Below are 144,179 nucleotides of genomic sequence, written 5' to 3' on the forward strand. Positions count from 1 at the left end.
CATAATAAATAGGACTGTTAGTTATTTTGTATATTATCTATAGATTTTTTTTTCAAACAGACACAAAGGCTGATTATAGCACTCTGAAATTGAAATGATATAACATGTCACTATGTTATTTGCTATAGAAACACTGCTAGGAGTAGTTTAGTATATATTGTATACTGCGCTGAATTAACTCTTCATCAAAACGTTATAGCTAAGTGTTTTATTCACAATGTGAAATCAGATATTGCATAAAAACACCAACGGCGGAGGCAACCATGCAAGGTGCCAACCTGCTCATCGGGAGCAATTAGGGGTTAACTGTCTTGCTTAAGGACACTTCGACACGTTGCCCGGGAGGAGCGGGATTCGAACCGTGAACCTCTGGATTACCAGATGACTGCTCTACTCTGTCGTGTGTCTGCTGAGCAAGGGTAGAATTACCTATGCCTATGGAGTCAATGGAAAGAAGACAGACGCATAATGGGGTAAACCGTTGTCAGAACTCAGGTAATTTTGACAGTCTTTCGATGCCATTATGTATGACTAGCAATCTGTCTGAGTCGATGAGAGCTTTCTTATGTCTAACTAGGCCCGCCATTCAAAATGCCATTCCAGCATTCGTCCCTATGAGACAGTTCTAGTCAAATTCTGCACCGATGCCAACTGTTTAACATGAGTATATGCAACAAGCTCATCCTGGCTGCATATCCTTTCTACTGTCTATCTAGTAGCTCATCCTGGCTGCATATCCTTTCTACTGTCTATCTAGAAGCTCATTGGTTTGGATAGAATTTCTAGAGATTTTTTGTTTTTAATGTTCTCTAGTCTGTATATTGGCCTGGTGTGTTATCGTTGTATTGGCACACGATAACAATTAAATATAAGGTTCTTGAATACAAGGTGTATTGGTTTATGCCCTATAGTCAATACAATGACAAGAGATCTTTGGACGGGCCAATTTGGCAACTCTCACTGATTTACAGTATAAACTGGTGGCAGATTATAATGGACACAAGATGGCGGTATTAACCATACAATCATTAGACTCTAGCTTGCCTTCATTTGCACGTTGTCCCAGTACACCTGGGTGATGTGCTGGTAAAGAAGCCAAAGGCCAGAGCACCTGGTGTGAAAGAAAATCAAACATTCCCAAAAAAATACAAATAAAAACAACTTAATAAAACTGGGGTTCTAAATGATAAGAGACAGCTGTATTGTCACAGCTGTTGCAATTCTTTGCAGTTTATAAAGAGAGTCAGGAATGAGGTATTTCAAATAAGGGGCATAAGTACCGAATAAAGGATTATTAGACTGTCCTTTCCATATGTCCCGGGTGGCGACGTCGCAAGAGTATCTCAGAAGAGTTTCGTAAAGCCCAGACCCCTCGGGCACAGCATTTCTCAATATATACCATTTATATATATTAAGTATTATAATCCTTTTCAAAACACACAGGAAATATCTATGTAGGAAAACACTGTACAAAAAAAGAACAGGTATAGCTTTGTATAAACATTAAAACCTTTCATATATCAATATAACCTTTATACTGTAATATTTTGTTCTGTCGTAAGAGTAATAAAGGTATTCCAATAATTCCACAGTATAAGACCATGCCACGCACCCCGGCGTACTGTGTGTGTGTGTGTGTGTGTGTGTGTGTGTGTGTGTGTGTGTGTGTGTGTGTGTGTGTGTGTGTGTGTGTGTGTGTGTGTGTGTGTTTGTTTGTTTATACACTGGTTACATTCATCTCTCATTCGGCCACCGGGGGGCGGACTCATGGCTGGACTACACTTCTGAGTAGGACAGAGAAGTCATGCGTGCAGAAAACTACGAAGAACCATTGCACTGATGTCGTTAACAGAGAGATTTGGACTCATATTGAACAGAAATCAAATTGACGCGATCAAGAAAAAAAGATGGTAACGGATGGTACCGCGAGGCGCAGTCACGATGGACTTCAGATGTTGTGAAGTGACTGTGGCGAGTAGCGGTGCCATGGGTTAGACTCACTAGGACACATAGACACGTTGGAAAGCAGTGAGTTCACCTCTTGGTATAGAGGTCTGTGCTGTAGCCTGCGTCGCGGCAGACCGCGGGTTCGAAACTCCCATCGAAGTTTAAGGTGACGATATGACTACCGTTACATTGGTGCCGAATGACCCGGATGCCTTGGGTGGAGTGGAGTGAGTCTAAGGGGGGTGAGTGTAACGGATGGTACCGTGAGGTGCAGTCACGATGGACTTCAGATGTTGTGAAGTGACTGTGGCGAGTAGCGGTGCTATGGGTTCAACAACTCACTCTTACCCTTAAAAGACACAGACCAACGCAGGAGATGCTGGGTTCGAGCCCAGCTCTCGGTGTTGTCACCAGCTTGGCTGGCCGTTCACACTAATACAATTGGCAGTATTAGGGGGTGGGTAAGCTGGCGGGTGGGAATCTGGCGTTGTGGACAGCGACGCCTACAGGTCAGGTATCGGCGCTTGCTAAGCGGGGCAGGACTTGGTGGAGATAGCGTGCCCTCCCATGTGTTACACTTCACCAATGAGAGTCCTCGCTGCCAAGTGAAAAGACGTCACTGGCTGTCGGCGCACGTCTCGGAGGAAGCGTGCGATCGACTCGGGACACCCTTGTACCGACTCGTAGGAGAACATGCATACAGCAGCCAGGTAGGGGAGGGGGGGGGGGGAATTGGCACAACGAGAGAAAAAAAAAAAAAAAAAAAAAAAAAAAAGACAGACACGTTGCAAAGCAGTGAGTTCACCTCTTGGTATAGCGGTCTGTGCTGTCGACCCGTGGTTCGGCAGACCATGGGTTCGAAACTCCCTCGGGGCATCTGTGTTTAAGGTGACGATATAACAACAGTTACATATGCAACAACAAAAAAAGACGAATATTCCTAACCATAGTTAGGATTAAATAATTAGGCCTCGAACGGAAGCCGTTTGTTGGGTCTGTTAGTCATTCCACATTGATGAGCCTGATGTAAAAAGAAAAAATTATAAATACACAAACGATGACGATCATTTCTTTTTTTGCCAGAATGGTCACTTGGTTTCATCAATGCAAATGAAATCACGCAGCACGGAAGAATAGGACAATCCCCCGCGCTCCTCTGCAACAGAGAGCAAGCGTATCAGTGGTGGACTTAACGGGGGCTTGTCCACTCTTCAGTGTAATTATTGCTTTAGGTTCAGACACTTCAATGTAAAAATGGTAAAAAAAAAAAAAAAACATAACCAGCTGTAGAACTTCCTTGGAACACAGCCTATGTTTATGTCTACATAACACTGTCATGTCGCTGGCGTATAGACGGCATGGAGGAATCACGATGCCTCCTCCTTACACAATGCAACGGCACCTTCTCTCTCTCTCTTTCTGCCTCTACCGACCTAGCGTTTTCTATACAGTATGAAGGCAATGTGGATGTTTTTCTGATTAAAGTGTGTACGGTGATTGTTTGTGGCGTGGTGCAACGACATACTGTACCTCAGATACCAAACTGGAACAGATGAGAAGGTAGAAGAGGAGACATTCTAAAAACCCCAACGTGTACATGAAAAGTACGGTAATGTGCAGCAGTAGCTAACGAGGCGTGGCATAGGGCTGGGCGATAAAACGATAACGATAACTATCGCGATAAATTATTTCCTCGAAATAAACATGAAACGTGGTCGCAAAGTTTCGATATATCGATTTTCCAAGCTTGGATATGAGCACGCACTAACAACCAATCGGTGAAGGAGATGGCCGAGAGCGAAGGAGACCAGGAAGGAGACCCAGAGGTAGCACTCACTCAACAACAAGGCTTGCTAGGCTAACTAGCTTGCACGGCAATGTTTTATATATTTACGTGCCGAGTATGTGTGCGGCGTGAATTCTGAGGCCACGTTCATAGTAGTGTGTGGTATACAGTTGACGTCGTTTCAATATATTGTGGCGGAAGAGAGTATTTTAGTATCATATTATTGAGCACATTGTCATGGAATACACCGCTTAGGAACAACAGGCTGGCTAGGCTAACTAGCTTGCATGGCGATGTTTTATATATTTACGTGCAGAGTATGTGTGCGGCGTGAATTCTGAGGCCACGTTCATAGTAGTGTGTGGTATACAGTGGACGTCGTTTCAATATATTGTGGCGGAAGAGAGTATTTTAGTGTCATATTTATTACATTGCCATGAGATATTCCGCTTGTCGGCTAACTTCTAACGTGCGCGGACTGATGACGACATCAACTCGACTCGAGACATTCGCAGCAGCATAATAAGTTAATTAAACTTGACATACATTATATCGACGATATTATCGATAGCGAATTATATGAAAATAATTTTATAATTTTATCGCGATACCGTTTTTGGTCATATCGCCCAGCCCTAGTGTGGCAAGAACAATGTTAGGTATGACTTTTACCATACAAACAATATAGAAACACTGACAATACTGACACAAAGGGAAAAACAACATGTCACATTTACTGTATCAAAAAAGAAAAAAAACCTGACCTGGCTCATGAGCACGTCTATTCTAAAATGTACCTCAGATACTAATGTGAAAATACAACATTTCACCCAGAATAACAGGCCCTTTATGGCATAATTTCAGAATAACAGAACATGTTACAGGTAGTTCATGTAAAATATATGTATATATATTTTACAGGAATCCAAACAGCCTGTTGAATAAGGAAATCAAATGTGAATCCATGATATTTTCAATACCCTGCGCATTATGAACCTTGCCATGGCTAAGAAGAGTACAGGAGCTAGAGCAGTCGTCTAGCCTGGTCTGTACAGGAGCTAGAGCAGTCGTCTAGCCTGGTCTGTACAGGAGCTAGAGCAGTCGTCTCAGTCATGTAGAGCAGTCGTCTAGCCTGGTCTGTACAGGAGCTAGAGCAGTCATCTAGCCTGGTCTGTACAGGAGCTAGAGCAGTCGTCTCAGTCATGTAGAGCAGTCGTCTAGCCTGGACAAAAAGAGAAAATAACAGAAAAAGATACTTTTGACCAATCAGGAGAAAGGAGAAGAAACTAGGGATGCTCGATATTGGCTTTTTTACCGATACCGATATACCGATATTGTCCAACTCTTAATTTCCGATACCGATATCAACCGATACCGATATGTGCAACATTACATATATCTTGTTGTGGAATGAACACAACATTATGCATACTCTGACAATAAATAAAATAAGAATTTGTTCTTACTTGCTTGCCTGGGTAAATAAAGGTTAAATAAATGTAAAAAGAAAATATATATATATATATATATATTTTTTTATATATATATATTTTAAACAGATACCGATCATTTGCGATATCACATTTTAATGCCAATATCGGCCAATAATATCGGACATCCCTAGAAGAAACACATCCGTACACAGTCAGTCAAGACACTATATACAAATCAACAGGTACATAAAAAAAAAAAAAAAAAAAAAAAACGTACAGGTGGCTATGGGACAATAAAAGTGTGAGAGACAGAGCGCAGAAGTGAAAGGAGTTGTTTTGAAAATGTTCTTTCTACAGAAAGCTGTAATGATAAAGTGCCATAACCATACATTGGGGTGAGCAGGAGGGGGGTCACTGAAGGGTATACTGAGTCCATACATAGTCCTTTTATCTCTTGGTAGAGGGCAGCTGGGGGCAGTTCGGGAACTCTGGACAGGTCAGGTGACAATGAGGAGAGTTCGGGGAAAATTAACACTTTAATCGCCGGAAACGCCGAAACTCGTCATTGCCCACCATGCTCATTCTGCCGAAGACGCCGTAACATGACTTTGATATCAATATTTCAAAAATCTGTGATCGAAATCATATTTCTCCTCCGGGGACCTGAGATATACTGCTGATCTCCACTCAACTCTCTAACGGTTCAAGAGCGCCATCTGGTGGCCGATCGGCAGATCGCCCAACAGGAAGTGACGCGCCAAACAGGAAGTGCTGACCCATATTTTGTCCGGGCACTCGCGATCGTTAGCAGGACTCCATCTCGACACACTGGATAATCAATCGCTCGCCCTAACTCAATAAACAACGTTATTTGGACGTATATAGTATTATACAACCTGGAAATGGTTCATCTAGATCAACATCCCATAATAGAAAACTGTCTACTCCAAGCTGATCGCCCAACGGCCCGAGGAGACTGGGGTAAGTTTCAGCGTTTATTATTACCGTGTTCAATATAAACTGCTCTGATGATCATATGACCCACACTAGATGAATGATATAACGTTGCCCACGGAATTATAAACGACCCCCCGCCCATCCGGTCAACAACAGATCATACGTAGTAACTTTTAGAAGTACCTCCAGTTGAAATTTTTTATCTGGCACCGATTGCTACCAAACTGTATTTGATCATCAATATAATGCATTTGGGGCTATAAATCAAGTTCTGGAGAAAGCTGCAGAAAACGATAAAAACATACTTGTACTTTAGACCGTATTTTAGTATGAATATGTGAATGAAAAAGTATAACGTTGCTACACCCTGAACAATAGATATAGGACATTGAATGGGCCATAATAATGTCAATTTAGCAATAGAATTTAAAAAGTTATAGCCCTGCAAAGAAGGGGAACTTCTCCATAGACAAATAGAGCTGGCTAGGGATGGTAAATTATGAATTTAACCATGGCGATCAAAGTGTTAAGAAGGTTCTCCACAGAGAGAACCGGTACGTGCATTTTTTTTAAATTTCAAACCTTTATTTATACTAGAAAGGCAACTGAGGTTTCCCTCATTTACAGTTACGACGAGTTTACATACAGAGATGAGCAATCACAAATACAGTATAGAAATCACAGTATAGAAAATCACGGCAATAAACACAAAAAGACCAGGGTAGACAAAAGTTTTCAAGTTTCAAGTTTCTTTAATAGTTGTCATACAGAAGTACAGAATACTTTCATACAAAATGCTTCTTACTGTTACGCTCCAGAGACTGTGCTAGACAAGATAGTATCAAATAACATAGTATAGCATGTAATTTAGAAGAAGAAAATGAGGTCACAGTGTTCGGTATAGACATATGTACAATGTTCGATGCAGAATAGACGTAACTGAGTTACCATATAATATACAATACTATGCAGTGTACTAATGTACAGTACTATATAGTGCAAAGCAGAAATGGGATGAGGTACAATTTAGGTACAATTTACAGTAAGGTGTACGAGTTGTAGTGCAATCCTTCATCAATAAATATAAAGTGTGGGGAGTGGGTGCTACAGTGTGTTTGTTTAAAGTGGGTGTGTGCTATAAAGTGTGTGGAGTGGGTGCTACAGTGTGTTTGTTTAAAGTGAGTGTGTGCGTGTGGATGTGTGTGCTATGTGCGTTTGGTGGTTGTTGTTGTGTAGTGTTCATTGTTCGTTTAGCAGCCTGATGGCCTGGGGATAGAAGCTTCTTCTGAGTCTTTCTGTGCTCGCCTTGAGACTCCGGTATCGCTTGCCTGACCGCAGCAGTTCAAAGAGGCAGTTGTTCGGGTGACTGGAGTCTTTAATGATTCTCTTAGCCTTGCCCTTGCAACGCTTGTTGTAAATGTTCTGGAGGGTGGGGAGCCCCCCTCCAATTGTGCGTTCGGCTGAACGTGTCACTCTTTGTAGTCTGCTTCGGTCTTGTGCAGTGCTATTCCCAAACCAGGAGGTGATGTTGCCAGTCAAGATGCTCTCTATTGTACATGAGTAGAAGTTCTTAAGGATCTTCTGACTGACTTGGAACTTCCTTAGGCGCCTGAGGAAGTAGAGGCGTTGTCGTGCCTTCTTCACAACACTGTCAATGTGTGTGGTCCATGTCAAGTCCTCGGATATGTAGGCTCCGAGGTACTTAAAGCTGTTGACTCTTTCAACCGGTGCCCCGTCGATGCTGAGGGGGCTGTAGTCCTTGACCCCCGACCTCCTGAAGTCCACAATCATCTCCTTTGTTTTGCTGACGTTCAGGGAGAGGCTGTTTTCCTGGCACCATCCCGCCAGGACCTTGACCTCTTCCAGGTAGGCCCTCTCGTCGTTGGCAGAGATCAGGCCCACCACCACTGTGTCGTCAGCAAATTTGATGATTGTATTGCTACTCCGCTGAGCCACACAGTCGTGTGTGTACAGGGAGTAGAGGAGGGGACTCAGAACACAGCCCTGGGGGGCCCCTATGTTGAGGGTGATGGATGAGGAGGTGCAGTTGCCTGCTCTCACCACCTGGGGTCTGCCAGTCAGGAAGTCCAAGACCCACTGGCAGAGGTCATAGGGTCAAAAGGATAGCAAATCAATTAAAACACGTACAACTTGATCGACAATGATTAGTGATCAACGTCTTAGATTCTGCAATAGACGGGAGAATCTCAATCTTTGGGGACCGTTGGTGGAGTTCATTCCATGAGCTAGAGGGGCATCGTAGCGAAATGCAGATTTACCATTTTCTGGGCAAACTCGGGGGAACTTAAGGACCAGCCAGTCACTAGAACAGGTTCCATAGGTTCCAACATTCCATTCCAATAATGCTGTAGTATAAGGAGGTAGCTTACAAGTAAGGGCCTTAAAATGAACAAATACCAGTTACTGTCAGAGAAGGTCACAGTGGTGAGTGTGATATATCTACTGTATCACCAGTAATGAATCTGAGGGCAGAGGGATCCAAGGCCGCAGCATCTATAGATTACATCAGGGGTGGCCAACCAGTCAGAGACTAAGAGCCACAAAAAAATGACTGTGGTACCACAAAGAGCCACACCATATACCAGCGTTTCTCAACCTTTTTTTTCAGTCACGGCACCCTTCATGTGTTTATAGGTCTCACCCTCTGGCCTCTGAAGTTGCTAATGTCTTTTTTATTTGGGCCTCACAGGGTTAAAAGTACCCTGTGAGACCCACGGTTGCAAAATTACAAAATCACTTTTAGCCATTTAAAAAAATTATGTTTATTTAAAAAATTTTAAAGGGGAACTATTTTACAATTTCTTTCACTATTTGGGCACTTTTACACAATTCCTGTGAGTCTATGGAACACCTAGTTTTTTTTTCAAAAAAAATGCATTGTTTTGTATTTCTAATCAAGTACTAAAAACCGCATTTTTCTACCTTAAGATCTTAAGCCGTTTTGAGGCTGGGCTCCAACCACTGTGTGGCCTGGTGCCAACTGCCACATCAACTGCCACATTATTATGCAGCTGAGAAATCTCTGACATCACAGATATGCAAATTTTCAGATGACTCAGTTCAGTGAGGGTGAATATTGTGAGAGGAGAATTGGAAGAATTCGCCAATATGAGAATTAGAGACATATATCCTATTAATATAAGTCCACATAGCTAAGAAACAATGGTAAACACTGAAAAAAGCCATTTATAAGATAGTTCCCCTTTAAGCACATGTATAGTCAATTGGTCCTGTTGTTCAGCCTCACAATGCTATTTGATAGTAAATGTGTTTATATGTCCCACCCTCTGGCCTCTGAAGTTGCTAATTTCTTTTTAATTTGGGCCTCACAGGGTTAACCTCTTAAGCCCGAGATATACAGTAAAAGTGTATATTTTCAGCATTATGTTTGTTTACCAATTATTTGAACTGTTATTAGTGAAATATAAGATTATAGAAATCTCAGGGCATTGAGTCGGAAACCGGCGCATATTGACAGGAGGAAGTGGCACAGCCAAAAGTGAGTGTAGTCTTTTGAAGGAAGAGACTCAGGGCTTTCAAATTTCGAAAAACTACCCTACCCAGCTCACACCAGCCCCTGTCAATCATCTGACTTCTGGATTAACTTTTTAATTTCTCTTATTTTTTGGGATTATCTCCCACAAACCTGAATGTTATTGCCATAAAACAGAACGCAGTTAGTTTCTCTACCTTTCTGTGAACGTCTTGCAAAAAACTGTGTTGCAATATGATGAAAAATGGTGGAGAAATTTACATTATAAAAAAGATGGCAGAATTCAGTACTGTATCTACAAAACCTTCTGTTTAATCATCTTCCCTTTATTCATTTGCTTAGATTTTTCAGGTCTGGTAAATTTTAGCATGGTGTTATTTACAGTCAAAGATAATTTTTTTTTTAAATAGAATTGATATTCTCCTTTGGTTCATTACAATTTACTCAAGCCTAGTAACAGACACACTATTTCTGACACTGATCCATATATGTCCCTAGATTCAGATACCAAGAACATGCAAATGGACCATTTAAAAAAAAATTGTAAATGTTTATTCTACGTCCTTATGGAATGAGTGACAAAAAAAAAAAAAAAAAAAAAAAAAAAAAGTAAAAAAAAAATTAAAAAAAAAAATTTTTATTTTTTTTTATTTTTCTTTATGGATGGAAGAGCCGCACATTGACGGGCAAAGAGCCGCATGCGGCTCGCGAGCCGCGGGTTGGCCACCCCTGGATTACATCAACATAGTCCAAAAGTGATAAGGAAACGGCTTCAACAACTCTCTTCCTACTAATGAAAGGAAAGCTGGTTCTCTTTCTACACAGGAAGCCCATTTTCTGTCACAACTTGGATGCAAGGTTGTCCACATGGAATTTAAATGTAAACTTCTCATCAAGCCAAGGTATTTATATTCAGAGATATGTGTATACATAATCATAATATTTCTGGCTCTAGAAAACAGCATACATTTAGTTTTACTAGCATTAAGAACCAATTTAAGTTTAATAAGAGCTTCCTGGAGGGCAATAAAGGAAGGTTGCAAGTTCTCAATGGACAACTGCACAGAGTCAGCAATACATTACATTACAGTAGCATCCGCACACAGATGGACTTGACAACCATGTCTGTACAAGGATGTTGAGGATGTTCTATGAGTCGGTGGTGGCGGGCGCCTTCTTGTATGCTGTGACCTGCTGGGGCAGCGGACTGAGAGCAGGGGACACAACCAGGCTGGATAAGCTGGTCAGGAAGGCCAGTAGCGTGGTTGGGGTGGAGCTGGACTCCCTAGCGAGGGTGGCGGAGAGGAGGAGCCTTGCTAAGCTCCAGGCCATCAGGGAAAACCCCTCCCACCCACTATACACAGACTTGGCTGACAGGAGGAGCATGTTCAGTGCTAGGCTCACACTACCCAAATGCAGTGTAGCAGGTATATATAATATACTGTTATGTATTCCACAAATAATCCCTCACGCTTTATTTTAATTCAATTATTATCATTTTATTCTCAAAGTAGTTTATTTTGAAATCGTTGCATTGTCACTTCCTTCCGGAGTGACGTATTTCCTTTTGTGCGTCCCTCTTCACGCTAGTCTGTACTGGGTGTTGAAAAGGTAAGATGTCTGCTCAGTGTCTGTAAATATATCTCTGGTCTAAAAGAATGTTATGATGGTTTAAATAGTGTAAATAAGTTGCCGGGCAATGAACCGGTTGTGTATAATAATATCTACGTTAAATATATATCTACGCAGTTGTGCACTTTTTGTAAAGGAATTTAACCGTGGTGACGAACTTTTGATATGACCACATGTGAGTAGGCCTTGACCTGAAATGTGACTTTCCCCATTGCAGCCTGCGAGCTGTGGGTGCCATCTAGTGGACAAGACTTAATACTGTCTTGTTTATCTGTCTCCAAGGTAAATGAATGACTCATATTGTTTATTTTGTATTGGCTTATTGTATTGTTTTATTATAAATGTTTTATTTCAATGCTTGATTAAAAAAGGCAGTCTGTACTGGGTGTTGAAGAGCCTGCGAGCTGTGGGTGCCATCTAGTGGACAAGACTTAATACTGCCTTGTTTATCTGTCTGACAGGGCAAATAAATATTGAAATGGATCACGAGCCTGTCTTCACTCCCTTAAACCGGCTACAGCAGCACTGAACGGCACAGGAAGTCCTTCATTCCAACAGCCATCAGACTATACAATGCATGCATCGCTGTGCCTCACTGCATCACTGAGCACAGAGTGGCAGTTACCATCTTCCTGGACTTAGTTCGAAACAGCACTGTGCAATACTACACCTACTGTAGACCTCAGTATATTTTTACTGTATTTATTTACTGTATATTTTATTCCATTTTTATTCTATTTTACTCTACTCTTATCCTAGGCAACTTGATTTGATTCGTTCTGTCTAAATGTTTAAATGTTGAGCGATTTGCAGTGTCAAATTTCCCAAGTAAAAAGTATTTCTATTCTATTCTATTCCATTCTATTCATTCAGTGAAGACACAATATCATTAATATAAATAGTGAAGAGGACAGGACCTAGAATTGAACCCTGCGGCACACATTTAGTTTAGTTATATATCAACTTTTGTATTGACTTGTGCATTCCCCGCAAGGTGGCAGGGACGCGGGAAGGGGGGGTGCGGGGGGTGCTGCAGCACCCCCTCTCAATTATTGCAAAAAGAAAAAAAAAAAGAAAAAATATATATATAATTTTTTTTTTTTTTTTATGACAGTATTTATATATTTGTATATACTGTAACTGTATAACTGTAACACTGTATATTATAAGTTTATCCTGCTCAAAGCACGTCACCATTTTAATATTGTGTGTATTGAGCCGTACTGTATTGTAGCCATTCTCCAATCTGTTAAATAAAGTTTTCATTCATTCATTACACTACTGTATGTACACAATCATATGTGTAAAACCGAGTAGATTTTCGAGTGATGACAGACTGTCACAGACTGATTGAATGACAGGTGAAACAACTAATTGTATTCACCTCCTGTCTCCCGCCCTTCCCACGCGCCACGAACCACTGAGCTACTGTGATACAGTGCTTGCGCAGTCAGTCGATTTGAGCTAGTAGTCAGATTTGCTAGCACAGAATGTCTCACTCGCAGAAAAGAAAAATATCAGATTTATTTTCGAAACGTCCCGCCGGTCCCAGTGACAGTCCCACTAAATCTGATAAACGTCAGAGAGAGACAGAGACGACAGGTTCAGCCTCAGCATCAGGTATTGAAGAGTTAACCGAGTCTGTTCCCCTATACCCCCCCTCGGGCGCCAGGGGCTTCCACTGAGGGGTGATGCAAATAGGGATGGGGTGTTATGGCAGCTCATGATGGAAAGAGTGCGCACCGAGTCTGATCCCGAGTTGAAGAATTGGCTCCAAAAGAGAGACAACTGGATGTCCAACAACATCCAAAACGAAATCTTACAGCTGCTTGCCCATGATATTCAGCGACAAATTAGAGGCAAAGCATCCAAAAGCCCAATCTTTGGCTTGAGCGCTGACAGAACCACTGATGTCACTCACTGGAAAAGAACAATTCTCGTGTAATATACAGTTAGCCGATGACAACTTGGAAGCTCAGAACTTCTTTTGGGGTTTTTACAATGCCCGGCCCAGACACAACAGCCGAGACGCTGTTTTTGTGTATAAAATACTTTTACGCCTCGACCTGCCCATGGAGAGGCTGATAGGATACTGTTTTGACGGGGCCAGCAACATGTCTGGGGGGTACAGGCTAGACCAGGGGTTCCCAAACTTTTCAGGCCGCGACCCAAAAAAAACGGTGTCAGAGAGCCGCAACCCCCACTATTATAGGAGGTAAAAAAATGTATTTTAAATGGAAATGTATGGTTGAAACATGCAAACGTTCAAACGCACACACACTAATAAGCATTGGAGGCTTTTAACCAGGGCCGGACTGGGGAAATCATTCAGGCCAGGAAATATAGCCCCAGTCAGGCCACTTTTTAAGCAGGGGGTCTGGGGGTCCCCCACCAGGAATTTCTTTGTTACAAAGACTTAATTTCCTGCATTCTGGTGCAGGCATTTTTTTTATTTGTACCCTTTAAATGCCAGTGTTTGTGATGGCATCACAACTTATTGTTAAAAAACAGGCTAGCATATGTATGATTAGCAACAACACAGATTCTTATGGATTTTCAGTTTTTTGTAATTGATAAATACAATATTTTATTCAACTTCAGCCCTGATCATAACACCACATATTCATTTTATAATTCTAACCCTTTAAATGCCAGTGTGTGTGATGGCATATATTTGCAATATATCAAATGCAAAGTACATTTTTCTGGGGGGGATTATTACAGGCTAGCATGTGTCAATGATTAGCAGTTTTTCGTAAGGATCCCGCCTCCACCAATCACATGCGGCTCCCTTTGTGTGTGTGTGAGAGCAAGAGAGAGAGAGAGAGAGAGAGAGATAGTTCTCCAACTTGTGTGAGTTGCAGTGATCTCCTGGTTGTTCCCCACCTAGGTTATCTAACTATTGCGCTGGTGCAAATAGAAACACTGGCCTGGCCTGCTTCTAAGTTCAGTGGCCTGACCAAAAAAAAAAGAAGAAAAAAAACGTTTTTTTTTTTTTTTTTTTTTTTATCTGGCGACCCCCCAGCACCCCCTGCCGTTTTATAGTTCCCGCGTGCCTGCAAGGTGGTTAATTAAGCAATACTCAAACCAAAAACCATGGCTTAACTCTGATGTTAGACTCAAACTTACTGAACGAGCTACTGCTTTTAAATCTGGGGATGCAACCAGTTATAAACTGGCTAGATACTCGCTGGAGCGGTCAATAAGAGCCGCCAAGCGCTCCTATGGAGAACGTATTGAAGGACATTAGTTGCTTGCCATTTAATCAACATCGAAAGACCCCCCACTCCCTCCCAGACACCCATTCCAAGAGCCTGTTCGCTTTCCAGGTCTCTCTCTCTCTCTGTGTGTGTCTATCTCTCTGTGTGTGTGTGTCTCTCTCTCTCTCTCTCTCTCTCTCTCTCTCTCTCTCTCTCTCTCTCTCTCTCTCTCTCTCTCTCTCTCTCTCTCTCTCTCTCTCTCTCTCTCTCTCTTTCTCTCTCTCTCCCAGCTTGGAATGATGGAATCATCCATGATAAATTAACTTTGACTTGAATGAATGCCCATTCTTTCTCTAGAACAATACAGATTGACAAACGTTTCATTATGCACTATACAACTAAGGTTAATAAGTTATAATTAAGATATAAATTGTATAAAATGTATTTAGGATAACTAAAGACAGGACTTTACTAAAGGTTGACACTCACAGTAATTTCTTCCAGAACAAGCTTAAAATAGCAAAGGATATAGATCATTTGTCTGTCTATATCGTGTCTGTTTGTCTCTCTCTCTCTCTCTCTCTCTCTCTCTCTCTCTCTCTCTCTCCCTCTCTCTCTCTCTCTCTCTCTCTCTCTCACACCTTTGTAAAACACTCATGAGACCAAAAAAAAATGCCTTTGAAAACAATATGTAAAGATATATAAGATGGTATATATATATATTATACAAACCCAGAGACAGTGGACAGACTTGTCTTTCTTGCCTGCAACTTAAAGTGATGGCTTTGCTTGTCCAAATGACAATACTGACCAAATTGAGATTTATTTTTCTCTTGTTTGCTTTATAATGTAAAATACAGTTTGAAACCATCTGTACACAGTAGGCTATGTGTGCTAGCAGAGCTAGTCTCCAGTCACGAGTCACGGTGCACATGTGCGGTGGTTTGTCCACCAAAAAAGCGCCAAAAGATAGAAAAGAAACTAGCAGAGCCAGAACTGTTCAACTCCCCTGGTGCCACAGCCAGCAGACAAGCCTGTTTACTTTCGCTTTCAAACCAGCTGCAGCCTGAGAACTGGAGTGTGAGGGGCTGTAACACTAAAGATGGCGGCAACGACAAAGAATTGCTGCAAAATAAACATACATCTGTTGTTTAAAAAAAAATATATATATATATTTTTTATACTTATAACAATATCAATAATTATGGATATTGCGTGATATGATATTGTTATCGATATCGTTATCGCAATATCATTTTTGGCCATATCGCCCACGCCCAGCCATACAAGTGGTTATAGTGTAACAGAGTATTTTCTGTTTCCCAAATAATAGATTCTTATCAAACTGGTGAACTACACGCCTGTAGCCCCTAAAGCTGCTAAAATACAAATTTTGTTCACTGTTTTGTTTCTAGAAGTAGAGCAGGTTGGAAACCCTAAGTATTACTCTCCCCAAAACCAAGACTTCTCCCCAAGCAGAAACAATTTATGAGTAACGCATACCTACTCCCATTATGGGCGGTAAGTGTGTACACAAAGTTAAAACACAGATATACACATTCTCTCCTCAAGTAGATACTGTTTTTTTTGGGTTATCAATGAATAAATTTTTTTTTACATGTATTAACTCTAGAATTGCCACAGTTATCTACAATAGCAACGATTAATCAGAGTGTTTACCAATCGTATATTAGCGTTTTTTGTTTTGTTCCAAGTGTTATTTTTGATTACATCACTAACAAAATAATAAAAGAAAAAAAGACTAATTTAATCAGATTAATCACTTTATTCAAATTGAGGATTTAGTTTGAGGATATAAAAAAAATAAAAAATAAAGAATTTATAAAAAGAAATGAGAATTATTTTATTTATTTAAACATTTTAATTAAAAACGAAGGTTCGAACGTCCGTTCGAAAAACCCTGACGAAGTTTGAATCACTTTATTCAAATTGAGGATTTAGTTAAAAAAAAAAAAAAAAAATCATTAAAAACGAAGGTTCGAACGTTTGTGATGTCACAGTATGATGTCATAATTGAACATTCTAGAACATTTGTGATGTCACAGTATGATGTCATAATCAAACATTCTAGAACATTTGTGTTCTATATTCAACAATTCTCTCAGAAGATCTCATTGTGCATCTTGGAACAGTACTGAACAGATAGACTAAACAACATAGATTGAAGCCTGCATTTCTCAACCAAGGTGCCTTGCCTACCGTTTTGCTGTCGAAAGGTGAGTGTCCACAATGGCTAGCTAGCTGTTCTATTTGAATACTGAATGTTAATATTGAATCAGACAATATTGAATACTGAGTCTGAATGTTAATTCAGGTTGACAGTTGACATCATTTGACAGTTGACAGGGGGCTGGAAAGTTGATTTAATAAAAGAAAAAAGACTAATTTAATCAGATGAATCACTTTATTCAAATTGAGGATTTAGTTTGAGGATATAAAAAAAAATAATAATAAAGAATTTATAAAAACAAATGAGAATTTTTTTATTTATTTAAATTTTTTAATTAAAACAAAGGTTCGAACGTCAGTTCGAAAAACCCTGACGAAGTTTGAATCACTTTATTCAAATTGAGGATTTAGTTTGAGGATATATATATAAAAAATAAAAAATTATACTTTTATTTTTTTTTATTTTACTTTTTTAATTAAAAACGAAGGTTCAAATGTCCATTCGAAGAACCCTGACGAAGTTTGAATCCCAAAAACAGGCTTCGGGGACAGCCTTACCAAACATTATTTATATTATTCAAATGTCTCTCAGACATGTTCCGTTGTGATGTCACAGCATGATGTCATAAACAAAAATTCTAGAACATTTGTGATGTCACAGTATGATGTCATAATAGTACTTTCTATAGCGGTCAGGTGCAGTGGTGCAGTGCTGATATAACTCGGTATAACGGCAATATACCTCGCTCACTGAGGCTGAAGTACCCGCAATCGCTTTTTACATGGCATTATCCAACCGGACTCCCGGAGAAGCATGCAGCTGCAGAGCCGCAGAGCCAGCGGCGCTCTCTGGGCCGCGCGCTGACGGCCGCGCTGTGAGGCAATAGTATCCAGCTGCAGGACGAGAGCAGCCAAAAAAAACTGTGCATGCGCGCGCACGCGCGCACGTGCACGCGCGTGGAGTGTTTGACCTACTGTCAATTTGCCACTGCAACACTGGTCAGGTGGCGTAGCGGAGATTGCGCTCGTCACCAATGCAAGAGGCTGTGGTCTCGACTCCCGGAGTCAGCATTGCCTTGGCTTGGGCTGATCGCTGTACTAACTCGTTTGGCTGGGTTAGGGGGAGGGAAGCCGTGGGTGGGAAACTAGCGTTGTGGACAGCGACGCCTACAGGTCAGGTCTGGGCGCTTGCTCAGCGGAGGCAGGACTTGAGGAAGGCAGCGTGACCTCCCACGCGTTACACTTCACCAATGAGAGCTCTCGCTGCCAGGTGAGAAGAGAGCCACTGGCTGTCGCCGCACGTGTCGGAGGAAGCGTGCGGATACTTCAGGGTTCCCTTGTACCGACCAGTAGGAGAACATGCGCACAACAACCAGGTAGGGGAGGGGGGGGATTCGCACAACGACTAAATTGGGACGGGGAGAAAACAGAGAAAATCTGAGAAAGAGATACAAAAAATAATAATAATAATAATAATAATAATAATAATAATAATAATAATAATAATAATAATAATAATAATAATAATAATAATAATAATAATAGAACATTCTAAACATTTGTGATGTCACAGTATGATGTCATAATCAAACATTCTAGAACATTTGCGATGTCACAGTATGATGTCATAATCAAATCAAAGAGCTCATTGTGCATCGTTGAACAGTACTGAACAGGACTGAACAGATAGACTAAACAACATAGATTGAAGCCTGCATTTCTCAACCAAGGTGCCTTGCCTACCGTTTTGCTGTGGAAAGGTGAGTGTCCACAATGGCTAGCTAGCTGTTCTACTTGAATACTGAATGTTAATATTGAATCAGACAATATTGAATACTGAATGTTAATATCAGACCATATTGAATACTGAATGTTAATTCAGGTTGACAGTTGACATCATTTGACAGTTGACAGGGGGCTGGAAAGTTGATCTAAAGGGGACATGCATTATAAATGCCTTTTTTTCTGTGTTTCACAAATTCAGCCTGAGACGTTCAGAGTCACTCGGGCCCGCGCTCGCACACGCACACATACTATTGTCACCTGTGTGTCGTTGCGCTCTGCGTAGTGTATCTGTAGTCAGGGCCGCCTGGGAGAAATGCGAGGCCCTGTGCGAGATTTAAACGCGAATGAATATACATAGATCCAAAAGGACAAAGATCAACACTTAAATCCAAAGAGAAGAGGGTCTATACCAGAGAAAACAAAGCAGCAAGGAGCCAATGGCCGACATCAGCTAAATAGGCTAGCCAGGTACTGACACCAGGCCACACACAGCTTTGGCCAACGGCCCAACGCTACCCAAGCTACACAAACGACCAAGACAATTCACACACAGCACATGTCGTATCTCCAAATGTTGTGAAGTAACATATGTTTTGCCTGGAAAAAAACATCGTTATTAACAAAACATTCGGGAGGGGAAGGAAGGAAGAGTGGGGTAATGTCATGACATTTTCATTCATCTTACCTGCACCAAGGAACGCAGGGCGAAAGGCCGCAACACAGGTCTCTACGTTGACGAAAGGCCTCTCGCTGGCGGGACAAAAAGAAGCTATGGCCGGAGCCTTGTCATGGTGCAGGCCCGACTACATCTTCTGTCAAAGATGATGTCGTAGTCAGAGTGCCAGAACCCCCTGCTATTCTCACGGCTAATGTCAATGGTCGTAGCACAAGCTAACAGCTAACTCTAGGCTAACTGATAGCATCAAACTAACGTTCCCAGCCGAGCCCAGCCGGCAGCTAACGTCGTAGCTAAACAGCTAACTGGCTAACAGTTAGCTCAACCCGGCTATCGCTAACCATTAGCTAACGCAGAAGCAAGCTATGCGGCTACCACTGAAAAACTGTACAATGTGAGAAAAGCAATACAGGTGCTGACACCAGGCCACACACCGTTAGCTACTAGTACTACAACAGCTAGTCGGCCAGTTTGGCTCCAGAGAGAGAGAGAGAGAGAGAGATATCCACGGCGGGAATAGAATAGAGTGCATTAAAAACTCACCAAACGTCCAAGAGGATGGAGACAACCGCGTGGAGTTGACGAAGTTCATCTGCCGAACGACCATCCTCTTCATCTTGGCTGCACGCGCTGTCTCTAGGTTAGCTAACGCTAGTTAGCCTTTAGCTAAGCTAGCTACTAGCCGACATCATCATGGCTATATCCCGACTGAACCACACTTAATATTATAACGTAGCTAAAGCTAACTAGCTGTCCCTGTCTTTAGCCGGGATGGCTAGCCTGACTGAACTGTCTAACATGCAACAACTTTCATCTTCAGTCCATCTGCCGAACGATGTCCTCTTCATCTTGGCTGGCATAACCTCCAATGCTGCACGCGCGAAATAGTCAGACGCTAGTGATGGGTCGGTCATGAGCGACTCGTTCATAAGAGCCGATTCATTGCCGTGAGCGTGAGTCGAATCGCTCACGTCTGGCAATGAGTCGGTTCACGCCCCCCCCCCCCCCCCCGGCACGCACACAGACACACACAATGAACTCAACAGACGCTACCTGGCTGTAACCCCTCCCCTCATTGAAACCAATTCTGCTGCCTGCAGAGCCTCAGAGCGAGGAACGTGTCTAATGTGAAATATATAAGCATATAAGCAAAACTAGATTTTAGGTCTGTGATGAAAAAGGGCCTCGCGGGAAGGGGGGCCACGCAAAAAATTAAATAAAAAATAAAAAAAATTATAAAAAAAAATTATAAATAAATTTTTTTTTTTTTTTTTGTGCGAGGCCCCCCTTCCCGCGAGGCCCTGTGCGACCGCACTGCTCGCACACCCCCTGAGGCGGCCCTGTCTGTAGTAGAGCACTGTGTAGGCTACATCATCTGGATGGACTGTTTCTGTGCGAGCAAGCATGCATACTATGGAATTTAAGCATCTTTCTGTCAATTTTCATTTTTACATCTAACTTTTTCAGCCCTACCCTACCAAAGTGGGCTGGTCGGAGTGGACTAAATGGGCCCCCCCATCAAAGAAAAAGTATACAATTTTTTTTATTTTTATTTTTTTATTTTTTTTGACCAGCCCACTTTACTTCCGGCCCATCGGGATTCGTCCTGAACGTCCCGATGGTCAGTCCGGGCCTGCACATGTGTACACACAAGCGTCTGACCAGAAAGTGACCCAGAGCTTTTGGTCGGACACACATTAAATACATAATTGAAATGACGTACATTAGACACCAGATATGACAGAAAGGTAAACAAGAATTATGCCCCAGTTAGAATGAATAAAAAGATTGGCTCAATAGCCTTTGTTATGTAACTGGAGTGAAGGCCATGGTCACATCTCCTCAACCTTGGTTCTGTTAATAAATCGATCAATAGAGACCGTATTAGATCCCCAATTATCATATCATGGGGTATCCTTGGAAAGCCACACTCATTGGCTACAACCCTGTGCAAAGGTTTACGAGATCGCCAAATGATTGACGGAGCTAGAGCCCCGGGAGTCGGGGGTGGTAATGTGTACTTTTGCGTACTTTGGGGCACGCCTCACATATCGGCATGTAACTCGAGAACCGCTGAACGGATTTTGTCACCTGAAAGGGCAATCGACAGGCAACAAATAGGGCTTTAATTCTACCTATATATTGTATTAGAAGAAATGTACACCCGAGCCACTAGAGGTCGGCAAAGAATAGTCCACATGTGGGCCCTTGGATGTTAACCTGTTCCACCCCTCTGGGTCGGTACCGACCCCTTTTGCCATTATGATCATAAATCCATATTTTTATGATTGATGGAAATCATTTGCGATTTTAAAATCAACCGTTTTCAAGTATTACCATCACAAATATGTCACAAAAGCATGTAGAATGTAAAACGTTAGGTTGGCAATAGGTTAGCAATAGGTTATAAGTGGCATAATATGGTTTTACCTTCTCGTTTTGTTGAAGTTTAACCCGAACCGGCGACCATTTTGGAAATAGAAAAAAACGCAATTTTGTCGAGGGCACTCATAGGTGTAGAACAGCGTTGAAATCTTTCAAAACTACATTTCCCTTCAAGTTCTATGGGGGTTCAAAGTTCAGAGTTGAATTATGGAATATGTCAATAACTGTTATTATTCTTGATAATAAGCCACAAAAGGTAATGATTTGACAAATATTGAAACGCAGTTAGTTTCTCCTCCCTATTGTGAGCATATAGGAAGAACTAGATCTGAAATTCGTTTCAAAATGGTTGCACTGTGAGAAAAATACAAAAGTACAGTCGAGTACAGTAGATATTATTATCTGTTATTATGCATGCCTGGTGATATTAAATCCAAACCTTCGGTTTTATCATCTTCCCTTTATTAATTTCCTTAGATCTTTTGTACACATGATCTCAAGAGGGTACTGAACGAGCTCAGTGGCAGTTTTTTTAAGTCTGGTCATTATTATCATGGTGTTATTCACTGTCAAAGATGAAAAGAAAAATCATAATTAATATTTTCCTTTGTTTCATCACAATTTAAGCAAGCCTAGTAATAGACACAATATTTCTGACACTGAGAATACATTCATTGAGGTCCATAGATGTACCTAGATACCAAGAATATGCAAATAGCCCTTGTAGAAGTGGAGCAATATTCCATTTACCTAGGTATACATTTTATGCAGATTTTCACCTGGGGTGGAACAAAAGAGGTTAATGTTTTTAAATATTTTTTTGTAGCCAAGAGTAAAGACCATAACCCTATCAAAAACAGTAGTCAAAGTGTATATTTTCATTTTTACCGATGTTTTATACGATTTATCGGAAATACGAATTTATCGGAAAATGCTAATTATTGTAAAAAAACGCAAGGAAATGACTAAATCCAGATTCAACCCTGCCATTGGAAAGAGGAGCATTTTCCCTATCCATAGATGTATGATTTGGCCATAATAAGGTCAAGTTCAAGGTCAAATATGAATTTATAATTAAAATCGATTATCATTAATGACTGTATCTACAAATCCTTCTGTTTAATCATCTTCCCTTTATTCATTTGCTTAGATTTTTTGTACACATGATCTCAATAAGGTGGTGAATGAGCTCAGTGAGCATTTTCTCATACCCGATTTAATTTTCTCGTCAAAGATGCAAAGATCATAAATCATAATTTATATTCTCCTTTTATTCATTACAATTTACTCAGCCTAGTAACAGACACAATATTTCTGACACTGGAAATACATACCCCCAGGTCCCTAGATGTTCCTAGATACCAAGAACATGCAAATTTACCTTGCAGAAGTAAAGCACTCGTCCATATACTTAGGCATGTACCTTTAGGCGAAATATTCCTACAGCTTAAAGAGAAACACAGACTGTAGGCTAGTGTCTGAGCTCAGTTCACTATAGTTGATCATATTAACTAGTCAAAGCTGTACAGAGATTTAACACAGATGTACATAGATAACCTTTCCATCACATTGTACCTATTTACTAATCTAAATTTGGTAACATCAAGTTATTCAACTATTATTTACTGTAACTATTAACAACTGTAATAATTTTTTTTTACTTTTTTTTTTTTTTTTAATGTATGGGGACGAGTAGGCATTGGATTGGATGTATACTATGGATGTATAAATGTAATCATGGGTTTTATTATGTTTTCATTGCATTATCATTTCATATATATATATAACTTTGCTCATGAAATGAGAATGACTGCAGATGTACTTTTGTTATGGTTTGACACCGACCCCAAACGCAACGACACAAGAGAGTAGGATTCAGAGTTGCCAAAAACGAGGGCTTGTTTATTTGGTACTAAGAATAAGAGTAACAGGGAAAGCAGGTCAAACAAGACAGGTACAATGATCAAGGGGCAAAGTTCTGCTGCTCTGCAGCTTCTCCCGTGAGGGTTGTCTTGGGAAGCAGGTGTTGACTTCTGAACCGCTCTGCAGAATCCTCTCGGTGGGTTCTCAGATGTTGTTGCGAGACCGAGAGAGGGAGAGAGGGAACGAGTCAGTGACAGAGCAGTCTTAAACGAGCAGGAGAACAGGGTGTACAATTCTTCGTGTTAACAACACAGTGAGCACAGTTCCAAACACAGCCCAAGTGAATCTCTTCGTGTTAACAACACAGAGAGCACAATTCCAAAAACAGCCCAAGTGAAACTCTTCGTGTTAACAACACAGTGAGCTAAATCCAAACACAGTCCCAGTGAATATCTTCATGTCAACACACAGTGAATATCTTCATGTAAACACACAGTGAATAACTTCATGTAAACACACAGTCCAATTGTGAAATAATATCTTCGGTGTGAGCAAACACACAGTGGATATCTTCATGTAAACACACAGTCCAATTGTGGAATAATATCTTCGGTGTGAGCTAGCACACAGAGGGAGATGGTAGATCCCAAAATATCATTCCATAAAAGAACAAGCAAAAATAGATAAATGGCTGGGTGAGTGACTGTCTGACAAAAAGGTGGTAGTAAGTGTAAGTTTACACACGAAAAACGGAATAGGTCAAGAACAGTCAAATAGATAACTCACCCAGACGAGATGCGTAATTGGAACTGGAACAACAGTGGAGGCGAGCGCGCGCCACGGGAGCAGGTATCAAAGCGAAGGCTTCTAGGAATTCCTGGAGAACAGCACAGAGAAAAAAGCAGCAGCAACAGCAACGGGGAAAAATATCCAGAGACAAAATCAAGGCGACAAAACAAGACGATCCAACAACTTAGAGTGGGGAAAAACGGGGTATAAATAATGAGGGATCGATTGATTGAAAAGCGTGGGGAAGTGAGAGAACCAATCAGCGACGTCTCTGATGACGTCAACGGGGAGAAAGCAGTGACAGCTGGGGAATGTGATTGAAAAGCGTGGGGAAGTGAGAGAACCAATCAGCGACGTCTCTGATGACGTCAACGGGGAGAAACGTGTGAACGAGGGGATAGAACCAATTGACAGAAAAATGAATGAAAACAAAGCGAGGGTGATTAAAGGAACAGAACGAGTGAGAGCGCAAGGACAGAAACCTCACAGTACCCCCCCCTCCACGGGAGCCACCCGGCGACCAAGCCGACCCGGCTCGTCAGGATGGGCCCGATGGAAGTCGGTGATCAAGCCGGGATCCACGATGAGCTGCCGGGAGACCCAGCTACACTCCTCAGGGCCGTAGCCCTCCCAGTCCACCAGGTATTGGAACCCCCGGCCCCGCCGACGAACGCCCATCAACCGGCGGACCTGCCACTGGGGGTGACCATCCACCAGCACAGGAGGCGGCGGATCAGGAGCCGGAGGCATAAGGGGACAGAGGGAGACGGGCTTAACCCGGGAGACATGGAACACGGGGTGGATGTGCATGGATGCAGGAAGCTTCAGGCGCAGGGCCGCCGGACTGAGTATCTTCAGGACCTCGAAAGGACCGACGAAGCGGGGGTTGAGCTTCTTGGCCGAGGACCGTAGCGGGAGGTCCTTCGCGGAGAGCCACACCCTCTGCCCAGGGCGGTAAGTCGGCGCGGGAACCCGGCGCCGGTCGGCACCACGACAGGCGCGCTCAGATGTTCGGAGCAGCGCGGTCCTGGTGATCTCCCAAACTCGACGGCAGCGGTCGAGGTGGACCTGCACGGAGGGAACTGCCACTTCCGTCTCCTGTGCGGGAAAAAGAGGGGGCTGGTAGCCCAGGGAGGCCTCAAAAGGGGAGAGGCCGGTGGCGGAACTGACCATTGAGTTGATGGAGTACTCAACCCAGGGAAGGAAACGGCTCCAGGATGCCGGCCTCTCGGCTGCCACACACCGAAGAGCAGACTCCACGCTCTGGTTCATCCTCTCCGTCTGCCCGTTTGTCTGGGGGTGATAGCCAGAGGAGAGACTGACCGTTGCCCCCAATCCTTTGCAGAAAGCCCGCCATACCTGGGAGGTGAACTGGGGCCCCCGGTCAGAGACGATGTCCTGGGGAAAGCCGTGAAGGCGGAACACGTGGTGCGTCAGGAGGTCCGCCGTCTCGGCTGCTGAGGGAAGCTTGGAGAGGGCCACGAGGTGGACCCCCTTGCTGAATCGATCCACCACGGTCAGAAGGCAGGTGTTCCCCTGGGAGGAGGGTAGACCAGTGACGAAGTCGAGCGCCACATGTGACCACGGACGGCTTGGAACGGGAAGGGGCTGCAAGAGCCCGGAGGGTGCCTGGTGAGAGGCCTTGCTGCGGGCACAGACCGCGCAGGCCAATACGAACTCCTTGACGTCGTTCCGCATGGTGGGCCACCAGAAACGACGAGCCAGGAAGGAGAACGTGCGATGGACACCTGGGTGGCAGGCGAACCGGCTGGTATGGCCCCACAGCAGTACCTGGGACCGGACAGAGTCGGGGACGAAGAGACGGCTCCTAGGGACGTTGCTTGGAGCACGTTGGAAGCGAAGGGCACGCCTCACCACACCCTCGATGCCCAAGGTGATGGCTCCAACCACTCGGGCCTCCGGGATGATGGGAGATGGGACCTCAGAGGGTGGAGCCCCCTTGGAGTGCATCCGGGACAGAGAGTCGGCCTTCGTGTTGCGGGAACCGGGGCGGAAGGTCAGCGAGAAGTCGAACCGACTGAGGTAACTGGCCCATCTCGCCTGCCGACCGTTGAGGCGCCTGGAAGCGCGGATGAACGTTAGGTTCTTGTGGTCCGTCCAGATGGTAAAAGGCTCCTCGGCACCCTCTAGCCAATGACGCCACTCCTCCAGCGCAGCCACGACCGCCAGTAGCTCCCGATTGCCGGTGTCGTAGTTCCTCTCGGCGGGGAGGAAGCGACGCGAGTAGAAGGCGCAAGGATGTACCTTCTGGTCGGAAGGAGAACGTTGGGATAGGACAGCGCCCAGACCAGAATCCGAGGCGTCCACCTCCACGATGAACTGTCTCTTGGGGTCAGGGTGGAGCAGGATAGGGGCGGAAGTGAACCTTCTCTTGAGGGAGCGGAACGCAGCGCATGCCGCTGGGGACCAGTCGAACGGCAGAGCGGGGGAGGTCAGCTTGGTAAGAGGCTCCGCCACTTGACTGTAGTTCCGGATGAACCTTCGGTAGAAGTTGGCGAACCCGAGGAAACTCTGTAACTCCTTCCGAGTGGTGGGTTCCGGCCAATCCTCCACAGCCTGGATCTTGCGAGGATCCGCTCGGGTCAAGCCCTTCTCAACGATGAAGCCCAGGTACTCGACGGAGTTGGAGTGGAAACGGCACTTCTCCGCCTTGACGAAGAGCCGATTGTGGAGGAGGCGCTCCAGCACCCGGCGAACATGCAGGATGTGTTCCTCGAGGGTCCTGGAAAAGATAAGAATGTCGTCCAGGTACACCACCACGAACACCTCCAGCATGTCACGGAGGACATCGTTCATGAGTGCCTGGAATACCGCCGGGGCGTTGGTGAGGCCGAACGGCATCACAAGGTACTCATAGTGGCCCCTGGGGGTCTTGAAGGCGGTCTTCCATTCATCGCCCTCACGGATACGGACAAGATGGTAGGCACTTCGGAGATCCAGCTTGGTGAAGAACGAGGCCTGGGTCAGTGGCTCGAAGGTGGAGCTCATGAGAGGTAGGGGGTATTTGTTCTTGATGGTGATCTCGTTGAGCTGACGATAGTCGATGCAGGGCCGCAGGTCTCCATCCTTCTTACCAACAAAGAAGAACCCGGCTGCCACCGGGGAGGAGGAAGGCCGAATGAGTCCTGCTTCCAATGACTCAGAGATGTAGAGATCCATCGCCTTCTTCTCCGGGACAGTCAGACTGTAGAGGCGGCTGCCGGGAAGGGGAGCCCCTTGGCGGAGGTCGATGGCGCAGTCATAGGGGCGGTGAGGTGGAAGGGCCTGAGCCCTGGTCTTGCTGAATACCTCCATGAGGTCGTGATACTCGGGAGGAATGGACGAGGGGTCCGGGGGCAACTCACCAGCCGGTCTCCGGGGCGGGGGACAGGACGCCGCCTGCAGACAGCGGGCGTGACAGGAGGAGCTCCAGCCCCTGATGGTACCGGAGGACCAGGCGATGTGGGGCTCGTGCAGCGCGAGCCAGGGCCTACCCAGGACCACCGGGACAAGGGGGGATTGGGTAATGAGGAACTGGATTCTCTCGACGTGGTTCCCAGCGATGGTCAGCACGACTGGGCCGGTGCGTTGAGAGATGTCGGCCAGGCGGTGTTGGTCCAACGAAAAGATCTCCAAGGGCCTCATAAGGGCCTCAAGAGGTATGTTGGCTTGGGTGGCAAACTCGAAGTCGAGGAAGTTCTCGTCTGCCCCAGAGTCGATGAGGGCCTCCACCGTGGCACGTTGGTCCCCCCAGGCCAGGGTGACGCTCATCAGATGGTCAGGTGGTGCGCGGCGCTGGGACTGGGAAAAACGGCTCACCAGGATCTCCCGGGGTCTTGGTGAGCCCGATCTTTTGGCCGGGTAGGGCAGTCGGCGATACGGTGTCCCGCACCTCCGCAGTAGAGGCAGAGACCGGACCTGAGCCTTGCCTGACGCTCCGCCTGGCTCAGATGAGAGCGTCCCAGCTGCATGGGTTCCTCTTCGCGCACCGGACGGGGAAGCCTGTTACCATCAGTAGTGTTGGGGACGGGGCGTCCAGGAGTCCGGGGTGCTTCAGGAGGTGACAGTCGGGTCCTCTCGCGCCTTCTCTCCAGGAGGCGTCCGTCAATACGGATGACAAGGCTAAACAGCTCCTCGAGGGAGTCGGGCACCTCCCTGGTAGCGAGCTGGTCCCGGACTGCGTCACTGAGCCCCCTTATGAAGGTTAGGCGAAGAGCAGGTTCGTTCCATCCACTCTCCACCGCTGCCAGTCGAAACTCTATGACATAGTCCGTCACCCTGCCGCTCCCTTGTCGGAAGGTCCCCAACCGGGCTCCAGGGTCCAGACCTCGGGCTGGATGGTGGAACACTCTGCGGAGCTCCGCCACGAAGTCTGGGTAGGAGGACAAAAAATCTGCTTCCATTGCCCAGGAGGAAGTGACCCACTGGGCAGCATGGCCTGAAAGTAGGTTGGTTATAAAAGCCACTCGGGACCCATGAGCAGAAAAACGGCTTGGTTGATGACGGAAAACCAACTCACATTGCATGATGAATGTGGCACACTCCTCGGGATTACCGTCGAACAGCCGTGGGACGGAGAGATGGGGTTCCCGGGGTGCGAGATCTGCTGGGGCTGCGGGGAATGTTCCTGAAGGGTATGAGAGATGAAAAGTGTTAACGGCGTCGCCCAGCGAGTTAAGCTGAGCGAGAATCTCGGACTGTTGTCCCGCCATAGCGGCCATAGAACCCTGCATAGGCAAGACCTGGTCCCTGAGGTCTTGCACCGCAGCCGCAGCCCGCTCTAATTGGAGACCGTGATCCCTGGTCAACTCGACTTGAATAGCAAGTGCGGTTTTGACCCTCTCTGTGTCGGCTGGGGTCGTCATATTGTTGGTTGGATCGTAATGTTATGGTTTGACACCGACCCCAAACGCAACGACACAAGAGAGTAGGATTCAGAGTTGCCAAAAACGAGGGCTTGTTTATTTGGTACTAAGAATAAGAGTAACAGGGAAAGCAGGTCAAACAAGACGGGTACAATGATCAAGGGGCAAAGTTCTGCTGCTCTGCAGCTTCTCCCGTGAGGGTTGTCTTGGGAAGCAGGTGTTGACTTCTGAACCGCTCTGCAGAATCCTCTCGGTGGGTTCTCAGATGTTGTTGCGAGACCGAGAGAGGGAGAGAGGGAACGAGTCAGTGACAGAGCAGTCTTAAACGAGCAGGAGAACAGGGTGTACAATTCTTCGTGTTAACAACACAGTGAGCACAGTTCCAAACACAGCCCAAGTGAATCTCTTCGTGTTAACAACACAGAGAGCACAATTCCAAAAACAGCCCAAGTGAAACTCTTCGTGTTAACAACACAGTGAGCTAAATCCAAACACAGTCCCAGTGAATATCTTCATGTCAACACACAGTGAATATCTTCATGTAAACACACAGTGAATAACTTCATGTAAACACACAGTCCAATTGTGAAATAATATCTTCGGTGTGAGCAAACACACAGTGGATATCTTCATGTAAACACACAGTCCAATTGTGGAATAATATCTTCGGTGTGAGCTAGCACACAGAGGGAGATGGTAGATCCCAAAATATCATTCCATAAAGGAACAAGCAAAAATAGATAAATGGCTGGGTGAGTGACTGTCTGACAAAAAGGTGGTAGTCTTCAGTGTAAGTTTACACACGAAAAACGGAATAGGTCAAGAACAGTCAAATAGATAACTCACCCAGACGAGATGCGTAATTGGAACTGGAACAACAGTGGAGGCGAGCGCGCGCCACGGGAGCAGGTATCAAAGCGAAGGCTTCTAGGAATTCCTGGAGAACAGCACAGAGAAAAAAGCAGCAGCAACAGCAACGGGGAAAAATATCCAGAGACAAAATCAAGGCGACAAAACAAGACGATCCAACAACTTAGAGTGGGGAAAAACGGGGTATAAATAATGAGGGATCGATTGATTGAAAAGCGTGGGGAAGTGAGAGAACCAATCAGCGACGTCTCTGATGACGTCAACGGGGAGAAAGCAGTGACAGCTGGGGAATGTGATTGAAAAGCGTGGGGAAGTGAGAGAACCAATCAGCGACGTCTCTGATGACGTCAACGGGGAGAAACGTGTGAACGAGGGGATAGAACCAATTGACAGAAAAATGAATGAAAACAAAGCGAGGGTGATTAAAGGAACAGAACGAGTGAGAGCGCAAGGACAGAAACCTCACAACTTTGTCACTAATGCCCAGCAATGAAGTCAGGGTCTTTCACCAGCCTTCAAACAAATCAGTGAAAGATGAGAGAGAGCAAGAGAGGAGAAAGAGGGAGTGTGAGAGAAAGAGAAAGCAAGAGAGGAGAGAATGAGAGTAATGAGAGAGAGAGAAAGTGTGTGTGTGTGTCTGTCAACATTGAAGAAATGTGTGTGAGAGAGAGAGAGAAATAAAGTGTTTTATTCAGTATGTTTACCATTTTCTCTATGACTCTCTTTGTGCTTATGGGTTTTAGTGGGGTTTCCTTGACAAAGTAAGCTAATTAGAGGTAGTTGATGATGATAGAAAGTCCTGAACTAAGTAAAAAAAACATCTTCTATCTATGAATCACAGTAAACTAGACACTGTCTCCTCCCACCCAGAGGCGTTATTTTTTTTCGTAGCCGCAGTTTGCGGAGACGCTCTGATTGGCCACTGACGTTTCTGGTCATGTGACATGTGCGCCCAATCGTGTGACGCCTGTTTCTTTCACCGGTTAAGTTTAGGCACTCTTTCGAAGTTGGTTAAGGTTAGAGTTTGTCTTAGAGCATGGCGATAGAACACCAGCCCTGATTCCAAACTCTAACCTTAACCAACTTTGAAAGAGTCGCCTAAGCTTAACCAGTGATAAACTAGGCGTTAGGTAGTTTGCATGCTGTTCGAGGCAGAAATGGGCAAAGACACAGCTCGTCACGCGATTGGGCGCACATGTCACATGACCAGAAACGGCATTGGCCAATCAGAGAGCATCTCCGCAAACTGCGGCTACGAAAGAAAATAACGCCACCCAGAGCCATGCTCCCACCAAACACACGATAAGAGTTTACTCTTCCTGAGAAAACAAAACTAAGAGTGTCTTTGTCTTTGTAGAATAAAATGGCGCAGCAAGGAGTTGATCTGGACCGGGACCAGTTCTGCTGTTCTATCTGTCTGGATCTACTGAAGGATCCGGTAACTATTCCCTGTGGACACAGCTACTGTATGGGCTGTATTACAGACTGCTGGGATCACGATGATCAGAAGGGGATCTACACATGTCCCCAGTGCAGGGAGACCTTTACTCCGAGGCCTGTTCTGAAGAAAAACTATATAATGGCTGAAATGATAGAACAACTAATGAAGACAGGACTCCAAGCTGCTCCTCCTGATCACTGTTATGCTGGACCTGGAGATGTGGCCTGTGATTTCTGCACTGGGAGAAAGCAGAAAGCCCTCAAGTCCTGCCTGGTATGTCTGGCTTCTTACTGTGAAACTCACCTCCAGCCTCACTATCAATCTGATACCTTTAAGAAACACAAGCTGGTCAAAGCCTCCACACGGCTTCAGGAGAACATCTGCTCTCGTCATGACAGGATTCTGGATGTTTTCTGTCGTACTGATCAGCAGTGCATCTGTTATTTGTGTTCCATGGATGAACATAAAGGCCATGATACAGTCTCAGCTGCAGCAGAAAGGACGGAGAGACAGAAAGAGCTTGGCATGAGTCAGCAGAAAATCCACCAGAGAGTCCAGGAGAGAGAGAAGCGACTCAAAGAGGCCCAACAGGCTGTTGATTCTCTCAATCGCTCTGCTGATAAAGCAGTGGAGGATGGTGAGATAATCTTTACTGAGCTGATACGCTCCTTGGAGACGAGGCGCTCTGAGCTGAAGAAGGTCATCAGAGCCCAACAGAGGACCACAATGACTCAGGCTGAAGAACTGCAGAAGAGACTGGAGCAGGAGATAGCGGACCTGAGGAGGAGAGACACTGAGCTGGAGCAGCTCTCACACACAGAGGACCACATCCACTTTCTACAGAGTTACCCCCCCCTCTCCAGTCCCAGTGGGTCTACAGACTCACCCAGCATCAGTGTCCTTCCTCTCCTGTACTTTGCAGATGTGACTGAGGTTGTGTCTAAGCTGAGAGACAAACTAGAGGATGTTCTGAAAGAGCAGTGGCCCATAATCTCAACAACAGTGAATACTGTTCATCTTTTACTGCCACCAGAGCCCAAGACCAGAGCTGACTTCTTACAATATTCCTCTCAGATCACACTGGACCCAAACACAACAAACACACGTCTGTCTTTGTCTGAGGGGAACAGAAAAGCAACACTGATGCAGCAAAAGCAGTCATATCCTGATCACCCAGAAAGATTTATTGAAAGGTGGCAGGTTCTGGGTAGAGACGGTCTGACTGGACGCTGTTACTGGGAGGTGGAGTGGAGTGGAGCGGTTTCTGTAGCAGCCTCCTACAAAGACATTAGTAGAACAGGCACGAGGGAGAACTGTGGATTTGGATTAAATTCCAAATCCTGGGCTTTATGGTGCACACAAAGTGAGTACCTCTTCAGACACAATAACAAGAACATAACAGTACCAGGCCCCCGGTCCTCCAGAATAGGAGTGTACCTGGATCACAGGGCAGGTACTCTGTCCTTCTACAGCGTCTCTGACACAATGACCCTCCTGCACAGAGTCAACACCACATTCACTCAGCCTCTCTACCCTGGACTTTGGCTTTATTCATACCCTGGGAAGGCTGAGTTCTGTGAGCTGAAGTAGAGATCGGTGACATGCACAGCTCCTCTACCCAGGGTTTGGGGTTTAAATTGATCTTGAAGATGCTGAGTTGTGAAAGATGAGGTAATTAGGAGTTACATTCACTCAGTCACTCTATCATTGTTCTGAGGGACTCACACACACACACACACACACACACACACACACACACACACACACACACACACACACACATACACACTATGTTTATCTTTGTTTCTAGTTTCTAGCCTACCGGGGTAAATTTTGTTTGATTAGATCTTTGCATATTCACATATTTGATTCCTATCTTCAATACCTCTGTTCCTTTGCATGTGGGGACAAATCTTTATTTTCATACTCAGGGTAGGTTGGATAACAATATGCAACCATTTTATTTGTATTTGATCACCTTTGGTCATTTTGGTCATTACTGTGGGATTTGGGTCTGTCTCTCCTCTCTCTGTTCCAGGGGGGGTTGGTAACAATGTTGTGGCCGGACCTCCATGAGGAGGTGGATTCAGCCTATAACCTTCTCCCTCACCTCTTATCTCTGGGCAGCCGGGACGCGTCTATTCTTTCCGCAATACATTTCCAGTTCCGTGTGCACATTCAGCGATCTGATTGGCCACAGACCTTTCTGGTGCGATCTGATTGGCCACTGACGTTTCTGGTCATGTGTCATGTGCGCCCAATCGCGTGACGAGCTGTGTCTTTGCCCATTTCCGGGTCTAACAGCCTGCAAACTACCTAACGCCTAGTTTATCACTGGTTAAGCTTAGGCGACTCTTTCGAAGTTGGTTAAGGTTAGAGTTTGGAATCAGGGCTGGTGTTCTATCGCCATGCTCTAAGACAAACTCTAACCTTAACCAACTTTGAAAGAGTGCCTAAGCTTAACCGTCGAAAGAACTTGCCGTCACACGATTGGGCGCACATGTCACATGACCAGAAACGTCAGTGGCCAATCAGAGCGCAGAAGGCGAATGCAGAACTGGAAATGTATTGGGGAAAGAATTCAGGCAGCCGGCACACTTCATACGGGACACTCTATCTTCAAGGCCTTCGGTTGAACCCACAGCCAGGATGTGTGGATCATGGGTCAGTCGTAAATGCAACTATTTAGTTTTAGAACAGACTCATCTGCGTTATCAAAAGAGCTCAAGGAGAGAGAGAGAGTTGTTCTTCTGGTGGCAGACTTTGAGGGAGACAGACCTAGATAGGAGCTGGTTTAGGAAGAATGACCATTCATTGAATATTGTGCATTTTGTCTTTTGTTCTTTTATTCTTACTAAATAAACGTGGACATCTAAACCCAGAAGGACCCGTGTGGATATTTGCTTGAAACTTGCCGTTTCACCGACTGAACCTCAATATAGAACTTTGAACAAAACGCAAAGGAATTGACTTGAACTCACTATTTCCATGTGCTACACGAGAAATGCTGTCGAAATCTAACATTTCCATTGTACAGTGATACAGGTATAAAGACAGTATGGTAGTAAGTCATACTGGCCAGCAGCGTAACTATAGTAAGAGTAGGTAAGGGATATGTACAGATATAGATATATAGATATATATATATATCTACAGATATGTAAAGAAGACTTTCGTCTAGTTTACATCAGGGTCCTCCATTTTCAATTCATTAAGACATTTATGACATACAAGACATACAAATATACAGTAGTGTAAGAAAAAGAGGAAGAAACTACATTGGAGGGGGTTGAGTAGGTATATAGTCTGTTTTACTCCAATATTGTACAAATGTAAACAAAACTAAAAAAAATTACATTTACAGCCAAGAATGCAAATACAATTACCTATTGTCTACTATGTCTAGTGTTAATCCTTGTATCGAGAGCTCAGTCAATCAACTACAGAATGAAAATGTATCTCCATTCTTAGGCTTTTTCTTATTTTTGGTGGTGGGCCATGTGTTTACATTTGGATCACTGATTGCTAGTGTCGGCCAATAACGAATTAACAAATTATTTTGAATGAATACATTTTAAATTAAATTCGGTGTGTAGCAATCAGTCTGATTTCCCTGAAATTAGTCGTGCTGCCTGTTATTATTCTCATTACTTCCCTCTCCTCAGCCCACTCACTCAGGTCCAGTCATAAGTGTGTGAATGGAGGGAGGTAGTCATGTCTGGCTGCTATGCCAGTGAGACAAACTTAAGCCAAGGCTTCACTAAATTGGATTCAGGAGGAGTCTCTGGGAGCTCAATCTGAGGGGAATTCTTTTTTTAAAACCCCCAAAACTCAAAAGACTAAGTTACATACATTTACTTGAAATTAACTAGTCAATAAGAATAATCTGACTGCCCTGCACTACTGATTGGTATTTTAAAGGGCTATACGGGTAACAAAAACAGGTGCACCATAACAACACCATACAGGGATGATCCCTCTCATAGATTAAAGGCAGTGGTGGAAGAAGTACACAGTTCCTTTACTTAAGTAAAAGTAGAAATACCCATATAAATGAGTACTCTGGTCAAAGGAAAAGTCCTCCATTCAAATTCTACTTAAGTAAAAGTAGAGATGTATTTTCTATTGAATGTAGGCCTACTTAAGTATCTACACTAAAAGTACACATTCTACATGACGTTTGTGTATTCCAGTGCTTGGGAGCATTCAAGCCTTGATCCATTGACCTCTACAGGTTATGTTAAAGTGGGATGTGGTCCAGATATGCTGCTCTGATTAAAGGTTATGTTAAAGTGGGATGTGGTCCAGATATGCTGCTCTGATTAAAGGTTATGTTAAAGTGGGATGTGGTCCAGCTATGCTGCTCTGATTAAAGGTTATGTTAAAGTGGTATGTGGTCCAGCTATGCTGCTCTGATTAAAGGTTATGTTAAAGCGGTATGTGGTCCAGTTATGCTGCTCTGATTAAAGGTTATGTTAAAGCGGTATGTGGTCCAGTTATGCTGCTCTGATTATGTCCTCTTGAAGTTGTCAGGCTTCAAACATTTTGCCATGTTTTCTATGCAAAATCTTATATATTTCCTTTGAAATGTAGTGGAGTAAAAGTATAAAGTTCCCTAAAATGAAAATAGTCACGTCAAGTACAAGTAGCTTGAAATTGTACTCAAGTACAGTACTTGAGTCGAAATACTTAGTTACTTTCCACCACTGATTAATGTATTTTGCATGCATTGACATTCAACATACTGCGCCTAATGTTGAATGGCTGCAGTGAATTGCGCAATGAAAGATTGCGGATGATTAACTCCAAACAAAGAGGCGTGCCAATGTGCCAAAAAAAGAGTTCTAAACAAAAACATGTAGCCCATTTCTCTAAGGATACTGGTGTTGTACATCATTTATATCACAAGGGGGCAGACTTAACCTTTATAAGAGCCATAGGCCTTGGCTCAATCTCTCCTATAGGCTCTGAAGTGTCATCACATTTCCTTCGATCAGTCTGAGCACTTTTCCCAATGAAGGGTAATGTTGGGGGTTGGAAGTGATATGTTTGGTGTGTGTGTTTAGGTTAGAGCTAGGTAAGTCATCTCTTTAATAATCTCCCCTGTCAATGAGTGAAGGGGAAAGCCAGGACATTATGGTCATATAGCCAGTGATATGACATGCCCATGAAAATTAGGGTATTGTATACTGTATATGTGTGTATTTTTAAAGCGCTTTACAATTTGTTCCTCACATTTTACCCATTCACTCACACATTTACACACCGATGCTGGAGGCAACCACCAACCATGCAAGTGTCTTGCTCAAGGACACTTAGACACGCTGCCCGGGAGGAGCGGGGATCGAACCGGGAACCTCCGGATTACCAGACGACTGCTCTACCTCCTGACCCACTGTCGCCCCCATGTGTGTGTGTGTGTGTGTGTGCACACGTGGAGAATAGGTTGAAACAAAGATTAAAGCTGAGGCTGATAGTTAACCCTTTCACTACCACAATACAGAAGGTTAACCCTTTACTATCACACTACAGACGGTCTGTAGTGTGACAGTAAAGGGTTAACCTTCTGTAGTGTGGTAGTGAAAGGGTTAACCCTTTGTCGTGTGGCAGTGAAAGGGTTAACCTGTATTGTCGCAGTGAAAGGGTTAACCATGTGGTAGTGCGGTAGTGAAAGGGTTACAGTACAGGTTTACTGCAGTAAGGAGCACATTATCAGCGTTACAGCATTACTACAGCAGAGGCGGTCTGTTCAGCTGAGACGCTGAGGCCTGAACAGAACACAAGACCTCCCCTCCCCCGTCTCCGTGTGCCAGTCCTATGTGCACGTGGAAGTGAACTAAACAGAGTGACCTTCACCTTTGTCCAGAGGGAGAGGGAGTCATGTGTACATCTTCGAGAGATGGACATTGCGTTGAGGGTGTGTAAATAGACAAATACACACATGGGGTAGAATGTAATAGCAATGTCACCGTAACGTTTACCCAAACCCTGCAGAAATGACAGTAAGTACGGCTGGTATATTTCAGCTCTATCTGTTGAAGAGTATACTATGTCTGAAGACAGATTCTCACGTTTTGGAGAGAATCAACAGGAACACTGCTGTTTTCTCCCACATGTAGGAATGTGGGACATGACCTACGTGTATTGATAAGGGTCGTGAAAATACCTGTCAGGGTAAGAGACCTGCCACTTAAGGATAGCAGTCATAAACTATAGTCATAAACTATATGAAAAGGGGAAGAGACATGAAATTGGCTATTACAGCACATACGTGTATACATGCATAATGTGTGTAATGACCAAGTACGATGAAGTGAGTTGTTCCCAATAAACTCTCTGTATATGAAAGATAGCAGCAAAATAAATGAGTGGATTTGATCAAATCTATAAAAAAAACAGATATTAAACACTCATATTATACACTCCTAAACGTTTGTACCAACAGATGGCGACATAGAGTTTGATTGATTGATTGATTGAAAACTTTATTAACAGATTGCAGAATGGGTACAGTACAGCTCAATACATACAATTGTTAAGGGGATGCAGACCAGAGAAAGACTTTCGTCTTGTTTACATCAGGGTCCCCCACTTTCAATTAATCATAACATATATGACATACACGACATACAGATAGACAGTACTGTTACATCTATACATTTATGACATACCAGATTTGCAAATACAGTACTGTTTGTGATACAAAAAGAGTCTAGAAAAGAGAGTATATACATTTGACGTAGAAACTGTACATTGGAGGAGGTTGGGTAGGTGGGGTGGGGGGGGTTGGGTAGGAGGGGTGGGTGGGGGACACTGTACAACTGTACAAGCAAAACTGTACATTGGAATATTGACAAAAACCATACTTGGTCATTTACTGTACATTGGAGGGGGTTGGGTTAGGACATTTAGTCACATATCAGACACAGTTAAGATGCTTGAAGGGAGAAGTTTCACACACTCCCATCCAAAAGGGAACCATAGGCCCGGCGATATATGGATAAGAATATAGGACAGTGAACTTTATTAAAGACTTAACATTCTGCATCAGACAGTTAACAGTACTGAGGTAACACACCCACCCTTTTAAACAGCCTCCCATAACTTAACCCTTGCACTGAAGAACCACAACTCTGTTTAGACATTTATTGGACTGCCCAATGTATTTGCAAGTCAGTCCAAATCACTTGCAAGTGTGAATGTGATATATCACTCGACCTCTGCTCTCTTTTAACTGCTTTTGACACACTCAAATATTTGAATATAAATACGTCCCGATCCAGGTTCAGTCCTATTTGGGGCAATGCCAATTTTAAATCAGGGCAAAACGATAGTGGATTTAAAGTATGGGCTGAAAAGGGGTTAAGGAAAGTGCAAGACGTATACAGGGAGGAGGATGAAGTATTCATGTCCTTTGCGGAAATATCTACAAAATATGATATTCCGAAACATCACTTTTTTAAATATCTTCAGCTAAGGAGTTTTATATCATCTCAGAACCATTCATTGGATATACCGAACATTTCCATCTTAGAGGTAGCAGTCACTAGACACTGTTATGGTAAAGGTCTAATTTCAATGCTATACGACTTATTTGTATCTGGTTCAGATGAATCATCTGAATCAAAACTGAATCAATGGAACGAAGACATAGAGGAGGAAATATCTTTAGAAGAATGGAGCGTGGCATGTAAAGAGGCACAGAGTCAGACAGTCAGTAGCAACCTAAAACTTATACAATATAAATGGCTGATGCGTACATATATAACTCCTGTTAAATTGCATAAGTTTAATGATAATATTCCAGATACTTGTATTAAGTGTAGTGAGGAAAGGGGGACACTGTTCCACTGCATATGGGAATGTGTGAAAGTGTAAACCTTCTGGCAAGATGTTATTGATCTGATCGATCAAATTTGATCAAAGAAGTTGCCATTGAATCCCAAGCTTTTTATTCTTGGTTTATATCCTACCACCCCACATCTACAACGCAAAGAGTTTAGATTTATAGATATGTGCATATTACAAGCAAAACGTGTAATAGCTCTTAATTGGAAAAATGTTGATGGACCAAGAATTGGTATGTGGATTAAAGAAATGGCTTCAAATATGTCAATGGAAAAGATGGTGTATATTGTTAGACGTAAACAAAACATTTTTGATAATGCCTGGGGACCATTTGTGTACTTCTTAAAGCATAATACGAATGTTGGGAACTTGCTTCAACAAGAACAGGATTAGGGGGAGTACTGTGGGACAACTCTTGTTATTGTGTAAAAACGACAAGAAACACCCTTTTGGTTGTATTATTATTTATTTATGTTTATTTTTTATTATTTAAATCTGTATCCTTCCTATGTGAACCTGTTTTTGAAGTTAATTATTATTTTGTGTGGGGTGGGGTTAGGGGAGGGAGAACGGGGTGAAAATGTTTGCTGAATACTGCTCTGCTGATATACATGTTGTAATTTGCAAACTAAAACCCAATAAATATATTGTTAAAAAAAAACTGCTCAACCCTCTGTAACCTATCATCTTCAGATAATAAGGTTTGAATACATTGCTCCTCTGAAAAATATAAAGCATAAAGGAGATACGTGGTTCAAGGACTGACTCGCAAATACTTCCCAGTTGCAGTGAGACACTTGTTGTCTCCATGGTGACCCCCCCCCCCCCCACACACACACACGCACACACACACACGCACACACACATGCACACACATGCACACACACACACACATGGGACATGTCCCCATCACTTTTTGGTATGGCCAATTTTGTCCCCACAGCTTTTTTAAAGAAATGTAATAAAATAGAACGCATTGAGGTTTATTCGCTCAATGAGAGAACATACTGTACAATGCAATGTAAATATAGGAGAAAGAAATATGTGTGTCCTTCACACATCGCAGTTTGTCCGTTCTTCTTGTGTTTCTGGGGCCCCGACCGAGGACACGCAGTGTTGGATCTGGTGCAGTTTGCACACATGACATGTTTAAAATGATAGCAGTGTGAACGTTTACCAAGAAAGACAGAAGAGAGACGTTAGAGTCAACACACATGGATCAAACACGGTGGAGCAGCAAAAAGAAATAAAAAAGAAATTGGAAAAACATACTGAGGAACTTATCTCAAGCGTTTTCAAAAGTGGGCTCCCTACTAAGATGAGATCAGATATTCCTTTATTGATCCCCTTGTTCAGGCATCATAGCAGCATGGGAGAGGGGGGGGGGAGGTACATGGTCATAGTAGAAGACATGATACAGGTAATAAAATGATAGTACAGTAGAAAAGTACAAATAGGCAGTGTAAACAATATAACCCAAGACCCCGACGCTCTGCATCTTCTGGCCGCCTCAGACCCACTCCTCCTATCCGAGCTTCGGGAGGGTCATCAAGGAGAAGCCGCCTATTCTCAGTCCTTGCCCCACAATGGTGGAATGAACTGCCCACCACAGTTAGAACAGCCGAAACCCGTCCAATCTTTCGCTGTCGACTAAAGACGCACTTCTTCAACCATTATCTGAAATAAAAAATAAAATAAAAAAGATATCTAACCCTAACTAACCTTACTGTCATGCACTTGTCCTAATAAACTAACCTACACTGTAGCACTCAACACTTTGATCAACATTGTTACTCAGCTGATAGAGTTGTGCCCTTCCTGATGACTTGTCGTACAGAACTTGTAAGTCGCTTTGGATAAAAGCGTCAGCTAAATTACTAAATGTAAATGTAAAAATGTAAATAACAATATAATTAACTCTGAGTATACGCATTATGAGCAAGTAGGCCGTGTGATCAAGGTGCAGGTGAGGGTCTGTCTGCAGTCTGCCCTATCAGTTATATTATGCATTACAATAAATATGGTTACAATCTAAATATATACAATACAGTATACACAGGTGCAGTATGCATAAGGTACTGTATGTATGGCGTGATATACGTCATATGTTATATACGTTGTTGTCCGTTTAGGTCGGAGTCAGACACACTCTGTGATCAGACGGTCCTAGTAGTTCTGGAGTTCTGCTGCCGTTAGTTATCCGGCTGCTGGCAGCGCTCCCTGCCCCCCCCCCCCCCCCCCACTGTGAGGACGATGCTAACAGGGCCCCACCTCGTCTGCTGGCAGCGCTCCCTGCCCCCCCACTGTGAGGACGATGCTAACAGGGCCCCACCTCTTCTGCTGGCAGCGCTCCCTGCCCCCCCACTGTGAGGACGGTGCTAACAGGGCCCCACCTCGTCTGCTGGCAGCGCTCCCTGCCCCCCCACTGTGAGGACGATGCCCCCACCTCGTCTGAACTCCATTTAACCTGAGAGCCTGCAAGCAGGAACTAAGTATAGTCTATAAATGCGGGTTGGTTATACAACCTGGTTAAACCGGTTCAACAGCGTTACAGATCCAGCTTTATGAGGAGACACGACCAGCGTCATGGTGCAATCCTTTCTCATCGCACAAGGTAGGCTTATACCTTAGTTCTTGTTTCAAGTTCAAGTTTTGTTTTATTTGTCACATATAAGTGCTTGGTTCTGTATGAGCCCCGTGAGATTGTGCTTCATACAGTCAAAAGTAAAAAGAATAAAGGCCAAACACTATACAAAATATACAATATACAAACTAAAGTACAACATAAAGTACAAAGTGATGTACAAAATGCAAACAATAAAGTACAAATGCAAGCTTTTTAGAATGCAAAAATGCAAAGATGAGGTAGGGATGTAGTGCAAATCTTTTTGTAATAAATAGATGAAAGTATGGTGTAGTGCTGAAAGTGTTTAAAGTGTCTAAAGTGAATGTTAAGATGAGTGTTTAAAGTAAGTGTCTTGTCTCCAAGGTGTTGTGTTTTATACAAATACATTGGTTGTTTTTTTTGAAAACTTTCGGCTATTGTATCATTGCGTTTCTATGCCAGGATGTGTGATATGATATATCCTATATGCTCGGAAATACAGTTGAGCTTATAGGACTAGATAGTACAATCCCTTAGATAATCAGCACTGGGTATTGAATGGGGTAAGGGTAAAAGATTCACTGGGGTCTTCAGGTGGGCACCCTCCTTCATTGGGGTTTCGTTGACAGGCCCACGACACCTCTGAAGGGCTCAACGGCAACACCTGGCATCCCAGGTGTGCCCCCCTCTGCTTTTACCCCTCGATGGTCATTGTGCAGCCCAGTTGGGGTCCTTTCTCTTGATCCATAGCCAGCTGCTGCGGAAACAAGTATATTTGTTTGTGGTGCCCATGCGTTGAACGCCAAAAACGAGTATATTCGTTTTATGTTTATTTATTTATTATGATACTAGACGACACTGTCCCACACATTGTGTATGGATTTGGAAACACTGTGATAACGATCGAATCCAGATAGGTGGCAGTGTCGCCTACCTTTTGAGTACATCTGGGCTGGTTTCCTGTGGGGCATATGCACTCGGGACAGCAAACGTACTCGGCAATGGGGATCGTGTGTAGCACACGATTGGAGATTATTATGAAGAGGAAAACAAGTTGACGATCCATCCATAAGGTGCATTTTCACCAGACTACGTTGGACTCAGCATTTCTGGTAAATCATAAAAATACTATAGCCAAACCGGCCGAGGATGTACCGTTATCTGTTCACCGTGCTGCAGTAGTCGCAAGAGCACTCCAGAGCCAGAATATTTCACTGAAATGTTCAGCGATATCGACACAGACAGCGAGATTACCGAGTCAGACCCAGATGAGTCGAGAAGCAGGTAAGAGTTCCTACCCATCGTGGTTTTGTGAATAGAACAATCTATGTATCAACATGAGGCATTGGCCCTTTGACATGGAAATGTATTAGTGTCGAGCAACAAGCACGAACTGCGCATACTGCGCACAAAATACGCTATATCTCTCTTCCTAGAAAATTAGCATGGATTTGGGGGAAATGGCCACTCTTTAGCCTGGGATTGCGCAGGAACGGATGTATGTACGGTTTGTTCCCTGTTGGAGTATAAATATTGCCTTTCAAATGAGCCATAGTATGTCTCCATAGCTATAATATAGAATGTACGATGGCTCTACAAACATCGTTAAACCGGTCTGAAACGCAACATTGATTTGAGTTTTCTCTGGTTTTCTCTGTGGAGAAAATGGAGATTCTGTATAATCATTGCTGTCACAGTCTCTGGTTAATGAAGGCTTTTTAAACAGCCACTCACATGCAATGGATGTATGCTTTACAAAGCATGTATTATCCTTATCCATTATAAACATCAGTAGCAACTTTACAATAACCATATCAATAATGTCCATAGATGCTTTACAATTAATTATTAACCATAACAAATCATTATAAAATATAGGTTGCATCTATTTGCATATATTGTATATGTTTTATAAATCATTTATTATAGATTCTGCTAGTTTTATTTTAAACAACAACAACAACAACAACAACAACAACAACAACAACATATACATATACAATCAAAACATCAAGAAGAAAAGAAAGAAACAGTCAAAAGAATAAACACCAGGCAGCTGTTTTAAGCCTGTGTGACCTCTAGCCTTTCTCTCACGTGGTTCATAAATGGACTCAGAACTGTGAGTCTCGGAGCTCCTCCAACCCTGCAGACTTCAGCATTGTTTTGGAACTCTACTGTCATTTAAATGTAACGCTATTTAATTTCAATGGTAATATATGAGGATATCTCTAGACTAAAAGCAGCATTCGGAACTTTACCTTGTTTGATTAGCTAACTGTTTAACATGAGTATATGCAACAAGCTCATCCTGGCTGCATATCTCTTCTACTGTCTTATCTAGTAGCTCATCCTGGCTGCATATCCTTTCTACTGTCTATCTAGAAGCTCATCCTGGCTGCATATCTCTTCTACTGTCTTATCTAGTAGCTCATCCTGGCTGCATATCCTTTCTACTGTCTATCTAGAAGCTCATCCTGGCTGCATATCTCTTCTACTGTCTTATCTAGTAGCTCATCCTGGCTGCATATCCTTTCTACTGTCTATCTAGAAGCTCATCCTGGCTGCATATCCTTTCTACTGTCTATCTAGAAGCTCATCCTGGCTGCATATCTCTTCTACTGTCTATCTAGAAGCTCATACTGGCTGCATATATTATCTACTGTCTATCTAGAAGCTCATCCTGGCTGCATATCCTTTCTACTGTCTATCCAGAAGCTCATCCTGGCTGCATATCCTTTCTACTGTCTATCTAGAAGCTCATCCTGGCTGCATATCTTTTCTACTGTCTATCTAGAAGCTCATTGGTTTGGATAGAATTTCTAGAGATTTTTTGTTTTTAATGTTCTCTAATCTGTATATGGCGCTATTCACCATACAATCATTAGATTCTAGCTTGCCTTCATTTGCACCTTTCCAATGTTGTCCCAGTACACCTGGTGCTGTGCTGGTAAAGACACAATGACATGATGCAGATATTTTACATTGCAAAATTAGCTGGAATGCTGCCATCTGATTAGGTTAAAGGGGAATTTCACCAAAACAACAGCGGCAATTTATTTTACAAATAATCTCACACACATCCAAAAACTCTAAACAGTTTTGCAAATATTAATTTAGTTTGACAGCTATTGAGAGTAATGAGTTTTAATATGGCAACCAGTAATGTCATCGGGGACACTGAATCCTTCTGTTGTGTTAATCACAGCTCAATTAAATGATAAGGTAGCAGTCCTTTACATTACAGCATTGTGGTGCTGTAATTAACACAAGGATCCAATGTCCCCGATGACATCACTGATGGCCATATTCAAACTCATTTACTCTCAATAACTATCAAACAAAATTAATGTGTGCAAAACTGTTTGAGTTTTTGGGATGTGCGTGAGATTATGTGCAAAATAAATCAGCATAGCCTTAGTTGTTTTTTCCCCTTTAATATGTACAAAGTCATTCAAATGTGACCGTATAAGACAAATTCTCCTCCTCAGTTTTCAACAGACTAAGTTTGCCGAAATGGTAAATGTCATTGTCAAGTGCTCATATTGGTATTCAGTATCATGAGTTCAGTATTTATCAGTACTCGTGAAAGTATTGACACCTGTCCCTGTTAAGCAAAACAAGAAATTGCATAAGACAAAATAACGTGTTGGACGTTGCAGATTTTAAACGTTTTATTTTGATCATGAGAAACATAATCAAGGAAAAGGAAAAAAAGATATCTCGAGAAACACAGATTGAAACATGACAGAGCTTCTGAAAGCTCTGAGTAAAGCAGATACTGCAAACCAGAACATGGGAGCAGTAGAAAACAAAATCACAGTGAATAAAGGAACAACCGAACAAGACAAAACAAGTGCTTCGTTAGGTGAATACATTCCTCTAGGGCAAAATATAGCCATACAACTACACATACATAAGCATCCGCACAGAAGCCAAAGACCAGAGCACCTGGTGTGAAAGAAAATCAAACATTCCCAAAAAAAACAAATAAAAACAACTTAATAAAACTGTGGTTCTAAATGATAAGAGACAGCTGTATTGTCACAGAATGTCATGCGTGCAGAAAACTACGAAGAACCATTGCACTGATGTCGTTAACAGAGAGATTTGGACTCACTGTTGACCCGTGGTGTGGGAGACCATGGGTTCGAAACTCCCTCGGGGCATCTGCGTTTAAGATGACGATATAACAACCGTTACATATGCAACAACAAAAAAATGCTAATATTCCTAACCATAGTGAGGATTAAATAATTAGGCCTCGAACGGGAGCCGTTTGTTGGGTCTGGTAGTCATTTCACATTGATGCGCCTGATGTAAAAAGAAAAAATTATAAATACACAAACGATGACGATAATTATTTTTTTGCCAGAATGGTCGCTTGGTTTCGTCAATGCAAATGAAATCACGCAGCACGGAAGAATAGGACAATCCCCCGCGCTCCTCTGCAACAGAGAGCGAGCGTATCAGTGGTGGACTTAACGGGGGCTTGTCCACTCTTCAGTGTAATTATTGCTTTAGGTTCAGACACTTCAATGTAAAAATGGTACAAAAAAAAAAACATAACCAGCTGTAGAACTTCCTTGGAACACAGCCTATGTTTATGTCTACATAAAACTGTCATGTCGCTGGCGTATAGACGGCATGAAGGAGGAATCACGATGCCTCTTTACAGAATCCCACGGCACCTTCTCTCTCTCTCTCGCTCTCTTTCTGCCTCTACCGACCTAGCGTTTTCTATGCATGCCATAGAGGCTATCGGAAGGCACCCCAGGCATAAGGCATTCAACTCTATCTTTAATCTTTCAAAATGTTCAGTTGCTATCGCTATTAGCTCTATCTTTAATTTTTCAAAATGTACAGTTGCTATTGCATGCACTCATCTGTGTCTCACCACACACATGAGTGCATGCTTACCAACTGTCCGTCTGCAACACTACTATCACCGACATCTAAGAAGGGAGATCCCCCCTTGAACGGCCCTTCTAAGGTTTCTCTCCTCCACATTGCCTGTGGAGCTTTTTTTCCCTATTGTTAGGTTTTAGTGAGTTTTTCCTTACCTTCGCGTGGGGTATGTCTGGGAGTGCTTGCATTCTTTCATTTATTTGCATTCATCTAAAAAATGTTTGGACCCTATGGTGTTCTTGTTCTGTTCTTGACTTATTGTTATGTTGTCTTCTTGACTTGTTTAAAGAAGACCTGTACGGCCCATGGGGACATTAACGTGTGTTGTCGGGCCCTATAAATAAATTTGATTTGATTTGATAAGGGTATACAGTATGAAGGCAATGTGGATGCTTTTCTGATTAAAGTGTGTACGGTGATTGTTTGTGGCGTGGTGCAACTGTAACGGAGGTACCGCGTGTCTATCCACAGTCACTCACGATGGACAGTGTAGCGGTAACTCACTCCCCAGAGGCATCCAGACCTATTAACAAGAAGTGAATTCACCTCTTGGTCTAGTGGTCTGTGATCCGGCGCGGGAGACCGGGGGTTCAACTCCCACTCAGGGCATGTCAAATGAGACCGGTTACACAACGACATACTGTACCTCAGATACCAAACTGGAACTGATGAGAAGGTAGAAGAGGAGACATTCTAAAAACCCCAACGTGTACATGAAAAGTACGGTAATGTGCAGCAGTAGCCAACAAGGTGTTGCAAGAACAATGTTAGGTATGACTTTTACCATACAAACACACTGATGATACTGACACAAAGGGAAAAACAATTTACATTTACTATATAAAAAAAAAAAAAAACCTGACCTGGCTCATGAGCACGTCTATTCTAAAATGCACCTCAGATACTAATGTGAAAATACAACATTTCACCCAGAATAACAGGCCCTTTATGGCATAATTTCAGAATAACAGAACATGTTACAGGTTGTTCATGTAAAAAGAAAAAGAAAAGGGGAGCTCCAGTAGCTCACCGCGTACCTCGGACGCTATTTCGGCGTCGGGGACAACCGTGCGCGTCACGGATCTGGGGTACACGAGTTCGACTCCCGAACTCGCCGTATTTTCTCAGAGTGTCTTTCCCCCGATCTATACCCCATTCAACCTGTTTGTCGGTCATGCTTGACCAGAAAAAACGATAAACGCTAAAAGAACCAGCCGACTGGTCAAAGTTTAAAAAAAAAAAAAAGAAAAAAAAGAAAATATATATATATTTTACAGGAATCCAAACAGCCTGTTGAATAAGGAAATCAAATGTGAATCCATGCTATTTTCAATACCCTGCGCATTATGAACCTTGCCATGGCTAAGAAGAGAACATGAGCTACAGCAGTCGTCTAGCCTGGTCTGTACAGGAGCTAGAGCAGTCGTCTCAGTCATGTAGAGCAGTCGTCTAGCCTGGTCTGTACAGGAGCTAGAGCAGTCGTCTCAGTCATGTAGAGCAGTCGTCTAGCCTGGTCTGTACAGGAGCTAGAGCAGTCGTCTGTCATGTAGAGCAGTCGTCTAGCCTGGTCTGTACAGGAGCTAGAGCAGTCGTCTCAGTCATGTAGAGCAGTCGTCTAGCCTGGACAAAAAGAGAAAATAACAGAAAAAGATACTTTTGACCATCAGGAGAAAGGAGAAGAAACTAGGGATGCTCGATGTTGGCTTTTTTACCGATACAGATATACCGATATTGTCCAACTCTTAATTTCCGATACCAATATGTGCACCCCCCCCCCCCCCAAAAATGGAATAATTTCAGGTAATTAACATTACATATCTCTTGTCTTCCCACATTGCTCACATTGGCTTCTCTCTTGTATGAATGCGCTGGTGTCTCTGTAAGTTTCCAGATTGACTGAAGCCTTCCCCACATTGGTCACAGTGGTACGGCTTCTCTCCTGTATGAATACGCTGGTGACCCTTTAAGCTGTCATATCTACTGAAGCTCTTCTCACACTGGTCACAGTGGTAAGGCTTCTCTCCTGTATGAATGCGCTGGTGTGTCTGTAAGTGTGCAGACTGACTGAAGCCTTCCCCACACTGGTCACAGTGGTAAGGCTTCTCTCTTGTATGAATGCGCTGGTGTCTCTGTAAGTTTCCAGATTGACTGAAGCCTTCCCCACATTGGTCACAGTGGTACGGATTCTCTCCTGTATGAATACGCTGGTGACGCTTTAAGTTGTCATATCTACTGAAGCTCTTCTCACACTGGTCACAGTGGTAAGGCTTCTCTCCTGTATGAATACGCTGGTGTTTCTGTAAGTGTGCAGACTGACTGAAGCCTTCCCCACATTGGTCACAGTGGTACGGCTTCTCTCCTGTATGAATGCGCTGGTGACCCTTTAAGCTGTCATATCTACTGAAGCTCTTCTCACACTGGTCACAGTGGTAAGGCTTCTCTCCTGTATGAATGCGCTGGTGTATCTGTAAGTGTGCAGACTGACTGAAGCCTTCCCCACACTGGTCACAGTGGTACGGCTTCTCTCCTGTATGTATGCGCTGGTGTGTCTTTAAGACTCCAGAATGACTGAAGTGCGATCCACACTGGTCACAGTGGTAAGGCTTCTCTCCTGTATGAATGCGCTGGTGTCTCTTTAATTCTTGGGCGGTCTTGAAGCGCGATCCACACTGGTCACAGTAGTAGGGCTTCTCTCCTGTATGAATGCGCTGGTGTTTTAGAAAAGCAGCCTTTTTGATGAAGCTCTTTCCACACTGGTCACAGCAGTGAGGCATTGACTTGTTCATATCTCTGCTCGTCGTTGGGGAGCAATGCAGCAATTGTACCTGGAGAAGAGAGAAGTACACCAATGAAGAGGTCAGATTTTGCATGATTGATTGATTGATTGAAAACTTTATTAACAGAATGTGTACGCTCAATACATACAATTGTTAAGGGGATGCAGACCAGAGAAAGACTTTCGTCTTGTATCAGGGTCCCCCATTCAAGATCATGAATTAAGATCACTTTTAGTCTGTTTCTTTCAAGTCTTATAGTATCCAGCATATTGCCACCCTATAACCTTTCAGTCTGCCCAGCACCAAGACAACTGTTGGCATTGCAGCCTTGATGCCGCTCGTTAATCCTGTTGTAGCCTATGGCTGAAAGGAAAGGTAAAGGAGGAAAGACCTTTTTCTGTTGATTTGGTCATATCTGTCTGTCATAGTAGTCTTTAGTGGTCTGGTCTGTCTTTGACCAATTCATTGACAATATATGTCTTTACAGCTAAGATAGACCTATCAGAGGTTGTAATATTGTGAAGAGAACGAATGTAATATTTAATTGTGAAGAGAATTACGTCACTGCAGATGCTAGCAGTTAGCTGACAATTATTATAGTAAAATCACATGTTCACCTTCTTCATACTTTGTACCCTTTAACCTCCGTCGGACCGCTCAGGCTAAAGAGGTTAATTAACTAGAAGCAATTTAAAAGTAAAGTAAAATTAGGCATTGTATCGCACTCTAAGATCGAGGTTTACCTGAACACATTAGATATAATAGTATAGTAATATAATATATAGATACAGAGATATAGACAGAGAGAGAAAGTATAATAATAATAATTATTATTATTTAATAGAATAATTTTCTATAGGCTTGCCGTGGTAGTCAGTGATACTGGTGTCATTCTGTGTTCAGGGCTCCATACTTATTGAAAAAATGCTCATATCCAAAAGTAGTAGATAGATATAGGTCATACATGTAGGTATGCATTTGGTTACACACACACAGAAGTATTCTCAGACCGGTCATTGTGTGTATCACTAGATAAAAAAATGAAAAAACACACAACTGGAATAGAATATCATACAATTTTATTAAAAAAACATAGAGAATAATAATCAACAAGAAACATCAACTGTATCAATTGTACAAGATGCCTCATATGATATTTGGCAGAGAGCGACCACGATGAATTTAGGCAAAATCTACATGTACAAAAAAAGCTAAAAATAAAATTATGCACACGTATAAAACAAATAATAGGCGTCTCCTCATGGTTGTATCTGCCTGTTCTGTATCACACTTAGTGATATGCGAAAAAGCAGTTCCTGTCTGGAATGAGACAGAGGGCCACACCACATTCACTCATCTTACAGTGGACACAAAACAGGCGGCCAGTCACGGTAACCAATAACAATTTGTGGTTGTATTTCTAGTCTAGAATGACTAGAAGACCTGTTCACACAACAGCAGGAACTTGCCGTCGTGGACCTAGTGAGAGCAGACAATGCAATCGGTCTCCACCAGCTACGGCAACATCAACCATGTCAGCATCACCACCATCAGACGCATCTTGGTAAACTTGGTAAACGTAACCAAAACACCAAACTCATCACACAGCAGTGGCTGATACTGTAGTTCACGTAGCCAGCTTGAATGAACTGCGAGAGATTCATAACTCGTATAGTGTGACTGTGATCAATACAGGCAGGCCTACAGCAACACACACTTTGATTTGATGCCATGTATACACACACTAGATAGACCGAGGTTTAGATATTTAGATATATATATATAGATATATAATAGTATAGTAATATAATAGAGAGAGAGAGAGAGAGAGAGAGAGAGAGAGAGAGAGAGAGAGAGAGAGAGAAACAAAGAGAGAGAGATACAGAGATATAGACAGAGAGAGACATTTATAATAATTATATTATTAATTAACTGTACAAGCAAAACTGTACATTGGAATATTGACGAAACCATACTTGGTCATTTACTGTACATTGGAGGGGGTTGGGTTAGGACATTTACAGGGGCCAGTTTCGAAGTTTTGTTTGGCTTTGGCAATGTAAACATATGTTTCCCATGTAAATAAAGCCCATTTGAATTGAATTGAGATGGAGAGAGAGACAGAGAGAAAGAGAGAGAGAGAGAGAGACAGAGAGAGAGACAGAGAGAGAGAGAGAGACAGAGAGAGAGAGAGAGGCAACGTCATCTTTCCTTCCTGCATAAGCCGTCAACTAGCAGTCCGCGTTTAGACAGCGCGGGTGACCAAAACTACAAACTCGTCACACAGCAGCCAGTGGCTGATACTGTAGTTCACCTAGCCCGCAAGATGAGTTGTTACAGAGCATTATTCTGCTTAGCTTAGTTGGAATACTCAGTTAAGAGATAACATTGCAGTAGTTAATGTTTTAGCGCGACGTGGGTATATACACTGGTGGTGAGGTTTGCAAAGCATGTTAGACTACTTTTAATTCATAACGTTCCGTCGGGGCCACATCAAATATTCCACAAAAAAAGGGTTTCAAGTATTCCAAAAGAAAGTACAATGTTGCACATAGAAGCAGCTCGAGATGCGTTGTTACAGAGCTGGTCCACGCTGCTATTATGAAATGACAATTGCGAAGCAGCCCAAAAAGCAGAAAAGTATGTAAGCTTAGGGGTGGACGGTAGCATACACTAAACTACCAATCAAGCACTGTGAACGAAAATTTGGCCCCATAATTACTCATGCGATCCGGATATGGCGTGAATCACAAAAAAAAAATTCTAACTCACATAAATGGCACAATCATACTCCCTTATTCAATAACAATGCACTCTTAATTGAAAAACGACCTATAAGATTCCCTATATGGGAAGAGCAAGGCATACACTCATTAGGGGATGTTTTTAACAAACAGGGTTTTTGTAGTGATAAAGAAATACGCAAAAAATATAATCTCACCAAGTCCACATGGCTTTTTTACAAACAGTTACAGCTATGTTTGAAGTCTCACAGTGTTCCATTAGACAGACCAATTGAACACCACAGATACCACAAATTCTTCTACGAAAGAGAGACATCGAGAGGTTTCGTTTCAGAATTTTATCATCACTAACGTCCTCGTATGAAACCCTCCAACTAGACTCTGTCTGGAGGAGGGATATACCAGACCTGGAAAATGACTTTGATTGGCAAGGAGCCTGGGCAAATGTCCGACTTACATCAAGGAACCCGGATCATCAACAAATCAATCTTAACTATATTCACAGGACATACTTGACTCCTATAAGACTGTGCCGAATGGGGCTTAAACAAGACTCCAAATGCTCCCAATGTACAAATGGGGACGAAGGGTCATTTATGCACATGTATTGGGACTGCCCACCAGTTAAGGCATTCTGGAAAGATGTGACCCAACAATTATCAAAACTCGTATCTTGGAATATACCTGTACACCCCTCGGTATTACTATTGAATGATGTTTTTGAGTTTGCAGTGAATCCACAGCTAAAGAGATTGGTTTTATCGGGTATCACAGTAGCTAAAAAGCTGATCGCATCACGCTGGTTTCAACTGGAAAAAATGTGCCGGAAAGTTTGGTTTCTTACATATCTCGATGTGATTTATCAAGAAATATCTACAGCAAGAATTCTGGGTCTCAATGAATCCAAAATGTCAATGTGGTTAGAAGTGGTGGAGAGAATAAAAGCTAGCTTATAATGGTAGTATCTGGTTAGGTGCGAGGGATAGTGGAGGTACTTCTCAAGGTGGGGTCCGGGAGGGGGGGGTTCGAGCTGGAGCATATGTGTGTAGGTTTTTTAGATAACAGGTATTAGGGGTATATCTTATATAAGACAATTAACTAAAATGTGATCTCATTCGATGTGCTCTGACAATTAATGCTTGTATATCTTATCGTGTGTTGTCATGTTTGTTTATGTGTTTGTTTAAAAAAATAATAAAAAAATAAAATACAAAAAGCTTAGGGGTGGACGGTATAAACGGTATACGGTATAAACGGTATGAATTTGCTCTACGGTATGGATTTTGACTATACCTTGTAACCGGTAGAGCAGCTCTAAAATAGCAATGACGTCATGTAACCACAGCGCAACTATTTCACTCGCATTTGCCCCTAAAAATAGATAGAATTAGTCATAGATAATAGATATGTGCAATCTGGAAAAAGTTATTTAGGAGGCTTCGCGCAGTGGGCGTGTCAACACGCAATTGTCATTTCATAATAAACACATATCACCGCGGCGCACAGCAAGTTTCAATTTCAGTTCCTGGCATTTTTAACCAGTGGAAAAAGGTAAGATATTTCCCTATCGTTTTTCTTATATGAATTATTCTACGTTAATAAAACATACCTGGTGATCAACTACAGTTTGCTGTGAACATTATGATGTGTAGTGTTCTGACGACTGGGCAGCGCGAGCTGGATGTTGGATTTTGCGCGAAGCATATGCAGCTGCAGAGCCGCAGAATACACCATAACCCACTCATCTGTACCGGCACCGTGCAGTACTTCAATTCAGCCATTGGCAATTCAGCTGTTGGGTGGGGGGCGCTGTTGAGCGGTCCCCAGATAGAGCCTTAAAACAGCTGAATCTGCTGCTCTGAAGCGACATACTCTTTGCAAATAAGTCGTTGCGAGGTGGAGAGTCATCACGCAAACCCACGATAATGTTGCTGTCTGTCTCTGCCAAATTTCTCAGTTCTTCGCTTGATATAATTAATACAAATGTCCAATATAACGGAATTCGTTAGCTCATAAAAATGTGATTATAACAGACTGCTGTTTATTAATGTTGTTAAAGTCAGCAGCAGCACGGAGTCTCGGGACTTATTTTATTTGGAATATACTATACGCAAAAGTAGCCTAGTTTTAAGTTAAAATATTATAAATCTACATGCCTTGAGGATGTCATTATTTATATAGCCTGCCTATCAGGCAAAAAAAATTATTCGAACGGAAACACTGATACCGTGATATATACCGTTACCGTATATGCTTCAAATTATACCGTGATATAAATTTTAGACCATACCATCCACCCCTATGTAAGCTTTTCTTTTTCTCTATCTGAGAGAATGTCCGCGAATGTCCTCACGCAGGAGAAAGTTGGCGTGTGTGTTCGTGACACACACAAACACAACGACTGTAAAAAGTCGAGTCCCGTGGATATTATTGCAAGAGATAATTCATACATATTATGAAAAGCCAATCTGTTGTTTAGAATTTGGATGGGGGGTAGCGAGTCTCCGATACCTCTCACCTCTGCGGGGTCTAACACCTTTTCACAGTGCACATGCCGCTTTTGTGTGTGTGCGCACGTGTATGTGCGTTTCGTGACGCGCTGTAGTTCTCTGGCAAACGGAGATAATTACAATCATACCATCTAGCAAAAATTAAACGTATTTACAAGTCATATTACGTTTAGCAAGTAAGGAGACATATATATTACATTTCAAAGCACTCGAAATTGTCATTTTTCTATTTTTACCGATTTCTGAAAAGCGCAACTTCCTGAGCATTTCTGAGAAATTCTAAATCCCTTTGTTCTCCCCCCACAGGTGCAAAAAGGCCCAAGGGTTAATCTTTGTGCACTCCAGACCCCGCAGAATGTTTCTCAGTGGACCAGTTCCAGGCATACCGTTTATCCAGATGCACAGCATGCATGGAGTGACGTCAGAGAGTTATAGCCAACATGGAAAAAACAGTTGAGACTGCGTTGCTTGTCCCGTTGAATGGGATGTTTCGTTTTGATATAAAAAAAAAACAACCAGATGGAAGTGTCGATACGAATGGTAGCGTGCACTTTGTGCAGCAAAGACTTTGCCCATCCCCGGAGCGTTTCTAGCCTACACTATCACCTAAATGCCAAGCATGTTGGAGCTACCATGCAAACTAAATCTAACGCCGGTCAGGCTAACATTACCCAGAGTACAAGCAAGCAGGGTCGCCTAACCACACTAGACCAGATGACTGGATTCAGAGCAAACATTTGTCAGACCAAGTGTAACAAATTAACTAACTCATTGGCTCGCTGGATTGCCGTGGACTCTGGGAACAAAATTTACTTTTTGGCTTACCAGCCAAGGTGGCTGGTAGATTTAAAAAACTACCAGCCAGTCAGATATTTTCCCAGACAAGAATTTAAAAAAGAATTTTTTTGTCACATATATATAAAAATAATTCAGTAAATTTAAATTAGATAAGGTATTACGTTCAAGTAGATAAAGATAAAAATCTAATGCTCTCCACCTGGTCAACTAAGACCACAGTGTCAAACAGACTCTAATGCTCTCCACCTGATCAACCAAGACAACAGTGTCAAACAGACCAACTCCCTCCACCTGATCAACCAAGACAACAGTGTCAAACAGACTGACATTCTCCACCTGGTCAACCAAGACAACAAAGTTTATCTCAAAACTCCAGTCCTGCAAACCCACCTGGTCCCACCAGGTCTGACATCAAGGCCACCCAATCATCACTTCCCCTTAATTGGCTGGTATCAATCCCCGTTTCCTGAACCTTTCAGCCATTGTGTAGTGTGCTGTGTGCCTGTGTCTCGCAGCCATTGAGCCTGTAGCCCAAGGTTGGGTGCTACCCAGTGGTGAAGGAGGCCATTTACATCCTACACTGTAAAGTGCTAGGAGTGTCTAGAAAAGCACTATAAATACAATGATAATTCATTCATAGTTTCAGGTCATGACCGTGAATTACATGCATGTATTGATTCTGAATTCCAACTCAACTCCTAACATGAGGAGATAGTGGCTCAGGAGGTAGAGCGGTCGTCTGGTATTCGGAATGTTCCCGGTTCGATTCCCACTCCTCCCGGGCAGCATGTCGAAGTGTCCTTGAGCAAGAAAACGTAACCCCTAATTGCTCCCAATGAGCAGGTTGGCACCTTGCACCGTCGGTGTGTGAATGGGTGAATGTGAGGAACAAAATCGTAAAGCACTTTGGATAAAAGCGCTATATATATGCACCATTTACCATTTAACACACATAACACAACACATTTAACACACACTCTTATCCGACCCAGATTTGACCGTTGGGCTTTAAAGATAAAACCGCTCTGATTTTCTAATTCTCTCTGATTTTCTAATTCTCTGACACAAAAGTCAAAACACCACTTCAGAACCCTGACTTGTATTGTTAAAAGTAGAAGTGTTTACACTCACTAGAACAGATATTATGGCTGGATGATGCCTCAACCACAATCTACATTTTTTTATGATTTGCTTGATTTATTTGGATGTATCTTAGCTAACTGACTAATTGTCCAAGAATCAGGAATAATCCAACACCAATCTCTTTGAGCATGGTTTTTACTCACACTAGTCCGAGCAGGGTTTTGGTCGGAGATTTGTTAAAAAGGGTACACAACAGGGGTACATTGTACATCCCACTATCAAAGTCTGCTGCGCAAACTAAACTGAGTGTTTGGTTAGAGTGTCTCTCTCTCCACACCTCTCTCTCACCAAGAGACAGTAGGCTACAGACACACAACCAGCCAAGCCCAACTCAGCCAAGAACAAGACATGGCAAGTCTAGGTAAGCAAGACCCAGCCAAGGACAAGACATGGCAAGACTAGTTAAGCAAGACCCAGCGGAGAACAAGACATGGCAAGCCTAGTTAAGCATGGATTATGCAAAACAACTCCCAATGTAATTTTCTTCCCCATCTTACCGCGGACAATCTCTTGAGCGGGATTTCCAAGAGTCTTGTCTGTAGTTTAGCTCCACTCTTCTCTCCAAGCTCCTCATAACCTTGGATTACAAACCAGTCTGTATCCTTTTCTGAAACTGAGAGAACAGTCATATTTGTATTTGTTTATTAAAAATGATCCCCATTAGCTGATGCCAATGGCTAGTCTTCCTGGGGTCCGAAGTCCCACATATCCATATATACACATACAAATATACATATATATACGCACACACACATATATACATACATACATACACTAGGGGTGTAACCGCCTCAATGTGGTCCTCCGGTACAGTACGCGCTGTGCACCGAACGATTGCAACGGTATGGAACCTTTTTTTGTGGAACTTAAATCCCCCCGGCCCTAATATAACGTGCACAACTAACCGGATGTTGTTTGTTCATCCCACGCAGCGTGCAGCTACACTGAACGAGAGCTGTAATTCAGCATAGCATATTAGCCTTAAGTATGGCGAGTCAATACTAACTGACCAGCCAGAGCTAGAAGATACTCCCACAACATTCAAGTCTCCCATTTGGGATCGTTTCGGATTCCCAGTTAACCACAGTAATGGACAAAGACAGGTGGATCGCACTAAAGCTACGTGCCGGCTAGCCCCTTTCGTGACTGTGATGCACACTTGTGATGCAAGCCTTGCATCACAGTCAAGAAAGGGGCTACGTTGCCGGCATTGTTCAACTTTATTGCAAACTTTATCACGCATTTGAAACGGCATAACCCGAATGTGAATATCACTGGTACACCGAAGAAGCAAACCCAGCTCCCCGTGGCATTCAAGCAGCATCTCGCTATTAATTCAGACCGGGCCAAAGCAATAACAAACGCCATATGTGTTTTTATAGCAGCAGATCTGCGACCATACTCCGTTGTCGAGAACACTGGGTTTAAGCACATAGAGCATAGAGAGTAATAGAGCCCCGCTACCTAGTTCCCTCTCGTCCGTATTTCAGCCAGCAAGTCATACCAGCTCTGTATAAACTAGCCCCTTTCGTGACTGTAGCAAGCCCTGCCCCTGTATTCAAGCAGGGCTTGCTCATGAAAGGGGCTCTGTATAAACAAGCACACGCTACAGTTGTCCAAGGCATCTGCTATATAATAATCTTCAGATTTACATTAAGTGGTATTAGTAGGTTACAGCAGTAAGCATTAGTTTGCTCAGTAAATTATGGCCAATTAATTTTATATTGTTTAATAGTTAAATAAATAAATAAATAGATAAAAGCAATTTTTTTTACTGTACCAAAAATAATACAGAACCGTGACTTCAAAACCGAGGTACGTACCGAACCGTGGATTTTGTGTACCGTTACACCCCTAATATACACACACATATTCAGTATATAAACAAAACAACAACCTAACTTATTACAATCATACAAAAAAAGACATACAAAAAAACAATATTGCACATGAAAGATGAAGAGCTAATGCTTGCCTGTAAAGGGCAGCATTACCATCTTCAGCTTGTCACAGCTAAGAAAATAATAAGAACAAATAATTAAAAACAAAAATAAATAAACACTGGACTACTGCTCACTAGCTAAGTAATACATTCGGAATTTATGTTTAAATGATGATTTGGTATTTAATTGATGTATGTGTTCTGGGCAGCTATTCAATAAGCAATGTATCTAGATTACTTTATCTAGCCAATAAGTAATGGCTAGATAAATTACAGATTTTCGTATGGCATTCAATTTTGGGCGAGGTAACATGGTTTTACCTTCTCCTGCCATTCTAGTTAAATGATTGTGTAAGTGACTACATCTGATCATTTGACTACCGTAATTTTCGCACTATAAGCCGCACCTGAATATAAGCTGCAGCAGCTAAATTGAATGATGTGTACATAATATAAGCCACACTGGACTATTAAGCCGCAGGTGTTTTAATGTTTAATTACCATATGTAAGGGTTCGTGCACAGAAGGGATTGTGGGGAAAGAGATGGCTGTTTGAGGAAGCTCCCATTTATTAACATTTTTGTTTAAACAGTAATGGTAGCTAGGTACTAACGCTAGCTCACAGAACGATAGCCATGCTAGTTAGCCAGCTAGGTACCAACGCAAGCTCACAGAACGATAGCCATGCTAGTTAGCCAGCGCCAGCTAGGTACTAACGCCAGCTCACAGAACGATAGCCACGCTAGTTAGCACCAGCTAGGTACTAACTCCAGCTCACAGAACGATAGCCACGCTAGTTAGCCAGCTAGGTACTACTAACGCCAGCTCACAGAACGATAGCCACGCTAGTTAGCCAGCTAGGTACTAACGCCAGCTCAGAGAACGATAGCCACGCTAGTTAGCCAGCCAGGTACCAACGCCAGCTCACAGAACGATAGCCACGCTAGTTAGCCAGCGCCAGCCAGGTACCAATGCCAGCTCACAGAACGATAGCCAGTACCTGCGAAATCGAATGCCAAACTGATGATATCAGGAGCCATCAGTAGGTAGATAACATTAGACAACGCCTCATGTATTAATAAACTAAAGTGAATAGTTCGTTGACTGGGTCATTTTGTTTAATGCTTCAGTTATGTTGAAAGAGGAGCTCTGAGCTGCTCATATACTAGACTCTTGCCGTAATGGTTTGTTGACGTGGGTCTGTGAGGGGGAGGAGGATGGGCAAGGCGTGCACTGCTGCAACAGATTTAGGAGTCTGATCTGACGGTCACAGAGCTGAGGGAGCGCGCCCAGTTAGCTGTAGAAATCCATAGATTAGCCGCACCGTTATATAAGCCGCAGGGTCGAAAAAGTGAAAAAAGCCGCAGCTTATAGTCCGAAAATTACGGTATATAAAAACTCAGGCTTAGAGGCGTGGATGCTGTTATTGTAGAATGTGACTGTATTTAAGACAATCCTTTTAGCTACCGATAGCCATAAGAGTTCCCTATGCATACTGTTTATGTCCGTTGTTATGGGGCAATGTAAGACAAGTCTGGCAGCTCTGTTCTGGATATTTTGTAGTTTCCTCTGTGCACTGTCAGATGCAGAGGACCAAACAGGTGAGCAGTAGTCCAGGTGGCTTAAAACTAATTACTTAACGACCTGTCCCAGAATATGTGGTGGAACATAAGGACGGCATTTTCTTGCCATATAAATGCCATTACCCATTTTCTTAGCCACTGTGTCAATGTGCTCTACCCATGTCAGTCAACTATCTATTATGACTCCCAGTAATTTAACCTTATCAACCTGTTGTATGGGTTCACCAGACAAGTGCAGACTCAGTGTAGGATTGGCTAATAGTTTGTGACTGGTTCCTATGATAATTGATTTGGTCTTTGAGATGTTTAATACCAGCTTATTTAGTTGTATCCAATTAGTTACTGCATATAACTCTGTAGACGCACACCTGTCATGATGAATCCCACCGTGGCTCTGCGCCGCGGCTCGTGCACGCTTTCACGTATTTGCATACCAGAAACGCCCCGATTAACCATATACGGTAATGGAATACACCCATGAAATGTGGAAAAATGGACTAAGCCGAGGGAAGCGTGTCATGAGACAGGCTGACAGACGTGTACACTTACGGTGATGTCGGATATGATATCTATTAACCATTGCTGCCTGGGCAGCGCAAACACTAATAAATACCGCGCTGGTGTTGTTTGATTAATAGTTACCCAGGGATTAAAGTTCTCCTCAATTTTATTCCAAATCGCGATGGATCTCCCGTCAATTTTCTACCTGCTGCATATGATTTCTAGAGGCATACTACAATCTATTTTGATGTCAGTATTGGGTAGCCTATATAAACAATAATAGAGAGCATATACAAGAACAATGAATCTCACTGCATGTATGATGTAGCCTGCCTTTCAATACATGAACTTGAATTCCATCATGTTTGTGTGCGGGACTCACAAGGCTGTTGTCACAATGGGTGGTACCGGTACAGTAATAATTACAGTCCACACAATATCACGATCCATGCCATAGCCTATGTTCTATTAGGACATGATCTGTGACGACAAATGTTCTAGAATGTTTGAAGATATCATACTCTGACAGCATGCCTATGATCAACAAAAACGCGAACTTGAATCCCATCATATACATAGTCTGTCCACTATCTGGTGTCATTGCAATGCGTTTTCTATTCTTTCTTATAGAGTAAAAAGGGGGAAGAACACTATATTCATATGACTTGTATTCTGCTTACAGCTTCGAAATTCCACTTGTTTCGTTTAACGTAAAGCCTTTTAAATATAATCAAAACGTTCCCGTGTTTCTGCGGTCTGCGCAAAATAATAACGAGTTGAGCTTTATGATTTATGATGAATTGAAAATGGGGGACCCTGATGTAAACAAGACGAAAGTTGGTCTGCATCCCCAATTAACAATTGTATGTACTGAGCTGTACTGTACCCATTCTGCAATCTGTTAATAAACTTTTCAATCAATCAATCAATCAAGCTACGCGGAGCGCAGTCAGTCAGTAGCCTACACCCGTATATTCCGATAACGCTATATAAACCATGCTGCATTCATTCTGAGAGAAAGATCTATTATTCCAAATGCTATTTATAGGGTTTTGACCATAATTACACTACTGTTGCTATTTTACAATGAACTATAATGAACTACGGTTCGTACAGAACATGCCAGTGTTATTATGCACAGAAGCTCATTTCCTTGTTGTAATAATATATTCTACCACTGGGCGCCAGGTACGCCTGGTCTGACCTGTGCGTAGATGTAAGCACGGAGTCAAGTTCAAATCGAAATTGATGAATCCCACTCTTTGCTTAGAAATGATCGTACGCACAGGGTAAGCACAGATCTGTGCGTAGAACACGTTGATGAATGAGGGCCCAGGAGTGGTCCAAGACAGCTGCCCTGTGTCAAGCCACAATCTAGCCCTTTGCAGTTAGACACATGCTGCCATTGTAATACACTTTGTCTTCTAACATCTTGGAAATCTATGTTGAGGAAAATGCTAAATCTATGTTGAGGAAAATACAAAATCTATGTTGAGGAAAATACTAAATCTATGTTGAGGACAATACTAAATCGATGTTGAGGAAAATACTATATGTTGGGGGAAATACTATATCCATGTTGGAGAAAATACTACATCTATGTTGAGGAAAATACTGATTATATGTTCCCTCAGTAAGATTAGTACAGTATGTGTACAGATGTAGTGAAGATGTCTCTGTTCTCTCAGTTAGTTTACTATGTCTACAGATGTAGTGAAGATGTCTCTGTTCTCTCAGTTAGTTTACTATGTGTACAGATGTAGTGAAGATGTCTCTGTTCTCTCAGTTAGTTTACTATGTGTACAGATGTAGTGAAGATGTCTCTGTTATCTCAGTTAGTTTACTATGTGTACAGATGTAGTGAAGATGTCTCTGTTCTCTCAGTTAGTTTACTATGTGTACAGATGTAATGAAGATGTCTCTGTTCTCTCAGTTAGTTTACTATGTGTACAGATGTAGTGAAGATGTCTCTGTTCTCTCAGTTAGTTTACTATGTGTACAGATGTAGTTAAGATGTCTCTGTTCTCTCAGTTAGTTTACTATGTGCTGCAATCAAACTACAAAAAAGCAAGCTTACAGAAACAAGTATCTTACAATGATGTCACAATAATATTACTTAAGAGGGCTAGATGGTGTAGTGCAAGTAAGATGTTTTTGATTGCACGACTTCCATCCCAAGCTGTTTTAAGAAATCGTATGTAGAAATGTATTTGCCGGGTAAATTACTGTAAATGAGATCATCTTGGTTTTGTCCTTCAATCCCAGGAAACACTGAGACAGTTGTCTTTATTTAAGACTCTGCATTTTCTTTTCTTATCTTTTAAACTATGTTTTTTATGGTGCTTTTATGTCATTTATTCTATGTATCGTCTTTTATATGGACCCTGAGTCCGTAATAAAATGTAGATTGATTGAAATCATGAGGTGTTTAGGAATGATAGAAATTAAGAACAAAATTACTGTAAGGATCTTTGTAAGGAATGTAAATGAAGTGGTAAAATGATCACCTCTGGCGAGCTTGTCTATGTCCAGCAGACCATCCTTGTTGCCACGGATGATGGGAAGCGTGTGGACGTCTGGACAATCCATTAGGGCTTTCTCTAGACGTTGACACAAAGATGCCCAAAACAAATTCATCATGGTGGGCACAGTGGATTATTTGCCAAAAAAACTAAAGGCTAACTTACAGCAGGTTAAGAGAAAAAGATACCTTTGTGTCATGGTTCATAATGTACCGACAATGGCCTACCTCTGCCAAACTTTCTTCTAGTACTGTACTTGTGCTGTATAATGACAGCTAATCTAATCTAAATGAGGGAAACCTCCACTTCCTAACAAGTTGAAATAAAGGTTTGAAACGGAAAAAGGAAATGTTAGTTTTAGGCTAGAGCAGGGGTGGCCAACCCGCGGCTTGCGAGCCGCATGCGGCTCTTTGCCCGTCAATGTCACTCATTCCATAAGGACGTAGAATAAACATTTACAATTTTTTTTTAAATGGTCCATTTGCATGTTCTTGGTATCTGAATCTAGGGACATATATGGATCAGTGTCAGAAATAGTGTGTCTGTTACTAGGCTTGAGTAAATTGTAATGAACCAAAGGAGAATATCAATTCTATTTAAAAAAAAAATTATCTTTGACTGTAAATAACACCATGCTAAAATTGACCAGACCTGAAAAATCTAAGCAAATGAATAAAGGGAAGATGATTAAACAGAAGGTTTTGTAGATACAGTACTGAATTCTGCCATCTTTTTTATAATGTAAATTTCTCCACCATTTTTCATCATATTGCAACACCGTTTTTTGCAAGACGTTCACAGAAAGGTAGAGAAACTAACTGCGTTCTGTTTTATGGCAATAACGTTCAGGTTTGTGGGAGATCATCCCAAAAAATAAGAGAAATTAAAAAGTAAATCCAGAAGTCAGATGATTGACAGGGGCTGGTGTGAGCTGGGTAGGGTAGTTTTTCGAAATTTGAAAGCCCTGAGTCTCTTCCTTCAAAAGTCTACACTCACTTTTGGCTGTGCCACTTCCTCCTGTCAATATGCGCCGGTTTCCGACTCAATGCCCTGAGATTTCTATAATCTTATATTTCACTAATAACAGTTAAAATAATTGGTAAACAAACATAATGCTGAAAATATACACTTTTACTGTATATCTCGGGCTTAAGAGGTTAACCCTGTGAGGCCCAAATTAAAAAGAAATTAGCAACTTCAGAGGCCAGAGGGTGGGACATATAAACACATTTACTATCAAATAGCATTGTGAGGCTGAACAACAGGACCAATTGACTATACATGTGCTTAAAGAAGAACTATCTTATAAATGGCTTTTTTCAGTGTTTACCATTGTTTCTTAGCTATGTGGACTTATATTAATAGGATATATGTCTCTAATTCTCATATTGGCGAATTCTTCCAATTCTCCTCTCACAATATTCACCCTCACTGAACTGAGTCATCTGAAAATGTTCATATCTGTGATGTCAGAGATTTCTCAGCTGCATAATAATGTGGCAGTTGATGTGGCAGTTGGCACCAGGCCACACAGTGGTTGGAGCCCAGCCTCAAAACGGCTTAAGATCTTGAGGTAGAAAAATGCGGTTTTTAGTACTTGATTAGAAATACAAAACAATGCATTTTTTAAAAAAAAACCTAGGTGTTCCATAGACTCGCAGGAATTGTGTAAAAGTGCCCAAATAGTGAAAGAAATAGTAAAATAGTTCCCCTTTAACATTTTTTTAAATAAACAATTTTTTTAAATGGCTAAAAGTGATTTTGTAATTTTGCAACCGTGGGTCTCACAGGGTACTTTTAACCCTGTGAGGCCCAAATAAAAAATACATTAGCAACTTCAGAGGCCAGAGGCTGAGACCTATAAACACATGAAGGGTGCCGTGACTGAAAAAAAAGGTTGAGAAACGCTGGTATATGGTGTGGCTCTTTGTGGTACCACAGTCATTTTTTTTTGGCTCTTAGTCTCCGACTGGTTGGCCACCCCTGGGCTAGAGCGTAAGGTAGCCTCCTAGCTCTCCAAACCATGCAACATAAAGTATGTACTGATCACAGACAGGTAGGATAGTTCTATGTATTGATCACAGTGCTTTACAGCAAGTAGAGTGAAAATCTATTTATTGTGGTCCCTCGACCATAGCAGCTTCCAATAATAAAATACAATAAATTTAGTATAGAAAAAAAGAAGATGACTAAAATAAAGATGACTATATACAGTTCTAAAAAGTGTGCAGTGCAATACGATAATTTTAGCTTAGAATAAAATAAGATGACTAGAATAAAGAATACTATACAGTTCTAAAAAAGTGTGCAGTGCAGATCAGGATGTAGATATTCAAAAAATTGAGGTTGTACACATAAAACAGTTCAGTGGATAGTATAATGAGAAAAAGAATAGACCCACACACTTTATCAAGATAATTAAATCAAAACACTACACCATCCCCTTAATTTGGAATGATGTAAAAAAAAAATTGACAAATCAATAAGACATTAACCTTTTTATTTTCCATTTAAAAAACTAAATAGAATGCAGGTACAAAAATACAAACAAATCACACTACCTACTGTGTAACCCTAATACATCCCAACCCCAGTCCACACCCTCATCCACCACCCAACCCCTCATCCACCACCACACTTCCCAGGCAACACTGATGTTAATCATCCTCACCACTGTCATCGGAGTCATCATCCCATATGTAGCCCTATCCTCAGTTTCCTTAGAAACATTTGCACAGTGTTTCATAACAATTTACTCAAGCCTAGTAATAGACACAATATTTATGACACTGGGAATACATTCCCTGAGGTCCATAGATGTCCCTAGATACCAAGAACATGCAAATGGCCTTGTAGAAGTGGAGCAATCTTCCATTTACTTAGGTGTATATTTTTAGGCGGATTTTCAGAGATTAAGAGGTAAAGAGGTTAAAATCGGATCGGATCTGATTGAGATTAAAGATTTTGAACTACTGGGCACTGAACATGGAGAGACCAATCGCAAATCGATCAGCACTTTCTCTGCCGAGCTATAATAATTTTCCCCGCACCTACTCCCCAAACTCTGCATGCGCAGATTGATAAACCTAGACATCTGGACAATCCCGAGACTCCGTGGGCAATCTGCGCATGCGCATGGGGAGTAGGTGCTGAGAAAGTGACTATAGCTCGGCCGAGAAAGTTCCGATCGACTTGGGATTGGTCTCTCCATGTTCAGGAAACTCAAAGTAAACATAATTGTACTTACAGATGTTGTGGTGTCCACAGTCTGATGTCTGTTTCCACAAGAAGAAAGTCTTGGTCCAGTAGAGTTCTGCCACAGAGAGACTTCACACTGTAAACACACAAAGCGTTTGTTGAATAATCCAGGAATTTATGTGGAGTGTATCGAGGCTCGTGTTGATGACGTGTGTGGTGACGTTGAACCTCACGTGCCGGTCGTACCACGTGACTGATTCAGGACATTTGGCACCCGATTCAAGATATAAGGGGCAACGAAGCGCAATAGTCTCCTATGACTAGGGTTGGGTACCTTTCACATTTTAACCGATACCGGTACCTGTAAATCGATACCGATACCCAACGGTAGCTTTTTTCGGTACTTTAGTCTCTAAAAATTGTATCTATCTACGACGTGTTGTAAAAGAAAAAATCCAAACTTCAAAAAATGTATTATCATTATTATTTATTTAGAACAATTTGTTAATATATATATAATATTGCAGCGAGCGTTGTCTGCATCTAGCTTTGTAAAGTGTAACAACACTTGCGACCGTTTTCGGCTTGCCATTGCCCCGACTGCTTTGTTGTTGAATCAAGTAAAATTCTAGGTAAGTGCGTATTGTGCGTGTGAACGTGCGGCACACTTCATAGGTTTCATTTTGCGGTAAACGAAACGTCGACGTCATCAGACTTTAAAAAAAAATAATTGGCACCGGCGGTTCTCACGTGAATCGGTACTCGGTAGTCGGTACCCTTAATTCGGTTCGGTACCCATCCCTACCTATGACGTCACATTGTGTTGACTTAGGCATTTATTGCGCGTTTGTTGGCTATCTGTTCAACTAACTGAGCTGGGCCCTATTCCCCGTACCTGGCTAACTGAGTTAGCCGGATAATTTTCTGCATAGCTTGACTTAAGCCAGACATTTCCGTTCTCAGACGTCGGATTTTCTAAATCGCCATGGTAACAGATCAGAACGTTTGAACCTGGTCCGGAGCAGGGTTAAGTTCAGTTAGCTGGATGAACCATGGCCACACCCTCGCAAAGAAATGCCAGCTCGCTTCCTGAAATAATTATCATAGTGTAGATCTGCATTATACCATTCTGAATTATGTTTTTGTGCTTCGTTTTCCTAGAGGGGGCTTTTGAAATGTAAAATAATAGACCTAAAATGCTGATAATAAATCATATTCAGCCTATAGATTTACTTTGTCCTAAATAATGCACGTCATATTTATACAGCGCTCGGAGTCGCGATACACACTGCATGTGGTTATTTTAATAACGGCGCACTGCAAATGTGAATCCCGCGGGGATATTTTTAATGAATGAAACCGGGCGTTTGGCTCCGATTAGTTTCATATTCTCTGCTGTGGATGTATTTGCTTAACGGAGCGCCCGGATTGTGTTTCATTCAAGCATAAATTGAAGTGTCTATGCGTGGATTGTGGATTATGAATTAACCAAAGGTTAATCAATTCAATGCATGTATGGATTATGTCCGAAACAGATTAAAACCTGATTAATAGTGAAACTGTATAGCCGGCTCCAAGCCTCTCTGACATGTTATTTCGGGGGTCGCGCCTTGAAAACTGTATTTATATATAAAGTACATGATACCTAAGCCGAGCGCATACAGTACAGATATCCTATTAATTCATATCAATTAGATACTCTTTGGGCTTGTTTGTATCTACTTATTCTGAAAGAGTTTAACTAATTATTTTCGCTAGCAATAGATCTCATTCGATTATTCATTCCATTAAGCCTACTGCCATTAGGCACATTTAAATAAATATAATCTGATTGATTGGGGTAATGAGACTTAACATTAGCCTATAGATTATGCATTTAACTTGTCGGCGAGGCTATTGAGCTGCACTGTATTGTACCCATTCTGCAATCTGTTAATAAAGTTTTAAATCAATCAATCAATCAATGCCGTTAGAAAATCAGGATTTCTGCGATCGACACCTGCTGTCTTTTCAGCTGAGGCGGCCGCGCGCAATGATCCCGAGTATCAAGTCTGGTTCGAATTAACGAGACTGAATCCACCTTCGAGGAACAGGGAAAGCGCGGATTCAAACATCAGGTTAATTGAATCTGGATAATGGGACTTTTGATCGACTTAGTTGAACCAGGTACGGGGAATAGGACCCTGATCTCTCTCCTAAGTATTCACATAGTAATAACTAACTGAGCTGATCTCTCTCCTAAGTATGCACATAGTAATATTAATAAATGTACTGACAACACAGCGTATCCCTTGTTATAATTTCTGTTACTTTAAAAAGTGAAGTGTCTGTTGTGTTCAAAATAACTTGGATACAACAATAACACCTCACCGATGCTGAGGCATTATAGAGCCTTGCATGAGAACAAGGAGACCAACCAAGGTGGACCAAGCTCAGGTAAGCCATTTTAGGATTCAAATGTAACCCGTGTGTTACGTCTGTGTTGTCTCCCACTCAGCTTCTTCCCCCAGGCCATCAGAACACTGAACTCTCCAGGCTGAGCCCGAACCCTGTTTTTAGGGTTCGAACGTTCGCCAGGGTTTATCGAACGAACGTTCTTTTTTTGTAAATTTTTTAATAACATTTTTTTTTATTACTTTTTTTTTTGTATATAATTTTTTTTTTTTTATTATAGATCCTACGGAGGGCGGCATTGCATAATCTATTGTTGAAAAAACATGTTGTTTACAGTGGTGGCTGTTCATGTAAACATGTAATTAAACAAAGCACTCAGAAGAAAATAAACAAGCTACTGAGTACTGCATAAAGTTCCTACTTATGATAAACAATAGCCCTTGCACACCGCAGTCACGTAAGGGGCTAGATAAACAAATGCATTCGTTTTGTGGCATTTTAACGTTATATAGTTAGTGTTACACGTTCAATAACAGGTATTCACTCTTGGTCGACGGGAAGGAGAGAGGCGCGCGCCTCGGCTCCTTCCACCGTCTACCTCTGAACGGGGGACGGCAGAGAGACAGAGAGACACCGGCGCGGGGGTCCCGCCGGGCTCCCAACACGCCTGCCGCCTCGGCCAGAGTTGTTTCCAACGCAACCACCTCCCGCCATGAAGCTCGCGCTCCGTGGCCGAAAAAGGCTGGTATGCATTAATGATCCTTCCGCAGGTTCACCTATGGAAAGTTGTTACGACTTTTACTTCCTCGGTGGGGAGCTAACGCTACGTTAATGCTTCTCTCAAGCAGATCAATGGCGGCATTGCCGGAAGTAAAAAAAATAATAAACGCTTGCCGATTGGTGGTAACAGCAGAGGCGGGTGCAAGCGGTGTGACGTAATTGGCAGAATCGCCTGTCATTCAATCAAAATTGTTCTATTGCATTGGTTGAGACTAGAGCTCTGGTTGAGTATCCAGCAACAGCCCGGCAGAGACCATACTGGTTGAGCCGAGCGACTCGGGGGACGCGCCGCTTCACATCGCCTCACCGTCGTTGCGCCTGCTTTATTTTTTTTCACCGAACGTTCGAACCCATTAATTAAAGTCCGAATGTCAGCTTAACGAACGAACGTTCGAACGTTCGGGCTCAGCCTTACTCACAAATACACATGAGCACACACAGACACACACACACCACTCATGTGGCAACCGCTAAAAAATCACTTTAAACAAAATGTCTCTCTAAAAAATAGAATCATTAGAAAAACTTTAAAAGAAGGAGGTACTGTATAGTTTATACATTAAGAGTTAACATTGTAAATTGTATATTGCATAGTAGTGTATATAAGAACCAGTTTCTCAGGAACCTAGCATGTCTTTTTTTTACCATGCATATCTTGTGTCTTATCTATTTAATTATTTCAATGCCTATTCTGGAGGGTAAAGGACTAATGGACTAAAAGAAAGTTCTACTTTACTTGCGCCATATTTATATGCACGGTGAACAAATAGTACCATTCGTATTTCGGTAGCCGTATTCCTACGCGGAACCGGGGCTAGTTGGGACATGTTCGTCGTCACTATTGAACTTGACTCAAGGGGCCTGTCTGCTGGCGCCAGGTTCTTGTCCAATGAGAGAATGAACTATTATGGGCTGTAGTAGACTAAAGGGATATTCAGTGTATATGTACAAAGAATATACAAGGGATATCAAACGATATACAAATACTATTAAATATATATCCATAAATAAATATATATATTCGGTTTAATCTGATCCTTCACAACAGAAAGGGTTAACCGTCTGCAGTGTGGTAGTGAAAGGGTCAACCGTCTGTAGTGTGGTAGTGAAAGGGTCAACCGTATGTAGTGTGGTAGTGAAAGGATTAACCGTATGTAGTGTGGTAGTGAAAGGATTAACCGTCTGTAGCAGGGTTAGAAATTAACATTTTTTTTCAAGGGCTTTTTTTGCCCCCCTTAATTGATTTTCGGGGGCTTTTTTTTGTATTTCGGGGGCACTGAATTTTTATGATAAACGGTAGGGGTGGGACGGTTCACAAAATGGAAGGTTTGGTTCATATCACGAATTTGGGGTCACGGTTTTCAGTTCGATATACGTTAATTTTTATTAAAAAAAATGTAACACTCAAATCTAAAAGTCAAGATAGACTGCGCTCACAAATTATAACACTGGGTGCTGAAATCCCGTCGAGTATAATAGAAAAAGAAAGCAATACGCTTGGACCAGCACTCACAGATTTTGGTATATTTAATGGCAGCCTGAAACAAACATGTTTCGGAACATAATCGTTCCGAAACATGTTTGTTTCAGGCTGCAATTAAATATACCAAAATCTGTGAGTGCTGGTCCAAGCGTATTGCTTTCTTTTTCTATAACACTCAAATCTAAACATGTTTCTCATTTATTAAAAATAAAATAAAAGGTTTACAGTGTTTACAGCCTTAAATAATGTTTGGCACACAAAGACCGAACTGACTGAAAAATATAGGCTACATTTGTCAAAGTATTAATTTAGTGCAAACAAACAATATGCTCAGCCAGCACTAGACTTTCCTTTCTTTAATTAATATAAACACACAAAAACAATGTCAACCATGTTTAAATTCCCTGCTTGTCAGTTCTTAATGGAAAGATTCGTTTTCTGCTTGAAATTATTATGTTTCTGTCTACATATATTTAGACTAACATTATTTAAATATTGAGTGCAACTGTGGTGGATTACGTAATTCGGTGAGTTGGAACTATCTATGGGTTGGCGCCGGGTCCCCACGGACATTTTAGCGTGTGGCACCGCCACCTTCAGCTCCGGTCACGTTAGGAGCAGTTCATAACGTCAACAAGCAGCGCGAAAGCGGCAATAGTCCCGGTTGGAGTTAGTAAAACACAGTTGTATGTTAGCCTTCTTGGATGTTGAATAAACGCCTATCATTGTCTTTAAACACCCCGCCTCTCAGACTCCCATTTCCTCCTCTGCTACAGTAGCTAGTAGCTACGGTGTTAGCTGTTGTTGTGAAGGGCTAGCTAGCTAACAGCTACAAACATTGTACAAACTGCTAACGCTATGGCAAGATGTGTGTAGGCCTATGTAATGTTAATGGCTATGTTTTTAAAGTCGTAATGAAGATTGATTTATATTGTGCGTGCCATTTTTACACAAACTGACTAGCACCTGGCTGCTGCTGCAGCCAGTGCAGAACACCGGCTCCGCCAAATGATTTTTTTTTATTTGCGCGTCATCTGAACCGTATACGATACACAGACGCTCCATTACCGGATAAATATATATATATATAATTAGTAAACTGTCGGGGGCATTAAGTGCCCCCCTTAACTGATTTTCGAGGGCATTTTATCCATTTTCAAGGGCATTATGCCCCAAGCCCCCGTTAATTTCGAACCCTGGTCTGTAGTGTGGTAGTGAAAGGGTTAAGTAGCGAATAGTTCCAAAAATCACACCTATCTCTTTAACCGTGATGCTCCACATGTCTCTTTATTCACCAAAGTAAAGACACCTGTAGTAGAAATCGTAAAACAAAAACCCCACTCGCTGGTTGAAAGGAGCTCAACTCACCTGTAGGGCAAATTTCTGGTCTATGTACTTTTTGGCAATGCTGGGCTGGAATTCCTGACTCTCCAAGAAATGTATGAAGAACTCATACACCAGCTGAGAGAGAGAGAGAGATAGAGAGATAGAGAGAGAGATGGAAAGGTTAAGAGGAAGAGAGCGATGAGGAGAGCGATGAAAAGAAAGATAAAAGGTTTAGAATGGTAGAAAGAGAGAAAGAGAAAGAGAGAGAGGGACAGAGAGAGAGAGAGATAGAAAGAGAGAAAGAGAGGGACAGAGAGAGAGGGGGACAGAGAGACAGAGACACAGACAGAGAGAGAGAGCGAGAGAGAGCGAGAGAGTGCGAGAGAGAGGGGGACAGAGAGAGAGAGAGAGAGAGAGAGGTTTAGATATGAGAGCACCCAAACAAACCTGGCACCAGAGCCACCAGGGTTAAAAATCGCGCTGAGCCATGGATGCACACTGAAATACTGACCGCTATGAAAACCAGAGACAGAAAATGCTCTGAACTTCATAAAAGTCAGACAAAGCTTACCAAAAGTGCAAACAGTGAACTCCAAGCCCACGTGGTTGAACAAAAAATGAAAAGAAAAAGACTAAGAAATGACATAAACACCATGATCAAAACGCAAAAAAAATGTCATCAATGACAAAACCGAGGAAAACAAAAACAAACCCGCAAACTTTGGAAATGGGGGGGGGGGGGAGAGTGCCGCGCTACAGGGCACATTTCATGTATTCACGAGGAAGGATAATAATGATAATCTAGCGTTGATTTCAGGAAGATCCGATAATCAGGCGAAAAATGACGTGTTTATTGAATTACACAAAAACGCAGTTTTCGCATCTTTTCCCTGGAATTACTCAATTCAACTATATTCATATTCAAAACAGTATAAAACGGAAATGTACGGATGAAAAAATAATGTTTTTGCACGTTGACCAGAAGCAACTCACTGAGACTCGACGGCGTTATTAGACCCATAGATATACTATAAAATATAGGTTTAGCTCTACAAACTACAACTACGTTTACATGGGGTTAATGGACGGCAATGAAGGGGTCACTTCCCGGAAGGGGCGTGGCACTCAATGTGTTGAATAGTTCCAAAATATCAGTAATTCTGAAAATAAGTTACAAAAGTAAAAAAAAATTAATGAATTTAGGAAAATAGCTCTTTATTTGATTATCATAAAAAAGTGTTTTCTATAGTCAGAGATTTCGACATCGGTAAATATCGGTATCGGCCAGAACAGCAATATTAATATCGGTTATCGGTATCGGCCACAATTTTCACATCGGTGCATCACTAATGGATATTGCATTATTGCAGCAATTTGCAGGTCTACTGCTTCATCACAACCATGTTAATGTGATGACTGTGCAGAGGCAGCAGACAGTGAAAGTGAAAAGTGTTGGCTCTGCGCTAGAGGACGCTCGTCCCATCTCAGCTTATGGTTGTTTACACACACCTGCAACTGTCACCCAGCCTTTTAACGGTTCCATCTATATACCTTGTAATTGTATTTGGTTGTTTGTGTTTTAATTATTTCCAATACCTCATGTATGTATCATGTCTCTCTTATCTATTTTATTTTATTAACACATTTGGTCTCCTTTCCCCGTTACCCTTCGAGAGGCCCTTTTGTCCGCTCAACAGGCCTTCATTGTAAATAAGAATTTGTTCTTAATTTACCTACCTGGTTAAATAAGATAAAAATATCAGTTTATGGAATTTGTTACCGGTCTCAGATTTAGGGGAATCTGAGTCGGTACAAGTGATACACAGGCAAGAGTGCGCTGTGGTTCTGTGAATGATGGAGAGATAAGACGTTATTTATTGATAGATTGAATTGAATTGATTGATTGAAAACTTTATTAACAGATTGCAGAATGGGTACAATACAGTACGGCTCAATACACACAATTGTTAAGGGGATGCAGACCAGAGAAAGACTTTCGTCTCGTTTACACCAGGGTCCCCCATTTTCAATTCATGACATACAGATATACAGTACGTTACTGTGTTCCAGACTACAACTGCTCCACACCAGTCTCCGTAAATGTTCCGTTATAAAAATTAAAAAACCATTTCAATACACAAGTTATCGTGGTTTGAAATACATGGAAATACATGGAAATACATGGGTCCCATGGCTCAGTGGCTCACCTTTCAACGTGGCTCGAAAGTGCAGACTCCCATGGTAAAAATCTGCAGGTCCTTTCTGCATATTTTGCACACGGCTACTCGAGGATGTTCTCCTCTTTTTAACCATGAATTATATTTGATATCTCCAAGCCAGAGCTCATTAAAATGGCAGCCTCCCGGCATGTTGGCCACACACACACACGCTGTTCTCAGATGGCACAGGTAAAATTAAAAAAAAAAAAACACTACGGGTCGAGCCCAGCCACATTTCATTTTGCGTGAAAGGCGAACGCGGCTCACTCGAGTCGCTCAGACTTATTTTATTTCTTTATCTAAAAACCAAACTATTCAGTCAGATAGCGAGTGATTATGAAAGTATAAAGTGCAATTACAATTTCAATAACTTTCCAGCACTTTATACACAATGCAAGCACATTTAAAACACCACATTGAAATACAAGCATTTTCAAGGATTTCCAGCACCCGTACGAACCCTGTATATACATTTGACGTAGAAACTGTACATTGGATGTTGGGTAGGTGGGGTGGGGGGGGGGGGGGACTGTACATTGGAGGTGGTTGGGTAGGTGGGGTGGGGGAAACTGTACATTGGAATATCGACAAAACCTTACTTGGTTCCAAGAAGAGGGTCTCGTGTATTATTGGGTTAGGACATTTACTGTACATTTACAGGGGCCAGTTTCGAATTGCAGTCTCCCGTAGGTGCTCTTTGAGAGTGTTTTTGAAAGTGGGTAGTGATTCACATTCCTTTACAGCTTTGGGTAGGGCGTTCCACATTGATGTGGCATAATTGCGAAACGTGTTTAGTCCCTTGTTTGAGCCGAATCTGGGTTTAACATGATTTGTTGAGCTCCCTCTGGTGTTGTGGTCATGGTATTCACTGACCTTTGGGAAGTATTTTGACATGTTTCAAGTTTCTTTAATAGTTGTCATACAGAAGTACAGAATACTTTTATACAAAATGCTTCTTACTGTTGCGCTCCAGAGACTGTGCAAGACAAGATAAGTATGAAATAAAATAACATAGTATAGCATGTAAATTAGAAGTATAAAAAAAAAATGGGTACCTTGGTCGTGTAGTGTATCTTGTAGACTAGGCCCATTGCAAGTTGCTGTACTCTGTCGTCTACTCTAAGCCATCCTAGGTAGTCAAAGTGGGCAGGGGTGAGGTGGGTTCTAGAAGTAAGGTCAAGTAGTAGTCTGACCCAGGGTTCGAAATTAACTGGGGCTTGGGGCAAAATGCCCTTGAAAATTTACCAAATCAAATGCCCTCGAAAATCAGTTAAGGGGGGCAAGAAAAGCCCCCGACAGTTTACTAATTATATATGCTCTACAGTGCGAGCATTTCCCTCGTATTTGCCCCTAATAATATGTGTGTGCGAACCGGAAAAATCATTTACTTGCAGTGTGCGAGACGAGTGAAGATTACAAAACAGCTCCGCTGTTAATAGTTCAGAAACTACAAGTCCCACATTACACAAGGCGCATAAACGTCCAATCACAGCAGAATTTACCCTAATCTGGACTGAAATTCCGTTTTTGGGTGGAACGTTTGTTGCAAGGAGGGAGGGAGGCGGGGACCGCTGCGTGTTACACACAACACAGAGAAATGTCCAAGCGTCTAGCTGCTTCGGTGCGTCGTTAACAATTCCCCACTAAGCCCTAAATTCAGAGCAGAGCAGTATCCTAATGACTTTTATGCTTCAGTCGATAAGGTGTTTTGCTAATTCTGTCAACATACCCTGTGGACTGGACCCGCAAAAACACGTGCGAATATCACTTCAAAAGCCATGTCAGGAACAAGGACCGTGCTTCCCAAAACACACCAACTCTCTAACGATGATCTCTGGTGATCACAATAGATACAGCTAGAGGGCGAGGCTAATCACTGACACTATTGGGATTTAAATAGCTATGTAACGTTACAGTACATAGGACTATAGATGTCATGTATGGGGTTCTCAACCTTTCTGCTGCCAAGGCAGGCACCCCTGTGTCCAATAAAATATTCCAGGGCACCCCTACATACGATAAAGACTTTTCCGGTCCTGTCTTTTTTGCTACAATGATGACAAAAGTGCTTGTTTTCAAAATAACGTTTATTTAACCCATTGAAACCGGGAAACACATGTGTGTATACAGTATGCAGGCTATATAATGCATTATTAGCAGGCGTTTCAGGTCTAAATGTATAAATAAATATAGCAATATATACCCAACACCCCCCCCCACCCACCTCCAATGTACAGTCCCGCCCCACCCCCACCTACCCAATCCAATGTACAGTTTCTACATCAAATGTATATACTTTTTCTTTCTGGACTCTTTTTGTATCACAAACAGTACTGTAATTGCAAATCTGGTATGTCATAAATGTATAGATGTAGCAGTACTGTCTATCTGTATGTCATGTATGTCATATATGTTACGATGAATTGAAAATGGGGGACCCTGATGTAAACAAGACGAAAGTCTTTCTCTGGTCTGCATCCCCTTAACAATTGTATGTATTGAGCTGTACTGTACTGTACCCATTCTGCAATCTGTTAATAAAGTTTTCAATCAATCAATAGTGTGAATTTTTTTTTTAATACAGAAAAGGATCACTAACGTGCTATCTGTTGCAGCTCCACTGTTTTCAAAAAAAAAAAAAAAAGTGTGACCATTTCTAAAAAAAATCAAAGGATCACCAAGTTACCATTTCTCAAAAAATATAAATAAATACAGAAAATAAGCACTTGTGGACATTTCTAGCTCAGTGCGAGGTCTGCTGCTGCTGGCTAATAATACGGTCAAGACGTGGGGAGATCGACGACAAGGCAACACGCATGTCATCCTCAAGGCTCAACTTGGCCCTATATTTTGTTTTCAGAGCTGTCATGGATGAAAAGCCAGCTTCACACAAATATGTGGTGCTGAATGGTATCAACACCTTAAGTGCTGCATGAATGAATGAATGAAAGAATGAATGAAAACTTTATTTAACAGATTGCAGAATGGGTACAATACAGTACGGCTCAATACACACAATTGTTAACACTTTGACGACCGGCTTGGACCCGTCTAATATGGTGCAGGGGACCGCGGAATGTAAACAAACGTGTTGGTTTTGTTTTAACTATGCTTTATAGTATTGCTATCTGTCCATTCTCATTGTCACTTGAGTGCATAAACCGTGCCTTCACAATGGCTTAAAGAAAATAAAAATCCATCGGGTGGTTGTCATTTTATAGCGTTGTGAATATAAGGTGTAACACACTTTTTGGCTGGGCTTTTTTCCCGGGTAGATAATAGGCTAAACGTTGGCGCAGTTATATCAAACGCCATTTCTGCTGTATATATACGAATGAAATAAAACAAACTGCGTAGCATCCGGACTATTACAGAGCATATATGGATGAAATGGGGGCGGCGGGGAACGCCGATTACTATGATTGATCTGACTGCAATACAGTGTGCGTTCAATATAGCATTTTCATTGACCAATCACGTTACGTTATAAAACAATGTCCAATCCAGCTGTAATTTGGGGTAATATTATCCTACCGTCAGGCCATGTGATCGCCGGCAGCATTTCCTCACCACTCATCGGATTCTGGTAGATCGATATGCACATTAGCTAATCATAAATCCCATTATGCCACGCTGAAAAAAACGCTCGCCAAACTAATCCAAGATGGAGGATGTTCGGCTGGGATGGCTGGGCTGGGATGCGTCGCTACAAATAGGCGCTTAGAGACCCCTCGCTTCCATTAGCTGATTTGGGTCACGTGATTTGGGTCCCACCCAAAGGCTGAGACCCCTCGCTTCCATTGGCTGATTTGGGTCACGTGATTTGGGTCCCACCCAATGGCTGAGGTCCTCCGGCCGCTCGCTTCCATTGGCTGATTTGAGTCACGTGATTTGGGCGACGCAGGTATACGGAAGTGGCTCTCAAGGTGACGATTAGACAACACTTTATGTTGTCAGTAGATGGGAGCATTGGTTTAAAATTAAAAGGTGAAAATGTTGAAAACTACAATAATGCATTTCCCAAGAGCGTTAGCTGGTAAAGACACAATGACATGATGCAAATATTTTACATTGCAAAATTTGCTGGAATGCTGCCATCAGATTAGGTTAAAGGGGCATTTCACCAAAACAACAGCGGCAATTTATTTTACAAATAATCTCACACACATCCAAAAACTCTAAACAGTTTTGCAAATATTAATTTAGTTTGACAGTTATTGAGAGTAATGAGTTTTAATATGGCAACCAGTAATGTCATCGGGGACACTGAATCCTTGTGTTGTGTTAATCACAGCTCAATTAAATGATAAGGTAGCAGTCCCTATAAAACAAGATATTGCTATTTCATCTACATCATGGTGCTGTGATTAACACAAGGATACAATGTCCCCGATGACATCACTGAGGGCCATATTCAAACTAATTTACTCTCAATAACTATCAAACTAAATGAATGTGTGCAAAACTGTTTCGAGTTTTTGGGATGTGCGTGAGATTATGTGCAAAATATATCAACATCGTTTTAGTTGTTTTTTCCCCTTTAATATGTACAAAGTCATTCAAATGTGACCGTATAAGACAAATTCCCCTCCTCAGTTTTCAATAGACTAAGTTTTCCGAAATGGTAAATGTCATTGTCAAGTGCTCATATTGGTATTCAGTATCATGAGTTCAGTATTTATCAGTACCCGTGAAAGTATTGACACCTGTCCCTGTTAAGCAAAACAAGAAATTGCATCAGACAAAATAACGTGTTGGACGTTGCAGATTTTAAACGTTTTATTTTGATCATGAGAAACATAATCAAGGAAAAGGAAAAAAAGATATCTTGAGAAACACAGATTGAAACATGACAGAGCTTCTGAAAGCTCTGAGTAAAGCAGATACTGCAAACCAGAACATGGGAGCAGTAGAAAACAAAATCACAGTGAATAAAGGAACAACTGAACAAGACAAAACAAGTGCTTCGTTAAGTCAAGTCAAGTCAAGTCAAGTAATTTATTTATATAGCACGTTTAAAAGCACAAGAGCCAACCAAAGTGCTGTACAATCAAAGCTTAAAATCAATGTCCTAATATAAAATACACAAATACAAAAATACAAAAAGGCACAGCAGGACAAGACAGTCCATTCAGAGAATAGGACAGTAGGACAACACACGGATAGGGGAACACAAAGTACAGTAGCACACAGGGGACAGAGGAGCATAAGAAGATATACAGGAGGGGGGGGGGCAGGATAAAATTACATGGGAGTGTGTGAGTTAGGGTGTGGGAGAATCAGGGTTTATTGAAGGCCAGGGAATAGAAGTGGGTTTTTAGACGGGCCTTAAATGTCTCCAGCGAGGGGGCAGATCGGATCTCCAGGGGAAGCTGGTTCCATAGCTTGGGGGCCACGGCCTTGAAGGAGCGATCGCCTCTCTTTTTGAGTCTGGTGCGGGGGGGGGACCAGCCGAGCCTGGTTGGAGGATCTTAGTGACCTGGGTGCTGCGTAGGGGGTGATGAGCTCGGTGATGTATAAGGGTGCTGCACCCGATAGTGCTTTAAAGGTGAGGAGGAGGATTTTAAAGTCTATTCTAAATGGGACTGGGAGCCAGTGTAGGGAGGCTAGGACTGGTGTGATGTGCTCTCTCTTTCTGGTACCGGTAAGGAACCTAGCTGCAGAGTGCTGGACCATTTTGAGGCGGGACATGGCTGCCTGACTGATGCTGGTGTAGAGGGCATTGCAGTAGTCAAGGCGTGAGGTGATGAATGCATTGACTACCGTTTCCAGGTCGACGGGTGAAAGGATTGGTTTTATTTTACTGATGTTGCAGAGTTGAAAGAAGCATGATTTGACTACGGCATTTACCTGCCGGTCGAATTTGAGCTCTGGGTCAAAGATTACACCCAGGCTCTTGACGTGGGGTTTGAGGTGGGTGGAGAGTTGTCCTAGGCTGTTGGAGAGTGTTTTGGTGGAAGAGGGGGGGCCAAACAAAATGATCTCCATTTTATTTTCATTTAGCTGTAAGAAGTTGAGGGCCATCCAGCTTTTTTGAGACAGTTTTTAAGAGAGTCTAGGTTAGCTGTGTCAGAGGGGTTGAGGGGAAGGTAGATTTGGGAGTCATCGGCATAAAAGTGATATGAAATGTTGTGTTTCTGGATGATTTCGGCCAGAGGGAGCATGTAGATGGAGAAGAGTATGGGGGCCAGGATGGAACCTTGGGGGACCCCATACGGTAGACTAGCTGTGGGGGAGGAGTGTCCACCCAAACTGACCGAAAAGGAGCGGCCGCTCAAGTAGGATGCGAACCAGTTTAGGGCAGACCCCCCAATACCTAGCCTGTGTTCGAGACGATCGACCAGGGTGGAGTGGTCGACCGTGTCGAACGCGGCAGAGAGGTCCAGGAGGAGGAGCATGGCACAGCTACCTGAGTCGATGGTGAGAAGCAGGTCATTGTAGATTTTGACTAGCGCTGTCTCAGTGCTGTGCCCTGCCCTGAAACCTGACTGAAATTCGTCTAGGAGGTTGTTGTGATGTAGGAAGGGGAGGAGCTGTGCCAGGACAGCCTTTTCTAAAATCTTAGATAGGAAGGGTAGTTTGGATATGGGCCTGTAATTATTGAAAAGAGCAGGGTCTAGGTTAGGTTTTTTTAGGAGGGGCTCAACCATGGCGTGCTTAAGGGAGGAGGGAACAGAGCCAGATTCCAGAGAGCTGTTTATGATAGACAAAATACTGGGGCCTACTATGTCCATGGAGTCTTTTAGAAGATGGGTAGGGAGGGCATCAAGGGGGGATGTGACGGTCCGCATGCCTGCCACCAGCTCTCTGAGAGTGGTTAGAGAGATGGGTTGGAAGTTGTTCAAAAGAGCTGGGCAGGAGGGGTGGGAGGGAGGGGGAAGTGGGCAGGAGGGCTGGGCAGGAGGGGGGGTCCGACAGGGGGGCTGGGCAGGCGGGGGGGCCGGGCAGGTGGGCTGGGTAGGAGGGGGGGTGGAGGAGGACGATGAGATGGCTAATCTAATGGTTTCCACCTTCCTAATGAAGAAGTTTAGGAATTCTTCACATTTGGAGGGGGAGGCATCGGGGCAGGGGGCGGGAGGAGGGGAGGTGAAAGAGTTAATGGTCGAAAAAAGGACTCTGGGATTGTGACAATTTTTGGCAATTATTTCTGAGAAGTGCCTTTCTCTCGCCACCTTAACTGCCTCTTGATACTGTTTGAGGTGATGTTTAAGGATCTCATAGTGGATCTGCAGTTTATTGTGTTTCCACCTGCGCTCGGCCTGTCTGCAATGTCTCCTTAAAGCTCTGGTGTTCTCATCAAGCCAGGGCTGAGATCTAGGTCTGGGCCTTTTGAGTTTAAGGGGGGGCGACAGAGTCGAGTATGGAGGAGCATGAAGAATTGAACATTGAGATAAGGATCTCAGTGCTGTGCTGGGCAGGAGAGGCCTCAATACTGCAGGTGTTAGGGGCAGCTATATAGGCATCACGGAACTTAATGGCAGTGGAGGGGTTAATGTGGCGAGAGGAACGCGCTGGGACAATAGCTTTGGAAATGGGGACAAAACACAGAGCATCAAAAGAGATCAGTGAATGGTCTGAAAGGACTGGGTCATCTATTTCCATGTTGTCGACGGAGAAACCTGCTGTTAAAACTAAATCTAAAATGTGGCCGAGTAGGTGAGTACATTCCTCTAGGGCAAAATATAGCCATACAACTACACATACATAAGCATCCACACAGAAGCCAAAGACCAGAGCACCTTGAAATGTCCCAAGAGGCAGAGAGGGTTAGCCTTAATCTGCTTTCTTGACGAAAATATGCGATCTCCTGATTAGGTGACGAGAGAAAGTCCTGAACTGTGTAAAAACATCTTCTATCTATGAATCACAGTAAACTATAGACACTGCCTCTTTAGTAAAGTATTTAAATACAGTAGTACAAGTACTTTCTTTCCTCCCCTGGGTTCTCTACTTTCTTTGTTACTGTACCTATTATAATGCATATTTGGTAGCATCAAGTTATTCAGTTTTCATATTAACAACTGTAATCATGGGTTTTATAGGTTTTCATTGCATTATCATTTCATATATATAACTTTGCTCATGAAATGATAATTACTGCAGATTTACTTTGACACCAATGTCCAGCAATGAAGTCAGGGTCTTTCTGAGACATAAAGGAAACTGGTAAGAAACCAGCCTTCAAACAAATCAGTAAATCAAATCAGTGAAATAACGAGAGAGAGAGAGAGAGAGAGAGAGAGAGAGAGAGAGAGAGAGAGAGAGAGAGAGAGAGAGAGAGAGAGTGTCAGAGAGAGGAGAACGAGAGAGATTTTTTAACAACTCTTTGTTCCCCCGTCCACTCCAGCTCTTGTGTTCGCCGGGGCCTCTTTTAGAGTGGGCTTTAAGGAGGGAGGAGGAGAGAGAGAGAGAGAGAGAGAGAGAGAGAGAGAGAGAGAGAGAGAGAGAGAGAGAGAGAGAGAGAGAGGGGGGAAATGACTAAATGAGAGTGTTTTATTGAGTATGTTTACCATTTTGCCTGTCTCTCTTTGTGCTTATGAGTTTTAGTGGGGTTTCCTTGACAAAGTAAGCTAATTAGAGGTAGTTGATGACGATAGAAAGTCCTGAACTAAGTACAAAAAAAACATCTTCTATCTATGAATCACAGTAAAATAGACACTGTCTCTTTAAAGCGACTCCTCCCCTGGACAGCTAGAACCAGGAAGCACCTCCCACCCCGTGACGCGTTCAGAGTTTACTCTACAACCAGGAAGCACCTCCCACCCAGAGCCATGCTCTCACCAAACACACGGTCAGAGTTCACTCTATAACCAGGAAGCACCTCCCACCCACACGATCACTCTTCCTGAGAAAACAAAACTTAGGAGTGTCGTTGTCTTTGTAGAATAAAATGGCGCAGCAAGGAGTTGATCTGGACCGCGACCAGTTCTGCTGTTCTATCTGTCTGGATCTACTGAAGAATCCGGTAGCTATTCCCTGTGGACACAGCTACTGTATGGGCTGTATTACAGACTGCTGGGATCACAGTGGATTACAGTGAGCTGTGGTGTTCCACAAGGAAGCATACTAGGACCGCTACTGTTCCTAATTTATGCAAATGACATGTCGTCAGCTTGTGACTGCAACTTGTTCCTGTTTGCGGACGACTCAGCCCTGCTGGTCTCTGACAAGAACAAGTTACAGGTTGAAAAAACCCTCAGCTCGGAACTAGGCAGAATCTGCATATGGCTCGCTGATAACAAACTATCATTACACATGGGCAAAACAGAGTCCATTCTCTTCGGTTCAAATAACAAACTCAGCAAGACCGACGGCTTCTCAGTTACAGTGGGTGACAATATTGTCACAAGGAAAGATGAAATTACCTACCTGGGTTCCATCCTAGAGGCTAATCTCTCCTGTGACAAAATGGCATCCAATGTAATAAAAAAAGTCAACCAACGAACTCGATTCTTGTACCGGATCTCCTCTCTGGTAAACAAGAATACCCTGAAGACTCTGGCAGGAGCACTCATTCAGGGGTACTACGACTATGCTTGCACCTCATGGTACCAAAGCACCTCAAAGGCGCTAAAAACAAAATTACAAACATCTCAAAACAAACTGGTCAGACTACTGCTTGACCTTACTCCTAGAACCCACCTCACCCCTGCCCACTTTGACAACCTAGGATGGCTTAGAGTAGATGACAGAGTACAGCAACTTGCAATGGGCCTGGTCTACAAGATACACTACACGACCAAGGTACCCATGTACATGGCAAAATACTTCCCAAAGGTCAGTGAATACCACGATCACAACACCAGAGGGAGCTCCACAAATCATGTTAAACCCAGATTCGGCTCAAATAAGGGACTAAACACGTTTCGCAATTATGCCACATCAATGTGGAACGCCCTACCCAAAGCTGTAAAGGAATGTGGATCACTACCCACTTTCAAAACCTCTCTCAAGAGACACCTACGGGAGACTGCAATTCAACACTGGCCCCTGTAAATATCCTAACCCAACCCCCTCCAATGTACAGTCATTTACCTAGTATGGTTTTGTCAATAGTCCAATGTACAATTTTGTTTGTTTGTACAGAGTCTCCCCCCCCCCTCAATGTACAGTTTTGCTTGTTTATACAGTGTGCCCCCCCCCCCCCCCCCAACCACCTCCAATGTAAATTACCCAGTATGGTTGTCAATATCCCAGTGTACCCAACCCCCCCCACCCAACCTCCTCCAATGTACAGTTTCTACGTCAAATGTATATACTCCCTTTTCTTGACTCCTTCTGTATCACAAACAGTACTGTATTTGCAAATCTGGTATGTCATAAATGTATAGATGTAGCAGTACTGACTATCTGTATGTCATGTATGTCATATATGTCCTGATGAATTGAAAATGGGGGACCCTGGTGTAAACAAGACGAAAGTCTTTCTCTGGTCTGCATCCCCTTAACAATTGTGTGTATTGAGCTGTACTGTATTGTACCCATTCTGCAATCTGTTAATAAAGTTTTCAATCAATCAATCAATCAATCACGGTGATCAGAAGGGGATCTACACATGTCCCCAGTGCAGGGAGACTTTTACTCCGAGGCCTTTTCTGAAGAAAAACAACATGCTGACTGAAGTGATAGAACACCTAATGAAGACAGGACTCCAAGCTGCTCCTCCTGATCACTGTTATGCTGGACCTGGAGACGTGGCCTGTGATGTCTGCCCTGGGAGAAAGCAGAAAGCCCTCAAGTCCTGCCTGGTATGTCTGGCTTCTTACTGTGAAACTCACCTCCAGCCTCACTATCAATCTGATACCTTTAAGAAACACAAGCTGGTCAAAGCCTCCACACGGCTTCAGGAGAACATCTGCTCTCGTCATGATGAAGCTATGAAGATTTTCTGTCGTACTGATCAGCAGTGCATCTGTTATTTGTGTTCCATGGATGAACATAAAGGCCATGATACAGTCTCAGCTGCAGCAGAAAGGACGGAGAGACAGAAAGAGCTTGGCATGAGTCAGCAGAAAATCCACCAGAGAGTCCAGGAGAGAGAGAAGCGACTCAAAGAGGCCCAACAGGCTGTTGATTCTCTCAATCGCTCTGCTGATAAAGCAGTGGAGGACGGTGAGAGAGTCTTTACTGAGCTGATACGCTCCTTGGAGACGAGGCGCTCTGAGCTGAAGAAGGTCATCAGAGCCCAACAGAGGACCACAGTGACTCAGGCTGAAGAACTGCAGAAGAGACTGGAGCAGGAGATAGCGGACCTGAGGAGGAGAACCACTGAGCTGGAGCAGCTCTCACACACAGAGGACCACATCCACTTTCTACAGAGTTACCCCCCCTTCTCCAGTCCCAGTGAGTCTACAGACTCACCCAGCATCAGTGTCCTTCCTCTCCTGTACTTTGCAGATGTGACTGAGGTCGTGTCTGAGCTGAGAGACAAACTAGAGGACGTTCTGAAAGAGCAGTGGCCCAGAATCTCAACAACAGTGAATACTGTTCATCTTTTACTGCCACCAGAGCCCAAGACCAGAGCTGACTTCTTACAATATTCCTCTCAGATCACACTGGACCCAAACACAACAAACGGATATCTGTCTTTGTCTGAGGGGAACAGAAAAGCAACACTGATGCGGCAAAAGCAGTCCTATCCTAATCACAGAGAAAGATTTATTGAATGGTGGCAGGTTCTGGGTAGAGAAGGTCTGACTGGACGCTGTTACTGGGAGGTGGAGTGGAGTGGAGCGGTTTCTGTAGCACCCTCCTACAAAGACATTAGTAGAACAGGCATTAAGGAGAACTGTGTATTTGGATGCAATTCCAAATCCTGGGCTTTAGGTGATTACACACTAAATAATTACACATTCAGACACAATAACGAGAGCATAACAGTACCAGGGCCCCAGTCCTCCAGAATAGGAGTGTACCTGGATCACAGGGCAGGTACTCTGTCCTTCTACAGTGTCTCTGACGCAATGACCCTCCTGCACAGAGTCAACACCACATTCACTCAGCCTCTCTATCCTGGACTTCGGCTTCTATATGACTCCTATTATTCATACTCTGTGGCTGAGTTTTGTGAGCTGAAGTAGAGATCAGTGACATTCACAGCTCCTCTACCCAGGGTTTGGGGTTTAAATTGATCTTGAAGATGCTGAGTTGTGAAAGATGAGGTAATTAGGACTCACATTCACTCAGTCACTCTGTCATTGTTCTGAGGGACACATACATACACACACACACACACACTCTATCATTGTTCTGAGGGACACACACATACACTATGTTTTTCTTTGTTTCTAGTTTCTTGCCTACCGGGGTAAAGTTTGTTTGATTAGATCTTTGCATATTCACATATTTGATTCCTATCTTCAATACTTCTGTCCCTTTGCATGCAGGGGAGTCAAAATCTTTATTTTCATACTCTGGGTAGGCTGGACAACAATATGCAACCATTGTGTATTAGTATTTTATCACCTTTGGTCATTTTGAATTACTGTGGGATTTGGGCCGGTCTCTCCTCTCTCTGTTCCAGGGGGGGTTGGTAACAATGTGGGGGCCGGACCTCCATGGGGAGGTTGATTCTGCCTATAACCTTCTCCCTCACCTCTTATCTCTGGGCAGCCGGGACACTTCATACGGGACACTCTTCTATCTTCAAGGCCTTCGGTTGAACCCACAGCCAGGATGTGTGGGGCATGGGTCAGTCGTAAATGCAACTATTTTGTTTTAGAACAGACTCATCTGCGTTATCAAAAGAGCTCAAGGAGAGAGAGAGAGAGAGAGAGAGAGAGAGAGAGTTGTTCTTCTGGTGGCAGACTTTGAGGGAGACAGACCTAGATAGGAGCTGGTTTAGGAAGAATGACCATTCATTGAATATTGTGCATTTTGTCTTTTGTTCTTTTATTCTTACTAAATAAACGTGGACATCTAAACCCAGAAGGACCCGTGTGGATATTTGCTTGAAACTTGCCGTTTCACCGACTGAACCTCAATATAGAACTTTGAAAACAACGCAAAGGAATTTACTTGAACTCACTATTTCCATGTGCTACACGAGAAATTCAGTCGAAATCTAACATTACCATTGAAATTCAATAGTGTTCAAATGAAACGAGTTAGAGTTCATAGAAACATAAGTATAATCTACAGTATCAATTATACAAATATGTGTGTATGTACAGCCCACCCTGTTATAAATATACAAGTAACTATGCTAAGTCTATTCATGGTACAAATATAGCTAACTCTATCTTATGTCTACTCCCGGTACAATATATATATTGTAGCTATAATTATAAATATAAGTTTATCCTGTGCAATACAGTACTCTATACTAAGTCTACCTTGATCTGTACATGGAACATAATATATTTGGATCTTTCTGAACCTATTGTAAATCGTAATATAGATCAGTTTTACTATGTTTGCAAACATTGCCAACATACCCAAAGTGTTTCAGCCACAGAACAAATACAAGCAGCTTACTGTTGTCTAGTGTCGGTCAGCAGGATATGAAAACAGGGCTCCATTCTTATGTCCGGTGGTAGAGCTACACATTCATGTATGTTTGGATCAATTACCTTTAACATATTCAATCTAGCCAATAAAAAATGCACACATTTGGATATGATCACTTTTCCCTTTGGTGGAATACGTCAGATAACCTTTCTGTTTCAATATGATGCATAATTAAATAGTTCCAAGAGTCGTGTTAAATTAGGGAAAGAATAACTGTATAAGGTGACTGTACATATTTTCATATAAACATTTTATAAGTATAAAGTAATAAAATGAGTTACCCATGAAATATAAAGATATAAAAGTAACAACACTTTCACAAGTTCATAGTTCATTCAAAAGATATATTGATTTAAGTATCCAACAGGACTTGACATAAACATTTGTACAGTAATGATGAGAGACAAGTTATGCAACACACCTGCACTCTATTTCAGTTCACTGAAGATATAATATCTTTCCTTATAAAATAACAACATGTTGTAAAGGTCAAAGGTTGTGCAAGATCTTCAAGCTTTGTCCTTGGACCATATCTTGTTCCACATATGAAATAAATAATCCATAATAAATAGGACTTTTAGTTATTTTGTATATTTTCTATAGAACAAATTTTCAAACAGACACAAAGGCTGATTATAGCACTCTGAAATTGAAATTATATAACATGTCACTATGTTATTTGCTATAGAAACACTGCTAGGAGTAGTTTAGTATATATTGTATACTGCGCTGAATTAACTCTCCGTCAAAACGTTATAGTGTTTTATTCAAAATGTGAAATCAGATATTGCATAAAAGCAACAGAACACTCAAGGCCGTGCGTTGTAATAAATCTAGTAAATAGAGTCGCGGCTGAGATGATGGAAATACTTTAGATCTGATGTTATTTATGTTGTTCTATTGCTTAATCACTTCCTGTAGTAACATTTACAGAAACATGTTACATTATGGTTCACTGCAGATTTGGAAAGGCCGTCACCAGGGTTAACATTCTAACCCACCTCTTCAACCTCGCGATCCCAGCATAGAGATGCGTGTAAATGGTAAATGGCTGCATTTATATACTAGCACTTTTATCCAAAGCTCTTTACAATTTGTTCCTCACATTTTACCCATTCACTCACACATTCACACACCGACGGCGGAGGCAACCATGCAAGGTGCCAACCTGCTCATCGGGAGCAATTAGGGGTTAAGTGTCTTGCTCAAGGACACTTCGACACGTTGCTCGGGCGGAGCGGGAATCGAACCGTGAACCTCTGGATCACCAGACGACTGCTCTACTCTGTCGTGTGTCTGCTGAGCAAGGGTAGAATTACCTATGCCTATGGAGTCAATGGAAAGAAGACAGATGCATAATGGGGTAAACCATTGTCAGAACTCAGGTAATTTTGACAGTCTTTCAATGCCATTATGTATGACTAGCAATCTATCTGAGTCGATGAGAGATTTCTTATGTCTAACTATGGCCCGCCATTCAAAATGCCATTCCAGCATTCGTCCCTATGAGACAGTTCTAGTCAAATTCTGCACCAATGCCAACTGTTTAACATGAGTATATTATGCAACAAGCTCATACTGGCTGCATATCCTTTCTACTGTCTATCTAGTAGCTCATCCTGGCTGCATATCCTTTCTACTGTCTTATCTAGAAGCTCATTGGTTTGGATAGAATTTCTAGAGATTTTTTGTTTTTAATGTTCTCTAATCTGTATATTGGCCTGGTGTGTTATCGTTGTATTGGCACACGATCACCATTAAATATAAGGATCTTGAATACAAGGTGTAGTGGTTTATGCCCTATAGTCAATACAATGACAAGAGATCTTTGGACGGGCCAACTTGGCAACTCTCACTGATTTATAGCCCCTTTCGTGACTTTCGGTTTGCAAGCCTGTGGCTTTTGTGACCGGAGTCACTTGCCCACCCGCCCCGATCACCCAGTAGAGAAACGACCAAGCGTCGTCAAGGGGCTCGCGGTGTGTCAAGAATACATCAGATCTGAATTTCAAAGATACCCAGCGTACAATATGGGTCTAACACAGCTTCACGATGGGGTCTGGAAGCTCGGAGTTGCTAATAAACAGTTTAAAACATTGTTACTCGACGAGTGGTATTTACAGACCGAACGTCCATCTCCGCCGTTGGTGTCACAGCGCATGCGCACCATGCCGCGTTCACGTTACTGGGAAGAAGCGGAAGAACCAGAGGACATCTCGTTGCTACAACTAGGAAGCCTTCACGCTTTGACTATATATCTATGGATGAAACGCCCACATCCATACTTCCGCAATTCGTGACGCGAAGTGGGAGATATGGGGTCTATAAAAGAATCCCATATGTCCTAGTAGGAATTACCACTAGGAGGCTGACGTGAATGGTTTTTCCCAGTCGGAAACTGGTTCTTCCGCTTCTTCCCAGTAACGTGAACGCGGCATGGTGCGCATGCGCTGTGACACCAACGGCGGAGATTGACGTTCGGTCTGTAAATACCACTCGTCGAGTAACAATGTTTTAAACTGTTTATTAGCAACTCCGAGCTTCCAGACCCCATCGTGAAGCTGTGTTAGACCCATATTGTACGCTGGGTATCTTTGAAATTCAGATCTGATGTATTCTTGACACACCGCGAGCCCCTTGACGACGCTTGGTCGTTTCTCTACTGGGTGATCGGGGCGGGTGGGCAAGTGACTCCGGTCACAAAAGCCACAGGCTTGCAAACCGAAAGTCACGAAAGGGGCTAACTGATTTACAGTATAAACTGGTGGCAGATTATAATAGCCCACAAGATGGTGCTATTCACCATACAATCATTAGACTCTAGCTTGCCTTCATTTGCACCTTTCCAATGTTGTCCCAGTACACCTGGTGCTGTGCTGGTAAAGACACAATGACATGATGCAAATATTTTACATTGCAAAATTAGCTGGAATGCTGCCATCAGATTAGGTTAAAGGGGAATTTCACCAAAACAACAGCGGCAATTTATTTTACAAATAATCTCACACACATCCAAAAACTCTAAACAGTTTTGCAAATATTAATTTAGTTTGACAGTTATTGAGAGTAATGAGTTTTAATATGGCAACCAGTAATGTCATCGGGGACACTGAATCCTTGTGTTGTGTTAATCACAGCTCAATTAAATTATAAGGTAGCAGTCCAGTCCCTATAAAACAAGATATTGCTATTTCATCTACATCATGGTGCTGTAATTAACACAAGGATCCAATGTCCCCGATGACATCACTGAGGGCCATATTCAAACTCATTTACTCTCAATAACTATCAAACTAAATTAATGTGTGCAAAACTGTTTCGAGTTTTTGGGATGTGCGTGAGATTATGTGCAAAATAAATCAGCATCGTTTTAGTTGTTTTTTCCCCTTTAATATGTACAAAGTCATTCAAATGTGAGTGACCGTATAAGACAAATTCCCCTCCTCAGTTTTCACTAGACTAAGTTTGCCGAAATGATAAATGTCATTGTCAAGTGCTCATATTAGTATTCAGTATCATGAGTTACAGAACAGAGCGGCCCGTCTGGCCCTGAACTGCTCAATGAGAAACAGTGTGGAGGGGATGCATACCAAGCTGTCGTGGTTGAAGGTGGAAGACAGACTGGATTGCAGCCTGATCTTGTTCATGAGGAATATATATATATCTCAAGAGAACCTATCTGTTTGTATTCACAGCTAACATGTACACATGATCGACATAAGTATAATACTAGGCATGCCTGTAGGGAAATGTTCACACTGCTACTACCAAAAACCAATGCAGCAAAGAAAACTGTGTTATATAGAGCCATGTCATATTGGAATAAACTGCCAGTACATCTTACTCAGATAACCAGTAAGATAAGTTTTAAAAATAATTTGAAGAGCATTGAGAGAAAAAGAAATTAGTTTACATTAAAGAAAAACACAGATACTGTAGTTTACACTGTAAAGATATGACTGTCTGAGAGTTTAATCCCTTTTATTGTATTTTCTGTGATCTGATACTCTGTTTGTGTACTGTAATGCTATTTGGAATTATTTTTATATGTAGGAATATTGGAATATATTTTTTAATGTATGCTACTATAATGTTATGTATGTACTGTTTTTGTTGTGTGTGGACCCCAGGAAGACTAGTTGTTGCTGCGGTGATGACTAATGGGGATCCGTAATAAAGATAAAGATAAAGTTAAGTATTTATACTGTACTCGTGAAAGTATTGACACCTGTCCCTGTTAAGCAAAACAAGAAATTGCATCAGACAAAATAACGTGTTGGACGTTGCAGATTTTAAAACGTTTTATTTTGATCATGAGAAACATAATCAAGGAAAAGGAAAAAAAGATATCTCGAGAAACACAGATTGAAACATGACAGAGCTTCTGAAAGCTCTGAGTAAAGCAGATACTGCAAACCAGAACATCCTGGGAGCAGTAGAAAACAAAATCACAGTGAATAAAGGAACAACCGAACAAGACAAAACAAGTGCTTCGTTAGGTGAATACATTCCTCTAGGGCAAAATATAGCCATACAACTACACATACATAAGCATCCGCACAGAAGCCAAAGGCCAGAGCACCTGGTGTGAAAGAAAATCAAACATTCCCAAAAAAAACAAATAAAAACAACTTAATAAAACTGGGGTTCTAAATGATAAGAGACAGCTGTATTGTCACAGCTGTTGCAATTCTTTGCAGTTTATAAAGAGAGTCAGGAATGAGGTATTTCAAATAAGGGGCATAAGTACCGAATAAAGGATTATTAGACTGTCCTTTCCATATGTCCCGGGTGGTGACGTCGCAAAAGTATCTCAGAAGAGTTTCGTAAAGCCCAGACCCCTCGGGCACAGCATTTCTCAATATATACCATTTATATATATTAAGTATATAATCCTTTTCAAAACACACAGGAAATATCTATGTAGGAAAACATACTGTACAAAAAAAGAACAAGAATAGCTTTGTATAAACATTAAAACCTTTCATATATCAATATAACCTTGATACTGTAATATTTTGTTCTGTCGTAAGAGTAATAAAGGTATTCCAATAATTCCACAGTATAAGACAATGCCACGCACCCCGGCGTACTGTGTGTGTGTGTGTGTGTGTAGTGTGTGTTTGTTTGTTTGTTTATACACTGGTTACATTCATCTCTCATTCGGCCACCGGGGGGCGGACTCATGGCTGGACTACACTTCTGAGTAGGACAGAGAAGTCATGCGTGCAGAAAACTACGAAGAACCATTGCACTGATGTCGTTAACAGAGAGATTTGGACTCATATTGAACAGAAATCAAATTGACGCGATCAAGAAAAAAAGATGGTAACGGATGGTACCGCGAGGCACAGTCACGATGGACTTCAGATGTTGTGAAGTGACTGTGGCGAGTAGCGGTGCTATGGGTTAAACTCACTAGGACACATAGACACGTTGCAAAGCAGTGAGTTCACCTCTTGGTATAGAGGTCTGTGCTGTAGCCTGCGTCGCGGCAGACCGCGGGTTCGAAACTCCCATCGAAGTTTAAGGTGACGATATGACTACCGTTACATTGGTGCCGAATGACCCGGATGCCTTGGGTGGAGTGGAGTGAGTCTAAGGGGGGTGAGTGTAACGGATGGTACCGTGAGGTGCAGTCACGATGGACTTCAGATGTTGTGAAGTGACTGTGGCGAGTAGCGGTGCTATGGGTTCAACAACTCACTCTTACCCTTAAAAGACACAGACCAACGCAGGAGATGCTGGGTTCGAGCCCAGCTCTCGGCGTTGTCACCAGCTTGGCTGGCCGTTCACTCTAATACAATTGGCAGTATTAGGGGGTGGGGAAGCTGGCGGGTGGGAATCTGGCGTTGTGGACAGCGACGCCTACAGGTCAGGTATCGGCGCTTGCTAAGCGGGGCAGGACTTGGTGGAGATAGCGTGCCCTCCCACGTGTTACACTTCACCAATGAGAGTCCTCGCTGCCAAGTGAAAAGACGAGCGATCGACTCGGGACGCCCTTGTACCGACTCGTAGGAGAACATGCATACAGCAGCCAGGTAGGGGGGGGGGGGGGGGGGGGGGGAATTGGCACAACGAGAAAATCAAAAAAAAAACAAAAAAAAACAAAAAAAAAAAACACATAGACACGTTGCAAAGCAGTGAGTTCACCTCTTGGTATAGCGGTCTGTGCTGTCGACCCGTGGTGCGGCAGACCATGGGTTCGAAACTCCCTCGGGGCATCTGTGTTTAAGGTGACGATATAACAACCGTTACAAATTATGCAACAACAAAAAAATGCTAATATTCCTAACCATAGTGAGGATTAAATAATTAGGCCTCGAACGGGAGCCGTTTGTTGGGTCTGGTAGTCATTTCACATTGATGCGCCTGATGTAAAAAGAAAAAATTATAAATACACAAACGATGACGATCATTTTTTTTTTTGCCAGAATGGTCGCTTGGTTTCGTCAATGCAAATGAAATCACGCGGCACGGAAGAATAGGACAATCCCCCGCGCTCCTCTGCAACAGAGAGCGAGCGTATCAGTGGTGGACTTAACAGGGGCTTGTCCACTCTTCAGTGTAATTATTGCTTTAGGTTCAGACACTTCAATGTAAAAATGGTACAAAAAAAACATAACCAGCTGTAGAACTTCCTTGGAACACAGCCTATGTTTATGTCTACATAAAACTGTCATGGCGCTGGTGTATAGACGGCATGAAGGAGGAATCACGATGCCTCCTCCTTACACAATGCAACGGCACCTTCTCTCTCTCTCGCTCTCTTTCTGCCTCTACCGACCTAGCGTTTTCTATGCATGCCATAGAGGCTATCGGAAGGCACCCCAGGCATAAGGGTATACAGTATGAAGGCAATGTGGATGCTTTTCTGATTAAAGTGTGTACGGTGATTGTTTGTGGCGTGGTGCAACTGTAACGGAGGTACCGCGTGTCTATCCACAGTCACTCACGATGGACAGTGTAGCGGTAACTCACTCCCCAGAGGCATCCAGACCTATTAACAAGAAGTGAATTCACCTCTTGGTCTAGTGGTCTGTGATCCGGCGCGGGAGACCGGGGGTTCAACTCCCACTCAGGGCATGTCAAATGAGACCGGTTACACAACGACATACTGTACCTCAGATACCAAACTGGAACTGATGAGAAGGTAGAAGAGGAGACATTCTAAAAACCCCTACGTGTACATGAAAAGTACGGTAATGTGCAGCAGTAGCCAACAAGGTGTTGCAAGAACAATGTTAGGTATGACTTTTACCATACAAACACACTGATGATACTGACACAAAGGGAAAAACAATTTACATTTACTATATAAAAAAAAAAAAAAAAACCTGACCTGGCTCATGAGCACGTCTATTCTAAAATGCACCTCAGATACTAATGTGAAAATACAACATTTCACCCAGAATAACAGGCCCTTTATGGCATAATTTCAGAATAACAGAACATGTTACAGGTTGTTCATGTAAAAAGAAAAAGAAAAGGGGAGCTCCAGTAGCTCACCGCGTACCTCGGACGCTATTTCGGCGTCGGGGACAACCGTGCGCGTCACGGATCTGGGGTACACGAGTTCGACTCCCGAACTCGCCGTATTTTCTCAGAGTGTCTTTCCCCCGATCTATACCCCATTCAACCTGTTTCTGTCGGTCATGCTTGACCAGAAAAAGCGATAAACGCTAAAAGAACCAGCCGACTGGTCAAAGTTTAAAAAAAAAAAAGAAAAAAAAGAAAATATATATATATTTTACAGGAATCCAAACAGCCTGTTGAATAAGGAAATCAAATGTGAATCCATGCTATTTTCAATACCCTGCGCGTTATGAACCTTGCCATGGCTAAGAAGAGTACAGGAGCTAGAGCAGTCGTCTAGCCTGGTCTGTACAGGAGCTAGAGCAGTCGTCTCAGTCATGTAGAGCAGTCGTCTAGCCTGGACAAGAGAAAATAACAGAAAAAGATACTTTTGACCATCAGGAGAAAGGAGAAGAAACTAGGGATGTTCGTTATTGGCTTTTTTACCGATACCGATATATCGATATTGTCCAACTCTTAATTTCCGATACCAATATGTGCACCCCCCCCCCCCCCCAAAATGGAATAATTTCAGGTAATTAACATTACATATCTCTTGTCTTCCCACATTGCTCACATTGGCTTCTCTCTTGTATGAATGCGCTGGTGTCTCTGTAAGTTTCCAGATTGACTGAAGCCTTCCCCACATTGGTCACAGTGGTAAGGCTTCTCTCCTGTATGGATACGCTGGTGACCCTTTAAGCTGTCATATCTACTGAAGCTCTTCTCACACTGGTCACAGTGGTAAGGCTTCTCTCCTGTATGAATGCGCTGGTGTTTCTGTAAGTGTGCAGACTGACTGAAGCCTTCCCCACACTGGTCACAGTGGTACGGCTTCTCTCCTGTATGAATGCGCTGGTGTCCCTTTAAGTGTCCAGAGATCTTGAAGCGCGATCCACACTGGTCACAGTGGTACGGCTTCTCTCCTGTATGAATGCGCTGGTGTATCGTTAAGTTTCCAGACTGACTGAAGCGCGATCCACACTGGTCACAGTAGTAGGGCTTCTCTCCTGTATGAATGCGCTGGTGTATCTTTAATTCTTGGGCGGTCTTGAAGCGCGATCCACACTGGTCACAGTAGTAGGGCTTCTCTCCTGTATGGATGCACTGGTGTTTTAGAAAAGCAGCCTTTTTGATGAAGCTCTTTCCACACTGGTCACAGCAGTGAGGCATTGACTTGTTCATATCTCTGCTCGTCGTTGGGGAGCAATGCAGCAATTGTACCTGGAGAAGAGAGAAGTACACCGATTTTGCATGATTGATTGATTGAAAACTTTATTAACAGATTGCAGAATGTGTACGCTCAATACATACATACAATTGTTAAGGGGATGCAGACCAGAGAAAGACTTTCGTCTTGTATCAGGGTCCCCCATTCAAGATCATGAATTAAGATCACTTTTAGTCTGTTTCTTTCAAGTCTTATAGTATCCAGCATATTGCCACCCTATAACCTTTCAGTCTGCCCAGCACCAAGACAACTGTTGGCATTGCAGCCTTGATGCCGCTCGTTAATCCTGTTGTAGCCTATGGCTGAAAGGAAAGGTAAAGGAGGAAAGACCTTTTTCTGTTGATTTGGTCATATCTGTCTGTCATAGTAGTCTTTAGTGGTCTGGTCTGTCTTTGACCAATTCATTGACAATATATGTATTTACAGCTAAGTTGTAATATTGTGAAGAGAACAAATGTAATATTTAATTGTGAAGAGAATTACGTCACTGCAGATGTTAGCAGTTAGCTGACCATTATTATAGTAAAATCACATGTTCACCTTCTTCATACTTTGTACCCTTTAACCTCCGTCGGACCGCTCAGGCTAAAGAGGTTAATTAACTAGAAGCAATTTAAAAGTAAAGTAAAATTAGGCATTGTATCGCACTCTAAGATCGAGGTTTACCTGAACACATTAGATATAATAGTATAGTAATATAATATATAGATACAGAGATATAGACAGAGAGAGAGACATTTATAATAATAATTATTATTTAATAGAATAATTTTCTATAGGCTTGCCGTGGTAGTCAGTGATACTGGTGTCATTCTGTGTTCAGGGATCCATACTTATTGAAAAAATGCTCATATCCAAAAGTAGTAGATAGATATAGGTCATACATGTAGGTATCACACAATTTTATTAAAAAAACATAGAGAATAATAATCAACAAGAAACATCAACTGTATCAATTGTATTGTACAATGAACAACCCTATATATCACTTTTGAATTACAATAATAATACAAGATGCCTCATATGATATTTGGCAGAGAGCAACCACAATGAATTTAGGCAAAATCTACATGTACAAAAAAAGCTAAAAATAAAATTATGCACATGTATAAAAAAAATTATAGGAGTCTCCTCATGGTTGTATCTGCCTGTTCTGTATCACACTTAGTGATATGCGAAAAAGCAGTTCCTGTCTGGAATGAGACAGAGGGCCACACCACATTCACTCATCTTACAGTGGACACGAAACAGGCGGCCAGTCACGGTAACCAATAACAATTTGTGGTTGTATTTCTAGTCTAGAATGACTAGAAGACCTGTTCACACAACAGCAGGAACTCGCCGTCGTGGACCTAGTGAGAGCAGACAATGCAATCCGTCTCCACCAGCTACGGCAACATCAACCATGTCAGCATCACCACCATCAGACGCATCTTGGTAAACTTGGTAAACGTAACCAAAACACCAAACTCATCACACAGCAGTGGCTGATACTGTAGCTCACGTAGCCAGCTTGAATGAACTGCGAGAGATTCATAACTCGTATAGTGTGACTGTGATCAATACAGGCAGGCCTACAGCAACACACACTTTGATTTGATGCCATGTATACACACACTAGATAGACAGAGGTTTAGATATTTAGATATATAATAGTATAGTAATATAATAGAGAGAGAGAAAGAATGAAAGAGAGATACAGAGATATAGACAGAGAGAGAGACATTTATAATAATTATATTATTAATTAACTGTACAAGCAAAACTGTACATTGGAATATTGACGAAACCATACTTGGTCATTTACTGTACATTGGAGGGGGTTGGGTTAGGACATTTACAGGGGCCAGTTTCGAATTGTTTTGTTTGGCTTTGGCAATGTAAACGTATGTTTCCCATGTCAATAAAGCCCATTTGAATTGAATTGAGATGGAGAGAGAGACAGAGAGAAAGAGAGAGAGACAGAGAGAGAGAGAGACAGGCAACGTCATCTTTCCTTCCTGCATAAGCCGTCAACTAGCAGTCCGCGTTTAGACAGCGCGGGTGACCAAAACTACAAACTCGTCACACAGCAGCCAGTGGCTGATACTGTAGTTCACGTAGCCCGCGAGATGAGTTGTTACAGAGCATTATTCTGCTTAGCTTAGTTGGAATACTCAGTTAAGAGATAACATTGCAGTAGTTAATGTTTTAGCGCGACGTGGGTATATACACTGGTGGTGAGGTTTGCAAAGCATGTTAGACTACTTTTAATTCATAACGTTCCGTCGGGGCCACATCAAATATTCCACAAAAAAAGGGTTTCAAGTATTCCAAAAGAAAGTACAATGTTGCACATAGAAGCAGCTCGAGATGCGTTGTTACAGAGGTGGTCCACGCTGCTATTATGAATTGACAATTGCGAAGCAGCCCAAAAAGCAGAAAAGTATGTAAGCTTTTCTTTTTCTCTATCTGAGAGAATGTCCGCGAATATCCTCACGCAGGAGAAAGTTGGCGTGTGTGTTCGTGACACACAAACACAACGACTGTAAAAAGTCGAGTCCCGTGGATATTATTGCAAGAGATAATTCATACATATTATGAAAAGCCAATCTGTTGTTTAGAATTTGGATGGGGGGTAGCGAGTCTCTGATACCTCTCACCTCTGCGGGGTCTAACACCTTTTCACAGCGCACACGCCGCTCTTGTGTGTGTGCGCGCGTGAGAGTGTGCGTTTCATGACACGCTGTAGTTCTCTGGCAAACGGAGATAATTACAATCATACCATCTAGCAAGAATTAAACGTATTTACAAGTCGTATTACGTTTAGCAAGTAAGGAGACATATATATTACATTTCAAAGCACTCGAAATTGTCATTTTTCTATTTTTACCGATTTCTGAAAAGCGTGACTTCCTGAGCATTTCTGAGAAATTCTAAATCCCTTTGTTCTCCGCCCACGGGTGCAAAAAGGCCCTTGGACTCTCAAGGGTTAATCTTTGTGCACTCCAGACCCCGCAGAATGTTTCTCAGTGGACCAGTTCCAGGCATACCGTTTATCCAGATGCACAGCATGCATGGAGTGACGTCAGAGTTATAGCCAACATGGAAAAAACAGTTGAGACTGCGTTGCTTGTCCCGTTGAATGTGATGTTTCGTTTTGATATAAAAAAAAAAAAATACAGATGGAAGTGTCGATACGAGAATGGTAGCGTGCACTTTGTGCAGCAAAGACTTTGCCCATCCCCGGAGCGTTTCTAGCCTACAATATCACCTAAATGCCAAGCATGTTGGAGCTACCATGCAAACTAAATCTAACGCCGGTCAGGCTAACATTACCCAGAGTACAAGCAAGCAGGGTCGCCTAACCACACTAGACCAGATGACGGGATTCAGAGCAAAGATTTGTCAGACCAAGTGTAACAAATTAACTAACTCATTGGCTCGCTGGATTGCCGTGGACTCAGGGAACAAAATTTACTTTTTGGCTTACCGGCCAAGGTGGCTGGTAGATTTAAAAAACTACCAGCCAGTCAGATTTTTTACCAGCCAAGAATTCAAAAATGCATTTTTGTGTCACATATATAAAAATTATTCAGTAAATTTAAATTAGATAAGGTATTACGTTCAAGTAGATAAAGAATACACACTTGAATAAGAGACCAGAGTAAAATTTTGAGCACATTATTTTAATATATTGATTGATGATTGATGAATCAATACAAGTCAATCTTAAGCTTACATTTACTCCACCTGATCAACCAAGACCAGTGTCAAACAGACTCTCTAATGCTCTCCACCTGATCAACCAAGACCACAGTGTCAAACAGACTCTCTAATGCTCTCCACCTAATCAACCAAGACCACAGTGTCAAACAGACCAACTCTCCACCTGATCAACCAAGACAACAGTGTCAAACAGACCAACTCTCCACCTGGTCAACCAAGACAACAGTGTCAAACAGACCAACTCTCCACCTGGTCAACCAAGACAACAGTGTCAAACAGACCAACTCTCCACCTGGTCAACCAAGACAACAGTGTCAAACAGACTGACATTCTCCACCTGGTCAACCAAGACAACAAAGTTTATCTCAAAACTCCAGTCCTGCAAACCCACCTGGTCCCACCAGGTCTGACATCAAGGCCACCCAATCATCACTTCCCCTTAATTGGCTGGTATCAATCCCCGTTTCCTGAGCCTTTCAGCCATTGTGTAGTGTGATGTGTGCCTGGTGCCAGTGTCTCGCAGCCATTGAGCCTGTAGCCCAAGGTTGGGTGCTACCCAGAGGTGAAGGAGGCCATTTACATCCTACACTGTAAAGTGCTAGGAGTGTCTAGAAAAACACTATATAAATACAATGATAATTCATTCATAGTTTCAGGTCATGACTGTGAATTACATGCATGTATTGATTCTGAATTCCAACTCAACTCCTAACATGAGGAGACAGTGGCTCAGGAGGTAGAGCGGTCGTCTGGTAATCGGAAGGTTCCCGGTTCGATTCCCACTCCTCCCGGGCAGCATGTCGAAGTGTCCTTGAGCAAGAAAACGTAACCCCTAATTGCTCCCAATGAGCAGGTTGGCTCCTTGCACCGTCGGTGTGTGAATGAATGGGTGAATGTGAGGAACAAAATAGTAAAGCACTTTGGATAAAAGCGCTATTTAAATGCACCATTTAACACACACACACATAACACAACACATTTAACACACTCTTATCTGACCCAGATTTGACCGTTGGGCTTTAAAGATAAAACCGCTCTGATTTTCAAATTCTCTGATTTTCTAATTCTTTCTGACACAAAAGTCAAAACACCACTTCAGAACCCTGACTTGTATTGTTAAAAGTAGAAGTGTTTACACTCACTAGAACAGATATTATGGCTAGATGATGCCTCAACCACAATCTACATGTTTTATCGATTTGCTTGATTTATTTGGATGTATCTTAGCTAACTGACTAATCGTCCAAGAATCAGGAATAATCCAACACCAATCTCTTTGAGCATGGTTTTTACTCACACTAGTCTGAGCAGGGTTTTGGTCTGAGATTTGTTAAAAAAGGGTACACAACAGGGGTACATTGTACATCTACATCCCACTATCAAAGTCTGCTGCGCAAACTAAACTGAGTGTGTTTGGTTAGAGTGTCTCTCTCTCCACACCTCTCTCTCACCAAGAGACAGTAGGCTACAGACAGACACCCAGCCAAGCCCAACTCAGCCAAGAACAAGACATGGCAAGTCTAGGTAAGCAAGACCCAGCCAAGGACAAGACATGGCAAGCCTAGTTAAGCAAGACCCAGCGGAGAACAAGACATGGCAAGCCTAGTTAAGCATGGATTATGCAAAACATAATTTTCTTCCCCATCTTACCGCTGACAATCTCTTGAGCGGGATTTCCAAGAGTCTTGTCTGTAGTTTAGCTCCACTCTTCTCTCCAAGCTCCTCATAACCTTGGATTACAAACCAGTCTGTGTCCTTTTCTGAAACTGAGAGAACAGTCATATTTGTATTTGTTTATTAAAAATGATCCCCATTAGCTGATGCCAATGGCACCAGCTAGTCTTCCTGGGGTCCGAAGTCCCACATATACATATATACAGATACAAATATACATTTATATATACGCACACACATATATACATACACTAGGGGTGTAACGGTACACGGATACATACTGTACCGCCTCAATGTGGTCCTCCGGTACAGTACACGCTGTGCACCGAACGATTGCAACAGTATGGAACCTTTTTTTGTGGAACTTAAATCCCACCGGCCCCAATATAACGTGCACAACTAACCGGATGTTGTTTGTTCATCCCACACAGCGCGCAGCTACACTGAACGAGAGCTGTAATTCAGCATAGCATATTAGCCTTAAGTATGGCGAGTCAATACTAACTGACCAGCCAGAGCTAGAAGATACTCCCACAACATTCAAGTCTCCCATTTGGGATCATTTCGGATTCCCAGTTAACCACAGTAATGGACAAAGACAGGTGGATCGCACTAAAGCTACGTGCCGGCTAGCCCCTTTCGTGACTGTGATGCACACTTGTGATGCAAGCCTTGCATCACAGTCACGAAAGGGGCTACGTTGCCGGCATTGTTCAACTTTATTGCAAACTTTATCACGCATTTGAAACGGCATCACCCGAATGTGAATATCACTGGTACACCGAAGAAGCAAACCCAGCTCCCGTGGCATTCAAGCAGCATCTCGCTATTAATTCAGACCGGGCCAAAGCAATAACAAACGCCATCTATGTTTTTATAGCAGCAGATCTGCGACCATACTCCGTTGTCGAGAACACTGGGTTTAAGCACATAGAGCATAGAGAGTAATAGAGCCCCGCTACCTAGTTCCCTCTCGTCCGTATTTCAGCCAGCAAGTCATACCAGCTCTGTATAAACTAGCCCCTTTCGTGACTGTAGCAAGCCCTGCCCCTGTATTCAAGCAGGGCTTGCTCATGAAAGGGGCTCTGTATAAACAAGCACACGCTACAGTTGTCCAAGGCATCTGCTATATAATAATCTTCATATTTACATTAAGTGGTATTAGTAGGTTACAGCAGTAAGCATTAGTTTGCGCAGTAAATTATGGCCAATTCATTTTATATTGTTTAATACAGTTAAATAAATAAATAGATAAATGAAGCAATTTTTTTTTACTGTACCAAAAATAATACCGAACCGTGACTTCAAAACCGAGGTACGTACCGAACCGTGGATTTTGTGTACCGTTACACCCCTAATATACACACACATATTCAGTATATAAACAAAACAACAAACTTATTACAATCATACAAAAAAAGACATACAAAAAAACAATATTGCACATGAAAGATGAAGAGCTAATGCTTGCCTGTAAAGGGCAGCATTACCATCTTCAGCTTGTCACAGCTAAGAAAATAATAAGAACAAATAATTAAAAACAAAAATAAATAAACACTGGACTACTGCTCACTAGCTAAGTAATACATTCGGAATTTATGTTTAAATGATGATTTGGTATTTAATTGATGTATGTGTTCTGGGCAGCTATTCCAATAAGTAATGGCTAGATAAATTACAGATTTTCGTATGGCATTCAATTTTGGGCGAGGTAACATGATTTTACCTTCTCCTGCCATTCTAGTTAAATTATTGTGTAAGTGACTACATCTGATCATTTGACTACCGTAATTTTCGCACTATAAGCCGCACCTGAATATAAGCTGCAGCAGCTAAATTGAATGATGTGTACATAATATAAGCCACACTGGACTATAAGCCGCAGGTGTTTTAATGTTTAATTACCATATGTAAGGGTTCGTGCACAGAGGGGATTGTCGGGAAAGAGATGGCTGTTTGAGGAAGCTCCCATTTATTAACATTTTTGTTTAAACAGTAACGGTAGCTAGGTACTAACGCCAGCTCACAGAACGATAGCCATGCTAGTTAGCCAGCCAGGTACCAACGCCAGCTCACAGAATGATAGCCACGCTAGTTAGCCAGCGCCAGCTAGGTACTAACTCCAGCTCACAGAACGATAGCCACGCTAGTTAGCACCAGCTAGATACTAACGCCAGCTCACAGAACGATAGCCACGCTAGTTAGCCAGCTAGATACTAACGCCAGCTCACAGAACGATAGCCACGCTAGTTAGCCAGCCAGGTACCAACGCCAGCTCACGGAACGATAGCCACACTAGTTAGCCAGCGCCAGCTAGGTACTAACTAGGGCTGACCTTCGAAGCTTTTTTTGGCAATGAAGCTTCGGGGCCGAGCTTCGATTTTAATTCGAAGCTTCGAAAAAAAATAGAAAAAAAATAAAAATAAATATTATTTTTAATATTTTTTTTTAAATATATATATATATATATTTTTTTTTTTATCTTATGTTGTGGGACTTGTACAGCACTTTCGTAAACGTTGTTGTTTTTAAATGTGCTCTATAAATAAAGTGGGTTGGATTAATTAATTAAGTAGCCCCTTTCGTGACTGACGCATCCAACAAGGTTTCACTCGGCTGTGTGATTTAATTCAAGGTGGATCGCTGTTGTCGTTTGAACAACTTCAGATTTCATGGGAACTACCAATCCCCCAAATCAAGAATGTTTAAGATGAATGAAGTAAGATTTTGATTATTTGAAATATGGCCTGTGTAGACTAAACTATGCACAGAATTATGTCAGTCTACAAGGTCCGGATTCTACATGGTCTGGCAATGTAGACCTTGTAGACTCCACTACAGACCAATTATCAGTGAATGTTCATGCATTTTTAAGAAGGGCAACTTCCACAAAAAAACAAAGAACTCACCAAAACATCTCAGTAGCACCTTATCTAAATGTTATATTTCATATATGGAGATTCATATTTATTTATGTATTGCATGCATTTCTACATTTTATTTCCTATTTTGTTTATTCATCCCAGTATCTTTCTTTCTTATGTGTGGAATTCTACAAGGTGCGCGCACACACACACACACACACACACACACACTTACATTTAGTCATTTAGCTGACGCTTTTATCCAAAGCGACTTACAAGTTCTGTACGACAAGACAGCAAGAAGGGTACAACTCTATCAGCTGAGTAACAATGTTCATCAAAGTGTTGTGTGTTACAGTGTAGGTTAGTTTATTAGGACAAGTGCATGACAGTAAGGTTAGTCACGGTTAGATTTTTATTTTATTTTTTTTATCATTTCAGATAATGGTTGAAGAAGTGAGTCTTTAGTCGACGGCGAAAGATTGGACGGGATTCGGCTGTCCTAACTGGGATGGGTAGATACACACACACACACACACAAATCGAAGTAAAAAAAAAAAAAAAAAAATCGTTTTTTTTTTTAATGTTCGAAGCTTGTGCCATCGAATCGAACGTTCGAAGCTTCGAAGCATTTAAGACAGCCCTAGTACTAACACCAGCTCACAGAACGATAGCCACGCTAGTTAGCCAGCCAGGTACCAACACCAGCTCACAGAACGATAGCCAGTTAGCCAAAATACTAAATCTATGTTGAGGAAAATACTAAATCGATGTTGAGGAAAATACTATATGTTGGGGGAAATACTATATCCATGTTGGAGAAAATACTACATCTATGTTGAGGACTACATCTATGTTCTATGTTCCCTCAGTAAGATTAGTACAGATGTAGTGAAGATGTCTCTGTTCACTCAGTTAGTTTACTATGTGTACAGGTGTAGTGAAGATGTCTCTGTTCTCTCAGTTAGTTTACTATGTCTACATATGTAGTGAAGATGTCTCTGTTCTCTCAGTTAGTTTACTATGTGTACAGATGTAGTGAAGATGTCTCTGTTCTCTCAGTTAGTTTACTATGTGCTGCAATCAAACTACAAAAAAGCAAGCTTACAGAAACAAGTATCTTACAATGATGTCACAATAATATTACTTAAGAGGGCTAGATGGTGTAGTGCAAGTAAGATGTTTGTGGCTGCAGGACTTCCATCAAGTCAAGTCAAGTCAAGTCAAGAGTTTTAATTGTCACGGCATACAGGTATACAATGAAATGCGGGTGGTCTTGCCCGCAACGATGTGCAATACAGTGGTACATATAATAGAATCAAAAGAAGAAAACAACATTGTGCAGTAACAGGTAGCAGGTAACATGGAGTGACATCTCGGTATCTGTACATAGTTATTTACAGAGCATGTGGGACATGCTAGTTAGCTTTGGTAGTGCAATACACTGTTCCTGTTATTCTAATTTAAAGTGTCCTTTCCTTTGGCCATAAGTGTGCGTGTGTGCGACATGCGTGTGTGCCCGCTCATGTTAAAGTGTTAAGTGGCTGCTCGTGTGTGAGCGTGCACAGTGTGCGTGTCGTGTGTGTGTTCATGTGTGCTTGTGTGTGGACAGTTCAATGTTCTGAGCACTCAATGTTCATTGTTCATGGCTCTGATGGCCTGGGGGAAGAAGCTGAGCCTAAGCCGCTCTGTCCTAGTAGCTGGGGTTCGCAGGCGTCTGCCTGACCTCAGCAGCTGAAACAGGCTGTTATTGGGGTGGTGAGGGTCTTTCATTATCCTGCAGGCTCTGGATTTGCACCTCTTGTTGTATAGAACCTGCAGGGGGGGGTAGTGCAATACCCGTGGTACGCTCGGCTGAGCGCACCACTCTCTGTAGGGGCTTCTTGTCCTGTGCCGTGCTGTTTCCATACCAGGCAGTGATGTTTCCGGTCAGGATGCTCTCTACAGCTCCTGAGTAGAAGGACTGGAGTATCTTCCCCGATACTCTGAACTTCCTTAACTGTCTCAGGTGGTTTACTACTGTTTCTATGTGTGTTGACCATGTCAGGTCCTCTGAGATGTGGACCCCCAGGTACTTGAAGCTGCTCACCCTGTCCACGGTAGCCCCGTTTATCATCAGTGGTGTGTGTGTCTCCTGCTGTCCCCTCCTATAATCCACGATCAGCTCCTTGGTTTTGCCAATGTTCAGGAGCAGGCTGTTGTCCTGGCACCAGCGTTCCAGTACCTCAACCTCCTCCCGGTAGGCCTTCTCGTCGTTGTCCGAGATCAGCCCCACCACCACCGTGTCATCTGCGAACTTCACTATGGAGTTGGAGCTGAACTTGGCCACACAGTCGTGTGTGTAGAGTGAGTACAGCAGGGGGCTCAGAACACAGCCCTGGGGGGACCCGATGCTCAGGGTGATGGTGTTGGAGGTCTGACCCCCCACCCTGACCGCCTGGGGTCTTTCGCTCAGAAAGTCCAGTACCCAGGCGCTCAGGGCGGAGCTCAGACCTAGCTCGATCAGCTTGTCCACCAGTCTGGTGGGGACTATGGTGTTGAACGCTGAGCTGTAGTCAATGAACAACAGTCTCACATAGCCCCCCTTCTGACGGTCAAGGTGCGAGAGGGTGCTGTGCAGGGGAGGAAATTAGGCCACTTTACTGGCCAAATGCTGGTATTTTTTACGTTTGGCTGGTAAAAAAAATCAGATACCCGCCAGTTGGCTGGTAAGCCAAAAAGTTAGTTTCCTCCCCTGCTGGCGAGTATACAAAAAAATAAAACATTCTGCAATCACTGCACTGGCAAACGGTGCGCGTCTTCTGAGTGTTCGCTTTAGTTGACAGTGCCACGAGAGCACTGCACAAGACCACCCGCGGACATATAATGTTTAATAAACGTTTGCGCAGTACTGGCCAACCCGCGGACATATAATAATAAAAGTCCCGCGGTACTAGGCTAGCCATCAGGAGCACTCGCAAACAGATAACGTTAAACACAGCAGAAGATGGAAAACAGACAGACTGACCAACGGGGAACTGCATCCAACCCTAGTACAACCCTCGAGTATAAGTTACTAAGGACACATTTAAATCACAGAGGTGTAATGTTAGTCTACTGGAACTGTATACAGTGGTTAGCTTCTATAGCGTTTTAGCTATAGCTGCTTGCTAGCTAACGTTAGCCCTGTGTGCTCAAAGCAGCCAGCTAGGTGTATCTGTTATGACTATAATGTTTCCAAAAAAGCACCGGACTACGACGTAAGGTTAGACATTTTATTTCATGCTCAAAAGCCCCTGGCTTGCACATCGCAGTCACGAAAGGGGCTAGCTCAACCAGTGCACTGTGCACAACAGCACACCAACCCAACTGACGTTACCACAACACTTGACGGTACTTCAAGTTCACAGCACTGTCGTAAGACCACCGTGCTGTCTTAAAGGCACAGTGTGCCTACCCAGATGCATACACAACATTGACACGGCTTGACATACAAAGAAGTAATTATCACAATTAGCGATTTTTTTTGTCTGGTAAAAAATCTGTTTGGCTGGTAAAAAAAATCAGATACTCGCCAGTTGGCTGGTAAGCCAAAAAGTTAGTTTCCTCCCCTGGTGCTGTGCAGTACCTGGGAGACCGCGTCGTCGGTGGACCTGTTTGTCCTGTATGCAAATTGCATAGGGTCCATATCACTGGGGAGGGAGGCACAAATGTGGTCCTTGACCAGCCTCTCGAAACATTTCATGACCACAGAGGTGAGTGCCACCGGTCTGTAGTCATTTGGACATGCTGGGGAGGGTTTCTTCGGCACAGGGATGATGGTAGACATCTTGAAGCAGGCAGGGACCACTGACTCCGCCAGTGATTGATTAAATATGGCGGTGAACACAGGGGCCAGCTGGTTGGCACAGGTCTTGAGTATACGTCCTGTTATGCCATCTGGGCCAGCAGCCTTCCTGGTGTTCACCTGCATAAATGCTCTTCTCACACTGTGTTCCGACAACGAGAGAGCGTCCCCCCCCCCTCGCGGTTGCCCCCCCCCCTCCACAACAGCCGGCGCGCCAGTGACGTCACTAGCCGGAGAGCCAGCAGCGCCACTGTCTACACCAAACCGAGCGTAGAAGGTGTTGAGCTTGTCCGCGAGGGAGGCGTCGTCGCTCCCCATTGAGGGGGCGCTGACTTTATAGTCAGTTATTGTCTTCAGTCCCTGCCATAATCCTCTTGTGTCGTTTTGTGCCATTTGTGTCTCCAGTTTATCAGCATATGTCCTCTTAGCAAGTTTGACAGCTTTGCGTAGAGTATAGACTGAAGCCTTATACTCCTCCATGTTTCCTGACTCTCTACCCAGGTTGTAGGCGGTGGTACGAGAGTTCAGAGCTGCTCTAATAGTGCTATCCACCCACGGTTTCTGGTTTGGGAAAATCTGCACCGTTTTCCTGGGGACAATACCATCAGCTATTGTTGTGATGTAGCACACCACTGTGTCTGCTAGCTCACTGACGTCACTGGCGCTTCCTTTGAACATATCCCAATCCGTGTCTGCAAGCACGTCCTTGAGCGTGGCCTCTGATTCGTCGGTCCACTTCTTTGTCTCACGTGACACGACGGCGTCACGTGATCTCTGTTGATATGCCGGAAATAGCAAGATGGAGTCATGATCGCTCGAGCTTGTGGACCCCGTTAATGGCGGAGCGGCTACTGCCTTGTAACCGGCTTTGAACGGGGAATAGCAGTGGTCGAGTGTGTTCTTCCCTCTGGTGGAGCAAGCGATGTGCTGAAAAAAGGACGGCATCACTTTCTTCAGGTTGGCCTGGTTGAAATCGCCGGCCACTACCATCGCTGCGTCTGGGTGTTTGATCTGGTGTCTGTTGAGATGATCGTGTAGTTCGCCCAGCGCTTTGCCCGTATTCGCGTGTGGGGGAATATACACGGCAGTCATGACGACTGCGGTGAACTCCCTCGGGAGGTGAAACGGACGACATAGCTGTCTTAAGAAATCTTATGTAGAAATGTATTTGCCGGGTAAATGACTGTAAATGAGATCATCTTGGTTTTGTCCTTCAATCCCAGGAAACACTGAGACAGTTGTCTTTATGTAAGACTCTGCATTTTCTTTTCTTATCTTTTAAACTATGTTTTTATGGTGCTTTTATATGTCATTTATTCTATGTATCGTCTTTTATATCGACCCTGAGTCCGTAATAAAATGTAGATTGATTGATATCATGAGGTGTTTAGGAATGATAGAAATTAAGAACAAAATTACTTTAAAGAATGTAAGGAATGTAAATTAAGTGGTAAAATGATCACCTCTGGCGAGCTTGTCTATGTCCAGCAGACCATCCTTGTTGCCACGGGTGATGGGAAGCGTGTGGACGTCTGGACAATCCATTAGGGCTTTCTCTAGACGTTGACACAAAGATGCCCAAAACAAATTCATCATGGTGGGCACAGTGGATTATTTGCCAAAAAAACTAAAGGCTAACTTACAGCAGGTTAAGAGAAAAAGATACCTTTGTGTCATGGTTCATAATGTACCGACAATGGCCTACATCTGCCAAACTTTCTTCTAGTACTGTACTTGTGCTGTATATTGATGACAGCTAATCTAATCTAAATGAGGGAAACCTCCACGTCCTAACAAGTTGAAATAAAGGTTTGAAACGGAAAAAGGAAATGTTAGTTTTAGGCTAGAGCGTAAGGTAGCCTCCTAGCTCTCCAAACCATGCAACATAAAGTATGTACTGATCACAGACAGGTAGGATAGTTCTATGTATTGATCACAGTGCTTTACAGCAAGTAGAGTGAAAATCGATTTATTGTGGTCCCTCGACCATATCAGCTTCCAATAATAAAATACAATAAATTTAGTATAGGAAAAAATAAGATGACTAAAATAAAGATTACTATATACAGTTCTAAAAAAGTGTGCAGTGCAATACGATAATTTTAGCTTAGAATAAAATAAGATGACTAGAATAAAGAATACTATACAGTTCAAAAAAAGTGTGCAGTGCAGATCAGGATGTAGATATTCTATAAATTGAGGTTGTACACATAAAACAGTTCAGTGGATAGTATAATGAGAAAAAGAATAGACCCACACACTTTTTATCAAGATAGTTAAATCAAAACACTACACCATCCCCTTAATTTGGAATGATGTCAAAAAATGGACAAAGCAATAAGACATTAACCTTTTTATTTTCCATTTAAAAACTAAATAGAATGCAGTTACAAAAATACAAACAAATCACACTACCTACTGTATAACCCTAATACATCCCAACCCCAGTCCACACCCTCATCCACCACCCAACCCTTCATCTACCACCACACTTCCCAGGCAACACTGATGTTAATCATCCTCACCACTGTCATCGGAGTCATCATCCCATATGTAGCCCTATCCTCAGTTTCCTTAGAAAAATGTGCACAGTGTTTCATAACAATTTACTCAAGCCTAGTAATAGACACAATATTTATGACACTGGGAATACATTCTCTGAGGTCCATAGATGTCCCTAGATACCAAGAACATGCAAATGGCCTTGTAGAAGTGGAGCAATATTCCATTTACTTAGGTGTGTATTTTTAGGCGGATTTTCAGAGATTAAGAGGTAAAGAGGTTAAAATCGGATCGGATCTGATTGAGATTAAAGATTTTGAACTACTGGGCACTGAACATGGAGAGACCAATCGCAAATCGATCGGCACTTTCTCGGCCGAGCTATAGTAATTTTCCCCGCACCTACTCCCCAAACTCTGCATGCGCAGATTGATAAACCTAGACATCTGGACAATCCCGAGACTCCGTGGGCAATCTGCGCATGCGCATGGGGAGTAGGTGCTGAGAAAGTGACTATAGCTCGACCGAGAAAGTTCCGATCGACTTGGGATTGGTCTCTCCATGTTCAGGAAACTCAAAGTAAACATAATTGTACTTACAGATGTTGTGGTGTCCACAGTCTGATGTCTGTTTCCACAAGAAGAAAGTCTTGATCCAGTAGAGTTCTGCCACAGAGAGACTTCACACTGTAAACACACAAAGCGTTTGTTGAATAATCCAGGAATTTATGTGGAGTGTATCGAGGCTCGTGTTGATGACGTGTGTGGTGACGTTGAACCTCACGTGCCAGTCGTACCACGTGACTGATTCAGGACATTTGGCACCCGATTCAAGATATAAGGGGCAACAAAGCGCAATAGTCTCCTATGACTAGGGTTGGGTACCTTTCACATTTTAACCGATACCGGTACCTGTGAATCGATACCCAACGGTACTTTTTTTTCTGTACTTTAGTCTCTAAAAATGTTATCTATCTACGACGTGTTGTAAAATCCAAAATCCAAACTTCAAATAATTTATTATCATTATTATTTATTTAGAACAATTTGTTAATATATATATAATATTGCAGCGAGCGTTGTCTGCATAGTTTCATATTCTCTGCTGTGGATGTATTTGCTTAACGGAGCGCCCGGATTGTGTTTCATTCAAGCATAAATTGAAGTGTCTATGCGTGGATTGTGGATTATGAATTACGTGGAATCTGAATCTGTGGATTGTTGAATTGTATCACTGTCACTCACACGTTATTGTGATATTGTAACTGGGATTAAAATGGCTGATGAGATGCGCTGTTTGACGGATTTGAGAAATTGAATGAGCCGTTGTATATTAATGCATTTGAGAAAATGCATGTATCTGTTCAAGCACTGGCAGTGTTGTGCTAGTTACTGAAAAATAGTAACTCAGTTACTTTACTAGTTACTCATTTCAAAAGTAACTCCGTTAAGTTACTAGTTACTTACACCCAAAAGTAATGCGTTACTGTGAAAAGTAACTATTTAGTTACTTGAAGATGAAAAAAATTGCTCCCATGCAGCCAGATACAGATACTCAAAATCGGTTGATCAACTTGACAGTTTCCATTCACATCACTGAACTCTGCTAAGCAATGTGGTCACCGTCTAGATACAAACACAAATCACAAACACAAATGTCCCGACGTAATAAGAAATGCACCGTGCCTGCTCGGGGAGGTTGCGCGCATGCACGTTTAGGTTGAGCGCATGCACGTCTAGGTTCTAGGTTGAAAATAAGTGCTTGAGGAAAAGGCTTGATATCTGTCGCCGGAGCGTTTCATTATAACAGTCTTGCAACGTTGTTTAAGATATCAATCGTGCATTGCAACGTTAGAATAGTTAGGATATCAATTGTGCATGAAAGGACTATATTTATATTGTTTGATTAGTATTGATGAGATTCCCTGGCAGATTTGTAGTCAAAATGCGTTGATGAACTTGAGTTTCCATTCATTTACATTCACATCACTGCACTCACCAGTGTCTGTCGAGATGTAAAGTTAGTCCAGCAGCCCCTTAAACATTTTCTTTGTTTCATTTCCATGTTGTACTGTATATTCTCTCTCCAAGTAGTTGAAAAAAGTGTTCCGTCCCATTTGCTGTGTGTCGCCTCGTATCATTCTACGCGGGTGGCGAGTGGATTTGGATGAGTGACAGTCCTCGTAGTTAACGTTAGACTCCAGTATCTTTGAGCCAAAACACAAATGACATAACTAAAACGTTATTTTCTTTTCGCTCGACAAAAGAGAAATACGCGAGTGCTCTGCCTGGGCACTGCCATTATCAGTCAGGAATCTCAGGAATAGTAAACAAAACACGCCCCCAGCATAGCGTTCCCCGCAGCCAGGCAGACAGGATATGAGGATAATAATAATAATCACTACCGCTCGCTATCAATCTACGCCGTATATAACGCAAATAACGCAGTGACGAACCATTCAGTAACGTAAGTAGCGTTACTGAATTTCAAAAGTAATGCGTTAGAGTACTAGTTGCGGCAAAAAGTAACTTCGTTTCTGTAACGCGTTAGTCCCAACACTGGTCACTGGTATAAACCAAAGGTTAATCAATTCAATGCATGTATGGATTATGTCCGAAACAGATTAAAACCTGATTAATAGTGAAACTGTTTATTTTTTTCCAAATTCCGTTTTTTCCGTTTTAATATTTCAGAATTCTGTATTTTGCTTTGTACGCTCATTTTACCATCAGAAATAGTGTCTAATAAGTGGGAATGAATAAATGTCCACAATTTAATAAGATATAACAGTCCATTTAATAGGGCTGTCTTAAATACTCGATGGGCATGGGATTCGAATATGAAAATAAAATTCGATTATTAAAAAAAAATAAAAAATTATATATATTTTTGCAAAATCAACTCTGCCTCTCTTTGTTAACTACAACAAGCAATGCTGTTTGTTATTTAAGATGAGGTCGGACTCGGCACTGACAGATTTGTGTTCATTGTGCTGCTTTTATAAAGCCTCAAATGACAGCTTACAATATTTCATGAAAGCAAAGTGTTTTGTTTGTCTAAGATTTAAAAAGGTTTAAACTTTACAGCACTGACAAAGTTGAACAAAGTGCGGTACAAGTCCCACAACATAAAAAAAAGAAGAAAAGTATTATAAAAAAAAAATTATAGTTGATTCCATTTTTATTGCTCAATTCCGCGATTCCGTCCGCGATTCCGTGATCGCGGATTCCATATGGCTCTACTCTCTGACACGTTATTTCGGGGGTCGCGCCTTGAAAACTGTGTTTATATATAAAGTACATGATACCTAAGCCGAGCACATACAGTACAGATATCCTATTAATTCGTATCAATTAGATACTCTTTGGGCTTGTTTGTATCTACTTATTCTGAAAGAGTTTAACTAATAATTTTCGCTAGCAATATATCTCATTCGATTATTCATTCCATTAAGCCTACTGCCATTAGGCACATTTAAAGAAATATAATCTGATTGATTGGGGTAATGAGGGATTTAACATTAGCCTATAGATTATGCATTTAACTTGTCGGCAAGGCTATTGAGCCGCACTGTATTTGTACCCATTCTGCAATCTGTTAATAAAGTTTTAAATCAATCAATGCCGTTAGAAAATCAGGATTTCTGCGATCGACACCTGCCGTCTTTTCAGCTGAGGCGGCCGCGCGCAATGATCCTGAGTATCAAGTCTGGTTTGAATTAACGAGACTGAATCCACCTTCGAGGAACAGGGAAAGCGCTAGGCTTGGGCGGTATGACGGTATACCAGGGTATTTAGAAATCCCGACGGTATTGAAAACCAATACCGTCAAAATCACAGATCCGTTTCAGTTTATATTACAGTGAAACGGAGTTTTAACAGTGGTTGGTTGTAGTGCACTGCACACACGCGCCAGCAGAGGGCGAGACCAGTCATCACTAGTGGAGCGAGCCGCAGAGCTGGTTGTCTACACACAGGAGGAGGAGGGGAAACCCCGCTTCACTGGAAATTAAATGAGTCGAGACACGCTTACCGTTGCTGCGGGCTAACTGGCTGTTCTGAGAGCTAACTGTTGTGTATGTGTATCACAACGGTGGTCACGCTTTACGGTAATGTTGCGACAGTGCTGTGAAAATACCGTAAAGCGTTGTGGTAACGAGAGTGTGTGTTGTTGTGGACTGGTGGAGCAAGCAAATAAACGGTAAAACGTTACGTCGCAGTCCGGTGCGTTTTTGAATACACAATACTAACGTTACTAGTACTAGGGTGCTGCGGGGCTCCTGGCTACCATTCTGAGAGTTAACGTTAGTATTACTAGGATGCTGCAGGCTTCTGGCTAGTGGCTACCATTCTGAGAGCTAATGATAGTAGCACTCGGATGCTGCGGGCTAACTGGCCATCTCCACGATTTGTTTACTTGGTATGAGAACAAGGAGACCAACCAAGGTGGACCAAGCTCAGGTAAGGCATTTTAGGATGCAAATGTAACCTGTGTGTTACGTCTGCGTTGTCTCCGACTCAGCTTCTTCCCCCAGGCCATCAGAACACTGAACTCTCCACTCACAAATACACATGAGCACACACACAGACAGACACACACCACTCATGCGGCAACCGCTAAAAAAATCACTTTAAACAAAATGTCTCTCTAAAAAATAGAATCATTAGAAACACTTTAAAAGAAGGAGGTACTGTATAGTTTAGATACATTAAGAGTTAACATTGTAAATTGTATATTGCATAGTAAATTGTATATTGCATAGTAGTGTATATAAGAACCAGTTTCTCAGGAACCTAGCATGTCTTTTTTTTACCATGCATATCTTGTGTCTTATCTATTTAATTCTTTCGATGCCTATTTTATTCTATTTTATTATTGTATTTTAGCATCAATTTTAGAGGACGATGATCTTGACCTGGGCCCTCATTTATCAAGTTCACTTAGAAAACCTTCTATTTCCACACGTAAGCACAGCATTTAGAATGTGTGCACGCACAAAAAAAACGGGATTTATCACACGTGCGTACACAGGTCCTACGCACACCTGTCTTGATAAATATTACTTTGATCCTACGTTTGAGCTCGTGCACTGTTTTAAGTATTTGCATATCAGAACCGCCCCGATTAACCATATACAGTAATGGACACCCCCATGAAATGTGGAAAAGTGGACTAACCCGAGCGAACTCTGAGAGACTTCACTGAGAGCTAGATTGATCACCGAACGTATACAGCATTTCCAGTTGTGAACAATCTTATTTGGAAACATGACACACAGAATAATAGTATTTAGCGTTTTATTTTAAACAATATTTAATCGTATGATTATAGATCTTTTTAGAGAATAAATCAATCCAATGAAGTTGCCAAGTTCACAGACAACTCCGCGCTCTAATGCCTATTATGTGCGCTCGTCATGAGCCCGTTCTGGTCAGAGTCATATGGCTTCAGTGGATAACTATGATCTGCATTTAAGTGAATATGAATGAGACTCCGGCCACCGGCACATTATCAGCCAAAATGCACATCGCAGATTATCTGTACATTGACCAAGTGGAATCCCGTTCACATTACTGATTACTGATGGAGCAAACTCTGAGAGATTGTTCACAGAGGCGCTGCCGAACCAAGATATAATATGATGTGTATAATATAATGTGTGTAGAGGCATATGCTACAATCTATTTTGTTGTTGGTATTAGGCAGCATATATGAAGTACATATAATAGCAGCCAGCCCATAGCCTACATTATGCAACAGTAACTTGCGCATATAATAACACACAGCCATGCGAAGCCTGCATACAGTAAACTAACTTGATCATTAATCTAGCTGTTGTATCTTTACGCTTATGAAAACATTAAATAATATGTATAGGCTAGGCTGTCGCTTTAGCCTATATTCTCAAATTGCATTTAATGAATGAATGAATGAATGAAAACTTTATTTAACAGATTGCAGAATGGGTACAATACAGTACGGCTCAATACACACAATTGTTAAGGGGATGCAGACCAGAGAAAGACTTTTGTCTTGTTTACATCAGGGTCCCCCAACTCGAGTCCTCGATATCCTCGCGGACGGACCAGTATACCTTTATATCATATCATATTCATATCATAGTTTACTCTATCAGCCTACCAGCATGTAATACGTTCTTTGTTAGAACTCAACTCGTTATTATTTTGCGCATAGATTGCAGAAATACGGGGACGTTTTGATTTAGGCTTTGACACAGAATACAAGTCATGATATCACCCACACGATATATGCTCTGTGTCCAGAGCATGTATGCTTTTCATTCATTTAAGACACATTTATTGCAAGGGTTTTGTACACACATACACTCAACAAATAACCTCTGTCTGTTCTCGTTGCAATGCGTTTATATCGTGGGTGTTCATATGACTTGTATTCTGCTTACAGCTTCGGGGTTCCACTTATTACGTTTAACAATGGCAAAGCCTTTTAAATATAATCAAAACGTTCCCGTATTTCTGCAATATATGCGCAAAATAATAACGAGTTGAGTTACGCGGAGCGCCGCCAGTGTCTTATTTCCGCGTTGAAACGAATGCATGAACTGAGGAGCGCTTATGCGTAGTAACGATATTCTACCACTGGGCGTCAGCTAAGCATGCTCAGAGCTGTGCGTAGACATAAGTACAAAGTCAAGCACAAGTTCAAATAGATAAATCCCACACTTTGCTTAGAAATGATCGTACGCACGGCTTAAGCACATATCTGTGCGTACGTCAAGTTGATAAATGAGGGCCCAGTGGAGAGTAAAGCTGATAAGAGTCACCGCTTATATACATTTCTGTGTTGATGATGCCATCCCCTGTAAAATTATTAAAACGTTCCCCAATGATAAACCTTGAGTGTCTAGGGAGGTGAAAGCTGCAATTAACCGAAAGAAGAGGGCATTTCTTAGTGGTGATAGAGATATGATTAAGCATAGGGCTGTCGCGATAACCGCATCACCGCAATCCTGCGGTGTGTCAAGTGACCCGTGGGATGTAGAACAGACAACCGCGACTACCGCGGGTAAAATAAAAGGGGCGTCATAATTTTTTACTTCATTTAATGACGAGGCGTCCGTTTTCCAGTAGCATGAGCTAACTTCACATTTCCATACAGTTTACAACTCACAGATGAAATCAGGATTTATTTTCATATCCCGGACTCGAGCCCCCAATGTATACCTTTTCCTGTATTAATCTGAACCGCAGTAGAGTACAGGGGAGTACACTCTAGGGCCGAAGTGCCGGTCATGTAACGTGCTTGTTATAACTAGCCGGACTTTGGGGTAATTCCCTCTGTAAGGTGGTGACAGTAAACCAGGAAACCGTTCTCTCAAGGACTGGGTGTTTATTTCCGTTTGCAGCTCTCTATTCTTCATGTTAGTGACTAACGTTACACACAGATTGGGTGCTGCCTCTCTGCCGTGGTCCAGACGTTAGCCACTGTATAGGCTAGCGCTAGCTACGTTGGCGTGGTCCAGACGTTAGCCACTGTATAGGCTAGCGCTAGCTACGTTGGCGTGGTCCAGACGTTAGCCACTGTATAGGCTAGCGCTAGTTACGTTGGCGTGGTCCAGACGTTAGCCACTGTATAGGCTAGCGCTAGCTACGTTGGCGTGGTCCAGATGTTAGCCACTGTATAGGCTAGCGCTAGCTACGTTGGCGTGGTCCAGACGTTAGCCACTGTATAGGCTAGCGCTAGCTACGTTGGCGTGGTCCAGACGTTAGCCACTGTATAGGCTAGCGCTAGCTACGTTGGCGTGGTCCAGACGTTAGCCACTGTATAGGCTAGCGCTAGCTACGTTGGCGTGGTCCAGACGTTAGCCACTGTATAGGCTAGCGCAGGGGTGGGCAATTATTTTTCCCAGGGGGCCGAATGAGCAACTGAAAATATGTTGGGGGGCCGGGCCAAAATTCCAAACTCAATTATGCATAATATACATTTTATTTCTATATAAAAAGCAGTAAATGGCATTGTTTTGACCACTGGTAAGAGTGTATGTTATTATTTGGCAATTAAAAGGTGAGGTTAGCTTTCAGAAATATCATTTATTCAAATAGAATTTATTTCCAAAATGATAAACAAAATGTGAAACATTAACACTTTAACTGCCGGAGGTTAAATTCATGACCATGCATGGGTTGCCAGCTCTATTTGTCTATGGAGAAGTTCCCCTTCTTTGCACGGCTATAACTTTTTAGATTATATTGCTAGATTGCCATTATTAGGGCCCATTCAATGTCCTATATGTAATGTTCAGGGTGAAGCAACGTTAAACTTTTTCATTGACATATTCATACTAAAGTATGGTCTAAAGTATAAGTATGTTTTCATCTCTTTCTGCAGCTTTCTCCAGAACGTGATCTATAGCCCCAAATGCATTATATTGATGATGAAATACAGTTTGATGGCAATCGGCGCGATATAAAAGATTCCAACTGGACATGGTTCTATAAGTTACTACACGTCATCTGATGTTGACCGGATGGCCGAGGGGGCGTTTATAATTCCGTGGGCAGCGTTATACCATTCATCTAATGTGGGTCATATGTTCATCAGATCAGTTAGTATAGAAGACATTGAAAAATAACGCTGAATCTTACCGTATCTTCCTCACGCCGTTGGGCGATGAGCGTGGAGTATACATTTTCCTATTATGGGATGTTGGAATACCCGGTCCATTTCCAGGTTGTATAATGGTATATACGTCCAAATCATGTTGTTTATCGAGTTATTGGCAACGGATCGCTATGTATTGTGACGAGCTAGAGTGCCGGGACCTATACCGAGTGCCCGGAAGTAATATGGGTGAACAGCACATCGTCCAAGTAACTTCCTGTTTGGCGATTGCGCCGATCGGCCACCAGATGGCGCTCTTGAACCGCTAGAGGGTTCAGTGGGGCTTTTTGGTGGGTCTCAGGCCAGCGGATGGGAAATATGAATCCGATCACAGATTTTTGAAATATTGATATCAAAGACGAGTTACGGCGTCTTCGGCAACTTGAGCATGGCGGGGAAGGACGCCTAAACTCGTCTTCTGGCAGTTAAAGTGTTAATAACAAAGGGCATTTTGAGTTTCATATACTATTGAAACAAGGATTTTCTTAGCTTTCTAAAGACATCACATCATCTTATAGCAAAAATAAACAAGACATGTCACTGAACTGTGTAAAGAAAAGTGTCCCAGTTTTGTAGCCTTTTTTACTTTACATGCCTATATTAAACATTTAATGTTTTCAGAACTGTGCAAAAAAAAGAAAAAAATATATCAAGTGTCCCATTTCACTTGTTATATTTCCACATTTTAGTGTTCTTCAGTTCTTTTTTTTTTTCATTCAGTGTGAGAAATCCAGTCTCTGTTGAGCTTTAACAAGTCCATCAAAGTCAGGTTGCATGTCTGAGGTGGAAATGTGAAGCACAGCTGCCAGATGTTCATCAGTGAGAGAGGATCTGTACCATGACTTGGTAAACGTCATGACTGAGAATGTCTGTTCACATATGTAGGTGGATCCAAAGAGAACCAACATCTTCTGAGCATGTCTCCTAAGCGTATATTGTGCGTGTGAATGTTGACATGAAAAAAGTTTAAAAAAAAAATATATAAAAAAAATATATAAAAAAAAAAAAAAAATTATCATCATGTAATCTTTCGCGGGCCGGTCAGAATCATCAGGTCTGGGCTAGCGCTAGCTATGTTGCCGTGGTCCCGAGTGTGGCGGAGAGGCAACACTTAGTTTCCCCCAATGATGAACAATGATGACACAAGTTGTGATATTTAACGAAAGGTTATAGTCATAACCTAGTTACATGAGTACTGGCTGAGCGTCTCGCTCTTCACCATACTGAGATATACCCCTATCTCCAGTACCTACTGTACTTCATAACGAAAAACAATGCACCCATGCACTTGACCAGGCCCCGCCCCAGTGTCCCCCTACAAGACACCGAACATGGTCATACACGCCCTTCCTCGGAAAAAGTTTCCATCATAGAAAACCCAACCAAGGGACCTCAGGGCGTGCTTAAGAGTGAGACGCTCAGCCAGTACTCATGTAACTAGGTTACATAGCATACTGGCCATCGCGTCTCGTTCTTCGCCATACTGAGATATGGGGCAGAGCAGACGCGTGGCCCGACAAATGTACCCCCTGAGGACCCGCAAGCCCTACCACCAGGGGGGAGGGGAGTCCCGTCCACCCGCCCTTCCTAGTGAAGAGGGTGCGGTAGTCAACTCCAGCAAAGTGCGAAAAAGAGGGAACTAGAGACCCCTAAAAACGCACAGCACAGGCGGGACCACGTGTGACACATCACCCCGTGGCACACAACCACACACCCCTGCTAACCCACCGAAGGGCGGGATGCAGGGGAGGTCCCAGACCTCAGAACCGCCTGGGAGACAGAACCCCCAGTCATGTCCATGAGGTAAAACCCAACGAAGGGACCCGGGGAGGACCAGAAGGCCGCAGCACAGATGTCCTCCACCGAGTCCTCCACCGAGGCCCCCCCTAACAAGGCGGCAGAGGCCACCACTCCACAAGTGGAGTGCGCCCTGACACCCCCAGGGGGGGCCTGTCCAGCCAACGTGTAGCAAAGGGCAATGCCCTTGCACAACCAATGTGACAGGTGCTGTTTGGACAGTGCCTTACCAGCGCGAGAGCCACCGTAACAAACAAAGAGCTGATCGGTAGCCCTGAAGTCCTGAGTCCGACTGAGGCAACCCCCAAAGCCCGGACGGGACACGACAGGTGAAGGCTCGCCTCTAACTCACCAGCGTGAGGAGGCGGATGAAACGCCTGAACCACAATATCCCCGGAGCGAAAAGAGCTCCGGATATTTTCTGGCACGAAGACTGGAGTAGGCCTCAGAGTCGCACTGCTATTGACACGAATAGACAAGCACTCAGGCCGCACCGAGAGAGCACACAGGCCACCCACGCGCTTAGCGGAGGTGATGGCCGGCAGGAATGCAGTCTTGAAGACAGCTGTTCCAAGACGCCTGCTCAAGAGGCTCAAACGGGGCCTCAGACAACCGGCCGAGGACCAGTTGGAGGTCCCACTCGGAGACAGAGAACGTTCCACTGGCTTAAGACGCTGAGCGCCAAGCAGGAAACGCTTCACAAGAGGGTGGCTGAACAACGTAACGCCCTCAAACCCCACATGACAAGAGGATATAGCCGCGGCATATACCCTCACCGTCAAAGCCGACAGTCTACCCAAAATAGACTGAAGGAAGGAAAGGACAGCGTCCAGGGGGCAGGACACCCGGTCCAAGCCCCCCACTCTACACCACTCTTGGAAATACGCCACCTACCCATGTAAGCCGTGGTAGAGGATGGAGCGCGCGCATGCCGGATAGCGCTAACTACAGAATAGCCAAGACGCATCCCCACCAGATTCACACTGACAGCAGCCAAGCCTAGAGGCTGCCCCAGAACAGGAAGGCAGAACAAAGTTCCGCGTGCCTGAGAGAGGGCCCGCGGTGACCACGGAACAGGCCACGGTGGGGCCCCACAGAGCTGAATCAGGACCGGGGACCAAACAGCTGAGCCCAGGCTCGGCACGACCAGGACCAAGTCCCGCGCTCCCGACGTACCCGCCCCAACAGCTGAGCCATCGGGTGTAAGGGGGGGAAAAGCGTACAGAATCCCGGAAGGCCACGGAGTCGGTCCCAGACCTGCCCGACTGCCGGGGATGTGGAGAGCCCTCAGGCTGCGCAGATGGAGAAACGCCCATAGCCAGCCGACCGCCGCCCGATGCAGACGGGGGGGCGTGTACTCCTTCCTGTCTGTCGACATACGACGCTGACGTCGTGTTGTCCGTCCTGATCAAAACACCGTTTGAAGACCAGAAGGACTGCCTTCAATTCCAACACATTGAATGTAGCGCAGACCGGGCAGCATGGCCTTGCCAGCTGCCCCCTACTGCGTTGGCCCGACACGCCCCCCCCCCCCCCCCCCCCCCCCCCAGTGAGGGAGGCGTCGGTGAAGACCGTGACGTGTGACAGCCTGCTGCCCATGGGGACCCCGCTGGTGAGGGCCCCATGCCCTCCACAGAGGGCGAGGTCCCAGAGTACTGACATGGGAACCTTAGCCACTTGCCTCCCACCGGGTCTATTTCCATACTGGAAAACCACCTCTGTATCCACCTCACGGGGGAAGAGGAGGCCAAGAGGGACCACGGAATGAGCAGATGCCATCATACCGAGCAGGCGCATCACGGACAGCACCGTAACTGTCCTAGGACGGAACCTCCCGAGCGTGCTGAGAACACCCACTCGCCGCCGCTCCGAGAGGGATGCCCATATAGACCTTGAGCTTAGAATAAGCCCAAGTACTCCACCCGTTGACTGGGAAGAGGAGTACTCTACTTCCAGTCTACAGCAAAACCCAGGCTGGTGAGGAATTCCACCACCTGCCTGGTATGAGACCTGACGATCTACCCTGACCGCCAAGGACCAGAACGTCGTCCAGGGCAGAATACACTTCGTAATCCCCGACGACGCAGAGGCCCCAGTGCGGTCTCCACGCACTTGGTGAAGATGCGGGGAGCCAGAGAATAGCCGAACGGCAGCCTCTGGTACTCATACGCTAAACCCTGCAAAGGAAGCGTAGGTAAGCCCTAGGATGGAAGATCGGGGATGCGAATACGCATCCCAGGGTTTCCGTTAGAAAAAATTGTTGCCGGTCTCCGTGACCTGCAAGATTTCAATCTACCGGACAAATGAGATTAATTCCGGTCATAGTTTATTGAGCTTTAAAACAATTGATAGGCAGGCTATATAAAGAATGTCATCCTCAAGGCATGTAGATTTATAATATTATTACTTAAAACTAGGCTACTTTTGCGTATACAGTCATTAATATATTCCAAATAAAATAAGTCCCTCGATACTCCGTGCTGCTGCTGACTTGAAATAAAATAGACCGCGTATGTGGGCAGTCGGTCCGACACTAAACAGCAGTCTGTTATAATCACATTTTTATGAGCTAACGAATTCCGTTATATTGGACATTTGTATTAATTATATCAAGCGAAGAACTGAGAAAGCAGAGAGACGGCAACATTATCGTGGTTTGCGTGACGACTCTCTCCACCTCGCAACGACTTATTTGCAAAGAGTATGGCGCTGCAGAGCAGCTGATTCAGTTGTTATTGGCTCTTTTCTGGGAACCGCACAGCAGCGCCCCCCACCCAACATTGGCTGAAAATGGCTGAATTGGAGTACTGCTGGAATACTGCATTGTGCTGCTGCTGCTCCGGCTCTGCAGCTTCACAAAAGTTCGCACACCCAGCACTAAGCTCTCGCTGACAACGTCGTTGTCATTATTAGAAGCAACGAGGAAACAAATGTAATGATCGTTTCGTTCATCGCATAGGCTATTTAATTTTAGCCTATTTTAATACAATTCAAATAATCAAATTGTGCTTAGACTCAGGGAATTATTTTCACCGGACATTAAGACCGGAGAGATTAAATATGTCGGACTTCAACAGATTTTGCCGGTCAAATACCGGTAATTACCGGCTAACGGAAACGCATCCTACAGGTCTATGGAGGAGAACCAGGCCCCCACCTGACAGCGTTCAACAGGTGGGAGACGGTCCAAAATGCTGAACCTTCCATGGGACAGGTCCAGCATGGGTCTGCACACCCCCCTCCCGATTTCTCGGGCACCAGAGAATACCGGGAGGAAACGCCACGCATCGCGTCCTCCTTTGGGACCACGACGATGGCTTGCTTCACCCACAGAGATTGGATCTCGTTGGCCAGAGCTGTCACTGCTGGTGACCCTAACAATAGGGTCTGTACCAAACCTGAAAACGGGTGGGGTTGTGTAAATACAAGTCCCCGCCTCAGCGTTCTCTCCATCCACCTCGAGATATGACACTGCTGTAGCCATATGTGAGATAATCCCAAGCGCACCCGCCGCCACTTGGCGCTGGTCCGCCAGAAACCGTAGATAGGCGGCCCGGTCCCGTCCACTGTGCGTAGCCAACCCTGGACCCGCTAACCGCGCAAGCAGAGCGTTCCGTGGAGTCAGGACATCGGCCCCCGACACTACCCACGAGGCAATTGCACCCAAGGGGGGACCCCGACAGAAAGGGCCGGTTTGATACGGGAGGTGACAAAAGCTCCCCCACTGAACACCCCTCCAGCATGGACGGCTGAGGAATTGTTCTACAGCTGGACATGCAAGGTGTGAGGCCCCCACACTGCCCGATAGGGTGGGTTCCTACACACCGTAGCCCTGCAGTGATATTACTACCACCCAAATCACGCACGCCTGCCAGACCACTGCCGATCTTGCGGGAGTGGGAGGCACTAACGTGATACCCGGCCTGGCGAAGGCGAGGTCGGGGGAACCCGCACTGTTTGCCTCAAGAGGTCTCGAGTAGAGATGTTCCTATACCATTTTTTCCTTCCCGATCCGATTCCGATACCTAAGCTTTGGGTATCGGCCGGTACCGATACGATACCAGTGCATACATTAAAAAAATAAAATAAAAAATAAAAATATTATATAAAATTATAAGAAAAAATAAAATGTTACAGCTACTGTTTTATATATACTGTTTTTTTAGTAATAACTATAAAGTAATGGTATTTATTCAACAACAGGTGATTGTATAGATTAGTATTAGTATCATTAATTGACAACTCAATGAGTTCACCCACGGAATGGTTGTTGGGACATTGATTCCGCACGGACGTTATACGTTGTTGCACTCCAGAAGGCTCCGGTAACTTCAGTTAGCTAGTAGAGGCTCTCTTGTGATTTTTAATGCACAATAAATTAGGGCTGGGCGATAAAACGATAACGATAACTATCGCGATAAATTATTTCCTCGAAATAAACATGAAACGTGGTCGCAAAGTTTCGATATATCGATTTTCCAAGCTTGGATATGAGCACACGCACTAACAACCAATCGGTGAAGGAGATGGCCGATAGAGGAAGGAGACCCGGAAGGAGGTAGGACTCGGTAAACAAGGCTGGCTATGGCTAATTAGCTTGCACGCCGCTATTTCACAGGTTACCTGCCGAGTTGGTGTGTGTTTTGAATTCTGAGGGTAACTGTTATAGTAGTGTGGGGTATACGGTGGACGTCGTTGCAATGAATTGGGCGGAACAGAGTATTTTAGGGTCATTTTTTAGTACATTGTCATGAAATACTCTGCTTGGAAACGAGGCTGGCTATGGCTAATTAGCTTGCACGCCGCTATTTCACAGGTTACCTGCCGAGTTGGTGTGTGTTTTGAATTCTGAGGGTAACTGTTATAGTAGTGTGGGGTATATGGTGGACGTCGTTGCAATGAATTGGGCGGAACAGAGTATTTTAGGGTCATTTTTTAGTACATTGTCATGAAATACTCCGCTTGGAAACGGGGCTGGCTATGGCTAATTAGCTTGCACGCCGCTATTTCACAGGTTACCTGCCGAGTTGGTGTGTGTTTTGAATTCTGAGGGTAACTGTTATAGTAGTGTGGGGTATACGGTGGACGTCGTTGCAATGAATTGGGCGGAACAGAGTATTTTAGGGTCATTTTTGAGTCATGAGATACTCCGCTTGAGATACCCCGCTCTGCTAACGTGCGCGGACTGATGACGACATCAATTCGACTCTCGAGACATTCACAGCAGCAAAACAAGTCAGCCCGCGTATCGGCGCCGGGCATAATAAGTTAATTAAACTTGACAGACATTATATCGACGATAATTATCGATATCGAGTTATATGAAAATAATTTTATAATTTTATCGCGATAACGTTTTTAGTCATATCGCCCAGCCCTACAATAAATATTCAACATTCTCTTTTGAGACTCCGCCTCAGACTCTTATCATTTGGCACTAAAAGATAAACATTGTCACCGATATGGCTGTCCGCAACATGTCATTAATTGTGTGCGAGAGGTCGATCAGTTAGCCACATTAGCGTGAGTCATTGCGTTAAACGAAACAAAAGCTCAATCGTAAATATATATACATCCGGCGTTACAGTGTCTCCTCTTACCGTAGAAAAATATTATTTATCTGTTTTCGTATAAAAGCTCTCAGCCCCAGGAATTTCCCGTAGATTCTGTGTAAGACTGTTTTCTGGCAGTCTCTCTCCCTGGGATCCTCACGGTCAAACAACTCCATGAGCTAGAGAGAGAGAGAGACAGGGAGAGAGACGGGGAGAGAGAAACAGAGAGAGAGAAACAGGGAGAAAGAGAGAGACAGAGACAGGGAGAGAGACAGGGAGAAAGAGACAGAGAGAGAGAAACGGGGAGAAAGAGAGACAGAGAGGAGATAAAGAAAGAGATACAGATGAGAAAGAGATGAGAAAAAGAGAGAAAGAGGGAGAAGAGACAGAGGGAGATACAGATAGAGCAGGAGAGGGGGACAGATCAGGAGAAAGAGGGGGAGTCAAAGAGAGAAAAATAAAAAAAGGAGAAAGAAAGTGATGTTAAAAGTGAAAAACAATCTTCTTAAGACTTCATACGATTGTTAGTCACATTTTAAAACATGCAACAGATCATGTTAGATCGGATGTTATTAATTAAACAAGAAGGTAGAATAACTTTAATCTCGTACAGACGGGAACGTGTCCGCATTCACTTTGCATTGGTCTGTGGCTAACTAGCCGGAGCTAGTGTGAGGAACAGCATGGAGTGTGCGGAGAAAGGACTCTACCAATCAATATCGCCATTGGTTAACCCTTTCACTACCACACTACAGAAGGTAGTGGAACGGTTAACCTTCTGTAGTGTGGTAGTGAAAGGGTTAACCGTCTGCAGTGTGGTAGTGAAAGGGTCAACCGTATGTAGTGTGGTAGTGAAAGGGTCAACCGTATGTAGTGTGGTAGTGAAAGGGTTAACCGTCTGCAGTGTGGTAGTGAAAGGGTCAACCGTATGTAGTGTGGTAGTGAAAGGGTTAACCTTCTGTGGTGTGGTAGTGAAAGGGTTAACTGTCTGTAGTGTGGTAGTGAAGGGTTAACCGTCTGTAATGTGGTAGTGAAAGGGTTATCCGCATGTCGTGTGGTAGTGAACGGGTTAACCGTCTGTAGTGTGGTAGTGATAGGGTTAACCGTCTGTAGTGTGGTAGTGAAAGGGTTAACCTTCTGTAATGTGGTAGTGAAAGGTTAACCTTCTGTAGTGTGGTAGTGAAAGGTTCAACCGTCTGTAGTGTGGTAGTGAAAGGGTTAACCGTCTGTAGTGTGGTAGTGAAAGGGTCAACCGTCTGTAGTGTGGTAGTGAAAGGGTTAACCGTCTGTAGTGTGGTAGTGAACGGATTAACAGTCTGTAGTGTGGTAGTGAAAGGGTTAACCGTCTGCAGTATGCTAGTGAAAGGGTCAACCGTATGTAGTGTGGTAGTGAAAGGGTTAACCTTCTGTAGTGTGGTAGTGAAAGGGTTAACCGTCTGTAGTGTGGTAGTGAAAGGGTTAACCGTCTGCAGTATGGTAGTGAAAGGGTCAACCTTCTGTAGTGTGGTAGTGAAAGGGTTAACCTTCTGTAGTGTGGTAGTGAAAGGGTTAACCGTCTGCAGTGTGGTAGTGAAAGGGTCAATCGTCTGTAGTGTGGTAGTGAAAGGGTTAACCTTCTGTAGTGTGGTAGTGAAAGGATTAACCGTCTGTAGTGTGGTAGTGAAAGGGTTAACCGTCTGTAGTGTGGTAGTGAAAGGGTTAACCGTATGTAGTGTGGTAGTGAAAGGGTTAACCTTCTGTAGTGTGGTAGTGAAAGGATTAACCGTCTGTAGTGTGGTAGTGAAAGGGTTAACCATCTGCAGTATGGTAGTGAAAAGGTCAACCGTATGTAGTGTGGTAGTGAAAGGGTTAACCGTCTGCAGTGTGGTAGTGAAAGGGTCAACCGTCTGTAGTGTGGTAGTGAAAGGATTAACCGTCTGTAGTGTGGTAGTGAAAGGGTTAACCGTCTGTAGTGTGGTAGTGAAAGGGTTAACCGTCTGTAGTGTGGTAGTGAAAGGGTTAACCTTCTGTAGTGTGGTAGTGAAAGGATTAACCGTCTGTAGTGTGGTAGTGAAAGGGTTAACCATCTGCAGTATGGTAGTGAAAAGGTCAACCGTATGTAGTGTGGTAGTGAAAGGGTTAACCGTCTGCAGTGTGGTAGTGAAAGGGTCAACCGTCTGTAGTGTGGTAGTGAAAGGGTTAACCTTCTGTAGTGTGGTAGTGAAAGGATTAACCGTCTGTAGTGTGGTAGTGAAAGGGTTAAGTAGCGAATAGTTCCAAAAATCACACCCATCTCTTTAACCGTGATGCTCCACATGTCTCTTTATTCACCAAAGTAAAGACACCTGTAGTAGAAATCGTAAAACAAAACCCCCACTCGCTGGTTGAAAGGAGCTCAACTCACCTGTAGGGCAAATTTCTGGTCTATGTACTTTTTGCCAATGCTGGGCTGGAACTCCTGACTCTCCAAGAAACGTATGAAGAACTCATACACCAGCTGAGAGAGAGAGAGAGAGAGAGAGAGAGAGAGAGAGAGAGAGAGAGAGAGAGAGAGAGAGAGAGAGAGAGAGAGATGGAAAGGTTAAGAGGAAGAGAGCGATGAGGAGAGCGATGAAAAGAAAGATAAAAGGTTTAGAATGGTAGAAAGAGAGAAAAAGAAAGAGAGAGGGACAGAGAGAGAGAGAGACAGACAGACAGACAGAGAGAGAGAGAGAGAGAGGTTTAGATATGAGAGCACTCAAACAAACCTGGCACCAGAACCACCAGGGTTAAAAATCACGCTGAGCCATGGATGCACACTGAAATACTGACCGCTATGAAAACCAGAGACAGAAAATGCTCTGAAGTTCATAAAAGTCAGACAAAGCTTACCAAAAGTGCAAACAGTGAACTCCAAGCCCATGTGGTTGAACAAAAAATGAAAAGAAATAGACTAAGAAATGACATAAACACCATGATCAAATCCGCAAAAGAAATGTCATCAATGACAAAACCGAGGAAAACAAAAACAAACCCCGCAAACTTTGGAAATGGGGGGGGGGGGGAGCGCAGCGCTCCAAAGGATAATAATGATAATCTAGCGTTGATTTCAGGAAGATCCGATAATCAGGCGAAAAATGACGTGTTTATTGAATTACACAAAAACGCAGTTTTCGCATCTTTTCCCTGGAATTACTCAGAAGCAACTAAACTATATTCATATTCAAAACAGTATAAAACGGAAATGTACGGATGAAAAAATAATGTTTTTTGCACATTGACCAGAAGCAACTCACTGAGACTCGACAGCGTTATTAGACCCATAGCTATACTATAAAATATAGGTTTAGCTCTACAAACTACAACTACGTTTACATGGGGTTAATGGACGGCAATGAAGGGGTCACTTCCCGGAAGGGGCGTGGCACTCAATGTGTTGAATAGTTCCAAAATATCAGTAATTCTGAAAATAAGTTACAAAAGTAAAAAAAATTAAATTAATTTAGGAAAATAGCTCTTTATTTGATTATCATAAAAAAGTGTTTTCTATAGTCAGAGATATCGACATCGGTATCGGCCAGAACAGCAATATTAATATCGGTTATCGGTATCGGCCACAATTTTCACATCGGTGCATCACTAATGGATATTGCATTATTGCAGCAATTTGCAGGTCTACTGCTTCATCACTACCATGTTAATGTGATGACTGTGCAGAGGCAGCAGACGGTGAAAGTGAAAAGTGTTGGCTCTGCGCTAGAGCAGTGGTTCCCAAAGTCGGGGTCGCGACCCAAAGGTGGGCCGCGAGCAGCCACGGGTGGGCCGCGAGATGATTTAAAAAAAAATTAAAAAAATTAAAAAAATTAAAACATTTTATTTTTATTTTATTTTTTTTTTATTTTTTTTGTCAGGCCACTGAACTTAGAAGCAGGCCAGGACAGTGTTTCTAGTTGTATTCTAAAATTCGATTCTATTGTATTCTAAAATGTGACTATATGGTTTTATATTAACTTAATAAATAAACAAAAATGAAAAATCTACTTATTTCAACGAACATTTCAAACTAAATAACAGATTATGCACATAAAACGCTGAAAACAACCGAAGCAACAATAGTATTTTAATGAGGCTATTATTATTATCATTATTATTTTGCAACAAGTTAGCCCTCTCATAAATAGCACATATAAATGAATAACTAACTTGAACTAACTTAATAGGATTGAAGTTAAAAAATCGGTCGCCTGGCAAAAAAAAAAAAAAGAAAAAGCCTGACGATGTGCATTGGGCCGCGGCTCTCTGACGCCTTATTTTCTGGGCCCTGGCCTGAAAAGTTTGGGAACCCCTGCGCTAGAGGACGCTCGTCCCATCTCAGCTTATGGTCGTTTACACACACAGACCAGAGAAAGACTTTCGTCTTGTTTACACCAGGGTCCCCCATTTTCAATTCATCATGACATACAGATATACAGTACGTTACTGCGTTCCAGACTACAACTGCTCCACACCAGTCTCCGTAAATGTTCCGTTATAAAAATTAAATACCATTTCAATACACAAGTTATCGTGGTTTGAAATACATGGAAATACATGGAAATACATGGGTCCCATGGCTCAGTGGCTCACCTTTCAACGTGGCTCGAAAGTGCAGACTCCCATGGTAAAAATCTGCAGGTCCTTTCTGCATATTTTGCACACGGCTACTCGAGGATGTTCTCCTCTTTTTAACCATGAATTATATTTGATATCTCCAAGCCAGAGCTCATTAAAATGGCAGCCTCCCGGCATGTTGGCCACACACACGCTGTTCTCAGATGGCACAGGTAAAAAAATAAAAAAATAAAACACTACGGGTCGAGCCCAGCCACATTTCATTTTGCGTGAAAGGCGAAAGCGGCTCACTCGAGTCGCTCAGACTTATTTTATTTCTTTATCTAAAAACCAAACTATTCAGTCAGATAGCGAGTGATTATGAAAGTATAAAGTGCAATTACAATTTGATGGCGGCTGCTGCGTCTCTGAGGAATTTGGAGGGGATGTTGTCATGGCCAGTGGCCTTGTTAGGTTGGAGGGCGCTCAATTTTTTGAGTACCTCATCGGTTGTTACCATTTCAAGTTTGAAGTCGTCTTTGTGGACCCCTAGGTTTTTGTAGTATGCTACTATGTGTTCTAATCTACCCCATAATGCCCTGAGTGGGAGGGTAGTTTGTTTACCAGTGTTGTGGCTATGTTTGTGAAACATTTTTTTAAGTAATTGGCTACATCCAGCTTGTCTGTGATGAGCGTGTTGTCCGTCTTTATGTTTATGTTTGAGAATCTGGTTTTAAGTTTTTTACTGCAGCCTAGTTGATTATTGAGTAATTTCCAAAGTTCGCTGGGTTTGTTTTTGTTTTCCTCAGTTTTGTCGTTGATGAAATTTCTTTTTGCGGTTCTGATCATGGTGTTTACGTCATTTCTTAGTCTGTTTCTTTGGATTTTTAGTTCAACCACGTGGGCTTGGAGTTCACTGTTTGAGCTTTTGGAAATATGTGGTGCTGAATGGTATCAACACCTTAAGTGCTGCATTAATGAATGAATGAAAGAATGAATGAAAACTTTATTTAACAGATTGCAGAATGGGTACAATACAGTACGGCTCAATACACACAATTGTTAACACTTTGACGACCGGCTTGGACCCGTCTAATATGGTGCAGGGGACCGCGGAATGTAAACAAACGTGTTGGTTTTGTTTTAACTATGCTTTATAGTATTGCTATCTGTCCATTCTCATTGTCACTTGAGTGCATAAACCGTGCCTTCACAATGGCTTAAAGAAAATAAAAATCCATCGGTTGGTTGTCATTTTATAGCGTTGTGAATATAAGGTGTAACACACTTTTTGTCTAGCATTTTTTCCCGAGAGCTTAGATAATAGGCTAAACGTTGGCGCAGTTATATCAAACGCCATTTCTGCTGTATATATACGAATGAAATAAAACAAACTGCGTAGCATCCGGACTATTACAGAGCATCTATGGATGAAATGGGGGCGGCGGGGAACGCCAATTACTATTATTGATCTGCAATACAGTGTGCGTTCAATATAGCATTTTCATTGACCAATCACGTTACGTTATAAAACAATGTCCAATCCAGCTGTAATTTGGGGTAATATTATCCTACCGTCAGGCCATGTGATCGCCGGCAGCATTTCCTCACCACTCATCGGATTCTGGTAGATCGATATGCACATTGGCTAATCATAAATCCCATTATGCCACGCTGAAAAAAACGCTCGCCAAACTAATCCAAGATGGAGGATGTTCGGCTGGGATGCGTCTCTACAAATCGGAGATGCTTCCAGCTGCAGAACCCCAGAACCACCACAGTAGCGGCGAGGCACCGCGCTTAGAGACCCCTCGCTTCCATTGGCTGATTTGGGTCACGTGATTTGGGTCCCACCCAATGGCTGAGACCCCTCGCTTCCATTGGCTGATTTGGGTCACGTGATTTGGGTCCCACCCAATGGCTGAGGTCCTCCGGCCGCTCGCTTCCATTGGCTGATTTGAGTCACGTGATTTGGGCGACGCTAGTATACGGAAGTGGCTCTCAAGGTGACGATTAGACTGATTGATTGATTGATTGATTGATTGATTGATTGATTGATTGAATTGATTGATTGATTGATTGAAAACTTTATTAACAGATTGCAGATACATGACATACAGATAGTCAGTACTGCTACATCTATACATTTATGACATACCAGATTTGCAAATACAGTACTGTTTGTGATACAGAAGGAGTCAAGAAAAGGGAGTATATACATTTGACGTAGAAACTGTACATTGGAGGAGGTTGGGTGGGGGGGGGTTGGGTACGTTGGGATATTGACAACCATACTGGGTAATTTACATTGGAGGTGGTTGGGGGGGGGGGGGGCACACTTTATGTTGTCAGTAGATGGCAGCATTGGTTTAAAATTAAAAGGTGAAAATGTTGAAAACTACAATAATGCATTTCCCAAGAGCGTTAGCTGGTAAAGACACAATGACATGATGCAAATATTTTACATTGCAAAATTAGCTGGAATGCTGCCATCAGATTAGGTTAAAGGGGCATTTCACCAAAACAACAGCGGCAATTTATTTTACAAATAATCTCACACACATCCAAAAACTCTAAACAGTTTTGCAAATATTCATTTAGTTTGACAGTTATTGAGAGTAATGAGTTTTAATATGGCAACCAGTAATGTCATCGGGGACACTGAATCCTTGTGTTGTGTTAATCACAGCTCAATTAAATGATAAGGTAGCAGTCCCTATAAAACAAGATATTGCTATTTCATCTACATCATGGTGCTGTGATTAACACAAGGATACAATGTCCCCGATGACATCACTGAGGGCCATATTCAAACTAATTTACTCTCAATAACTATCAAACTAAATGAATGTGTGCAAAACTGTTTCGAGTTTTTGGGATGTGCGTGAGATTATGTGCAAAATATATCAACATCGTTTTAGTTGTTTTTTCCCCTTTAATATGTACAAAGTCATTCAAATGTGACCGTATAAGACAAATTCCCCTCCTCAGTTTTCAATAGACTAAGTTTTCCGAAATGGTAAATGTCATTGTCAAGTGCTCATATTGGTATTCAGTATCATGAGTTCAGTATTTATCAGTACTCGTGAAAGTATTGACACCTGTCCCTGTTAAGCAAAACAAGAAATTGCATCAGACAAAATAACGTGTTGGACGTTGCAGATTTTAAACGTTTTATTTTGATCATGAGAAACATAATCAAGGAAAAGGAAAAAAAGATATCTTGAGAAACACAGATTGAAACATGACAGAGCTTCTGAAAGCTCTGAGTAAAGCAGATACTGCAAACCAGAACATGGGAGCAGTAGAAAACAAAATCACAGTGAATAAAGGAACAACTGAACAAGACAAAACAAGTGCTTCGTTAAGTCAAGTCAAGTCAAGTCAAGTCAAGTCAAGTAATTTATTTATATAGCACGTTTAAAAGCACAAGAGCCAACCAAAGTGCTGTACAATCAAAGCTTAAAATCAATGTCCTAATATAAAATACACAAATACAAAAATACAAAAAGGCACAGCAGGACAAGACAGTCCATTCAGAGAATAGGACAGTAGGACAACACACGGATAGGGGAACACAAAGTACAGTAGCACACAGGGGACAGAGGAGCATAAGAAGATATACAGGAGGGGGGGGGGGGGGGGGCAGGATAAAATTACATGGGAGTGTGTGAGTTAGGGTGTGGGAGAATCAGGGTTTATTGAAGGCCAGGGAATAGAAGTGGGTTTTTAGACGGGCCTTAAATGTCTCCAGTGAGGGGGCAGATCGGATCTCCAGGGGAAGCTGGTTCCATAGCTTGGGGGCCACGGCCTTGAAGGAGCGATCGCCTCTCTATTTGAGTCTGGTGCGGGGGGGGACCAGCCGAGCCTGGTTGGAGGATCTTAGTGACCTGGGTGCTGCGTAGGGGGTGATGAGCTTGCGGTGATGTATAAGGGTGCTGCACCCGATAGTGCTTTAAAGGTGAGGAGGAGGATTTTAAAGTCTATTCTAAATGGGACTGGGAGCCAGTGTAGGGAGGCTAGGACTGGTGTGATGTGCTCTCTCTTTCTGGTACCGGTAAGGAACCTAGCTGCAGAGTGCTGGACCATTTTGAGGCGGGACATGGCTGCCTGACTGATGCTGGTGTAGAGGGCATTGCAGTAGTCAAGGCGTGAGGTGATGAATGCATTGACTACCGTTTCCAGGTCGACGGGTGAAAGGATTGGTTTTATTTTACTGATGTTGCAGAGTTGAAAGAAGCATGATTTGACTACGGCATTTACCTGCCGGTCGAATTTGAGCTCTGGGTCAAAGATTACACCCAGGCTCTTGACGTGGGGTTTGAGGTGGGTGGAGAGTTGTCCTAGGCTGTTGTAGAGTGTTTTGGTGGAAGAGGGGGGGCCAAACAAAATGATCTCCATTTTATTTTCATTTAGCTGTAAGAAGTTGAGGGCCATCCAGCTTTTTTGAGACAGTTTTTAAGAGAGTCTAGGTTAGCTGTGTCAGAGGGGTTGAGGGGAAGGTAGATTTGGGAGTCATCGGCATAAAAGTGATATGAAATGTTGTGTTTCTGGATGATTTCGGCCAGAGGGAGCATGTAGATGGAGAAGAGTATGGGGGCCAGGATGGAACCTTGGGGGACCCCATACGGTAGACTAGCTGTGGGGGAGGAGTGTCCACCCAAACTGACCGAAAAGGAGCGGCCGCTCAAGTAGGATGCGAACCAGTTTAGGGCAGACCCCCCAATACCTAGCCTGTGTTCGAGACGATCGACCAGGGTGGAGTGGTCGACCGTGTCGAACGCGGCAGAGAGGTCCAGGAGGAGGAGCATGGCACAGCTACCTGAGTCGATGGTGAGAAGCAGGTCATTGTAGATTTTGACTAGCGCTGTCTCAGTGCTGTGCCCTGCCCTGAAACCTGACGGGAATTTGTCTAGGAGGTTGTTGTGATGTAGGAAGGGGAGGAGCTGTGCCAGGACAGCCTTTTCTAAAATCTTAGATAGGAAGGGTAGTTTGGATATGGGCCTGTAATTATTGAAAAGAGCAGGGTCTAGGTTAGGTTTTTTTAGGAGGGGCTCAACCATGGCGTGCTTAAGGGAGGAGGGAACAGAGCCAGATTCCAGAGAGCTGTTTATGATAGACAAAATACTGGGGCCTACTATGTCCATGGAGTCTTTTAGAAGATGGGTAGGGAGGGCATCAAGGGGGGATGTGACGGTCCGCATGCCTGCCACCAGCTCTCTGAGAGTGGTTAGAGAGATGGGTTGGAAGTTGTTCAAAAGATCTGGGCAGGAGGGGTGGGAGGGAGGGGGAAGTGGGCAGGAGGGCTGGGCAGGAGGGGGGGTCCGACAGGGGGGCTGGGCAGGCGGGGGGGCCGGGCAGGGGGGCTGGGTAGGAGGGGGGGTGGAGGAGGACGATGAGATGGCTAATCTAATGGTTTCCACCTTCCTAATGAAGAAGTTTAGGAATTCTTCACATTTGGAGGGGGAGGCATCGGGGCAGGGGGCGGGAGGAGGGGAGGTGAAAGAGTTAATGGTCGAAAAAAGGACTCTGGGATTGTGACAATTTTTGGCAATTATTTCTGAGAAGTGCCTTTCTCTCGCCACCTTAACTGCCTCTTGATACTGTTTGAGGTGATGTTTAAGGATCTCATAGTGGATCTGCAGTTTATTGTGTTTCCACCTGCGCTCGGCCTGTCTGCACTGTCTCCTTAAAGCTCTGGTGTTCTCATCAAGCCAGGGCTGAGATCTAGGTCTGGGCCTTTTGAGTTTAAGGGGGGCGACAGAGTCGAGTATGGAGGAGCATGAAGAATTGAACATTGAGATAAGGATCTCAGTGCTGTGCTGGGCAGGAGAGGCCTCAATACTGCAGGTGTTAGGGGCAGCTATATAGGCATCACGGAACTTAATGGCAGTGGAGGGGTTAATGTGGCGAGAGGAACGCGCTGGGACAATAGCTTTGGAAATGGGGACAAAACACAGAGCATCAAAAGAGATCAGTGAATGGTCTGTAAGGACTGGGTCATCTATTTCCATGTTGTCGATGGAGAAACCTGCTGTTAAAACTAAATCTAAAATGTGGCCGAGTAGGTGAGTACATTCCTCTAGGGCAAAATATAGCCATACAACTACACATACATAAGCATCCACACAGAAGCCATTGAGTTGGTGAACACCTACAACACAGCCCTAGCTGCCATCCTGGACTCCCTCGCACCCCTCAAAACCCGCACCGTCACATTTACACACTCCGCCCCCTGGTACACCCCTGAGCTCCGCTCCATGAAAGCCAAGGGCCGCCAGTTGGAGAGGCGCTGCAGGAAAACAGGCCTCGCTGTCCATGCCCAGGCCTACTCTGACCACATCATTTCCTACAGACTCGCCCTCACCCAAACCAAGTCCTCCTTCTACTCCGATATCATCTCCAAAGGACAAGGGAATTCCAAAGCCCTCTTCTCCACCATCACCAAACTCCTCAAGCCCCCCGACAACCCCCTCCAGACCACCTCCTCTGATCTCTGCAACAGATTCACGGAATTCTTCCAAAACAAAATCGACGCCATCTACCAGCAGCTCCAGTCTACTCCTGTGTCCCCCACACCTCCGGTTGCTAAACATGACCCTCTGCCCCATCCCACCCACTCCTTTTCATCCTTCTCCCTGGTGGACACCGACTCCATTACGAAGCTGGTGTCTGGCTCTAAATCTTCCACCTGCTCTCTGGACCCTATGCCCACCACCCTGGTGAAGGCTGGCCTGCCTGCCCTCTGCCCTCTCATGGTAGACATCATTAATTCATCCCTGTCCACTGGCTCCGTCCCTGCTGACTTAAAGGTGGCAGCAGTCACCCCAATCCTAAAAAAACCCGGTCTGGACCCCGATAACCTCAACAACTTCCGCCCCATCTCAAACCTCCCCTTCCTCAGCAAGGTCCTCGAGCGCGCAGTAGCCGCCCAGCTACAGAGTCACATGGCCTACCATGACCTGTTTGAACCACTCCAGTCTGGGTTCAGGGCTAAACACAGCACCGAGACCGCCCTGATCAAGGTGACAAATGACCTCCTCATGGCTGCTGATGCTGGCAACATCAACATCCTCATCCTCCTGGACCTCTCAGCTGCCTTCGACACCATCTCACACTCAATCCTCCTAGACCGCCTGGAAAGTGTCCTTGGCATCACTGGTACCCCCTTGTCCTGGTTCACATCCTACCTCACCAACAGGTGGCAGTATGTTTCCCTCTGGGGCTCCAGGTCAGCTCCAGCACTTGTTAAACAGGGTGTTCCCCAGGGTTCGGTGCTAGCTCCGCTCCTTTTTATGATTTACCTCCTCCCACTCGGTGACATCATAAGGAAACACGGCCTCCACTTCCACTTCTATGCAGACGACACACAGCTCTACCTCCACACCAAACCCTCGGCCCCCCTTCCTCCCCCCTCCCTCACTGCCTGCCTCCAGGACATAAAAATATGGATGACCACCAATTTCCTCCAACTCAATAGTAAGAAAAACGAACTCATAGTTGTAGCCTCCCCAGCCCTCCTCCAAAAGATCGACCACCTTGTTCTCTCCGTGGATGGCTACTCCATCTGCCCCTCCACAGAGGTAAGGAACCTGGGCGTCATACTGGACTCCACCCTCTCATTTCACCCTCACGTCAAGTCTGTCACCAGATCTGCCTTCTTCCACCTCAGAACCATCTCCCGCCTCCGCCCCTCACTCTCCGACACCTCAGCGGAAACACTCATTCACGCCTTCATCACTTCCCGCCTCGACTACTGTAACGGAGTCCTTCTTGGTGCCTCCAAGAAGGTTCTGGATCGTTTACAGTACGTCCAAAACTCTGCTGCGAGGGTCCTCACGCGCACCAAACCCTGGCAGCACATCACCCCCACCCTGCAAAAACTCCACTGGCTCCCCATCAACTATCGAATCCCCTACAAGATCCTCCTCCTCACCTACAAATCCCTGCACGGGTTGGCCCCTTCCTACCTGACCAACCTACTCCACCCCTACACTCCAGCACGAGGCCTCCGATCCTCCAACTCCGACCTCCTCACCATCCCCCGCACCAGGCGTTCCACACTGGGAGACCGAGCTTTCGCTGCAGCAGCCCCCAGACTGTGGAACTCCCTCTCCCCCCTCATCCGAGGCTCTGACACCATCAACCTCTTCAAAACCAAGCTAAAAACCCACCTGTTCACACTTGCCTTCACGCAACACGGCCCCGCTCCCAAGTAGCCCACCCCTGACTCTTTTTAAGCCACAGATTCCGTTGTTTTGTTTTGTTTTGTTGTTTGTTTGTTTGTTAATTTTAACCACTTCATCCAATTGGACAGAACTTGCCTCCTTTTTTTTTATTTATTTTTATCTCTTATCTTATTTGTTTTTTCTTGTTGTTACTATACACAGATCTTTTATGTATTTTATTATATATATTTTTTCAATTTTATTACTTACTTTTATTTTTTTCCATCCTTTCCTTGTACAGTGTCCTTGAGTCTGAGAAAGGCGCTTCTCTCTTAAAATTCAATCTATTATTATTATTATTATTAAAGACCAGAGCACCTTGAAATGTCCCAAGAGGCAGAGAGGGTTAGCCTTAATCTGCTTTCTTGACGAAAATATGCGATCTCCTGATTAGGTGACGAGAGAAAGTCCTGAACTGTGTAAAAACATCTTCTATCTATGAATCACAGTAAACTATAGACACTGCCTCTTTAGTAAAGTATTTAAATACAGTAGTACAAGTACTTTCTTTCCTCCCCTGGGTTCTCTACTTTCTTTGTTACTGTACCTATTATAATGCATATTTGGTAGCATCAAGTTATTCAGTTTTCATATTAACAACTGTAATCATGGGTTTTATAGGTTTTCATTGCATTATCATTTCATATATATAACTTTGCTCATGAAATGATAATTACTGCAGATTTACTTTGACACCAATGTCCAGCAATGAAGTCAGGGTCTTTCTGAGACATAAAGGAAACTGGTAAGAAACCACTCAAACCAGCCTTCAAACAAATCAGTAAATCAAATCAGTGAAATAACAAGAGAGAGAGAGAGAGAGAGAGAGAGAGAGAGAGAGAGAGAGAGAGAGAGAGAGAGAGAGAGAGAGAGAGAGAGAGAGATTTTTTAACAACTCTTTGTTCCCCTGTCCACTCCTCCCGCTTTAAGGAGGGAGGAGGAGGAGAGAGAGAGAGGAAATGAGAGAGAGAGAGATAGAGAGAGAGAGAGAGAGAGAGAGAGAGGGGAAATGAGAGAGTGAGAGAGAGAAAGAGAGAGAGTGTTTTATTGAGTATGTTTACCATTTTGCCTGTCTCTCTTTGTGCTTATGAGTTTTAGTGGGGTTTCCTTGACAAAGTAAGCTAATTAGAGCTAGTTGATGACGATAGAAAGTCCTGAACTAAGTAAAAAAAAACATCTTCTATCTATGAATCACAGTAAAATAGACACTGTCTCTTTAAAGCGACTCCTCCCCTGGACAGCTAGAACCAGGAAGCACCTCCCACCCAGAGCCATGCTCCCACCCACACGATCAGAGTTTACTCTATAACCAGGAAGCACATCCCACCCAGAGCACACGGTCAGAGTTCACTCTATAACCAGGAAGCACCTCCCACCCACACGATCACTCTTCCTGAGAAAACAAAACTTAAGAGTGTCGTTGTCTTTGTAGAACAAAATGGCGCAGCAAGGAGTTGATCTGGACCGGGACCAGTGCTGCTGTTCTATCTGTCTGGATCTACTGAAGGATCCGGTAGCTATTCCCTGTGGACACAGCTACTGTATGGGCTGTATTACAGACTGCTGGGATCACGGTGATCAGAAGGGGATCTACACATGTCCCCAGTGCAGGGAGACTATTACTCCGAGGCCTGTTCTGAAGAAAAACAACATGCTGGCTGAAGTGATGGAACAACTAATGAAGACAGCACTCTTGTCTTCTGCTCCTCCTGATCACTGTTATGCTGGACCTGGAGATGTGGCATGTGATGTCTGCACTGGGAGAAAGCAGAAAGCCCTCAAGTCCTGCCTGGTATGTCTGGCTTCTTTCTGTGAAACTCACCTCCAGCCTCACTATCAATCTGATACCTTTAAGAAACACAAGCTGGTCAAAGCCTCCACACGGCTTCAGGAGAACACCTGCTCTCGTCATGATGAAGCTATGAAGATTTTCTGTCGTACTGATCAGCAGTGCATCTGTTATTTGTGTTCCATGGATGAACATAAAGGCCATGATACAGTCTCAGCTGCAGCAGAAAGGACGGAGAGACAGAAAGAGCTTGGCATGAGTCAGCAGAAAATCCACCAGAGAGTCCAGGGGATAGAGAAGCAACTCAAAGAGGCCCAACAGGCTGTTGATTCTCTCAATCGCTCTGCTGATAAAGCAGTGGAGGACGGTGAGAGAATCTTTACTGAGCTGATACGCTCCTTGGAGACGAGGCGCTCTGAGCTGAAGAAGGTCATCAGAGCCCAACAGAGGACCACAGTGACTCAGGCTGAAGAACTGCAGAAGATACTGGAGCAGGAGATAGCGGACCTGAGGAGGAGAGCCACTGAGCTGGAGCAGCTCTCACACACAGAGGACCACATCCACTTTCTACAGAGTTACCCCCCCCTCTCAAGTCCCAGTGGGTCTACAGACTCACCCAGCATCAGTGTCCTTCCTCTCCTGTACTTTGCAGATGTGACTGAGGTTGTGTCTAAGCTGAGAGACAAACTAGAGGACGTTCTGAAAGAGCAGTGGCCCATAATCTCAACAACGGTGAATACTGTTAATCTTTTACTGCCACCAGAGCCCAAGACCAGAGCTGACTTCTTACAATATTCCTCTCAGATCACACTGGACCCAAACACAACAAACACAAGTCTGTTTTTGTCTGAGGGGAACAGAAGAGCAACACTGATGCACCAAATGCAGTCATATCCTAATCACCCAGAAAGATTTATTAAATGGTGTCAGGTTCTGGGTAGAGAAGGTCTGACTGGACGCTGTTACTGGGAGGTGGAGTGGAGTGGTGGAGGGGTTTCTGTAGCAGCCTCCTACAAAGACATTAGTAGAACAGGCACTAGGGAGAACTGTGGATTTGGATTAAATTCCAAATCCTGGGCTTTATTGTGCAGACAAAGTGATTACCTCTTCAGACACAATAACGAGAGCATAACAGTACCGGGCCCCTGGTCCTCCAGAATAGGAGTGTACCTGGATGACAGGGCAGGTACTCTGTCCTTCTACAGCGTCTCTGACACAATGACCCTCCTGCACAGAGTCAACACCACATTCACTCAGCCTCTCTATCCTGGACTTTGGCTTCATTCATACCTGGCTGGGGAGGCTGAGTTTTGTGAGCTGAAGTAGAGTGACATTCACAGCTCCTCTACCCAGGGTTTAGGATTTAAATTTGATCTTGAAGATCCTGAGTTGTGAAAGATGAGGTAATTAGGAGTTACATTCACTCAGTCACTCTATCATTGTTCTGAGCCACACACACACACACACACACACACTATGTTTTGCTTTGTTTCTAGCCTACCGGGGTAAAGTTTGTTTGGTTGGATCTTTGCATATTCACATATTTAATTCCTATCTTCAATACCTCTGTTCCTTTGCATGTGGGGACAAATCTTTATTTTCATACTCAGGGTAGGTTGGATAACAATATGCAACCATTTTATTTGTATTTGATCACCTTTGGTCATTACTGTGGGATTTGGGTCTGTCTCTCCTCTCTCTGTTCCAGGGGGGGTTGGTAACAATGTTGTGGCCGAACCTCCATGAGGAGGTGGATTCAGCCTATAACCTTCTCCCTCACCTCTTATCTCTGGGCAGCCGGGACGCGTCTATTCTTTCCGCAATACATTTCCAGTTCCGTGTGCACATTCAGCGATCTGATTGGCCACAGACCTTTCTGGTGCGATCTGATTGGCCACTGACGTTTCTGGTCATGTGTCATGTGCGCCCAATCGCGTGACGAGCTGTGTCTTTGCCCATTTCCGGGTCTAACAGCCTGCAAACTACCTAACGCCTAGTTTATCACTGGTTAAGCTTAGGCGACTCTTTCGAAGTTGGTTAAGGTTAGAGTTTGGAATCAGGGCTGGTGTTCTATCGCCATACTCTAAGACAAACTCTAACCTTAACCAACTTTGAAAGAGTG

The 144,179-nt window shown here is 43.2% G+C and overlaps 2 protein-coding genes across 2 annotated transcripts; both read left to right on the forward strand.

The window, feature by feature from the left end:
- Positions 1-31,255: 31,255 nt before the first annotated feature.
- On the forward strand, positions 31,256-86,691 carry LOC311236312 (uncharacterized protein; the record flags this gene model as incomplete). The annotated part of the gene is made up of 4 exons (XM_084338388.1): positions 31,256-32,909; positions 37,147-37,250; positions 83,496-83,645; positions 85,153-86,691. 4 exons carry the CDS (start codon positions 31,256-31,258, stop codon positions 86,689-86,691), a joined length of 3,447 nt encoding a protein of 1,148 aa, XP_084194514.1.
- A 55,015-nt stretch (positions 86,692-141,706) lies between these two features.
- On the forward strand, positions 141,707-143,383 carry LOC311236313 (tripartite motif-containing protein 16-like; the record flags this gene model as incomplete). The annotated part of the gene is made up of 1 exon (XM_084338389.1): positions 141,707-143,383. The coding sequence occupies one exon, from the start codon at positions 141,707-141,709 to the stop codon at positions 143,381-143,383; it is 1,677 nt and encodes a 558-aa protein (XP_084194515.1).
- Between the last annotated feature and the right edge of the window lie 796 nt (positions 143,384-144,179).

This window comes from Notolepis coatsorum, assembly GCF_963971535.1.
Source record: "Notolepis coatsorum genome assembly, contig: SUPER_10_unloc_1, whole genome shotgun sequence".
In the NCBI taxonomy this organism is placed as follows: Eukaryota; Metazoa; Chordata; class Actinopteri; order Aulopiformes; family Paralepididae; genus Notolepis; species Notolepis coatsorum.